This window comes from Pelecanus crispus, chromosome 3, assembly GCF_030463565.1.
Source record: "Pelecanus crispus isolate bPelCri1 chromosome 3, bPelCri1.pri, whole genome shotgun sequence".
NCBI lineage: Eukaryota > Metazoa > Chordata > Aves > Pelecaniformes > Pelecanidae > Pelecanus > Pelecanus crispus.
Genome location: NC_134645.1, coordinates 105,339,365 through 105,483,543, shown reverse-complemented (window position 1 = coordinate 105,483,543; position 144,179 = coordinate 105,339,365). Strand labels below are relative to the sequence as shown.

At 40.3% G+C, this 144,179-nt stretch overlaps 1 protein-coding gene across 1 annotated transcript; it reads left to right on the top strand.

Moving 5' to 3' along the window:
- Nucleotides 1-48,944: 48,944 nt before the first annotated feature.
- Nucleotides 48,945-120,096, top strand: MLIP (muscular LMNA interacting protein). The gene is given in 13 exon segments (XM_075707734.1): nucleotides 48,945-49,097; nucleotides 59,093-59,251; nucleotides 61,240-61,608; nucleotides 66,047-67,672; nucleotides 73,223-73,294; nucleotides 81,828-81,893; nucleotides 81,976-82,059; nucleotides 82,155-82,214; nucleotides 83,947-83,991; nucleotides 89,980-90,024; nucleotides 99,544-99,669; nucleotides 106,099-106,287; nucleotides 120,031-120,096. Coding segments are annotated over 13 exon segments (3,060 nt in total).
- The last annotated feature ends 24,083 nt before the right edge of the window (nucleotides 120,097-144,179 follow it).

Sequence of the window (144,179 nt, the reverse complement as noted above, 5' to 3'; positions counted from 1 at the left end):
GAAAGCTCCAAGAGCAAAGCTTGCCTATTTAATAGCGTTAAGCTGCGGTCAATGAAGATAACCATGGAAATCTGAAAGCAAGGGTAAAATCCCCCTGGGATTCTGGGAAGAGAAGCACTGGGTTTGAGAAAAGGATGGAACAAAAGATAATGCAAGTTTAGAGTTGTTGAGTTTTGTTGCTTTGTTTAGTTTTTTAAAAAACAAAACTGGAAGAGGAAAGGAAGGTGTTAAAGCTTAGATTGTGATTTTCCCGGAGCTAGGGTGAATGTGAGGGCAGTGATGGAGAGTGCTGGGTTCCTAGGGGATAGTTAGGTGAAGACGGAAAGGCTACTGTGCTTAGAACTGTGATGTGTGTTTCTTACATCCATTTTCTATTACTTTGTTTTTACAGGAGATTAATTGATAACTTTTGATACTAGGAGAGAGAAAGTAGAGGCCTGAGCTTTTTTTCACTGAATTAGGCCTTGTACAAATGCATACTCTGTTACTTAATTGGGTTTGCTCTCAATCTGCAATTGCATAGGTGGCACAATCTGCAACCAAGAGTTGTTTTGTCATTGGTACCTATGATTCAGCTGTGAGGAAATCGGGGCTCCTCCACATCCCGTCGGGCAGGCGGGTGCGGAGCAGGGCAGTTGGCCACAGAGGAAGGAGCAGCGGTGGGTTTGGGGACAGCAGCGGTATGGGTTCACATGGGGTTTCGGAGGGAGAGTGGGCAGGGAGATGTGCGGAAAGCAGAGGGGCAGAGGATTCAGCTGTGCTGGGACTGGAATATTTGATTTGTTAGAGAAACTCAGTGGTATGTCTCCAAATCAGCGTGACTGGGTGTTATGTGCGAGCTTTCATCTGCGTGGAGAGGATACAGAGGGGCCGCTGTAGATCAGAACTGAGCCTGCTTTCCTCTTGGGAGGACGGGTTCCCAGCCTTTGCAGCGCTTCTGGGCTGAGACGCTGTTCAGCCTCTGCTGTAGAAAGTTGGTCAGTCATTTGGTGCCGCCCCCTGTTTATCTGCAGCAGCATGAAAGATTAGATGAAAGTCTTCCCCCCAACACCACTTATTTCATGGAAGCAGTTGATGCAATTACCACAGAAATGTTGGACAAGCAGGAACCGGTGGGCAGGCAGTCGTCTAACTTGGAGCCTAACCGGGGGTGTTGGTAGCACAGTCGTGCCGCTGGCGGGGAGGCGACGACCTCCAGAGGCTCCGCTGCAGCCAGCTCAGGTGCTAGACGTGTGCAGGCTTTCAGACCGTGGGCGTAAGAGAGAGTGTGTCATCAAGGAAATGAGATGAGTTTTCGGGAAAGTTGTGCAAGCCTAACTACAGCTTGCAGTGTATTGAACCTAGGGAGAAAAGCCAAAGAGTATTTGTGCCGGAACTGAGCACAGTCTAAAATATTAATTAATTAATTAATTAACGTTTGCTATCAAGACTATGTGCTCTTAACCAAATGTCGTCAGCATTCAGATAACTTTTAAACACTTGGATCTTCATCTGTCCTTTTCAACAGAATTTCTTTTCCAGGCAAATTTCATATTGCAGTGTAGGGGATTTTGCTGTGGGTATAAACTTACAATGGTAACAGTCTCTATAGAAAAAATTGAACACAGATTGACAAATGAACCCAAATAGTTTCATAAATGGACAGGCAGCTCTACAAAATATATCAATCAAAGCCTCTGCTACACAATTTATTTTAAAATAAATTGTCTAAACAGTCTCAGGTTTATGTTTCTTTCACATGTAGATAATTAATTAAAAAAGGAAAAAAAGGAGGAGTAATTTTTTTGTGATAATTAAAATAAATAATGGTCCCTAAAATAAGGAGTATTTCAGAATGCCTAAAAAAAAAGTCTCCAAAGGACCTTTGTGCCAAATCAAAACTCTGGGTGTTTATGTTTGGGGGTGGTGGTAGAGTGGAATAACCCACAAGAACTTCATGTTATTAGTTTAAATTTTTAGGGTTATGCCTCACCAACAGCTATATATTTTTTTTTTTTTCCTATTTTCCGTTTCATCAATTAAATTCACTTTGTGATTGTAAGACCTAGTCCCATCATAATATTTGAAAGACAGTGTGCAAGAATCAGGCTCCAGATGTCATGAAGTATTTGAAGAAAAGATTTTTTTAGAGAATTGGATGTGATTCCTTGCAAGTGGGATTGCTGGGGAGTAGAAACCATGCTAATCAAGAGTATTTCAATAACTGGCATTCAAAATGGCTAAGGGCTATTCGTCAAAAGGGAAAAAAAGTACCAGTCACTCTTCCTTTATACTTGCTAATGCAATGTATGCCTGGGCTTGGGGAAGCGTGCACGCGTCTATTTTTGAGTGGGAGTGCGCAAAAAAAGGTCTTCCCTGAACTTTGAACAGACAGCTCAATGAAACGCAAAGCCTGGTCCTGGATATTCCTGCAGGTAACTTCAGTTAAGGCATAGACGTCTGCACTAGTTTTTGAGATGGCAGAATTTCAATATATGACCCAGTATACCACCTTTACGTACAGGATGTGCATTTGCTGTAGCACAAAGCAGCTGGCTGCTGGCTGTTGTTAAGAAAGAAACATCTTTCAGCAATGAACAGAGCCAAGAGAAACATCCAGTGCGTGGAAAGCTTAATAAATGCTGTCAGGTGCACGTGGCAGAAGCACATCTTCCCAGGAGTTGTTAGCTTGGCCAGTACTTAGGACCTCTATAAGTTATTTAAAGCTTCCAGAAATGTGTCCTCCTTAGTCTAAGCAAAAGGTGGGGGAAAAAAAAAAAGGAGATATAATTGGGCGTTCAATACACCAGGGAATATAACTAAATTTACACCTGGTTTTAAAATTAGTTTATGGCTATCATGGGTGAGTTTCAACTGTGGACTGATACTTGCATTTTGGCATCTACGTGTATGTGTGCCTGCCTGTGAGCCAGGGGGGTGCCAGGCCCCCCGACAGTCAGTGGAGTCAGAGCTAATGCAGTCAGTGGAGCCTGGGGAATAATTCATTTTACGTCAATGCAGAAACCTACTGGCTGGCTAGCTGAACAGCCACGAAGCATCTATGTGCTTGTGTCATTTCCTAAAACAAATAATGTACAGCAAGGAACTAATATATAAATGATTGAATTGTTGGTGTCAACATTAAACATTCTTATAAAGTGTGAAAAAATGCAACAAATAAGAAATACTACCTTTCTTGAAAGTTTTCAGACTACTGGTAAGATGGACATTTTATTGGTTACACATTATTATGTTACCTGCTCGTTAGATATATCCACTTACTGTTATATCTGTTTTCATTACATGTTAAACTTTTTTTGAAAAATAGTGAAAAGTAGGATGACTCTGTGCATCAGAGTTAAATTTATAATAATCCATTCCTTGATACAAACCGTTGCTGATACCTTATTTGGCTATACATAAAGAACCTGACATTCTTCTCTTTTCTCAGTTACAGCATTTAAATTAATTTTAAAACATGACCATATAGTTCTCAAAGAACACAAAGTTCTTGGCCAAAAAATGGATATGAATCAAATGCATGTACGCATATTTATTAACTAATGGATTTATACATTATATTTTGTGTTAATGTTTCTCTTAAATGTATTTTGTCAGTAAAAAAGCCAAAATACGCAGTTTTTCCAAGATCAATAATTTATATGCTTTATGGTCCTTATTTGATCCTATATTGCTTTCAGGTGCATGAATTTAATGAATAATGAAGTTAATTAAAAGTAGATGTATATTTTTCATATTTACTTGCCTTTATTTTATAAAGACTTTTACCTTTTTTTTTCCTATGGAATTTTTATTTTTAAAATTAGCTAATGAGAGGAAAAGGCAATTTATCTCAATTTTGCTTTAATTATCAGTGCAATTTTTCGCATAGAACAGTTCACCTGTCAGGAAGTCCTGTGGTGTTACGTCTCTTACGTGTTTTTCTCATCACCTGCTTCCCCTGCACCTTTAAAATATCCCCTTTAAACACTTCCCTCCTCTTGATCTGACTCTTTTCTCTGCCATCTTTTGCATCTTGCTGAAGATACCACGGATAATCCTCACGCGCCCTTCCACTTCCGATGAAGATACTGACCAGTTGCCCCCAGACCCGGACGACTTTGAGCCTGAAGAGCCTGACAGCGCAGAAGGCCATGCCTATTCGGACTGTCTGAACAGTGCTTTTTATCCTCCCTAATAAAGTACTTTTCTGGAAAGAGTTCACGGGTGATTTTCTTTCCCATGGTTTGATGATGTTTAATGTCGTACTTGAACCGCTATGCCTTATTTGTAGGGAAAACCATTACACGGCGGATGGATTTGAGCCGGGGGAGCAGAACCTGTGTTTGTATTTCTTTGCTTTGAACTTTCCTTCAGCCAGAACTTGTGCACTGGACACAAAATGAGCTGGGTGAGGTTATGTGAATGTCACCACGTGTTTCAGTAGCCGCTTGTAAGGGCGTATTCCAGCACCTAAATGCAATGGTGAAAAGAGCAGGTGATTTTTATTCAGAAATTTACTCATTTGGAAACACACTGAAAAAAATCGTATGGAGTGGGTTTTTTTTAAATGTTGTGTCCATGTTTTGTCTATATAGCTCACCCTTTTGTCTGTCCCCAGGTTCCGTTGAATTGTCCCTTTTAATGTTGTTTTCTATGAGAATAAAAAATCCTTTTGTGTCTTTTAAATAGTGCTGGTTTTTTCCCCATAGAGAAATGTTATTTCCATTGGAATTCTGTATCTTATTCTAGCGTAATAAAGAATAGTTTCTTCCAGTGTATCAGTAATGCAAATGTGTATCAGATTTGAACTGGACCCGTAAGTTACATTTTATTAGCTCTAAATGCAGGAAGCATCTTATGCAACCTATGCAACCTGAGAGTGAACTGAGAAGCAATTTCTTAACGCTTGAGGAACTGTCTGAGACTCTTTTATTTCTTCTCCTAACTTGCATATAGGCAGAACACCTTAAATTTGCCTTACTGTTATATGCCATTATTTCATGTCTATATATATGTGTGTGTATGAGGGAAGCATTTAAGAGGAAATGTTCTTGTACAACAGTGTTCAATCCTTTAATTCTCTTCACTGCTATTCAGGTTTCTAATGCATTTTGAGGTGTTTAAGAACAACCTTTTGGGATTAATCTTTATTTGGGGTTTCACAGTGCTTCCTTAACTCAGAGGCGGGGTCTGGCCCTGCTAGACTGGGATGTCGTGACTTTTTTTTCATGTGCATCAAGTGTGCATTGGTAGGTTTTATGACGTGTATACATTTTATTTTCCTGTCAATATAATATACCACAACTCAGTGACCTGGTGAATCCTCATCTTTTATTCCCATTCTGAAAGATTTCTCAGGTGTTCATTCATATATGACTTGAATGAACACTGGTAGCTAGCTTTTCAGGATTTAGGAATTTCCCAGGGGAGTATGGCTGTCATAGAGTTAGAACCGCATCTCCTACCAATAAAAGGGATATTTTATTTTGAAAAAATAGGTTTACAATAACACTATGATATCAAGATTTCGCCTGACTCTCAACTGCATCCACTGTGGCTTTTGCATTATCTTGTACATCAGCATTTTAATTTAAGATAATTTATCAGAGATAGGGATGTTAAACTAATTTTCATTCATTTGCAAAATGAACATTACTTTAGAATCTGCTGTGGCTTTAATAATAAAGACTGTATTATGTGCATAAACATTCCAATTTGAATTAGCTTAAATGACATCAATAAATGAAACTGCAATTACAAATACTTGCTTCACATCCCTTTTCTTCCTCAAAAATAAACAGGGTTCTACCACGATGACTTAATGTTTGATCAGTACGTATTGTGAAAATATCATCAAGCTCAGAACCCATAAATGATTTGGCAATGCAGCTGGTAAAGTACAGTTTATTATTGCTTTATTATGTCTTATGAGGCTGCAGAAAAAGTAAACTCATTCTGCTGTTATAAACCAGCACTAGGCTGTGGAATAAGTTGTAGTTGAGAGTTAGTGAAATACAGTCGGAGTTCTGTTGAGAACTCTGTATTTTCTTTCTTTTTCCTCCTCATGCGCAGGTGTGTGTTTTAGATTCTTCATTAGGTCTTGGAAGCCAAAACGTTTGCTATCAAGACTATATGCTCTTAACCAAATGCCGTCAGCATTCAGATAACTTTTAAACACTTGGATTTTCATCTGTCCTTTTCAACAGAATTTCTTTTCCAGGCAAATTTCATATTGCAGTGTAGAGGATTTTGCTGTGGGTATAAACTTACAATGGTAACAGTCTCTATAGAAAAAATTGAACACAGATTGACAAATGAACCCAAATAGTTTCATAAATGCACATGCAGCTCTACAAAATATACCAATCAAAGCCTCTGCTACACATTTATTCAGGCCTCGCTTAAGCAAAAAAATGCTGGGGCAGGTGATTATGTTTCACTTTTGTTCTGCAAAATTGGGGCAGAAGTGGAGGTCAGATGCTGGTGTCCTTATCAGCACTGCATAATGTCTCTTTTGAGGTTTGGTGTCTGATAACAGTGGGCAGAGACAGAAGGTGAAAAAGGCAAGATGGGAGTTGGTTTGTTAATGACAGCTCATATCCTTTTCCTGCTGACCTGGGAGGTGCCTAGAAAAAGGCTGCTGCCTGCAGTCCCTATTTTTCTGTGCGGAACCGGCTTCTCCTCGTTCTCAGCTGCCATGTCAGTTGAAAGATAGCTAAGAAGGTATTTAATGCTATCCTAATGTGTTTTGTTAGCTGTGTCTCATCATTGCCACGTCCATCGGTGTGGAGGAAGACAAGGCAAACAGTAACACTGAATATGGGAGGGAAGGTTTTTTTTTTTTTGTGATGCATCTATTGAAATATATTTTACAGCCTGGAATAATTTGCTTTGCTGCAATATAGCAGTAATATTCAGGGACATCATGTGAATATAGCTGAAACAAGGGATATCGCACAGAAAAGAGGTCAATTGTTCCACTGCTGTCTGTACTCCTGGAGGACAGCAGATGTAGGACCTTGCCAGCACAAGGATAGTCCACTTTAACACAATTAACTTAAAAGACCTATGAAGAGAAGAAAGCACTTATAACTTCCATGGACTGCCATGTCAGAGAAAGCTCAGAGCTCCCAGAATCAATGTATTGTAATGTTGAAATAACCTTCCTTGTTTTTATCCTCAAACGTATTCAAACTTGCCCCTTTGGAGAAAATTTATCAAGCAGCCTCCTGCTCCCTGTACATGACACGCAGGGCTCTGCTTCCTCACATCCAAGGCAGAGAGTCGCGGTGCCTGTGATGTTTCCCTCTTTTTTTCCACGCCTGCCACCTCCTGCTCCCTGAGTGTTTGCAGAGCCAGTGGCGTGGACCAGGGAGCGACAGCAGCAGCTGCCCGGTGCTGCGGCAGGAATGTCGAGCCACCTCTCCTAAGGATCGGCTTCCCGCCCTCGGCTCCCTCAGCTTGGAAGGTAAGCCTGCTCCGTGTACAGCCCCGGCAGCTCCGGCATGCTTTTCGTTTCTGCGAGGAACATGCCATGAAATACCAGCTTGAAACGCTGCTGAGGTCCTGACGTTTCCAGGCATGTGCGTGTGACCTTGGGTGGACACGCTGGAGTAACGTAGCGATACTTGCTGGCATGGTGTGCTGGGCTGAGAGAAGGGTGGGCACCAGAAATAGCCTGGAGAGCTTAACTTGTGGCTACAAGTAATGAGGGAGCCTCCTGAGTTTTGTGCTTGGGTTTTTTTAACTTTTTGACTTGTTATAAGTGTGTGACAAAAACTGTCTCTCCAAATCAGACCTCTAAAAATCACTGTGGATACGATTTCTGTATTAGTCTTAGTTTTTTTAACTGGTATATGTGACTTAAGTAGGTGGCTTTCAGCTGAGTGTAATATGATTGAGCACATCAGGGTCAGAATTAATACTTCTGACTGTTGAATGCTTACGGTATGTTTGATGCTAAGCAAATAAAAGCTGCTGGCTTAAAAAAAAAAGGAGTGGTGCAGATCTATTGCGTGTGATACAGTCATTGGCTGCAGCCCTGGGCTACAGCCGTGTCAGGCTGAAAATGAAAATGTGCAAAGTGAAAGAATTGCAGTAGCTACATGAGTGAAAACACAGCTGAGAGTGACACACACACTTTATGATAGTCACTTGCTTCCTTCTCCAAGAACAGCAGATCAAGTGAGCACAGAAAATACATCTGCTTAAATGGTTTATTTACGCAGTACTGCTATTTTGGATATTCAGTGCTTGCTCCTTACCAAAAAACCCCACAATCTCCCCCCCCCACCCCCATCAACTTCATCTCTTGGCCTCTTGTTAGGTTCTGCTCTGAGAAGAAAAACAGGTGTCAAGAGACCAGTGACTGTAATACAAAGAAGTAATTGCAAATAGCGCAGTAATTTAGGCAATGTCTATAACATGCGTTTTACTTAGCACCTGTTTACTATGGTTTCCTTTGCAAAGTAAAACAGGAAATACACAGTTACTAATAGTGTTTTAGAAAGTCCTCAGAGTAAAATAACCTATGTATGAGTAAGAAATGTATTCCCATAATTATATAAAACCAAATTCTCATATGGTAAGGATCATGGTCGTTCATCAGGTTTCGTGTTGAAATGTCATGCTGAGCAAGCAAGGTGTGGTAGAAAACAAGGTCATGTCAGCCTTTCTACACTATCTCCAGGGTCCTTATATATTAGCATCCAGGCTATGGAAGAGCCCTGCATCTGATGTTTCTTGTGCTCCCTGATTTCAACGAAGTTTCAATGAAGTTTGGTGTCATATTCTGTTGAATTCTTAGCTTTTTTGCTCCCGTTCCCATCTCCAAAGCAATCTGCTCCAACTCCCTAGCACTTGAATAGTCAACAGTGTGATGTATCCAGAATATGCCTTTCCATTCACAAGAAATGGAGCAATTAGGTTTTTCCCTATCCTGGTATTTTAATTTTCACTTTTTTCTTTTTATGGAATCTAGTATTTAGGCTGTAGCAGCCACACAGTGAAAGGGGGAAGTGTCAGTTTTTTGCTTGTAAGTGCTGTTAGACACCTTTACAGAATGTTGATGGAAAACCCACTTGTAAAACTGCATACTCTTATCAACGTCTTATGTTAGAATTATTATGAATAAAGTCAATTCATAGTCACTTCCTTGGGTATTTCTGTAGCGATCGCCTTTGACATTCACATGAGTGAGCTGACCCATGAAAACAGTTTAAGACGCTGGAATTAGAGAGTGTGAAAGTGATTGAAGATTAAGTTTTAGGGTAGTTAGTACAAGTGCTAAGTTACACACAGCATGAAGTCCAGAGAAAATCCACCAATTCTGGTGAAAGTCCGTATGGACTTACGTATGTCTTGAGTCTTACGCTGCTGGTTCGTTGCACCACTGGCAGCCTGCTCCTTTACCAGCATGGGTATCCATTCCCCAGCGTGAGGAAGGAGCGACTCCCCTGGGAGCTGCCATTTGGGAGCCTGCTGACAGCCGGGGTATCCCAGCCACCAATGGGACGGGGCTGGGGAGCGCACCAAGCACGTGCAGCTGAGTGCGCCCACCTGAGATGCTCTGGTCCTTGCCCTTGATTTAAAACTGTTGCAAATGGCCAGGTTAACGGGAGTGGAGGCGCTTCAGGTTTTTCACCTGCGCAGCAGGAGCGATCGGTAACGTAAGCAACAGCGTAATGTAAGCTGCTGTTTGAATCCCACTGAAGACCTCTTTTGAGGATGTTAAGAGGTACAAAGGCATTATGCAAGTCCCTTGCCACAGGGAAAAGTTTCAGCCTCACAGAAAAGATTTTGGAGATACAAACTTCTTAATACTGTTTGCCTTCCTGCTGAAGGGCGGGGAAGAGCTACAGCTTTCCTCTGGGTATTATGTCACTTACTTTTGTTCCTTTTATCCCAGCCTTTCCAGGAGGTGCAGTGAGGTGTATCTTTACTCTTGTGACATCAAGCTCATATTTATTCCCTCTACTACGGCAGCCCTTGTAGATTTGACTGGTTCTTTGTTTTTGCCTTGCCACGCTCACTTGTCTGCTGGCTGCCTTACACTTCTGAAAACAAAGGTAAAAGAGAGACTAAAGAAATATAATTGTCACTGGAGTAACTTTTTCTTTGTTCTGAAGAATGTTTCAGAAAAGGAATGCTGTCTTTTTTTTTTTAAATCAACTTTTCATATGTAAACTGTAGAGACTGTTGTGTGATGACTTCTTTGACTGCCTTTTCTTCCTATCCGAGGCTCTAAAGATCATGTGAGTATAGCATCTATTGAGAAACAGGCAGAATAGAAAGGAGAGTGCCTAGTTTTGGCTGTCATTTCTACAAAGACAACTGAAAAAATGATAGATGAAAATGTTTTTTTAATCGTTATTTATTTATTTATTTATTTCTGTTAGAAGAGGCTTCTTTTACCAATGTATTGAGAGGAAAAGAGGGAAAGGATGTGTATTTTCTTTACTAGGGATTTAGTGAATTGCTTAAATGGCCAGCTTTGCAAAGGCATATGCTTTTCTTCATGAACAACAGATTGACCAGAGAGCATATTGTCGTAGCAACAATTTTCTGTGCGATTTGGTGGTGTTGTGCTTCCCCTTCCCTTGTTGGTACATGCAGAACCAGCCTTGCCTGTGAATCACCCCCAAGACAACATCAGCCCAGTTGATGTGGCAACTGGAGGGCGTGTTATAAACCTTGGCACCCACAGCAGAGCCGCTGAGAGGTTCCCCCCGTGCTGCGGTTTCTAATATTGGCCTCCTGACTTTATCGTTGTGAACCAGAGCCAGATTATTCTTCTACAGTCAACTAACAGTCGTGCCACCACTGTCTGTAGGCATATTAGCTCCATTTTAGATGGTCACTAGTCATTTCTGGAATTTAGGGGTGCTCATAGGGCCTGCTGAAAGTTTTGCAATTCTTTCTGCATTTCAAAAATCCAAGAACATGTCATGTCCTGATATTAGAAAAGGAGAGTACACTCTGCATGAGTGTCTATTAGGATAGCTTAGTCCCAAACACTCAGTAGGGAAAGACCAACAGTCATGCTAAAGCACCATTTTAAAATACTGTTCTGTAGGCTTTCTGTCTCTACATAACAACATGTGGTGTCAGCTAATCATACTTGTTGTTTTACTTGCTTAATAATCTCCGTGAACACAAGTTAGTGATACTGAGACATAGCTATTAATTTTTATGGACTTTTTCAGTATGAGCTGTTGGGGTAGAGGGAGTGAGGGGGGAGTGAATGGGGCTGGTAACCAAAATCTCTCCTGAACAATTTGCTGTGGTGCCAAACCAACATTTATTGTTTTCAGAGGCAGCTGCCTGCCCTCTCTCCACGCTTCTATTTGTGGATTTTCAACGGCTATAAATGGAAACACGCGCTGACCAGAAATCACCACAGCGCTGCCTGATACTTCTCTCTCCCAACTCCAAAAGTACAGGGATAACTAACATGTAGTCAGGTTAAATCACTTCTGCTCAGGACATAAGGGTGTTTTTTTTTCCCCTGGGAAATGGAGTTAGGAAAACATGAAAGAAAAGTCTCAGGAAGAGAAGCTTTAGAGGACAAGCAAACGGTAAGATATGTTGAGAAATGTTGATTTTTTTTTTTTTTTTTTTAAATTTAATGATAAGAAGGAAAGGCAAATTGTCTGTTCTACTTTATAAGGGTATTTCCCGGCTTCCTTTAACCACTGACCTTGAAGATTAAAACTTCATTCATGTATGTTAAATTAATTATGATGGTACGTTTCTGTGGAAATTATGGAAATTTGTGAATGCATTTTGTGTGCATGTGAAGTGCAAAAACTGAAATCTAGTTCAGCATCAATTTGTTATCATAACCCAGACTTGAAAGCTAATAGTCTGGTTTTCTTGGATTTTCCCTGAGGGATTATTTCATGTCTTTGCACATTATTTTTCGTAACTTTACATCAGTAAGTGGCAGAAGAAAATGTTTGCCTGTGTCTGGAGCGTGTCTGGAGCTTACTGAAAAGAGGTGTGACCAAAACAAATTATTAAGAGAAAGTGAAAACACTCAAAACACAGCTTATTCCTAATTATCTTGAATGCTTGAATTAGGCTTGGAATGCAATTTATAATTTGCCTCGCATTAACAAGGTTATTTTCTTGATATCACAAAAAGGGCAGTTTATTCTTGGCTTTGTGAAGCTGTGAAAAAAGGTGGCCATCACTTTTATTAAGAAACAAATTAGCACTGAATTTTTTAGCACTTCTCTTAAATAGTGGTGGTGTTGCATTGGTTTGGTTTCACGGTGGGCCAGCATTTACTCTTGTTTAATCACAAGGTTTGCCTCAACTAGCCTCAGTTAAGTGAGACTTGGCAAGCTTGTGTGTTAGTTAATAGTTTTAAATACAACTTCACTGAGGCAAGGTGCATCGGGTAGGAAATACGGGAAGTGTTGAAATGAAGTAATGACCTCGCCTTAAAGTACCTCTTCTTGTTTCACAAAAAGAAGTATTTATCTAAAGAGTAATATCCAAAAGAGCATTGCTAAAGCTTCAGCATGAAGTTATAATATGAATATTATCTAATGTTTTACTTGTTAATTTTCTCTTTAATGAATTAATACTTTAGAGAGTGACGTCATTTTGAACTTGTGGTTGGTGTATAAAATATAGGGAAAACTCTTCAAAGTTAAAAACAGTTGTAAAATCCACTAAAGCTGCAGGAAAGCTTTCAAAGGAAACCTTTCAAATTTTGTTCTAGCTCATGTGTGGAGAAAATATACAGCAATGTAATCAGACAGTATGATTATCTAATTGCGGATTGCATCCTGATGCACAAAGAATTGAGCAGCCAACCTTAAGTGAGGCTTTTCCAAAATGCAGAGTGCTTCATTTGGAACCCTAATGATCTTCTGATGACTTTCTCTGTGTGCATCATTTACTGATTTTAAGAATGGCAAACTGGAGCAAACAGGGACCCCACTGACGGGAGCCACGTCAATGCCCATGCCAGGTTGCCCGCTGTTGAGTAGTTTCAAAGCTGAATCCTCCTGACACATGGAGCTGAGAGAGTCCCTGTTAGCAGCGGCAGGTTGCATCCCTGCGGGTGCTCAGCGAGGGGGATGGAGGAGGCCCTGGCTCGGCGGGCTTCACGTCACTCTGCTGACAGCGGAGGAATGCCCTGGCCCTGGGCCAGTCCTCCCGCCCCTTTCCCTGTCCCCTTCCAGCTGAGCCCAAACCTCCTCTCCCTCCCACCTCCCTCTCTCTCTTTGCCTGTTTCGTCTTAACGCCTGTCTTTCCGATTTGCTAGATGGATTTCACTTTGCCCCCACATTTTTCCCCTGGTTTTCTACCTCCTGGGCTTTTATTGATTCTGCCCTTTTTCTCTTTGTTACATACAGGTCAGGTCAATATTCAAACACTGCATGGGAGCAGTGTCAATCTGTGGTACAGATACTATTCGTACATGGTATTGTTGATGTCTGTTCACATATTTGACTTCAGTATAACAAATACATAAACTATTTCATATTATAGGCACCGTGAGGCATCCATTTTCAATATTATATCCTATACACTGGGTGATACTTTATATATGTATAACTGGATGATACTTTATTTTTTTATCTATATTTCATAGAGGCTTAGGATAACTCAGGTGCAAAGGAAGCTCAGGAGATCTGTAGCCCAACCTCCTGCTTAAAGTGACTATGGGGTCAGACCAGGCTTCTCAGGGCTTTATCCAGTCAGGTCTTGAAAAACTCCAAGGATGGAGACTGCACAACCTCTGGGCAACCTCCTCCACTGCTGGGCTGTCCTCATGGGGAAAAAGGTTTCTCCTCTTATCAAGTCAAAATCTCTGTTGTTTCAATTTTTGCCCACTTCTCTTTCCTCCTGCCATGCATTGCTATAAAAAGCCCTGGCTCCAGCTCCTTGATAGCCTCCCACAGGTACTGGGGCTGCTGTTAGGTCCCCCTGGAGCCATCTATTCTCAGGCTGAACAAGCCCAGATCCCTCAGCCTCTCCTCACAGAGCAAGTGCGTGCTCCAGCCCTGTGGGAGGGCTGGTCTCCACGGAACCTGCTTCAGTCTTTCAAAGTCTCCTATTGGAGGGCCCAAAACGGGATGCCCTAGATGTAATCTAGTGAGTGCTGAGTAGAGGAGGATAATTGCTTCCCTTACTCTACTGGTTGTGCTCCTGTTAACACGGCCCAGGATGCTGTTGGCCATGCCGGCTGCCAGGGCCCGCTGCTGGCTCGGGCTCAACTTGCTGCACACCAGGACCCTCAGGGTCTCCTCAGCCGAGCTGTTCCCCCGGCAGTCAGGCCCCAGCCTGGATTGCTGACAGGGGCCCTCCCTTCCCAGGTCCATAATGCTTCTGTTGGCACATTCCTTCAGGCTGCCATGGCCACTCTGAATAGAAGTCCTGCCCTCAGGCAGGACTCTTTCCCCCAGTTTGTTGTCTGCAAACCTAGTGAGTGCCCTGCATCACCTCCTCTGGGTCACTGATGAAGGTGTTAAACAGGACAGGTCTCAGGACAGATCCCTGCAGCACTCCACCTGTTACTGTGTTCCAAGAAGAGTACAAAGCATTAACCATGAACATCTGAGCCCAGTTGTCCAACCAACTTTTTAGCCATCTACTCATCCACCAGCCAGGCTGTCACGTCCTAGCATGGATATGAGAACATCGTGGGAGATAATGTTGGAGGCAAGTCAGGGTAAATGACATCCACTGCTCTCCCCTCGTTCACAAATCCATTCACTTTATCATAGAAAGCAATCAGGTTGGTCAGGTATGATTTCCCCTTGGTAAATCCAACCTTCTTCCCACAGGCAGGTATGGGTTGAGTTAACTCAAGCCATCCCTGCCTTGATCCTCATGCACTGCCCTCCACTTGCTCTCTTCCTCCCTGACCCCTGCTGCTAAGCACAGAGGTCTGGGAGACCCCGTTGGTGAAGGCTGAGGCAAAGACACCACTGAGTCACCCCAGCCTTATTGGTACCTGCTTCCACCTCCTGTGCTGCCTTTTTGCACTGCAGCTCAGTTACAAGCTCCTTGTTTAGCCACGCTAGTGTCCTGATAAGTCTGCTTGTGTTCCTGAATATCAGCATGCACAGTCTTGCAAGACTCAACCTCAACCCTTGTAAGAGGTTGTTTTCACAGACATGATGGGTTTCCCAAGCTCCTTGTGTTTCCAAGCTGCCTCCCATGGGATCCCACTTACCAGCTCCCGGATAAGCTGAAGTCAGCTCTCCTAAAGCCCAGGGTCTGTGCTCTGGTACTTGCCTTCCTCAGTCCCCCACAAGATCTTCAGCCTCACTATTTCACAGTTGCTACGGCCAAGCCTGTCACCAAGTGTCACATCCCCAGCCACTTCTTCCTTGTTTCTGCATAACAGATCCAGCTGTGCATGACACTGGTTGGCCCGTCCAGTGCCTGTATCAAGAAGCTATCCTCGATAGCCTCGAAATCCTCTGGATTGCTTGCGTCCTGTTTTGTTCTCCAGCAGGTGTGAGGGAAACTAAAGTCTCCTGTAAAAAACAGGGTCTGTGATCCAGATACTTCCTTGAGTTGTTTAAAGAAGTTGTGAGGAGTGTTGCCCACTTCCTCACCCCAACCATGCTGTCTGTAGCCCAGTCCCACTGTGATGTCACCCTCACTGACCTCTCCTCTGATCCTGACCCACAAGCGCTCACCCAGCCCCGTTGTCCAACCTGTACAAGAGCTCCCCACATTCGAGCTGCTGCTTCAGAGATCCTCTCCTCCTTTTCTTCCCTTTCTGTTTTTCTGAAGAGCTTGTGTCCATCCATTGCAGCACTGTAGCCATGTGAGCGGTTGCACTGCATCTCAGTTATTTCTACAATGTCATCATTCTATGACCTATATATTTATGTGTATAAGACAAATCTTGGTTTCATATACTTTGTTTAAAATATTTCAAATATTTCTACCTATTTTTGAAAGAACAAAGTCTGTATCATCCTGAAAACGTTCTGATTGCAGTGTGTCAATTAAATAGAGACCAGTTCATGCTCCAAGTATAACCTCCACAGACAACAACCTCACAGACAGTTTTATTAAATGGTATTGCACCTTTACATTCACTGCTTACTGTGGATGAGATAAATAATATAAAATTCTCTACCACTTAATATTTGTGAAATTTATTGTTAAAGAATTCTTGTCCTTGCTTCCTGGAGGAAGACTCCTCAGTGGCCAGAATCCTGAAGAGAGTCTTTGTGTGGAGCTGGCTGTGGAAGTGGAAGATAATGGAGGGCCCATTTTATGATGGGAAAATAGAATGACTCACTATAAAATAGATTGGACTAAGCAGATGGACTCAATTTTCCTTTTCATAGGTTTGATTTTAGCATCGCTCAGAAGGACAGAGTAATTCTAGAGTTTCCCTATTGAAATGACGGCTCAGCTCAAAATAGTCTGTTTACATTCTGAAGTCCTCCTCTGTTAATGCATATTGCCTTTATTATTTGAAATTATTTTAATTATATTTCACACTTGTCTGTTTCCTGTTTGATCTCTTCTCTCCCCATGAAAATACAGCACATGAAGTATTGCATTTAAAATAATGTTTAAATTGGTATGATTAACAAGGAACATTCAATCTTTGTACTTTAGTTTGCATTATAAGTTTTTTTTTTTTTTTACTTTCTTGTTATGTTAGGAAGCAATAAAGAAAAGAACAGTCATATAGAGAAAATAAATTAAACCAAATGAATATATGGATCAGAAAGAATTCCATGCACTGCTTGAAATGGCATTAAGGTTAGTTTTTGGATGAGAGGATGTGCTGTATAAGAAAGGGCTGCAGGACTTCATTCAGAGAATTAGCATTTGCTTTTCACAAACTATGTGGATACAGCTCATACAGAGAGAGGCAGTTCAGATCAAGCCTACCCAAGTGAAACAAGAAGTAATCTTTGTACACTGGTAGCAACAGAAAGAGTCCTGTCAAGATCAGGTCCTCTCTGTGGGAAATGTGGGAAGTAAAGGCTCCTTGGAGAAGACAGCCCATTTCCTGAAGTTTGCTGCCTAAGGGAGCCCCAGCAGAATGGAGGATGGACTAATACGGTGATGACTGGCATGGCTTGCAGGTTTAGTTGTTGATTTAACTACATTTAAACAAGGCAAGAAGTGAATATGGGACAGGAAGGTTTTTTGAAGAGCAGAAGAAAAGAGGGGGAGAGCCGGGTGGGAGTGGGCATGGCAGGAGGTTCCCCCATGGGGACCTTCCTACCAGGTCACCCTCACTCTTGCGCTGGTGAGGGCTGGCATCAGAGAGGCAGACAGCAGCACAGCCTCCTGGCTCAGGTTGTCCCTTCTTTGCCAGGAGCGGGACACCACAGCCAGTGCTCCGTCACGCTGCCTCCGGGTATGCACCGGGCTCTCAGAGCAGGTACTGCCGGCTGCCCAGCAGCGGCTGTGGTACTCAGAGTGGGCAGCTGAATGAGCAGGGGGGGCTGCAGTACCTGTCGATGAGGCGCGGTAAAAGCTCTTAGTGCAAAGCAGCAGGGAAGGAAGAGGACCTGAGGGAAGAGCAAGTGTTTCCTTGTGCGGATACAGGGAATCAAACTCCTGGACAACAGGATCTTCTTTGGCAACAGCAGAAATTTCTATGGTTGAGTAAGAACAGAATAGCCGCTTTTGCCCATGGCATTGGAGAGGAACTGTGCTTATGCTTGTGTGACACACCAGCCTGTGAGCCTCTCCTCCTGGTGTCCGCAAGCAAATGCCCTTCCAGATTCACTGTAGTGGGTGGGGGAAGCGAGCCTGGAAAGCTTGAGATGGGAGGGACATGCTTGCTGCTCAAGGGAAGCAACTTGCATTGGAGTCTGTGGTCCGTAGGTTCCTCCTGCATCAGGTACCTTGCGTCCGTGCATGGCTCAGGGTCGGCATGCTTGTACGCGTCTAGCCAGGACAGCGGTGTAAGACCACAGAACAGCACTGCTGAGGTCAGCTGGGCATCGTCTTTTTCTTTGGAGAGAGGAGGTGATAATCACTGTGGGTGAGGATGGCAGAGATTCAGAGGAGGTGAAATGCAGTGATACAGCCCAGAATGCAGAATGTATAGGTGCTTCAGCAGGTTACGCTTTGTGAGAAAGCCAGGGGCGTGTATACGGAGGCCTGTCAGATACAAACCCCTCGTCCTCTTTGCCTGTTCTCTCCCCTAACAGAAGACGGGCTGGAGGCTGCTAGGCTGCCAATTTCTGTGGTTCAGACAAGAGGTAAAATGAGATATTTTTTTGTTTGTTTGTTTAAATCCTCTTTCTTAACTGGTTTACTTTACAGCTTGACTTTTCTATTTCTGTCTCCTGTAAGAACACACCTACCCAGAAAAGAAACTCCTAAAAATACATTGCCTGCCTGAATCCATTCCTTAGTTTGATAATTTAGTACTGAAGTATGAGCATCATGCTCATCTCCAGCATAGCATAGGGCACTAAATAAGCACGCATACTTACTGTAGATTCAGAGAAGCTTTTATGTGTGTATACATTTAAATGATTCCTGTTTATCTAAGACAAAAGTTTCATTTCTTGCTCTGGAGGTTGTGACCGCCTCTGGGAGCTTCTGTCATGCAGCTGAGTTCAGCTGGGTGAGTTGTCACACTTAAGGCATTTTGTGCTACCTTGTCCCAAATTATAACAGCCTCAGCTAAAAGGGTTGGTCATGGGAGACATTTTCAAATATCCCTGAGCTTTGAAGATCAGGACTGAGACTTCGTAGTGGCTATAGCAAGAAACTGTTAAGATCCTAGCATGGAGGCAATCGCACCTCGCTGTGCAGGTATAAGATGGCCGAGACAGCACCCCAGCTAGAGGATCAGTATTTCCTCTTGCATACCGAGAGTTGAGGCATTCCTGCTTAGCTGTGTGGAGGCATGGATTACTCCAGCAAGTGATCACCGAGAAGGAAAGAATAAACTTGGAGGCTGCAAGTAGCAGCGTATTTTTAGCACTGTTGACGTGACATTAAACAGGACCAAAGCAAGCGGGAAGCACTGAATCCTGGTCTGCCCTCCTTTCTAATCCTGTCACTTAGCTCTCGCCTTACTTGAGCTTATGCTACCTTTTCTTTAACCTAACACCGGTCATACAGAGGCGCTGCTGGAACACTTGAGGTAGGCTTTGGTTGCATCAATGGGAAAAGAGCTATCTTGGAAAGATGTCATCAGTGCATTTTTGGCTGGAGGTCATGTGAAACATTACCATGCAATCTTATGCAGGGATTCAGAAGAGGAGGACAGCAGATTCCTGCAGGGACTTGAATGTGGTGGTAAAAGAGGCTTTTTAGGAACGAGTAGCAATTGCATATTTTAACTTTTTGGCATGAGGAAAGATAAGAGCCCCTGTAACAGCTGGATCAACTGCTGTAACAAAGTCATGCAGGGCAATTAAAATGATTGCATTTTGGGGGAGGCAGCAAAGAAAGTATTAGCATGGAGAGACAGCCCCTGCTGATGAATTAAAACAGTTCTGTGAAATGTTTCTGGGCACTAGAACTCTCTTGAATTCAGTTAAATTGAAAGATTGGTCTGTAGTATGGTATTGGTTTGGTACTTGCCTGAATGATACCCACGTGTAGCTTGAGAGTTAGAATGGGTGACAGACCATTTCCAGAAATAAGTTTGGATATAGAGACCATTACTGGGGAAAATCATGTGTTTTCAAAAGATATTCCTCATGAATGTGGGAGTGAGTTATGGGTGATACTTGGGAAGATGTTCACTGTCTGCTGCTGCTGCAAACACTGAAATTCAGGATGAACAAACACTAGGAAAAGCTCCTTGGTTAGAAGTGTAGGGCAACACTGGAACAAGTGCTGGAATTTCACAACTGGAATTTGTGGCCTGTCCATCCTGGGAAATTTTCAGGACTCAACCGTCGCTGACTTGACCTTGTTTTGGCAGTAGTCTTACTCTGAGCTGGGTGCTGGAGTGGATGACCTCTGGACATTCCTTCCAAACAACATTTCTTTCATTCTTTGGTTTTGAAGCTGCACTACTGCATTTGTCATGAAACATACTAACAGCTTTTTCCATCTGCAAGACACCTTTAACACATTAACATGGATACACAATGACACTGTGCTTATCATTAAGATCTCATTCTTGCATTATAAACCTACTGCTTTCAATTCACTGTCCTTTGAATTCTGAAAGCACTCAATAATACTAAAGCAGTGGCATTAAACGTGTTACTTTGATATGAATTCTTGGAAATAGAGCTACTTGACAATAGAATAAAAGGAAAGAAGTGATTAATGAAATGGTCAAGCATTGGAACAGGCTGCCCAGAGAGGCGGTGGAGTCACCGTCCCAGGAGGTGTTCAAAAAACGTGTAGACGTGGCACTTTGGGAGATGGTTCAGTAGGCATGGTGGTGTTGGGTTGACGGTTGGACTAGATGATCTCAGAGGTCTTCTCCAACCTTAATGATTCTATTCTATTCTATTCTAAAGGAGGAAAGACGGTGGACGTTAACCAAGCTAGACTTTGAGGGCAACAGGCAGACAAGCAATAACATGCTTCCATGTTTGCTTTGTATCAACTATGAAATTCATAACATTTCAGTATGTTTTGCCCATATTGCCCTCCCTGGATACACCATTAGATTCTATTTAAAGGCTAGTAATTAATGATTGCTTCTCAAAATAAGTTTCCTAAATGCATTTTAGACATTGAGTCTAGTCACCTTAAGCACTAACTTATCCAGAAAAATCAAACTCTTTCAAAGGAAAATGACTGAAATATCAGGGCATCTGTTTTTCTGCTTGTCTTTGAAGTAAAGCTGGTGTGGTGGCAGCAATGATGCAATAACTTAATTGATATTTCTCAAAAAATTGAATGTATTAACTTTGTCAGGGCATTTTATCAAAAAATCTCTCCCAAGGAAGGCAGTGGTTACTTTTTCTCTCTCTTTTTATAAAAAATATCATATCATGTACTGTTGACTATTAAAGGAACTCTAAATAACGCATCAAGTCTCTGTCAAGTGATGTTTGGGGTTTTTTCATCTCTTCTTGAGGAGAAGATTCCATTGGATGAGGAGAAGAGTAGGGTGGCTTATATTTCACTTTTTAAATATATAGTCTGCTGCACTGATGTTAGCAAAGGCAGGTTGAAGAAACCCAACCTGTGTGGAATGAGTTTGTGCTGCAGGCAGATGACGAGGCACTGTTGAGTACCTACCACTTCCTAACAAGATGGGAAATGGATCAATGCCTGGTGGTCCTTAGTTTCTAGGACCATCCAAAACCTTTAATTCCCATTGTTTCTCCTTTAGAGGTGAGCACTACCCTAATTGCCTAAGTTCTGTTGTATCAATAGAGCAGATCTGCAACTCTTTTTTCCTGCCGTAGACAGAAGACTGTCTACGGCAGGAAAAAAAAAAAGCGTGCTAGCTTATCAACCCACCACACTGCATGCTAAGTGCTGCAGTAGGCACTCTGCAGCCTTCCCTGCCTTTCTAAGAGTCAAATGCTGTGCCATTCCAAGTGGAGAGAGAGAGCAGGGAGCACATTCTGGTGTGCCGAGGCAGGGGAGTTACTGTAATGCAGCCCTGCAAATGCCATCACAGCATATGCAATGCTGCACAGCCAAATGTGCAGGCCAACGTCTCTTCAGAAGTAGACGACTTTCCACAATGGTTCTGCATTTTCACAAGAAATTTTTGTTCACATCTAATTTTTTAGAATTCTAGAAATAGATAGCTGAACTATCAGATGTCTTTTCCAGCAGCAAAAAACTACATCTTATGTTTTGGCAGTGGTCATCCTGTCATCAGATGTATATGATGATGTTGTTTTAAGACAAGATTGATCTTGATTGAATGTGATGATCATACAGGAAACCTTTCAACATTAAATACATCATTGCTGGGAGTTAACTGGTAGCTTTTTTCAAAGGACTGATGGTGACATGTAGTACTCGTCTGATGATATTTTTACTATATTTGTTCCTACTTGGTAAGCTTAAAAGGATTAATTAAATATAGATTGAACTAATGAAGATTCATTCTTGAGGAAAAGGGACAAAAGCAGATTTGCTGAATTTAGGTGAAAAATTAATTTTGCTCAACAGCTTTTAGTTTGTTCAGGATTCTGAAAAGTGGAAAGCAGCAGGCCGAAGCTTTTCATATATCGAATTGTACACAAATGAATGTATTCATACTCTGGAACTGACATATTTACAGAAATCCAAAAAACAATTTCACATTTATCTCTATGAGGCAGAAATTGAATCACTACCATTCTGTCCTTGCTGTTTCATGTTTCTTATCTTGATCATGGAGAAAATTTGAAAATCAAACAGGGGAAAACCATAGGGGTTTTTAAATACTATGTTTTTAAATGATGTGAAATAAATCAGTTGGATTTACTTGAACCACTTAAAATCGAAGACTCTGGAAAGAGCCATCAAAATTTTTTCCCTGTTGAATAGATTTAAAATTGTTTTCATAGTGGTTCCATACATCTCATAAAAAGTTGCTGACAGCACATTTATCACCATTTTAATGCTTCTTACAAATATAGCTGTTGGTGGTGATTTTATGTAACAAAAATGCTAGAAAAAATCATTAGATTTTTCAGCCTCATGCAAGAACTAAGTCATTTAATATCCTTCTTTACTAAATGCACCTTGAAATACATCCAGATCAAAAGCCAGACGTCAGCTGAACTAAGTGATAATCAATCAGAGATGGTAATTCTTAGCAAAGCTCCTGAACCAAAACTGTGCTCCCTCTTTCAGTCTGAGACAATAATAGTAAAATGCAAAGTATTTGTTTTTGAAGTCCCAGCAAAGGACATGATTTGTCTCTCTCTCTGTTTTTCTTTAGCAGATAATGCAGATAATGTTTTCACTAATGTCATGAAACTGATCTCAGTTGAAAATACAGCAGCTGTCGTTATAGTTATTTACAATCTATTAGATGAACTGACACTGATATTTGCGTATTAAAAAATGTTCCTAAGAAACTGTCAGTGGTTTATTTGTCAGGAGAGGAGCAGATAAATCTAACAAGAAAGATTTTTTTTTAATAGCAAGGTATCCTAGTTTATAGTGTCTTTTTCTGTGAAAGAAAATGTATGAGCTGAAGGACTACAATGATAAATTATTCCTGTAATGAAATCAACCTTCAGTTCCTCCCCAGTTTCTAAGGAACAGAAGTCAGGGCTGAGGGGCTCCAAGGTTGCCAAGCTTGCCAATGACTTGTGGTTACGCAGTGCTGCGTCATGTGATGGATTGCCTGGGGTTTTCAGGGCCTCCAGTATTTACAGCTTCTAAGAATCTACATCTGAAAAAATGCACTATAAAGTTTGGAAATTAGGATTATCTGAGCAAACTTAATTTTCCCTTTGTTTTATTTATAAGTGTTATGACATAAATGGCAATAACAGGACTATGGGCTATTTCTTTCTTCTCAAATAGTGATTGTGCTTAGGAATCACCACCACCAGCTACAAGTGTTATGACATAAATGGCAATAACAGGACTATGGGCTATTTCTTTCTTCTCAAATAGTGATTGTGCTTAGGAATCACCACCACCAGCTACACATCAGGCTATTACGTGTTCAGAACAAAAGAGCAGTTACCCTCAGTGATCTTGTAAGTAAAATATGGTAAAATAAACCCTAATATCTCATACTTCTGTTTCCAACTAAATATTTTTTGCATTTTTCGGAATGTGCTTCCTGATACATGCAGCAAATGTAAGTCAAATCGTTGAAATGTCCAAAGAAAAAGAAACTTGGCATTTTCACCCTCCCACACAATGGCAGTCAAAGGGATGAGTTCAGAAAACAATTCTGCACACTGCAAAGTTCTCTCAGAAATTACTCACTGACAGGAAGGGATGTGAGAGGCACTCTCAAAATTACTAGGGACAAGTTAAAGCTGTTTCTTAAAACCGGCAAAATTTGTGAATATTAGTCATTTTTTAGAAGTAGACATGATCAGACCTCTTGATTTCCTAGCAGCACTGTATCACTGTATCAGTGTCTCTGAAGTGCTCAAGTACTGCAGATGTGTGTGTCATGAAGAATCTGGAAATAAATTTCGTGATGCTCTCTGCAGCGTAAGGCTTGGGAGGGGTGTGAGATCAGGCACTGCAGTATTAGGATGTGCTCTGACACATGCCGATGTTGATTTTCAGAATATTCTAGAGTGTAACAATTAATATTACATACTCCTTAAAATTCAGAACTTAATCTCTTTGAAATGTTGACCCTAGTATTCTGAAAGCATTTCTTTTCTGTTTTTATGCGTAACTGTCTTGATAGGAAATGCTCTTAAGAACAGAATTACTTATATAGTCTTATTTTTGTTGTGTATTGTAGATGTCTTGTAAAACATTATTTGTCTATGAAATTGTATATTTTAAAGTTGCAATTAATGTTCCTGAGTTCTGTTTTTATTACTGTTTCTCATACAAAATGTTACAGATTTAGATGTTCCTTCATTAATGATGCAGGAGAACATTTAAATATTTCACTTGTCTTCTTTCAGACTTCTTAAAGAAGAACAATTTGTTCCAATAGTGGAATTACCTTTGAAATAATGGCTTTTGCATAAAATGTAAATAGTTACCAATAGTTATCTCACTGAGCTATCTCAGGGTAGCAGTAATTCAGTTCAGTAGTTGTTTGTCTTCCTTTGTAAGTGCAGAGATATATCATAGTCTTATATTGTAGATACCTTATTTTTAATGTCTGTGAGAGGGTACAATTGCTAAACACATATCCAGCAGCTTACTTGTGTAGTCCAAGAATTTATCAAATATTCAGTGCATGTAGATGATTTAGAGGGTTAGTCAGGGTTAGTCAATGACCCCCAAAATATTTAAGTCAAAACTCCCTTCAAAACCAGATAACGCGTTTCAGTCAATATCTGAGTGAGCAGATAATAATTTTTAATTAATCTGTTGTTTTAATTAATCTGTTGTTACTTACATGCATACGTCTTCTCGCATGTAGACTATATTAGGTAAAGTGATGATCTGTGTGGCATGTCTGAAATACTGCCCTACGGCAGAACAGACGTGAAACCATGAAGAACAGTATTTTTGTATTTGACTACGCAGGTATAGGACAGCATTTGCGGCAGAAAGTGCGAAGGGAGCTGCTAAGCTGTTTTGTAAACCAGCTTTCACTTCTGAAGCAGAACCCAAAGGTGTTTTGAAGCTTTATTAGGTGTTTCTGAGTTCATTGCAGCAGCTTTTGCTCTCAAGAGACCGAGACTTGTTTGCAATGTGGCTGTGCCTTCTTCTGAAAGAATCTGGCCGTTCTGGGACGTGTGCTAGCCACATTTTCTTTTTCTGTCTGGGGGGTGGTGGAAACTGGGAGAGAGATTTTAGTGCTCCAGATTATTGAAACTGGAGTAAAATGAGTTAGATAATATTCAGGTTTCAAAATGGTTGTTTTGGAAACCGATGGAGACTCTAAATCATCACATGAGTATTAATAATCTTTGCATCATCATTAGCATTACTAATATTGTAATTTTATATGCTGTATGTTGCAATTTCACCCATGAATCATCTACATCAGGGCCTCTTAGTTCAAGGTTAGGAGCAAATACGTAACCAATGACTACTCTTGTCTCCAGAACACGCTGCACATGCTATTGTACACTCAATTCTTCATATGAGTTCTTTGTAAATGTCTTTCAAGTCAAGTTCAGATGTTTATTTTAAGCTGCTATTGAATATATGAAAAAAAGAACTGTTCATGTGATCTTGAAACAATCTCCAGAAGACTGTAAACAGCTCAATTTTCCCCCTATAGTTCATGACTAAACATCCCAACATTTGTTATATTCTTGAGTTCAATAAATAGTTCTCTAATGTGTGTAATTTTAATATGTAGATTTCATAAACAGAAAGTTATTGCCATAAATTAAAATTTATGGTGGTTTTGTGCTGGAAAATGAGGTATGTTTTAAAGCAGTTTTAATGAAGTTTTAAAACTGTAATTGTAAGTTTAAAATGTTTTCTTTCCTGTTGCTTCTTTTCAAAGGAATGAACGTATCTGACAGAGAAAAATCATCAGAAAGTACATTTATGTCTGTTAGCTGTGTGTTGAAATCAGTTATTTAGAAAATGACTGAAATGACTAGCTAGGTATTATGACTAGCATGGTGAATACTTAGGGTATTTGGAACTATTAACCCACAAAGAAATTGAAAACTACTTTTTAACATTTAAAAATAGACACAGAACAGCCATTTATTTCTCACTGAAGGTTATTTGCAACAGCCTGTTACTTTTCAAATTTATTTAATTATATTCTCGCCTGTTAAGTTTACATTTTTGGTCCATTAGTGCAATGTTTCATCCTGCTCGGCCCTCCTCCAGCTGAACAGCAATGCCGCACCGTCGGAAATGCCTCTGGCACCTGGGTGTGCTGCGCAGTGCCTGGTTTTGTAATGTGGCATCTCTGCTTTTCCTGAGCATTGCGTGTTGCCTGTCGGGAGATGTGGATCTGTGATACCTGATTAATAAACCATGGGCTGGCTTTGGGCGTGAGATGAGCACCTCGATGTTGCGCTGGGCCAAGGCAGTAGCACCTTTGGCCGAGCAACAGTGGTAGCATGGGTACCTAAGGATGTTTTAGTCCCCAAATTTGGGCACGTGTGGGTTTGCAGATGCTGAAAAAGGCTGGACGTTGAAAGGAGGAGGCATAGGGGTTGAAAAGTTGAACCTAGGAGCACTTTTGAGGCATAAGTGCTGTTTTGAATGGCTAAATTGGTTTTGGTGGGAGCTTCAGCGCTCAGTTGTTTCCTGAAGCAATGGGGCTTAGCTAAATCATTTTACTCCTTCCTGGCACAGGCCAGTGAAATCAGTGCTGTAGGGAAAAGGACTGGTGAAGTAAAAAGCGGGGTGAGTCTGGGGGGGGGGTCTTTGCACTCAGCGGTGCTGCGGCACAATGTGAAAATTGCAGTGTTAGTAGCTGAATTAATCTGACTGAATTCCTGAGCAATGTGGTGTACACCCCAAACTTTTTTAGTACTGCACTGCAGGTTACAGATGTGGTTGTAATGCACACATTAGACAAGGCTTGGGAAGAGAGCTGATAGTAAGACAGGAGAGGTAGGGAGTCCTAAAAATCATTTTGAGAAGGTGGAGAAAAAGTAATAGGAGCCAGAAATGACAGAAATGAAGAAAAGGAAAAAAAGATAATTACTATTGAAAAATGAAGTAAAAACACTAAAAGATGGTGGGAGTGAGAATTAAATAGGTAAGTGTGAATAAAAAAGGTTTAAGAAACATGGGAATAGAGCAAAAGAACAAATAATAAGGAACATGATGGGCTGAATATTCTGCAGCCTTATCCTTTTAATAATTGACGTGTGAAGTGCATAGCTGCATTTTATTGATCGCTCTAATACTTCATCATTTGCACCTAATATTAAGTTTCCTCACACTTTTGGTAAATAATTGTGTAGAATTCACAGATTACTTGCCAGAACACCTGTAAGTAACTTGTAAGCGTGGCTTAACAGGAGAAACTCCTTCTGCTAATGTGTTTATAATAACCTTTCACATTGATTAAATGATTCTGCCAACATCTGTTAATTCCCCACTAGATACTTGCAAGCCTCTTCCAAGAAAAAGTTTAGTTGTGCTTTTTCACATATTGCAGGATAAGGGATTTCAGTAAGGAGACCAAAACCTTTCCGCTGGTGCATTTGCTTGCTGGCTTCATTAGCACAGCTTTCCGTGTGGGTTGATACTGATACTAGGGACAACTCTTTTTTCTTTCCGTACAAACAAGTTTTGCCATTGACTCCTATACCTGAGCCTAGCTGAACTGTAAACAAGATTTCCCTCCTTTCCCTCCAGCACTTTTATATAAAGTACTTGACTGCACTTGTTACTCAGTCTTACCCAAATGATTTTATGTTGATCTATATAAATAGATATAGATAGGTATAAAGAAGACTTTCATATCGCAGGATGGCTGTTTAACTAGAAGATATATTTCTACTCAGGAAGCCAGGACTGATACTTTCCATCATATCTTCAAGTGAGAATGCTTCAGCTCTTTGCTTGATTTATTTTGCTATTATTATTTCCATGGTTAATATCTCTCCAGCATCTGCAGACAATCCTCCTTTGCTGCCGTTCTTTCAGTGCCGAGGTTGCCTTCTCACTCATCAGCACTAGGCAATATGTCACATTTTTGGTTGACCTCTTGTTCTCTCCCGTGTCTTCTGAAGTGTTTACAGGATTTGTGTCACTCCGGCTCGCTGCACGCCAGGCACATGAGGCAGCCGCTGTGCTCCAGCCTGACGGGAGATTTGGGCATAATAACAAGAATTGTCCTTTCACAGCTTTGCAGAGCTCTTCAGTCCCGTGGTTGGTTCTTTATTTGAGTCTAGAGATAACCTCGCTTTTTTTCAGCATTAAGAAGCCTGGAGTAATATCAGATAATATAAATTACATTGTGCGGTTGCCCTGGCTGTTTGTAGGATCTCACAAGGTTACGTTTTCGTTCCTTTATTTTCCTTTCAATTGTCTTCTGCCACTTATGGCAACAACAGACTGACTACTGGTATTAGTCTTTCATTTCTGACATTTTTTTTTTTTCTTTTTTGGCATCTGGTTACTAGCCCGATTTCTGTCTGATAAATACTTGGGGCTGCGACTTTGTGCTGATCTATGCACACACTTCATTAGAAGCACTCCACTGATTTTATTTGGATTGCTTCTGTGATTTAATCTCCGTAGGGATCAGAGTTTGCGGCTGAAAAATTTGATAACTCCATGGCAATGACTGTTGTAAGCACTGTGTGATTGGCTGCTAATACAGAGATGAATGTAAGCGCTGACTGTATTTGCTATTAGAAGAAGCACTCACACTGTTATTTGCTAGTGCTCAGTTTCATGTGGCTCCCTTTCTATAAATGCAACCAGTTTTAATCATATACCGTCCTGTTTTGATTAAAAAACCACAACAACAGAACCCAAAACACTGAAACTTTGAATATTTTTCTAAAGCTTACTGCTACTGAACACAGGTTTACTCCGGCCATCGGCTTGCATATTGAAATAGTCCCTGCTCCTGGTGCTGTCTGTTCTTATGCGCTCTCTATGCAGGCCTGGCTGCAGTAAACACAGGCAAATTTTTTTTTTGAGAAAAAAAAAAACCCAACAAACCCAAACAGGAAACTTTGGGGTTTTTTTGGAAGGATTTTCTTGTAAACTGCTGTAACTGTTTCCTGGTTTTAGCAACATTTGAACATTCCTGTTTGGGGGGGGTCTATTTCTACCCAGTTTTGAAATAATTTACACAGATTGTACTGGAAGATAACAATAATTCATTGCTATCTGGATTAGTATGGGACGAATGGAATGGTAGTTACTTAGTGCAAATATTTTTAGCATTTTGTGCTTATTTGGATTTTCCCATTTTTTCTTTTTCTGTAGAGCTGATTTAAAAGGGCTCAGGAGAGATTGTCTTAGCTTAATATGACAAATTTTCTTCCCCAACATACTTCTCTCAGTCATCTAGGAGAAGTATTTAATGTGAAATATGTATCCATTTTTGACATAAAAGTTCAGATTTGGTTATGCATCGCAACAGTCACTGCTGAAACACAGTAGTTAACCTAATGGCTAATTTAAAAGAAAAGGAGGATGGGAGGTTGGGAGGGGGAGAAAAAAAAAAAGAATATGCCATACATGAAACATTTTCTATCACAAACAGGTCAGAGCTTATGTGCTATTTTGTGTTGCAATGATAGCTCACCACTGAGCTCCAGATAATTATTGGGAAATCCCCATGTGTCTGATTCTTCGGAAGAATAGTTGCAGAGGATTTAGGAGAGGGTTTTGTGTAATGACTTGGTATGTCACTGCCTGGAAATGAAGAGATAGGGACAATGCAGTAGGAAGAAGCATTATAAAAAGCAGCCTTATCTCTTACTGTTTGTGTTCTCCCCTAACAAGATGGAGGTAAAAATTCAATTAGCAGCATTAGTCAGAGTCTAAGATTTGAGTTCCCCAGAAAAACACTCTGCAGTCGAGTTCTGCTGCTATTCTTAGCAATTTTTCAACCTTGCCCAAAAGGATGGAAGATGAGACTACTGCTGATGAGTCATATTGATGACAAACAGAATGGATAATGTCAAATTGGTGTTTGGCTCCTACACTAACTGTCCTCACCAGTAAATATCTGTACTGAAATAATGTACCAGGAATAGAGAATGGGACCAAGCACAAATGTTTTGAAGTAGGATTGTAAAAGCAGGTGGGGTAATGGCTTGCATTTTGTGTTTATGCTTTGGGTGTGTTTCCTGGTGTAAAACTGAGGCTTAACCTGCATTCGATAATCCTAGGCAAAATGGTATGTGTGAAGCAGGGTTATAATATTCCTTGCTTGGCTCACTGCCATAAGAAAAGTGTTGGCAATATTAGGTCAGAAAATAAGATTGGACATAGTGACTTAATTGCAGGTCCATCTAGCCCAGTGTCCTGTCCCTGACTGTTGCCTGCAGTTCATGCTTAAGGAAAAAAGGCATGGGGAAAAGGATAGATATTCCTGCACCTTCCTATTCCTCCTGGCCTTAGTATAAATGAGTGGATCTGTTCACCGTGGATCTATTTTCTTGGTTTTTGAACTGTTTTTCTTTTTGGCATTTGGAACTTCCTGAGGCAGTGAGTTTCATTATGTAATTATGTGTTATATGAAACCCTACCAGTTTTGATTGTATGATAAATTCACATGGTGCCTCATAGTAATTTTGGTTTTATACCAAAAATCCATGACATTGTAGTGAAAATTGTCCTTTATACATGTCTGCTTTTCTACACAATATTGCAGTAGGCATAGTCTTGCCCTAGGTACCTCTGGCTCATGTTTACAGGGAATCTTATGCATGAATGGTCCAATTAATGTTGCTTAGACAGGATTCATATCCCATCTTTTAGATGTCTATAAATTACACTGAGGAGAAACTCATCTGAGTTTCTTTTACTGTCAATTTAAAAAAAACAAGCACAGGAATTGTAGGGCATGATTAATCTAATCCATATTAGACATTTACCTTTGAGTAGGATGAACTGCATCTCAGAAGTGCCAACTTTTCTCTATTGCATGTAAAGAGAGCACCACTCAGATGTAGATTTCTATTTTGGACACCTCTGCATTTGGTCAGATGCATATTACTCTTACAGAGGTCATTCACCAGGGAAGAAGGCATATACATAATCCTGGGAAACAACTGTGCTTTAGGAAATCATTCACCATATAACAGGCCGGTAAAGTGTATTTTACTTGCTGTCCTTCCTTGGACACCCTTTGGACAGGTGGTAGCCAGACCGTTTGGGCGCTGGCTAAGGTGTTTCTGCAGTACAGAAAGAAATGCCAAGGAAATTTTATCCAATTAAATAGTCTTAAAACGATTTGTTTTTTTTCTTAATGCCTGACATCATGGCACGCCCACATATTTTTTTGTGAAATTGTCTATAATCTCAAGAAAGCCCATTCCTGGGATGATGTAAGTGTTTTGTTTGGACTGTAAAGAGGGTTCCCAGCATGGTGTCTCTTAAAAGGTTGTCCAGAACATTTTGATTAATGCTATCTTAGTTTGGCAGCTAGCAAAAGGATGGAAAAGAGAATACAAAAAAAGCAAGGCAAGGTGAAAAAACCACTTTGCTCCTTTAACTAAAGCAAGGTGGCAGGTAAGTGTTATTCTCACAAACACATGGTGTGCAGCGGGTTGGAGAATAGGAGATGATCCCAGGGCCAGGGGAAGAGGAGAGTTGGTCCCTGCACCCATGAGATAGTGAGCCTCAGCTTGCAAATGCCTTGGTGGTGTGCCTTTAGCTGAGAGCTTGCCATCTCAAATCCATTCCAACTATTTGATCTCCCTGATGGCTGAGGAATCTGTCACTGCCATACCGCACGCTGGCACAAACATACTGCCTTGCGATTGATGTTGCCCTTTTGATGTCAAGTCTTTCCTGATTCTGATGCCAAATCCATAGTGTTTGATTGCACTAGGTAATTGGAAATGATATTTTGATTTTAACTATTTTCCAGTGAAAAGATAAAAGAGAAAAATTGATCCAGGGACATAAACCATCCTAGACTGAGTCAATAAGTAAGCATTCAAGAACCTCTAGCATTTGACTTACCCTGGTTTTGCAATTTCTGTAACTAACAGCAAATGACATTTAGTTTCTAATAGTGCTTTCTGGCATTCTTGTGCTATGCTTTCTTCAAAACAGACAAAAAAGACATTCATGCCCATTTCTTGGTTGTTCTGGCATTTCAGCATTCCTTCCCACAGAAATTTCAGGTGCCAGCATGAGATTTCAATAGAGAAATTGTAAAGAAACTATCAGAGTACCATTTTAAGTTTATTTTAGACCTATGCTATGAACTTTGGATGTGGAAGTCAAGCTCTAGGTGTTAAGACCTACAGGACATTTCAATATTCTACTTGCTAGTCTTCAGGAATAATCAGACCTAAGAGTGGGTAGGCCCTGAGTTACAATCTTTTTTCTCCTAATTTAGAGTCTAATCTTGTTTTAATTACCCAATCTTCATTCCCTAAAATCGGAAATTTGGAAATTCCTATTGTAGTTAATATGGCTAGTTGTTAAGTTGTGATTCATCTCTCCTGAGTTTAGACAGCTGCATTTACAAGTGAACAGGTTGTCTAGACTCCTGTTGTAGTCAGTGGATGGAAATAGGGACTTCTCGGGCATTATTGTCTGATGTAGCTTAGATGCCTATCTTACGGTGAAATGAATCGTTTACTAAGAAGTGCCTATTCTCTCTTCTTTGATCATAATGGAGCCTTGAACAAGCTCAAATGTAGATGTGGTAAGTACTTACATTTCCTTAACTATCTGCACAGGAGACTGCAATTGAAGTCCGCAGAAACTGGCTTTTCAGATTATTGCCATGCTATTTTATTGCCTTTCAAATTATTTCATTCATTGCTCAGAGTTATCTTTGGTGCGGATCCGAGGTATCAGCTGACACACCAAAATTTTAGATGGGAAGTTCAAGATTTACGCAAGTGAAAATGCAGAGAAAATGTAGACTGAAATCTGGGCAAAGTCCCAAGAAATAGCTAGTGACATTCCTACTCCTGTGAAAAGTGTTAGACTATTTTAAGAGCCACTCTTTTTGATAGCACAGGGGATTTCAGTCTGAAAGAGGACTTTCAGCATGTTAACTATGCCAGTGGCATTTATTATCATACACACTTCTGTCTTTCTCTCGTGCTTTCTGAAGTCATTCTTTCACACAACCTGGTTAAATATTCTACTATGTCCTGAATATTCTTTCTGGTACATTTGGCAACCTAACAAGACTGTGCTCATGTTTCTCACTTGAACAACAAAGGATGATATGATTAGGAAAGTATTCAATTTGTACTGTTAATTATGCAAATTTAAGTACTGCAGTTTCCAAGTTGTAATAACCATAACCCCTTCCTGGTAGGGAACGTTGCCATTTAGACATCACTACTGCAGTGGGATTGACCCACACAGTTTGTATATTCCTTTGTTGTCTTATCAAAGAGAATAGTCCTGGAAGGTTACTCTTTGCTGTGTTTATGAATTCAGGATGGTTGTCTAGTCAGGATAGAAATCCTGATTATCTAGTCAGGAAAGAAAAAAATGTGAAGGAACATGACATGTCCTGAGAGAGGGCAATCACATGTTCAGAAAAAAATTGGCTGTGTGATAAAAGGAACTATCTGTTTTCTCCTTGGAAGCTCTATTCTGTTTTTGGAAATATGGAGAAAAGGTCTTTATACTAATGGCATGAATTACATATACTTAATAAATGCTTTTTGCGCACTAGTAATTTTTCAGAAGGAGATTCAAAGTACTTAACTAGTATGTGTTTACAGATCGGACCAATCAGTCCATCTTCCTTCAAAGAATCAGTGAAATCCCTTGGGCTGCAGCGAACTTTTCTACTCCTTTTTCCTGAAAGTGAGGGACAGAAATATGTGGCAATGTCCCACTCTCATTGCTTGAATTTCACTTAACTCCATACTGTATACACTCCGTTGAGTATGAATTGAAGCAGTAAAATTATGCAGGAACTCTGCATAATTTCTTGCAAGAATTTACTGGAATTACAGCAACAGAGGAGCCAGTTGATTGTTCCCATTTAGTTTTCAATTTCTGTTAGAAACCTGTAATGCAGAACAATTCAGTTCTAGAAAAAAAGTGCCTTGCAACATACAATCTTTACAGAAAGGGTAGATTTTCTCATTTAAACAAGAATACCTTCACAAAGGACACTCTGTCTACAAATTAAGTAGTAAGGAAATGCCTTTGTAGGAAGGGAGGGACTGGGTTACATCTCACCTGGTAGACCTTATTAATGTACATAGCCATGCTGTGCTGCATCACCAAGAGTTATGTGCTCTACAAACCTGAAGCCTCCCAAACAAGAAAAAAATCAAACATGTTATATGCAAGGGTAAGCTGAAGTGTGACTTGCCTAAGGCCACATGGTGACAGAGACAGGAATGAAATCCATGAGATCTGTCAAAGATATCGACCATTGTACCCATAGCAGGTGAACACACACATTTAGTAGCTTTATAACTTAACCAGATACTCTGCCTTATTGCACCTGGCCTAGGATTCATCTGGTTTCCTTCATGATTTATACTTATTGGGATGAAATCAGGAGTCATTGGCAGTACTTCTTTTTGGTAGACTGTTTTGTGGAGAGGAAACTTAATTCTTCATGGGAAAAATCCACATTACTTAAGGAAAAACAAAAAGCTGGACAGTTGCACTAAAGAGACAAAGCACATCCCCTGCAGACAAGCAGCCAGGCTGGAGGAGAGCTGTGCCTGCAGGCACAGTGAGAAGGGCAGGGGGGGTTTGGGAAGGGAGCTGCTGCTTCTCAGTCACGTTGCTCACTGGATTACAGGCTCTGCAAATCAAGCTGGCTCAACTGAGCAATTGCCTGAAGTTAAGTAGTATGAAGTGGAAATATGTATACATAAAACTGTTAGCGTCAGTTTGCTTTGGTCAGAACTTATTAAAAAAAATCAATCCGTTTTGCCAAAAGCTGATGTGGAGTTATTCCAGGCTCTCTAGAAAATTCTGTACCACCAGTTGACCCCAAACATGCATGAGACCGTGAAGCTGGCTGCCTTCTCCTCCCTGTGTACCTCCACCCTGCCTTTGTACAAAGATATCCACATTTATTTAATTCACAGACCCAGAGGGAAGTGTTGGAAGGACATCTTCATTTTTGTCTGCCTTCCCTGATCCTTACGAACGCAATGGCTTAGGGTGATGCACGCTACTGGCAAACAGTAGGGACAGCTGGGACAAAAGTCCCAAACCTTTGCTAATGTCAGTGGAAAGCAGCCGCGTGCCCCGCAGGGCTGCTGGAGGCGTTGGTGGGGTATGTGGCTTCCCAGAGTGCTGAAGGGCTTCCCAGCATGGTCTTTCCCAAACAGAACCTGCGCATTCAAATCCTTGCCTTTGGTGATTAAATTCAATTCAACATTACAGGAGTGGAGACAATAGCCATTTAAGGAACAAAAAATATTTAAGAAAGGAGAGGGCACAAACCACAGCAGTAAATCCACAGCCATATCAGTTTTGACGGTTAAACCAAGCTGTAAGTGAATAAGCAATCACGCGGCAGCTGCCCGTATGGTCCTTGCTGGCTGTGTTTGAGAATTACTTCTTTAGACAGACACATAGACAAATGAACTTGGCCATCATCTTTTGAGAGGAGATTCACAGGCATTCAAAATCTCCTTGCAATGCCTTCAGAGATAGATAAGATGAAAATGACGCCAAGTGCTACTGAATAGCCTAGGCCGGCTGAACAGCCTTTCTGCTACTCGGTACCACAGCCCTTCCTCTGCACAGTGCATAGAGATTAGTTGGGTTGGGGTAGGGACATGCAAAAATTTCTTTATCTCAAGCTGACAACAGGTACTGAGCATCTCCAGGGCTCATTGTACACCAGCAGGCAGAAGCGCTTGGTACTGTCATATCAGAGCATCATATGTTCATTGACTGGCTTGCCGTCAGGTTGCTCGTCTCCCCCACCCCAAAAACCCTGTTCTGAAGATCCTATAAACCTTAGGGTAATATATCAGCAATGTATCAAAGCAGTCCTTGTGATATTATGGCATGTAGATTATTTTTAGGCTGTTTAGTCTAAAACAAATCTGGTCTCTTCCTATTTGTTTTCCAGATTTGTACCACAATTCTTTAACTAGAGATGGCAAAAGACAAAAAAAGTAAACAGCTCTTACTGACCATAATTGCAAGCTAGCTTACTGCAGTGCAAGGCAAGGAACAGTATCCTACTCTGGAACCTAAGCTGAAAAGCCTTTCACATCCAGAGTAAGATTCAGACTGAATTTAAATGTCTCAGTCAAAATTCTGGAAAAGCTCATTTTTAGTTCCCTTCGTCACAGGCAACTATCAACATAAGGGCATTCAAGGCTTTTTCATATTAAAATTTCCCAAGCACATCAATTTCAGCTGCAATGACTTTGTTTTACAATATATTCTGAGTATTTTGGCGCGTGTCTGAAACCGTAGCCCGATCACAAATGCAGCAAGCAGGAGTTATTTTGACAAGTCCCCTGATCCTATGGGTTTGATCTAAGCCCACATCACAGAACAGAGATGCATGGGATGGCCATTTCTATTTAATACAAAGGGAAAGGAAAAGTCCTTGGCCCCTTTTAGGAGATATCCTACTGGTGTGGGGCTGGTGGGTGGGGGGCTTCCAGCATCCTGGAGACCCAGTCATTGAATAACTTGTTTAAACCAACCTTAAGATGCATCACAAAACCCAAATCTCACCCTGTATTAAGAATGTGTCCTAACTGTCAGCAGACAAAAAGCAATCATAAATGCTGAGTATTTTTTGAATATAAAGCAGCTGTAATAGAAAAGGGAACAAGCATTACCTCTTCAAGAACGGCCTTTTGCCTGGTGTTTGGGGAATACATGGATTTAAGTTTCTTCAGGCAGACTTTATTCAGAAACCTTGTTTTAAAAGGGAAAACAACTGCCTTTATTACATACCTGCCTTAACGTTTAGTACTGTAATGATCTCTGTATTGCCAGCCTTGTCCCTGGTGTAGTAGAAAGAATACTTGAGCATTGCAAATACTTGTTGAATCAAACAAGTTATAAATAGCTTATGGAGGATATTAATTGAATGCTAAATAAGGTTTAGGAAGGTATTTAGAAATGGGGTATATGCTAAAGGAAAACATTGTAAGAAATAAATAATAGTCCTTACTATAAGATTCATGAATATTTGAGAAAGAAAATACCATTTTGAGCCTTACCTACTTTCCTGTGTCACTAAAAACCTGATCTCTGAATTTTGGCACGGAATTTGCATTACTGTCCTGGGGGATTATTTCACAGAGTGATAGATGGCACTGGGAAATGTTTCCTGATACCCAGCTGAAATATTTTCCTGCTCTGTTTTTTTTCCACTGGTTCTGTGGTGTGGACCAGTGAAGCCACAGGGCGGTACAAGGAGTGGTGCCAGTTCACACCAGCTGAAGAAGCAGCCCACAGTCCCTTAATCCTCCCTCAGACGAGTTTTACCTCTTTCTTGAATTCCTCCTCAGATACTTTAGATTTTTATGCCTTCCTGAAGCTATAGGAATCATTCTGTCCAACTGCACAATTTTAGCTCATTATAAACTTTGCCCCATCATTATTTTAATGCTTTCTCCTAGTAAAAGTGGTGTCAGATTTTTTTTTTTTTTTTTGCTTACTACTGCCAATATATCTAGACAGCTTTAAAGAAAAAAAGAAGGGGCTTGCAGTGTTTTATAGGATCCTAAATTGCTGCTCTGCAGCAGAGTATTTTACAAGAATGGTGCAATATGGTATGTAGTGTTTTATACAGGACTATATATCAACATGTAGCATACATGATAAAAAGGCTGAAGTTGACCACTAGGTGATCACTAGCTTAACCCAGACCTCATCAGATATTCTCAGTGATTTGTGCGAATCAACAAAGTTCTGGTTTTCTTTTGTGATTATCCACCCTGAAGGAGTTAATATAGTGGTGATTTTGTGGTTAGATAGTGATTTGCTACTTTCTTTCTGTATTATGTTTGATGTATAGTTTGGGGTTTGCCTACAGATCATGGGGACTGAATCAAAGAGTTACAGTACCATTAGCATTTCCTTTTCTCAGTGTCATTTGTCAGTTTTGAGGCTATTTGGTTTAATTGAAACTTTGTTTCATTACAGAACTTATTGCATGGATCAAGTATGTTTTCTGGAAATGCTTTTAGAGAATTAAGGTTCAACAAGGTGCAGTAATATTTATACATACTTACGATATATATAAACATTACATTGATTCTGTTTGGAGAGAACGAATAGACAGATCCCTGAGGCTATTGCCTTTATACCATAGGTATTCTGTATGACTAGGAATGAAGTTGGCTGGCTGTCATCAAAAAACTTCACTTCCATAACAGGCAGAGAAATGTAATTGCTTTTGCCGCATGGCATACAGTAAGCTCAAGGGCTCTCAGTGTATTTTATTACAGTTGCAGTTGACTGATGGAGATTAACCTTATGCTAATCACTGTAAATGTAAAACATGGTCTTAGATGGTACTTAGTACAAAGACTAGTGATGTAATTTATTCACACAAACTTAGTAAGTTATTTTTTTAGTGGTTAAGCAGCCATTTTAGAATTTGACAAATTAATACATTACTTCTGACAATCTGTAATATTTATGGTGCACTCCCAGTCACCACAAGATGTGCTGCTCCTGATTTTGGACAGCACAGAGAAAATATCTTGCAAGTTGCCTGCATTTAAACTCTTTAAAGCATCAACATTCTTGAGGTAAGAATGTTGTTATCATCTTTATCAGTGATTCTTCAAATCTTTTGGTACCTGTCATATGACTTACTTAAGGAGATGGATATTCATGCCAAAAATAATAATTAAAAAAGGGTTGTTGTTCTGGAGGCTCATGTAAAGAGTAAGGTATAATGTATTTTTTACATTTAGTTCCGAATGTTGCACAGTAATAATGTCTAGCCTTGTTTACAGTGTAGTCTTCTGCCTCATGATTTGGGAAGATCTTGCCTGGGACTAGGTTTCCATTAGAAGATCCCACTACAATGATTTCATAGTTAAAGGAAAATTAGTGCATAAGTAGAGAGAAGTCATGTGACAGAGCACAACCCAAGTCCATCCTGTGCTTTTAGAGAAAGCAAGAGCAAGAGATCTCCATTTGACCTTGCATAAACATTTTTGTTAAAGTACTTTGGACAAAATTTGAGGATATGTTCTTTCTTCACTGAAATCAATAGCGAAAATCTCAGAGGCACCTCTGGTCCCAGCATTTCCATCCCACCTCTCCCCACCTCAGAACTCATTCACTGTTTTGGGCAGATACATCGCTACCTTGGCATCCTTCCGTCTGAGTGACACATGAACATGCTGGTTAGTGACCGTGACATGAGCATCCGCTACCACCGCTGTAGGCAATGTTCACTGGAGCTCGTTCAAGTAGAGATGAGATACCATGGACTACCTCCAAGTTGTTAGAGATTTAGGGGCTAGTCTTTCCTGAAGGTGATACTTGGGCACAGAAAAGCTGCTGTCATTCATATTACTTTTTTTAAAGGGTATTTTTATTTTTATTTTATGAAGGCTGCCACAGATGGAAAACAGTATTGAGGCTAGAATAATGGTACAAAAGGGTTTTTTTGTCTCCTTTATTGAGAAGGAAAAATGCAACATGTCACTTGCATGCTTCTGCAATGGTTCTTTAACTCTTACGAAATCTTCACTGGGAGTAAATCTGTAAAATTATTTCAAGGTCTTGTGTAGATGATCAAATATTTCTACTATACTGCCATTATGATATTAATAGGTGCTATATGTGGTGCTATGAAGCTGAAGTATTTTCCTAATATAAGAATGATTTGAAGGTCCAACTGCAATCATTGTCAGTCTTTCATAATATCTACATTTGGAAGAATCTTAGTTTGCTTGTAATGCTTGAAGGTTTATTATTTATGCATCAGCTTCTTAAGTTAGATAGCGTTGGTATCTCAGCATTCGGTAGCAGAGCATGTTGATTAGTGTTTTCTAGAAAGATTTGACATAAGTTAGGTTGATGTTGGCAGAGAGCGGTGGGGAGCATATTTAGCGCATTATCCCTATACATTTTAGCTGTTGACAGTGACAGAAGCAAGCTGACATTAACGCATCTTTATAAGTGATACTGCTATTACCAGTGTCACTTTTATCATCAGCTACGCAAAACATTGGCCTGGGGCTCTGATTTGATGTTGTAATAAATTTGGCATGTATTAACATACATATCACATCAACTTCTTCATGACATACTCCATGACAGGAGTACGATTATTGTATATTGCTTCAGTTCACTTGTTAGCATTGCCCTTAACATCTCCTTCAGAAGGCAATAATATGATATTTATTTTTATGCTCTTTTTTTTTTTAATGATAAAGATAGCATTTATTGGTTTGGATACGAAATGCTTATAGGTAACATTTTCTTATGAGAGACTGTTATAAAAATAATTTCATTGCCAGCAATTTGAGATGTTGTGAACAGGTTCAACATCACTCAAGGCTTTTTCCTCTTTCAAAGAGTATGAACCCACTTTGGATATTTCCATCAAAATTAAATGTCTATAAAAACATACATTTTCTGTTGAAAATGGAATTGTGGTATTACTTATGTAATGACTGATGTATCTTTAAAATGTGCTAATCATTTGAGCGCAATTTAAAATTAATTAGAAGATGCTAACTTCTGAATGTGAATGACCGGTATCAAAATAGTAGGCTTTAACAGGGATGATTTTTTGATTTTGATTTAACAGGGATGTTCTGAAAAAAATGCACTGCAGGACCCTCCAAAGTACACAAATTTGAGGGGAATATAACTGGCACAGGCTCTGAATGGATGGTGGGAATCTGAGCTGTGAGGGTTTAACTTGCACAAGTCCATGATGACTTACCACTCTAGATCTCATTGGAATTCATTTGGCCATAGATTTTTATCTTACTGTCGCCATGTGGGTACTGTGGAAGGATGAAGTAAGCGTGGGGTTTTCTCTAGAGCATAAACAGTCCAGAAGCGCAAGGAATTTCAATAGAAAAGATCTTTTGTGAGAACTGGGAGGTGCTTGCTGTGACCTGTGAGTCATCTGGCATGGAGCTGCAATGGCTCTTAGTGCAGCGTTGCCTTTGCAGCATTAACCTTAGAATCATAGAATCATAGAATCATTTAGGTTGGAAAAGACCTTTAAGATTATCTAGTCCAACCATTAACCACTGCCAAGTCCACCACTAAACCGTGTCCCTAAGCGCCACATCTACATGTCTTTTAAATATCTCCAGGCACGGGGACTCAACCACTTTCCTGGGCAGCCTGTTCCAATTCTTGATAACCATTCTGGAGAAGAAATTTTTCCTGATATCCAATCTAAACCTCCCCTGGTGCAACTTGAGGCCATTTCCTCTTGTCCTATCGCTTGTTACTTGGGAGAAGAGACCAACACTCACCTCACTACAACCTCCTTTCAGGTAGCTGTAGAGAGTGATAAGGTCTCCCCTCAGCCTCCTCTTCTCCAGGCTAAACAACCTCAGGTCCTTCAGCCGCTCCTCATAAGATTTGTGCTCCAGACCCTCCACGAGCTTTGTTGCCCTTCTCTGGACACCTTCAGGTGCTTTGCAGTCTCTTGCAATCCCCAGGCAGTGCTGCATGTATGCTCCCTCTACAGCTTGTGGGGCCATGTTTAAAGGAAAGGATGCAAGCGCCTCCCACCATGCTTCGCACCGTATGGATGGGAGCCACTTCAGTGTGGAGGACGAGTCATTTGGTTAGCACAGAGCTGTGCTGTACTTATTAAATTAAGTGACGCATTACACAATTAGCTTGAGCTTTGCACAGCTGCTGACCCAGACTGGCTCAGGTCTCCCAAGCTCAGGAGCTTAAGCAGGGGTCACCCGGATCTATCTGCAGTAATGACCCAAGAAGGTTATCACCCCAAAGTCATGACAGGGAGCTGCCTCCGGGAGCCATCAGGAAAAGCCAGCTGTAGAAAAGAGCCTAAACCCTGGCCCTTAAAAGTTGGAAGCGTCTGACGTTGGGCCACAGGGAAGCAGCTTGCCTTGTTCAGCATTCTCAGCTGTGACTCTTTCCAAATTTAGGCCTCTAAACTAGATATCAGTTTCTTACGAGAATGAGACTATAAAAACTGCCATGCTGGATCAACCAGAGTCCCATCTTGTCCAGCGTCCTGTCTCAGGCTGTGGCTGAGAGCTGACACCTAGAGAAAAGTGTGAGAAAGGGGCAAGCATTATGAATTGAACTTGGATCTCTTCATTTGCAGGAGAATTATAATACCTTATCATTAGGCACAGAGTATATGAGTGAGTTTCTCCTAATGAAAGTCTTTCATGTTGTTTAACTAATTGAATACTCACTGGGCCAGACTGGAGAACCTAAATTGTCCTCTTCATTCCCATGTCCTGATGATCAGCTAGTCCTTAGCTGCTTCTGCATTGCCCTAAATATTAATTATTTACATGGATGTTTTTGTAGAATTTCTATGTATTTTTAAATTAATCCACCTGTGCCACTTCATACTAAATTAGTTTTTGTTGGTATTTTAAGTATTTTTGTTTCTAAGTGTTCTTATTATGAGCTTTTTTCTTGAATGATTCAGTTTTCCTCAGAAAATTTTAAGAAACTTTTAATGGTTCTTAAAATATTCTTCATTCTGAACAGAATTTAGTTGAGTGTTTGAAAATCTTTTACATTTAATAGCAAGAATTAACAACAAACTAACATTTGGTGGCTTTTTTGTGCATGGTCTTTTGCTGCTACATGGGTAAACTGCATTCTTTGGATATTCCTCAAAAATTCTGTGCCTTTTATTTTAGTTTAGATTTCACTTTTCATTAATCATATTGTTATTTTATAACGAAAAAAAAAAATGTCTGTGCATAGAACCAGCACTCACTAGGCTCCCAGAAGGTGTGTGTTTGATAACTTCGTTAGCAGACATTGTGTGGGTGCTGCAAAAGCTCAAACTCAATCTGAATAGAGAAGAGACATGAAGCCTTACCAGAGGGGTTATCTTGCCAATCAGTTGCTATGAGGGATACAGTGTACAAAAATTCTTACCCAGAATATACTTTCTAAGTGTGTATTGTATACTAGTTGTTTTAAAGTGGTGACAAACAAGGAAAAAAAAAAAAAAAAAAAGCTAAATATATTAGAAGTGATGCAGAATTCAATGCTGCTGACTAAGAAACCCTCCAAAAGAGTTTTTCATGATGTTTCAGGCTTGTTTTACCAGATATGAGAGGTCACATGATTGCAAGTGCTCATTAACACATTCAGATGAGTTATGCCTTGTTAGTGGAGACACATTCTTATGCTGCCCAGGGAAGAAGTAAAGGTAGGCTATTTAAATAAACCCATTTTCTTCACGGTCATTTTTTTATTTTGCAGTTGCAGATGTCCAACAGCCCATAGATGGTTGGTTCACTATCTGTACCTCCACTGACAGATAATAACCTTTTAAAATAGACTCACAATCATGTGCACATGCTCCAAGAGAGATAAGCTGAGTTTGGAATGAGAAAAGCAACTTCTGCAGTGTGCCACTTAGGTAATTATGAGGGCTGAAACAAACTGATCATTTAGAATTTGATCCTTTGATGTGATACGGCATAATTCTTGTGGGACCCTGCCTTTAATTAGTCTTTATGGAGTGAAGTATATTTTTAAGTAGGCAGGTGCAAACGTATCACAGCACATTTTATTTTTGTTTTTACATGATCTCGAAAACTTCATAAAAACTGACTCAAAGTCTAAATTTTTCCCAGGTAACCATTAAAAACTCTAGAGTTTAATGCGACCAAGGCCTAATTTGTTTTAATAGGACAAGTATATAGTCTACTGACATAGCTATTTGCAAAAGCAAATCCCAAATTCTTGACACTTCACCTCCACCCACAGAGCATTCTCCTGTCTTTCATTTTACAAACACACATACACAGACACACACTTTCTACAGAATGCATGCCAAAAGCTTCTTAATCCCAAATGCTCTAAAGAATGTTTGAGGTTCTAGTAAATCAGAGGGAAAGTGTAATGAAAAAGAAATAGTTTGTGCCCTATGTAGCAGCCAAGGAGCTCTGAAGCAGACCTGATTTTGTTTTTGTAGCAGAAATCCTCTGTGTAAGCCCTTTTTGCTGTCAAATTCTGCCAAGAACAGCTATGGGCCAGTGCAGCCTTAAATCTTGTGTTTATTTACCATTAGTAAGAAGCCAAACAAAAATGCCTGCCAATTACTTCAAATCTATCTGTGACCATGTGTGTTCCTCAAATGCATTGTTTTGGAAGAAGAATAAAGGCTGATGACAGCCCTTCAGTCCAGACCCGTCATCTGCAGCCTTCTGGCTTGTTTGTGAACTTCAGGTGCTGCAGTGGGTCTTGGCTGCTCACTGGCGAAAGGCAGGTACCAGAGAGTGCTGCAGAGCAAAAGGTGTCCTCTCAAAGTTGCCTAAAGCTCCTTGCTCGCTCCTCAAATCCTTCACCCAGGGCCTTAACTTCAGGATTTTTGTGCTGATTGCTTCCCCGACCCCGAGAGGTCGTATCACCATTATAATGCTCAATGACTGGGTTTGACATTTCTGGCTAGGAAAAAAAACTTTATCTGAAGGAAAGTTTCAACCTTTGGCAATTTGTTTTCTGATGCTAATGGAGGAAGACATCTTTCAAAGCTTATGCTGAAAACACGTCTGAGAAAGAGACATCTGAAAATAGCCTGGTAGCTGGGCCATTCACCAGTGTTGTAGGAAAGCTGGGGTAGTTTCCATCTTGTCCTTCAGAGAGGCATATTCAAAAGCAATTCAGTCTCTCTGTCTTGGTGTTTCCACTAGTCAGTCCATCCTGGATTCAAGGAACCTTCCAGTTGAAAAGTGAGTAAAAGCAAATATGTTCTGCTAAAAGATTTTTTTCAAGCAAACTGGCTTTTTTATGTGGAAGAAAATACTTAAATGAAAAATTCCTGGTCCACTTCAACAGTGCAAAGGAGATGAGATTTCCTATGTATAATGGCAATATAGAGTCAGCCGAGGCAATACTACATGCAACAAACACAGCATTTGACGACTTCTACGGAAATTAAAGGCAACCTTTTAAATGAATGAAATTTTACCAGCTACTAGTATATTCGGTAATGTGCTACAAGGATCTTTTCTGGGAAGTAGAGGAAAAATAAGTACTTGGTACAAGAGGGCTTTTGAGTTACTTCCAAAAATAACTCGTTTCATTTCCTTAACATTCAAACTCTTCTCTGTGCCAATTTCTATCTAGTTAACAAACAAGACCTAATAGGCAGGGCAGATGCAAAATCAGAGACTGGAGCTGTAAGACATGTACCACATTAGGTAACGACTTTTTTGGTAAAATGCATGTCATTTATTACACTTCCTTTAAAAGTCAGAGAACAAGCATTTCAGAGAAGAGGACAGATCCTGTGGGCACATCTGCCTTGTGCTTTTCTTGAGTGCCTGAGCTCTCCTGTTGACCTGTAGTCTCTGCTATAATCAAAACCTCAGCTGGATAATGTTGGCAAGACTGAGCTCCTAATCACTTTCCTCCTGAAGAAACATCTGTAGTCAGTAGGATCATAAAATCTAACAGCATGAAAAAGACAGAATTTGACAGAAATACTATAGCAAAGCCCTTTTCTTAAAAACTAAGTTAAGACAATTTTAAAATAACCTGACTCTTTAGTACGAAGCATGCATAAATACAGTTGTATTGGGTTGACAATACGTTGCTGTTAAGATGTTCTTAATGCATGACTTACAGTTTTAGGGTTTTCAAAAGTTTTCTTTTTTTTTTTTTTAGTTTGAGACTAGGTATGCTTCTGTATTATGTAAACCTGTGAAGCTGTTCAGAAGACATTGATTGTGAAGCTTTCAGATTTCATGATGCCTTGTGCATACAGATGTGAGAGCTTTATTAAAAATGCTTGCAATTTCTTAATATTGTTCACAGGTATTATATACTCTCTGGGATAAAGAATCCTAGCAAGAGTTATTTGCTGAAACATAAGGAGGAGTTTTAAGTCCAAATCTGTTTATTATCTGTAAATCTTCTAACTTGTCGAAACATTGGGTGAAAAAGTAAGACATGAGTTATAGGGTCTTTCCTGTTGAATTTAAATGAAAGATATATATTTGATGTCTGGTTTAATGATCCCTGCTCTTGGAAATTAAAACTTTGACTAATATCTCAAAACAACAAACTGATAACTGAAACATTTTTTAACTTTTATATTAACTTCCTAATTTATATAATTGGAATTCCAATCTTCATTTCCACCTAAAACAGGTTTTTCAGGAGATGGATGAAAAATAGGAAGCAATCTCTGTTGGTAGCAAATTGTGCATATATATTATTTTCCAGAGTTTTGAAGTTGACTCTAACTCAGAGTTAAGTGTCTCTTTGAAATAATGTACATTGTTATAGTTGGGAGCATGATGATAAATGGTACTGCTCTGTTACTAGTAATGGCAGAAATAATATTTAATTGACATCCAAGACATATTTCTTCCCTTTTCAAAGCTAAGACAAAGTTCAGAAATCGCATCCATTTTCACTCAGCTCTCAGGTAACATTTTGACTTATTTCAGATAACTCTCAGCAAAGAATGGTCCAAAGTGATAAAAAAAAATCAGCATTTCTTCTGAAGTCTTGCAGGACTCTTCTCAATCCAGACATTTCAGAACATTGAAGTAAGCAAGCAACGTTCTCCCTGAGTCTGGCAGCTCTGCTCTTTAGGAGACTGCAGAGTCATCTGCCACTAAGGCAAAAGGAGCAAAAGTCTCTTTGAAAGGGTACAGAATTTTGGAATCTAAATCTTATAGTTTGAAGCAGAGGGTATGTGTCTTTAGGTAATAAAAAACATAGCACAATATAACCTTGACTTAAGAACACTCAACATTATCAAAATGCTAAACTGCTGGACAGGAGGAGATAAAGAATACATCTCATGTGGCATATGTTAGTTACGTCACTTAACCCACAACTTGAGGGTAACCAGTTCTCCCTGGTGATGAAGGTAGTTTAAGGATCTATATCGAATATACTGGAATTACTGTCAGGGTCAGCCTTGATTGTACTGATTTTATTTTGTGTTATTATAGGAAATATGGGCTTTGAAATATTTTAAGGTGATAAAAATGTTTATAAAATCTCTGTAGTTCTGGCAATAAACTAATTCAGTTGCTTCTTTAATCTGAAGCTACAATTATTACATCCATGCCTTCCTCCAACTGCTTACAATGAAGATGCAACATGAAAGTACAAATACGTAGGAATCAAGCACTTAATCTACATTCTTTGTTACTACATGCAAAAGTGTTTTCCGTTGCATTGTCACCTATATTCTTATAGTGGGAACTTCTGAAGAAAATCTTGGTAGGAAGTAAATGACAATGTGCAGATTTTTGTTTATTAAAATTCAGTCATCTGCCCTTTTTATAATACTGTGATCCTTTTGGTTGGTTCATAGTATCTATAGAGATAGCATTATTTACACATTTTCAGGTGAAAGTCTAAAGTATTCTTTATAACATGGACAGGGTTTTGCTTAAATTTGGAAGACTCTGCTTTAGAAGCCTGACATTAGTAGCATACTTGGCCATGAAGCCAAACTTAAATAATTTCACTGTGTTTGCTCACTTTTCTAGAAGTCTGCTTCAGATGTTGTAAACTCTGCCATAACTTAAAGGTAAATTGCAAACTGGAAATGAAGAGGAGAGTGACTGAGAGAAATGTAGGTGATAAGAGATTAGTAAGGACAACATAAAAAGAGGAAGGAAAGAATCACTGGTCAGTAGATGTGTTAATTGACTCTGAAATATAAGAGCAAGAGCATAAGGCTAGAAAGAAGGAAAACCTGATTTTGAAAGTAAACAACATCATTTATATCTCTCTTCTGGCAGGAATATGACTTGCAAGGCAAAACCAGAACTTGATTTAGGTAAAGATGGCCATCTGAATGGGATAGTCCTAGTTATGAAGACCTGCTTGGCTGGACTCGAATGGGAGCTTTGGTAGATGCCATATGTCTTCCCTATGTACAGAAAGCAGAGAGGTAAGAGCTGCCTTAAGTTAAGGCTGGCACATGCCAATTAGACGTTACCTTCACCAAAACTAGTCAAATAAAGTCATGTGGATGTAGGATGCCTGGGAACATATGGCGAAGAAGTTGTGCAGGGCCACGCAGGAAGCCTGAGGCAAAGTATAGATTTCAGTTTGCAAGCTGCCTGGATTTGTTGGGTAAAGAAATTATGCTTGTTCTTGGTACAAAATGTACAGTCTGCTGTGGAAAATCTACTCCTATTCTTTCTCCTACACTCTAAAATATCTGTGGAATGGTACATGACTGTATTTAGCTGAATGATTATGCCAGAGTGCAAAACTCAAAATGTTTTTTTTTGATGAGACAAAGTCAAGTTTGTAAAATGACAATTCTTCAAACAAACACTTTTGTTGGAAAAAATGAAACTAAAATTACTTCATTGGAACAAGTGTAGCTATTCTTCCAAATAGATAGTTGTATGCAAATGACCCTGGCACTGTTAAACATATAGTATTCTTGACATCTGGGAAAGCTCAAGTTAAATGTTTAAAGACAGCTGCTTTTTAATGATTAGCAGAGAAGAAAACGATATCCTAAGTGTATCATCCTGCCCTCCTGTGAACGTACAGAAGAAACCAACAGCCATTCAGTTTTACCTTTTTGTTTGTTAGTAGCTGAGTGCCAGAATAATTACTCTTTGTAACCAGCATTCTTCCTGGGCCCACACAGACCTACTCAAAAATAGCTTATTAAAAGGACCTCTGAAAATCCTTGCTGAGAAGGGGAAAATATGACCTCTTCTTCAGTTTTGTCACACACATCTCTTCACTGCGTTTTTATGTTCATTTTTTATTTATCTCCCAACTCTACATACTCCAGACAGCAGCCTGGGGAAAGAGGCATCTGAATTATCAGCCTGCTGAGTTTTATTAGCAGAGGACAGGTAAGAATGCTTGTAGATGGGCTTGTATCGATTATTTGTTAAATGGTGCGGCTTTTGATGGGAAGCCTATTGCTGGTTATACAGGGTGAAATAATCCATTTCTTAATGATTAACATACCAACTGCCTCTTCCTATGGTTGCTAAAAAGCTGAAAATTAAGCATCTGATATTTCAAAAATACTCTGTGTATCCCTAATGTACCATCAATGAGAACTCTGTTCTCTTCCTTATGGAAAGGAGCTGAGGGATCTGGGCTAGCTGGTATTATAAGAATTTCACTGCTGTCTGCTGGAATGGCAGCAGAAAAAAAATGACAGCAGATAAACTAGAAGTCCTTGGTCTGGTTAAATAAGAGTGGATAAAGACTAAGGTTTTAATTTGCATTTCATGAAATCTGTGAAAGCATCTCTTTAAAATGCGTTTTTCTGATTGATCAAAAACCTAATAAATCCAGATGCCAGATGGCTTTTTGGATCTTGAAAATCGTATTTGAGAGTATGCCATGATCAATTAGTGAGACAACTCTAAAGCATGAAAGATGTGCTGTTATCTGTCATTGATATGTGGGTGCCAGGTGCATAGCCTTTGAAAATTCAAGCTGTACAGCTCTATGTGTTTCTTTACATCTTTTGGATCCCTGCTCCAAAAATACAGCTCCTTAGGAAGACAAATGCCCAGACACAAGATGTAGCAGTTTGAGAAAGGAGGTATCTATTGAAAATGTCATGCTTCAGAGATTTAAAAGAAATAAACCCGAAAGTTTTATAATAATAATGGAAGAGTCTGAACACAGGAGACAACCTGATAGAATCTGTGCTGCCAAGAGCAAATCTTATCAACCTTTTCTTTCCTGCTGTCAGATCAATTATTTTTAAATGAAAAGTTACTTTCTAATTAAACCCAACTTGGCCAAAATGTTTTAACACTCAACCCCCCTTAGTTTTTACAGTTTTCAAAAATGAAAATACTTTTTAAGAACTAACCTGAAAAAGCTATCAAAACATTAAACATACTTTTAACATTGTTTAGCTGAAAACAGACAGAAGTAATTAAAGAAGGAATTGAGAGGAAAAGGAAACTTTTAGGGAACCAGAAGCAATCAAAATGAATGAGAAGACAGCTGTCAGTGGAGAGCGTATGTATATGGTATCTACAGGATGTGTGTGAGCACCAGCATCTCTCTGCTTTTTGGTGTTTCGGTGAGAGCAGGTGGACCTGGTTGGTTGTATCTGGGGGCAGCAGGTAATGACAGGAGCTGTTAACCGGAGACAGAGAGAACGGGCACGTTCAAGTCACCCAGAGGCAGCTGAAGTCTCTGGATGGGAAGAGACCTCCTGGTGTTTGAAACTGTCTTGTATCCTCTCCTGGAAAGAGGTGTTTTTCTTTGCTGAAAGTGCTGGAAGTGAGAATGAATTTGAGCCTGAACCTGTGGTCCTTCAGGTTTGAGGAGAACTTTTTTAGAGTAAGTTCTACAATACCAGGTGACCGTGGTATAAAGGGCCATGGTTGTAATTTCTTGCTGTCAGACTTGAATGATAGGGGCATTCACACTCTGTGTTGAAGTGTTTTGAGTAGGGTTATACCTGGGGAAACACAGAGAGACTGCCAGTGCTGTTGCATACACCAAAATGCTGTAAAGCCCTCTTGCTAACAGCAGGTTTGCAGTGAAGCACTGAGAGGCCCGATATCCATCACATCCTGGTCAGAGTCCATGAGGGTTTTCACCCGCAACTGTTAACCTAGAGCTGTTTAAAGAATAACTCAGCTGCTAAAGTGAGGCTGTACCAGTTGTGCATAAACAAAGCAGGAAGGCAGTGCTTCAAAAACTGAGCAGGAAAGTTGCACAAGTGGGAAATACTCAATCTCATCTACTATGTCCAAATCACTACCAAGCCTCAAGGGTGTGGTGAAAGACCAGATACCTTGTGCAACTTATGTGAGCTAGAGAAACACACATAGAGATGCAAAAATTTGTAGTTAATCTAACTGAAGTATCAGCAGTCTAATCACAGAGTTATAATGTTGTTAATTCCCTTTTCCCTGGCAGGGGGTCACGCTGGAGGAGGCACTCATCACAACCAATATTTATCAGAACATTTTTTATTAGCCAAGCTATTATCATTAATAGAATGAGGCTGTTCTTATTAACAGCGGTAACTATTCACATGATGCATTTAGTTACTCATGCAGGTGTGTCATACCCTCATGCACTAACTCATAGCTACCCAGCTGGAGCCACAGCTGGGAAGGCAACCCTTCGTGCAGAAGCAGAAGGTTCTACTGCTATGCCTTTGGCTTCTAGGTGAGTGGTCAGAAAGTTATGTTAGGGGCCTCTTGTTTCTTTGTTTGTATGTATAATCCCGCGGTCTTTGTCCATGTATAGCAACTATGGCCTTCGTGGATGGGGTTCAACTTGTTCACTGCTGATGCCAGCATGTCCTGGTGGTCTTGGGCAAATTGGGCTGACTCTTGGTATTCTGAATTTATCATTTCTTGTGTATTCAACTGGACCACTAATCTCCTGCATTCATCAGTTTAGAAAAGACTTTCATGCACTACCTCTCATACTTACCCTTTCTGCAATCTACTCTTAGCATGTCCTCATTGTACTGTTCATACAAATGCACACAAATTCACATGTACACGGGGCTTATATGATAATTACTAGTCCAGCTACAGAGATACTCACACATAAAGCCCAAATGTTCCAATCGTTACAGCTCATTCTCAATAATTATACAGTTAAAACTGACGTAGACAAACTTTCTCATTTCTACCACTTCCTTTTCTCTGTGCATTGTGATGGAAGCTGCCAGCATCTCCAGGTGTTTGCAGGGAGGTGTATGATGTTGATTGTAGGGCTTACTTCCCCTGCAATTCTAGCCCACTTGGTTATTTTGTGATGTTTGCTAACAGTTCACTTCCTTGTTCTTTCTTCATTGGCCAGCAAATTCTATGTTATATCTAAATTTTATGGTGTTTGATATGTTTTACATATGCCGGACACTGGTTCCTTGCTTCCTCCGTTATCCTTAATATCAGCACACAAGGTTGCATTCCTGTAATGAGTAATAACTGATTATTAATGGTTTGTGCTTGTAGCCCTAGGGCCCCTATCCTATACTTGCACTTTCGAGGCACTTTCTGCTATTATCTTGTGATTGTACTTTTGGAGGCACCTGTTAAAATCCCCTGGTTTTCTTCAACAGCCTTCAAGCTACGGTTTCATGATAACATGACATATGTTTTATTAGCACATATATATCCTTTTTCTGGAGTCACTCAATAGTTAGTTCACTGTCAAAAATAATGGTTCATTAGAAGACACACGCAGAGAAATGTATAGACACAGATGTGATGCTGGGCACCACTTACTCCCAAAATGTATTGCTTGCAACAATATCACTGGTGTGCTACCAAACTTGCTTTGCAATGTATCTTTGAAAGGAGAACTGCTGAGGTGCTCATCTGTGGTGGCAGCACCATGTGGGCTTGATCCTCGGGCGGTGGTATGGGCAGGACTGGCAGTGCTCAGTGGTGTGGTGGCAAAACCTCACCTCATGTGAGCCTCAGCTCCAGGGGGTGGGAGCTGGTCTGGTTGAAATGCCCCTGGCCCTCAACCACTCAGACATCTTGAGAAACCAAAGGGCAAATGGCTGATGCATGCTACTGTAAAAGTGAAGTTCCTTGACTGATCTCTTGGCTCTGACAGTTGTAAGAAGGGTTTTATTTCTATTCCCGGTACTTGATTTGAAAATTACACCTACTTACTGATAGGTGCAGCTTTTGGAAAAAGAAAATGAGGGGAATTATGTCATACACATTAATGGGACTGTGCTCCAAGACTGCTGCGAGGATGACAGCAGCATTCTAGGACTCTCTTGCAGGGCTGAAATTGCAAGAAACTTTTACAGCTAAAAGAATAAATTCAGGTTAAATTTCAATTTCTCACTGAATAATTGAGATGGAGTTGTTCAAAAAAGGACTGGAAAACTGGGATCTGTTGTGCCTCACTGCTGTTATTGTGACTAAGCAGTCTGCAGCCTTTTTGTTAGGCAGAAGTATCATGACATTGTATAAGCATATATTATGTATATCATGTGTGTGAATGTCTCTGTGTATACACTAGTATGGGTATCCTATGTACAAACTCGTAAGTCCTATGACCTTGTAGGGACCTAAGTTTAGGTGTAGATATTTTTATGTATCTACAGGCACTGCACTTGGTCTGAAGTCTCCCATTTCCCAGGGAGTCTTCTGACCGCTAACATATTTGATAAGCAGTCCATGTGCATGCTAGACAGCACCAGCGTTTTGTTTTTTTAATTTTCTTTTGCCATCAGCCTTCAAACTTTTTCAGTCTACTTTTGCCAGTCCTTGACTGCCTTTTATGCAAGACCAGATGGCAAAGCCTGGCCATACTACAAAAAAACCTGTGCAAAATCAGCCGCAATTTTTCTGGGTCATTTTGATTGATCCGCACAGTAAAATGAATGCAGAACAGACAGAAGGAAACGGTGATTACCTGCTGAGGGAGTAGCTGGAGGCGGTCTGGGTGTGGGACTGCCTAGCTGGAGGTGTGTGCATGGGTGATGGACTAGAGCAGCTTGGGATGTTACAGCAGAGGTGTTTTCAGCTTGCAAAATGTTGCTTCCTAGGAGGTTTAGGAGACTGGAGCAATTAAGAGCTTTAAGAGTGTCAGTGGTCCTAAAATATGATTTAGAGACCAAAGTCACTTTAGGGTCTAATATTTTACAACCATTTTGTCAAACTGCATTTAATTAAATCAATTGAACATAACCCAGAAGGTATTTTACTCCCCCTTTGCAAAGGATGAAATTAAAGGTTATCTTTACTTACTTTTCACCATGCTTAGCTACATATGTGTAGACCAGTATAAAAGAGCAATTACAGTTGTATAAAGCCTACTGGGATGAAGAGCTAATTAAAATTATTGTTGAAAAGAAACACTTCAGCTGAATGAGCTCTTGCATTTTGAATAATAGATTACAATTTTATACTATTATTCATTTGCTCTTTCTACTGCTTTACACACATTAATTTTCAAAATATATTTGTCTGCATGTGCGTTTTAGTGTGTCCTGCTGTACTGAAAGAAGCAAAAGTGATTTGCTGAAGGTGGTACAATGGGCACATCACAGGGCTTGGGGAAGTTCCTGGACCACAGCTGTTGGTAGGAATTTTGGCACAAATTTCAGCTGTGCTGTAATTTCATCCTGGCCTTTTGGAGTGGATTTAGCTTTTCCCCTGAAGTTTCACACATATAAAGTTGGTTTTCAGATGTTCATCTGCTGCTGTTTGTAAAAGGTTTTAGATAAGCCAGAGCTCATATTGCACAATAATCAGCTAATCCGTATTAGGTTAGTGTGATAGCTATAAGAAGTCAGGATATGAAGATATGCTGAATTTTCCTACATCTCATTAACTGACATTTAATCTGTAGTAGACTAGCCTTGTCGCCTGTCTCGAGGAGGAGACAATGGCTCTTCTGTGGTTTGATTTTAGTCTGAACACAGAAGAGTTTAAGGAGAGGTTACACAACCCAGGCCATGTTTTCGGATGGCCCCTCTCCCTGGCTGGGTGAGCTGCTTTAGCTGTGCTCTGTGTGTTAGAGCTATATTTATCACGCAGGAATTATGGGCATGTGAATGTGTGCTCTGACCAAAACAGCGCGTCAGTCAATGTGTTTCTCTGGTATGATGAACATGCTTGTTATTTTGCTATTATTTATGCACCCATTTCCTTTTCTGTGCTTTAAACAAATAAACAAACAGCCTCAAAAGGAAGTACGTGATATTTTAAAAGTGGGGGTTTCTGAGGGTGTCATTTTATTAGTGAAATGGCTTACATTAGCAAATCAGTGGAAGAAGTGGTAATGTGAACCAGCATATTGAATTTCACTTTAGCAATCTGTATTCTAGAAGGAGATCCCGGGAAGCAATCACTGACAATGGGACCTCAATTTAAATTACAAAATAGGCAGTATGCTGAATATATATAAGGCTTGCGAGAGATTAAATAGAAGTGTTCATTTGTCTTCATAAAGTAACCGAGACAATAAAAATGTGCTCTACACATTAAGGACTGTAGAAGCTGTGTTAATGAAAACCATAATTAATATAATTTAAGTTACTATCCCTGGGGCAGTTGTAAATTGATGGTATTAAATATACAACAAACCTGTTTGTAAATTGATGACATAGGAAGTCATGGAAGTCATCTAGAGTAAGTTTCTCTTTTTGAAGTTATTCGGCGATGTATTATGTGGCAGCCTATAGCCCCCAATGGATATTCAAAGGTTATTTATATTAAACTCTGTAATTTATATTCTTCAAGAAGTAACATGAAAGGATGCAATTAAAACCAATCAATTATTTCATTGTGCATAAAGTTGATTATATAATATAAACCAGAATTCATTAGTATTAACTTGAATAGACATCACATATGGTATTTTTCTGCTGCCATAACTCTATTGATTCAAATGAATTACAGCAGCAGGGAATATATGACATTGAATTCCTTCTGCTGTTGCTATTGGGTATAGAGAAAAGATGATAATCTGTAAGAAAATTTCACTTATATATTTATATATATTTGAATTTTAAGGTTATTTCACTATTATTTACCTCTACATGTCGGAGAGGCTTTTAATAGATGTAATTAAATGCTGAAAGTCCACCCTGTTCATTCCTTTCAGTTCCTCAAGGACAGAAACATTAGCCAGAGAGATATAGTAAATGAGATGAGTATATGAAAAAAGGGGCAAAAATCCTTTCTCTACCTTAGAAAAAAATTACGTAAGAAAAAATTCTGCTTCATGTTGTCTAATTAAAACCGAAATTTTAAAATGTCAAAGTATTTTTACTTATTTTTTTGAAATCTGTACAATGAAACCAACCACTTAAAAGATATTTTTAAGCAAGAGGTTTTTTCTTTTGTTTTCCCCAGTGGAAACGTGGTTTTTCTAAACACTCTTGTGATATTTGCTTGTTGTCTAGGCTTCTGTGATGCAACCTAGATTGCGTGACCAGTTTTACCTGCTAGAAGTTCCTGTCTCCCCCTCACTATGAGTGAACCTAAGTGGAGTGCATTCCTCCACACTGCCTCACACAGTATCTGACAACTTAAAACTTTCTGAAATGCCGTAATTCTATTTGCTGGTTTATACTTTCTAAACTCCAGGAAGAATAAAATACACTAGGGGAATATAAATAATACCATGCTTTAATGGCATCTTCCACCTGAAAAAATATTTTAGCTTGTACATCTTTATATGTATTTTCCAATCTTCGTTTTAGCTTGCAAGCAATTTTGGTGATTATTTCCACAATGTGTTTAGGCCAAGTACAACAAGGCTTTCTTCATGTATTCTTTAAGTTTTCCACTGAAGCAATAAAATTGGAAGTGCAGGGTAAGACACAGTGCAGAAGTAGGTGCCATTACTATGGGGAGCCATTGCTATGCGATGGGCTGGAGCCTCATAACTTGGATTTTGATGGTATTTCCTCATTACAATGCAGATAAAGTACTGGGAGTTTAGCAATGCTAGCACATTTGATTGGAATTTTCTATTAATCTGTTTGTGTGGGGGCTTGCTATTTGCACACTTTTTCTTTCTCTCTTCCTTTTTCTTTTGTAAGGAATATTTTATGCTCTGAAAAAGAATACTCACTGATACAAAACAACTGATGTCAAGTATCAAGCAAGAGCATGACAAGAGGGTGAGGTAGAGGGAGAAAATGTTAGTAAAGACGACTGAGGTAGCCAGAGTCACTAACTGCATTTCCTAGTTTGAGAAGATGAAAGCACAGCCGCAGACGTGCAGGAAAGCAAAGGCCATCTCTAGCTGATTTCAGTGGAGACCCAGGCGCTGTGTAAGACTGTAATGGACAGTGTCAGCTGTACAGAAATCACTAATGCCAATCCAATTGGTGCTCCTGCCTGCGTGCAGGTAATCCCACTTCTTGAAGAGCACCGTTGGGTACAGCAGGTGCTCGGGTGGAGGCTGCATCCCTGGCCGCATTGTAGGGACTGGTAGCTGCTCGCTAATGAGTATGTCCTTGAGTGCTGATGTTACTCTGCTAATTTGTATCAGGAGCAAGGACTAAGTGCTTAATGTGCCAGCTATTAATATTTTAAAATTGTGTTGCTGCTTTATTAAGAGCAGTGATGGGACTCGGGTACCTTGGCTGCTTAGAGAAGGACAGAGCTATGTTGTTTCTCCCTCACACAAAGTAACATTCAGAGCCCCTGGCGTGGTGCAGTTAGCAGCCACCCTTTTGCTACCGATTCAGGCCATGCATTGTGTGCTCCATGGCCACTTGTGTGAAGTCGAGGTGGGGAAAGTGGGAGACCACCTTGTCTTTGCACCCTTGCACTGCACACTTCTAACTCGGTAGCAAGCCTGCAGTGTAACGTAACCTACTTGTGTGAGTTTGTGAATATAAAGGCCTGATTTCAGAACCGAGATGTCTGCCATTTATTCAGACTTTTCACTTTCAAACATCAAAACACCTTATTCTTTCAGAATTAGAGGTGGACACGTGGAAGTTTATTCTGGGTGTGTCTGAGAGAGCAGAGTTCTCCTAAGGTGTAGAGAAAACAGCAGTTGGCAGTGTCTGTATAAATAACCTGCCTCTGTTTGGCTCAAGCCCTCTAGGAGACAGCTGTCGGTGGAAGTAACTAATATTCGCTTAGATTTTTTTAAAACTTGGAATCTGTGTCTATCATTTTTAATGTTCCAGCCACAAGAAGACTGAGTCATGTGAATGTATTCAATAATCCCACTCTGTTCTGTAATTGCTATTTACTTATGGATGCGAATTACAAAGAAGCATAATGAGAGCTATAGCTCTCCAATTTGTTTCACTTTAAACAAGTAAGCCAAAAAAAAGAGTCAAAGCAATGGTAGTGTTTTTCTCTATGATTCGATACAGTTCAAAATTCTGCATACTAGAGTTCACTGAAAACACAATTAACTGCTATAAGCTTTAAATCAGATGATAAAACAAGGGAAAGCCTATACATTCCATAGTTTTGAATCAGAAAGAAGGATTTTCTACACCAACAAGGAGTGGGAGAGTCAGCCTATCAGGTTTAGTAGTTTGGGATGTGGTTCCCTCCTTGCCAAGGTCTTTGGAGTTCCTCTCTCTGTTATCTGGTAAAGCAACTGAGAGTTAGAAATTTACCATGTTGTGGACTTCTTTTTCCTGTCCAGTATCTCCTGTAAAGGAGATGGAAGTGATGGGAGACCACTGTCATAAAACCGAGGGTTTAGGTGAAATTGCGTTCTCTTAGTCTCTCTTCTTTTCAGTGCATTCAGGCCCTACATACACTGTTCTAGTGAGAATACAAGTTGAGGAGGGAGAAATGAGAAGACAGACACAGGAGTAGTTGGTGTATGTGGCTGAATGGCCCAAAGAAAATGGGAGAAAATCCTTTCCTTGAATCAGAATTCATCCCAGATGTTGTTCAGAATTAGCTGTATTTGCAGTAGAAAATGTAAACATGTTTTGCTTTCTTTTTGCAGAGCAAAGGTTCTTCCAATTTGTTATAGGTTGTTAAGCAAATACTCTAGGGGCTATATTAGGTCCAGATATAGCAGTATAATTACATTGTTGTTCTACTAAAGTGGAGTTAAACAAAGATAAAAGCAGCCTTGAAATGAATTTAATATGGTTTTCTGTTTCTGGTATGGAAAATGGAAAGAATAACAAATTATTGAACAAATTTTCTTCTGTCTGCGGTGCCATGCCATTAGAATATATAGGATATTGATGGGTATAATCAAGGCAAGATTCTGTCTGTTAAAGACAACCTTAATATCCAATGACCTGTTAAAAGAAAACATGACCAGTATAGTTAATAACAGACTTGTAAGTTACACAGATGAAGCAATTAATGCTATTTCAACTCTGACAAAAATAATTTTTATTTGAACAAAATAGTTGAACTAATTGTGTGTTTTGTAGGTCACTTCTCAAGAATCTGGAACCAAACCATTGACCTTCACATTCGTGCCATCCATTGGAAGACTTCCAACTCATTTTGAGGTTGTAGATGTCTCTAAGTTCCTTGTGACAATTCCAGATGAGCCAAAGGATCTGAGCAATAAAGAAATTATAAATAAGGTAGGTTTTTGTTTGTGCTAATTTTTCCACTCTTTCAAAAGATACAGAAAATTTTGTCCTAAGCATCGCTGAACTGAAGCTCTTCCCCTTGGACTGTTTCTTGGCTTATGCTTCAGTTTAATTACCAAGCTACCAGAGATGCAGAATCATTGCGCAGGAGAAGGCTGATATCTGCTCAACAGCCTGTTTTGCCTTTGGCAGAGTTTATATTGGAAGGAAACCCTTGCTCATCTCGATACTGTCCTCTGTCAGTCATGCAAGGGCTATATTCCTGGCAGACAAGGGGGGATTCCTTCCTGATCTTCATGGGAGCAAGGGTGGTGTGTGAGGAGTGTTGTCACATGGGAATCGACCAAGAGTTGGTCACTGGATCCTGGTTTCAGCAAATGCCAGTGCTGTGGCTTCCAGCAAAGGTGCCAATCCCTTTCATAGCTGCGTAGTAATGCATCAAAGTGAAAGCTTGCTTTTTGTTTTTGAAAGCTTGTCCCCACGATTTCCCGTGATGGTGAAGCCAGCAGCACGACATTCCTGGTTCTCCTGCCTTTAGCCAGCCCACAGTGTTTGTTATTCCTTTCCTGTGTCGTGACGCTTAACAGCCTCTTACTTTATTCCATGCTGCTTGAGAGGAAACTAGAACCCTCAAATTAAGATTAATGCTATGGTGATTCTGCTTTTGTGTAACAGCTCCTTCCCTGGGACATCGATGGGGCTGCAGTTCTTGGTGCTAATCCACATTCAGAGTCCTCTGATCTGAGCATGCTCCATCATTTTCAGTGGTCTATCTGCCTAAAAAAGGTGTTGGCCTGGGCAGAGAATGGACATATTTGAAGAGACATGCACTGGAATATTATCCTCAGGAAGTTTAACTCATGAGTTACATTTCCAGCCACTCAGTATTGGTTTTGCTGTAAGTAGTGCCCTGGGTAAGGCAGAATCAGGTATTCCTGAGCTCTGTCTCCCTGTGTTTCTCTGTAGGCAAGGAAAACTTCCCTGGCAGGTGATGCAGGCCTTCATAGCACTGATTACTCCCTTTTCTAAAATGTCTAGAACCTGAACAGTATTTAAAAAAACCAACCAACACCAGATGATGAAAATAAAGTCATACTGGTGATATCCCCCTTTATGGTCCAATATTTTTTTAAAGAACTGAGCTCCAGGGACTTGTGGAGCTGCCAGTGGAAATTTGTCATTACTGTATTCCTCAAGCAGGATTCAAATATGAGCCCCATCTACAGGCTTTCTCTTGCAGTACACAGTATTTCTATTCTTTTACATGATTCATCCCTCAAGAGAAATATGATTTACCGTAGCAGTTTCAATACTGAATGATGTGGTGATGTGCATATCATATACCCAGCTTGCACTACTCCTGCTCTCATCCAAAGCATGCTTGAGAAGTTACATACTGGAAGTGGAAATTGCAGAAAATACAAAGAACGATTGTGGTCTGTGCTGAGAAGCTTGAACGTACAGTAAAGCTCTCTGACCTCAGATTCTTTGTCTGCTCTCTTCAGAGAATCCCCTGGCTTAAAGGCCTTTGTTTCTTCATTAATATGTATAGGTTTTGTCCCAGATTTGTCTGTCAGACTCCTCTGAGGAGCATTGTCCGCTCCTGTGGATCCCGGGGTCGGGATGCCTTCCCATAGTGTCTGGCGTAGTCTGGTCTGACAGCTCATTCGGCTTGACTGCACCCTCCTTTTCGGTTCCCGCGCCAGCCCCGGGCTCGGGCCATCGTTGTGCTCAGAGTCCCCTGTTGCTCTGCAAGTTGCTGGGAAGGCAGCCCCCGCCGCATCGGCTGGAGGGGCTGGAAGCGGGGGGCTCCCTGGGAGCTGGTTTCTGCTAAGTGCTCATGCCCAAATTCTTCATTTGCTCTCTGCACTTTTGGTAGCACGGTGCCAGCCACTGCTGCAAGCCAAAATTACTTTGCATTTTGGGGAACACAAATAAAATGCAGCTAATTGGGATCTTTTTCCTTCTATCTTTTGCAGTCTAGCGCAGTCTCTGATGAGCTGGCCTTAAAGAGCAGGGCCAGACAAGAGTGTGTGCCTGCCGTCCATACAGACAGCACCCGAACAACTTTCCCGACCCCGGGGTGTAACTCGAGCAAAGGAGAAATGCAGGAGAATGACCTTTTTAAGGCTGAGTTTATCCTGATTACGGACTCGGGTGATGAAGATGAAGTAGCTGCTGCCTCAAACAACATTCATCTGCCTTCCAATGGCTACGGTCCCATCAGCGCTCAGCTGCTGGCCACCTCCCATGTTTCCCCTGGCACCGGGGCAGGGAAATCTCCTGGCGATGGGCACGTTCCAGGTGCTGCCCTTTCCCACAGCAGTGCTGATCCGCAAAAACATCAGGTAACCTGCTCTTTAAACTCTAGAGCTAACCTTCGCTTTCTAAAGCTTTCAGGACATGGACACTGAGTCAGTTTGTAAAGCTGCTTGGCCAATTTGTTCTTTAATTAGCATTTTTGTTGGCCATTCCTGTGACGTTTGGACTCTAAGGACTTGTCCCAACCCTTCTGACTTACTGCCTCTCCCTATGGCTCTGGAGTAGAAATGGAGCAGGTAATGGAGATCTACTGTTCTTTCCTTCAAGAGCAGGTCATTATGACAGCAAGTTAATCAGAAGGTGTTAGATTCCTAGCTAGTCTAAATTGTCTAAGGTCTTTGAAATCAATTGAGCCTGTAGATCATTTGAATTACTAGCATCAGACTTCCCAGGCCTATTTTTGTCTCAGTATCCCTGCAGCCCTTTATGCTAGAGAAAGAAGCTGTAAAAATCCTATTATTCTGATTGATAGTCAGCACTGACTTTGCACAGGTGTAATGAACTAATGAAGGTGAAAGGTCAATTTTATGTTGATCTTTATAGGTCACATTTCTTGATTTATTGAAATTTTAAATTGCCAATGAGAGAATTGAAAAAAAGGGTCTTTGAAACGTTTCCTTTTCAAAATGCGTCAAACCAATTTAATGCATGAAAAGTTAATATCTCTCATCTTGGGAAGAGCACTGATAGTTTTCAAGAACGTATATGCAGTGGAAAACTCTACCTTTGGTAAAATAGCAACGTCCTTCTCACATGGAATAAATTCAGACATTTCCTTTGCCCTCAACAGGGTTTCCATTGGCTGAAAATGCCATTCTTCATTGATAATATAAAAAAAAGTTGAGCATGGCTACTTTGTCTCTGAAAATGATTAGGACTTCCTATCTTGTGTTGAAATACTTGTGCTGAAATACTTGTGCTACTCAATTTTTTATCAAAATCAGTGTCAATTTTTGATTGTGAATAAGAAATCCAATCTGGGTTGGGATTTACAGCATTATGAAATATTCATTTCTTTTGAGAAACTCCCGGTGAAGTCAGTGAGAATTTTACCTGAGGAAGGTGTAAAGGCATAGATATATTTATGTAGTGGAAGCAGTTTGTAAAAGAATAATTGTCCTAGGAAAATACAAATTTCCTTCAGGAATGTTTAGTATGCCGGTTCTGCCAGGCTTACTTGCGTGGTTTCTTTAAAAGCTATTACAAAAATTGGGTGGATTTTTTGTAAGACTATTCAGAAAAATTAATATGCTGTAGCTTTCCTAATCTTTTGATGACTTGAGAAGTAAACAGAGATTTACCTGGTAAAGTAACAGAAAATACAGATTGCACAGAACAAGGAATGAAAGCCTAACTTTACTAGTTATTCACCTGAATGTGAGGAGAGATAGTGTGTAGTATGGGTAATGCTTATCTCATCATTATTCTTAAGTCATGGTTTTTCAAGACTGTGAGTACTTCCTTAGTCTTCATTTTCTAAATGTCTCTAGGTGTCTCTGTCTCTTCATAAGAAGCAGCTGACTTTTGCTAAGTTGCTTTTCACTGATGTTCTGGTTCTTCTTTGATGTTTCCTTGGGCATCACTCTTTCCAGCTTCCTATCTAATGAAGTATCATCAGAAATGAAGGAAAATTACAAAATGGTTAAATAGATGCATTTATCTGTTGGTAGATTTCCTGTGTACACACGATTCCATATAGGGGCTACCTTGTCAATTGTAGGATTATAATGGCAGTACCATGTCCCACTTAAGAGTTATTACATATAACATTATGTTCATTTAAAAGCATAATTAGACTATAGGTTTCCTGTCAGAGATGAGAAAAACAAGAACCAGCATTGGGGACTATTGTGTTGAACCAGAGGGCTTCTACAGCTTCATTCTTTTCTGACTTTGTTTAAATGAAAGGGAAAAAAAAAAAAAAAAAAAAAAGAAAAGCATTGAAAAATTTGAATCTTCTATTGTTCTTTGAGCCGTAAAGGTGTATATGGTATATACAAAGCTATAAAGGTGGCTGGGGCACACGTGAGCTGAGGCTGAGGGAACTGGCTTTGTTGATTGCCACCAAGAGGTGGTCAAGAAGGTATCTAGGAACAACCCACAACTACTTGAAGGGCAGTTACAGAGATGACAGAGCCAAACTCTTCCCTGCAGTGGCAGATGAGACAGCAAGAGCTGCAGATTGAAGCATGGGAGGTCCCCACTGGACATCTGGAGAAGCTTCCTCCCTGGGAGGTGGGGCTGCCCAGGGGGTGCTGGAGCAACCTCTGTTATGGGCTTTAGAGACTTGGTGAGACATAGCCACAGCTGACCTGACCTGCTGGTGTCAGCGAGAGCTCTGCTTCGAGTAGCAGGCTGGACTAGATGACCTCGAGGAGTCACTTCCAGCCAATTTTGATCTGATTTTCTGATCCTGTAAATAAGAGGGTGATAATGTATAGATGTAGTTAACACTGTAGTGTTAAGTAGCAAAATCTTTTCAGAAGACTTGAATAATGGCTCAATTAGCTCAGCACGCAAATGTTCAATGGTGTTCAAACTGGAAGAAGACTACAGCAAAATGTCTTTATCATACTTGCAGGAGCATATTTATCATCTGTTACCATGAATGTTTTCCTAGCTGCTTATAAATCTTTCTTATTAAGTTTTAACTAATTAGAAGTCATTGCACATTCTGCTCTTTCATTATGGAATTCCATATTCGTTCCTTGTTTTCTTTTGATCTGTTGTCTTTGTAAGGGAAATTTATCTATTCTATTTTGAAATATGGAGATTTCGTTCCCCAGTTTTGTTTTGGTAGTTGATCAACTCATTATTAAATTCATCAGGCTGCTCAAAATTATCAGATGTATTACCATGATGCTTTTTAAATTGTTCAATAATTTTCTGTTTCATCACATATTTAATAACAATTTTTCATAATGCTTAAATATTGGTAAATTATTCTCAATTTCCAGTATTTTTTCTTATTCTTAATTAGCAGCTTTTTTGACAAGAGTCATAATTTCTTAATCAGTAGAATATATGGTAGAATGGTATCATGGACATTCATTTTTATATTCTAATATTTGCACTGTATACTTCCTCTTGCAATTTGTTTGGTATCATTTAGCAGGAAAAGCTCACTTGTTTTAAGTTATATGGGCTAATAGGGTTCTGCTGTGCATATTTAGCCCATGTTTAGCATTTTAGGTATAGTTTAGCCTTTTAAAGCCTACAGGTCTTGCTCTCCTGTCACAGCTTCTTGCAGCACATGATCTCACTTGAAAATTACATGTTTTGTACTTATTTTTGTTTTATGATGTATCAGTACTATATGGTATAATAATAATAATTCCTCTCTCTTATGGAGAAGATATTTGTATTAAAAAATAGAATTCATGAACTGAGCCAAAGCCACACGCAAATCGTGTATGTAGAAACTGCATGTTATAATTGTCTTTTATAGAATTGCTTAATTTCTTCAGGGTATCAGATAATCGATAAATAGGTGTTCTTATATTTATATGAAGTTTGTAGGTATTAGAGTCAATTTCCCTGCTTTCAAATTGCTCAGTCAAAAGTTAGGTGATAGTTTGTAGCCTTTTCATTTTACAGTTGACTTAGCTCACTATTTCGTACTGATATGTTTTATTTATATTGTGTATACCCCAGTTTTTAATTTCAGCATTATCATAACTTGGAAGATTTTGAGAGAATTTCTTTCTTTAGAAGCATAAAACTGTATAAAGTGTTGATAATATACTTGTATGCTCTAATTAGTTTTGACAAATCCTAATTAGAACAGACATAAGTGAAAAAGCACTCATGAAAGAGCTCATTACTGTTTTATTAGTGTATTGTAAGACTGTGGAGAAGGGGATAAGGACTCTTATATGCCTGCAAACTGTCAAATGCACTGCTCTGTGAATGACAAGAAAAGTGAAAAACAAACTGGATGTCTGATTTAAGTACTTGTGAGCAAATTTCTTGTTCTGATATCACAGTGCTGCAGAAGGTGTTGTTTACTGAATATGAAATGAATACTTGACTTGAATCTCATTTATGGAAACGCTACTTTCCCCTGAACTGGCAAAGTGAGATAGGACAATATTGCAATTTTCTCACTTTCCATTGTGTTTGCACAATGTGAATGACATCACATGATCCTGGACACTGATGGCACGACTGTCTTGGGTTTTACCTAAAACGAAAAATACAGTAGCCTTGAGCCTTGTTTATGTCAACACAACTGAGGTCTCATAAAAATAAAGTAACACATAACTTGTCTGTACTCAGTCACGTCCCTTGAGAGCCATATCCATCAGGCTGTATCCCTGAGTTTAAGACAGCCCTGTGCTTTTAACCCACAGAGCAGTACTAATGGGAACACTGTATGCATGACTACAGGACTGAAAAGCAGGGTGCTTATCAGTTCCACAGTTTCCACCTATAGTAACATTTCTGTTTTTCTTTTTTCTCCAGTTAATTTCTACTCTTTCCACCTCTGATCATCTTTCCTCTAAACCACCTGCTGTCCACTTAATTTCTCCAACTAATCAGAAAGTAGTGTGTGGTGCCATGGTTAACCTGAATCAAGCCTCTTCGCTGGAAGACTCCCGTAACAACTGGCAGTCAGCAACCGGGTTTTCTAAGCAAGATTCATCTCTCTACTTTCAGTCTGCTTCCCATAGTTCACCCCGCTCCATGTCTAAAATATCTTCTTCTGCATCAAATAGTTGTTACTCCACTCCTCGATTGTATGAGAACCTACAAACACCAAGTCTCTATACCCCTGTCTGTGTTTGCAAAATGGGAGACTTTACCACATCCTCTGTTCCAGCAAAGAGCCCAAGCCTGTACCCTGATCCTCCACGTTCAGCTGAAATTCAAGGATCTTCAGCTCAGCCTTTATCCCCCAGTTCTTCCAAAAGATCAAATGCTTTATCTCCTGTCCCTGTACATATAATAACACATCCATTGTCTCCTAGCCCTAAACCTTTGTCTCCACCCTCTCTTTACGGCTCCTCTTCAACCATATATAGTATAAATGAGCCTTGCATGCAAATGTCATCTAGAGGAAATTTAGCAAAGTCAGGAGTCAGATCCCCTCTGCCAACCAGACTGACGCTCTTAACAGCTATTTTGAGATCAGGCTCTTCTCAGCGGAGACCGCTTTCCCCCGCTTCTTGTCCTACATTTTCTCCTAGCTCCCTTGGTTCCTCAACACTTGCAATAGATCAAAAGTCCAAAACAACTCCCCCAACTCCAAAGAAATCTGTTTCAAGCCTTCCTGTAAGTCCAGATTCTCCCAGCAGAGAGGAATCTTGGCTTTCAGGATGTGCTCGGCATCTGCCTTTACCCTCCAAGCCTCATCCCACCCCTAGGGTGAGGTCCCTTTCTCCTAAAAAGCACCTTCCAGTCGGAACACTTTCTCCAGACTCCCGAAGTCCTCTGTCATCCCCCATCTCCTCCCATAGAAAGTCAGTTGCCTCTCCAGGTTTGCAGTCTACACGGCCTCCTTGTGCCCCAGCACCCTCTTGCCTTGCACATCCTACCTCTCCTTCTCCAGAAGAGCTGCGGTATGCTGCCTCCAGGTCCTGGGCACCTCAAAAGTCTCAGAGAGTACACACTTACTCACCCATCTTTACCTGCCGGTCATATCCTTTGCTTTCTTCTACCAGTCCTAGTGGCATATTCTCCCCCACCCTAGAAAAACACTCATCTCCTTCCCCAAGTCTTTTGCATTCAGCTTCTAGGTCTAAATCAGATTCATCGCAAACACCTGTTCAGCAGATGAGTGTCTCCTCTCCTACCCCTTCAAGTGTCTCAAAGCAGTGGTCTCTCTCATGGCCTTATTCTACTCCACCGTTTCCACAAACTGGTACTATTAATTCCCATCCACTGCAGCTTAATTCTTCATTGGTGCACACAAATTATAGGTCTAATTCCTCCTCTCCAAGACCTGAGCAATCTGCCACCTCACTGGTGTTACAGTGCGGATCTCCTGTCTCAGACAAGTCACCAGGCACACTGCCATCAACACCCAGAGAGCTGACTTCACCACAATCTTTTTCCCTGCCTCCTGACCATGAAAACATCAAACCCCAGGTACTCTTGGTGCATGCTTATTTTCTAATAGTTCTTTGTCCCTGTAGGAAAAATCACATCTGTGTTGCACAATACTAGTAAAATAAATGAGCTGTGGAAAAGAAGTTTAAAAAGGAACTGTTTTGTATTGATAGTGAAGATAGCAAAGACTAAATCTTACCATATCAAATTGCAAGCAATATGTTCTGTATTATAGGGGAAGATGCTGTAGGAATCCTTTAGCATAAAAATGAAATACTTTATTCATGAGTGGGAGGAGATACTACTGAAGATGGGTTTGTGTCCAGTGGCTCTGATATACATTTGGTGCACTTATTTTTGAAGCTCGCTTAAAACACTGATATGTTAAAAATAAACCACAAAACATGTTCTATACACCCCATGCTAACGTAAATCCACATATATTCCCACTGAAAGTAATAGAAGTATGGTGATCTTAGGTGCACGGCTGAGCTAGAAGCAGCTTAATCTGGTTGATGTGACCTGGCTGTTGCAATGACAACTGTTTCCCAAGCACCCATCCCACCTGTCCTCCCTGCTCCCCAGGAGGCTGTACTCACCCCAGCCATTCTCTGCCTCTCTGAGATCAGCCAAGAGGCACAGCTGAGCTCAGCCTGAGCAAGGACTATGGGGCCAAGAGCCAGAGAGGGAAGACAAGGACAGGCTTCTTCCCTTTCTTTGGTACTTCTCTCATCTTGTTGTGCTAGACAGAGGGCAAGGGAAAAAAAAGCCAAGCTTCCTACAACGTGGGCTACTGCAAATATGAAAGTCTCACACTCGATGGAGCAGCCATGCTCCTGTTGTTTTTCATCCACCCAAAGGTGGGAGAGTCCCAGCAGAGTGAGAATAAGCAATGATGGCTATTGCTGCAGGAGGGCTTGGGAACCAGTCACACTTTAAACCTAAAGATAAATCTCAAGAATGGGAAGGGGAGGGAAAGGAAAGCCGATCAAAAACCATGCAGCAGGTAGGTGAAAACAAAAAGAAATGCTATGCAAAGAGGAAGAGCTGGTGGCAGAAGACATCAGAGCTGCAGAAGGCTTTCCAGCCTCTTTTATCTTACCTTTGCACTCTGTGTTTCCTTTGCGCGTCCTCTTGCTGAAATCTGAGCTCTGCCCATCACAGAAAGGCTATCATAGTTAATTGATTTATTTGTTCACAGCACAAAATTACAGCCTGGTCTGCCAGATCAAGTTGTGTGAGATGTGTTCCTAACAGCTTGGCCATGGCAGGGTTGACTTGAACTGCTTGGAAAATGTTAATTGAAAATGAGAGGTTTAAATCAGCACAAAGGAGCAATTGTCATGAATGGTTCTTTTAAAAACCAAACAACGCAAGAAGAACCATTGCGTCAAGCACAGCTGTACAGTGTGGCTACACTCTGTGAGTATTACTTAATGAAACAAAAAGAGAAATGAAATTGTAGCAAATCCAAGAAAAAAGCCCCTGAGACAAATCTGGAAGGCATGACTGAACCTGCAGATTGCAAAGCAGTTGCAGTTTCTGCTAGTCAGTGCAGTAAGTACTGTGAGAGTCTCTGGCGGTAAGGAAATTCTCTGCTTGTGACACAGACCTATTGCCTGGGTTTGTATTTGCAGAGGTTATTACACCCTTTCTGTCCTCCCTGCTGTCCCTTTTCCTGCTAATTCTGCTTTACCATGCAATATGGTGGCACTTTTGAAACTGCCCCACCACCCCATTGAAGCTAGGAGAGTGTTTACCAGCTTAACAGACTCGGACCGTTAGTCTGGTGCAATTTTTAATCATGTATACAAAGCTGGCTCCACTGGGGACGTGGAAGATCTGAAATCTCTAAATCAAATGCAGATGGGTGTTCAGTGCAGGAAAGTTCTTTTATGGCTTTAAAATGTGAGGCTGAGACTTCATTTACAGTTAATAATAGTGTGCATTCAACACCCCCGTTTCCTCCTGCTCTCATTTACTTCCATACCTAGTTTATGGCATAGCTCAATAAACTTTGCTGATGTGTTAATGGTACCAGGCTCTCTGATAACACTCCAACCTCAAATCTCAGTATACTTGCAGAGAAAAAAGGAAAAGATTGAGGAGAGGCAACATTAGCATCCTAAGCAGCATTTAGGTCTCTTTAGTACCAATCAGCTCAACTTTAGAACTAGACAAAAAGCAGGTTGCTCCATCTGATGGCTGTTGATGCATGACGAAATTTTTGCATGCTAGGTGAATATCAAGGGAAAAGCACAGCATCTAGAAGTGCTTGACTTTGGCATGTGTAATTTTGCAAATTTAATGTTGCTTCAACAGCAGCTGAAGCAATGTTAAGACACGTATTAAACCAACACCTATTAAACCAGAATTTTGACATTAGATGTGCTTTTTCAGTATTCACATCAAACTGTTTCATTAGCATGATATCAAAGCAATTATACAAAAAGGATTCTTTAATGGAGAGCTTCTATATGTCTATGCCTATGCATGCACCAATTCATGCAAATCAAAGAATAACCTATGAACTTACTTAACTGTTTGCATTTGTATATATAAACACATGTGCTTTCCCATGCTTTATATATTTATCTTTATGTTCACGAGCAATTTAAAAATATGACTGTTTTGCAAAGTGGATATAAGCATGAATCCACAGATCAGTGTGAACTGTGTGTGACCACAGGAAATAAAAACCCTCTCCCTGGATTTTGCAGACACTTTAATAGTGTCCTCATGGACCTAATATAGCAAAATGAACAGTAGGGTGGAGCGGAGACAGATAAAATTGCTGATTCTGCAGGAACAGATTAGAATAAAAACTTTTGGCTGTTGTTTGAAAACTCTTTCCAGTTGTTTCATGGGGCACCATTCCTACATATGCTTTGATTTTTCCTATTTGAATGTAGCACAGGAATGCATGTAAATCTACCCAAAACAGCTGGGGAACAACCTAACTGTAGCAACACGGAGCTCAGCACACCTGCAAAACCTACCACAAAGCAGAAAAGATTACTCATGAGGAGGTCTACACTCTCGTGGTTAGTCGCTGATTTTAATCCCCTTTATAGGTATGTGTCTAGCACACTTTGCAATGCCCTGTGGGTGTCCTAGGTGATCATTTCAGCAAAAAAAGTAGAACATTTTCCCCAAAACTCCCCAGGCTGATATTTGGCTGAGCTTTGATATTGGAGTTGGTTTACTTCTGACTGGACCATGGTGCAGGCCAGCAGAGCTAACTGTCCATGGCTCTTTAAAAATACTGCTAGATTCCTATGAACCAGATTATTAAATGTATTTAGGCATTGAAGAATAACTTTAAGTAATGTGAACTAATGTGCCAAGAAACATATTCATATAGACGAGAAACTGAATTAAAGACTTTCCACTCAGACACTGTGACAATAGCACATTGCTCACAGGTTCTACAGTATCTGGAAGTGATAAAACACATTAAAGCAGTATAGAAACTTCTACATTTTAACAGTCTGATATGTATTTGTTTAGTTTAGTTCATATAACAGTACAACTAACTTCAAAGTGGTCACAGTATTCTCATCATATAAGATGCCCAGCTCATCATATGTAAAAGCCCATAGGCTAGTGAAGACATTGCATTTCATTTACATGTTCAATTATATAATTTGCTTGATTGAGTATCAGTTATAAGCAAACAAAGATACATTTTTGTGAATATGCCAATTTTAATATTTGGAATTTTGGTCTTCCATCTTCAGTGCACAGGATTTTATGTCTTATCTGAATATGGATTTTGTATATACATAAATATATATATGAACCTACACATGTTTATAGTGGAGTGTAGCTGTCTAAATGTTCAAAGGGCAGGATTCAACTCACGTGACTTTTGACATTTGAAAGTTAGATATCCAAGCACAACTTGGGAAATTCTATTACAGCTAATGAAGAGAATATGGTGTATTTACATGATGATTTTATTTTACCTTTCTAGGTGCCTATTTTGGGATGAGATGAATTATCCTATAGAAATGCCTATGACTATAAAAGGCATTAGTTTTGATTGAATCGCCTAACTGGTAGACATCCAAGTTAGAATCACTAAATCTCATATAAATTACTAACACTCCCCCGCCCCCCGCCCCTCCCCCCAAAAAAGAAGTGCATTTCCAGCATTTGCATTCATCTGCTCTGTCAGACTATTCATTCAATATGATTATTGTGATTATTGACTTCTTGAATGCCTGTCAGTGTCCAACTCTGACTAAGAAATATAAATAAAGTAAAAAAAAAAAAACCCATAGTATTATGTATAGAAAGAATTAAAAGCTGGTATCCCACAATATTTCAAGAGAGGTGCAAGGATGATATAAGTTTCTCTTATCTGAATTAAAATTTTGGCCCCTCTGCTGCCATCAAACATTTTATTAGATAGAAAGAAAAGAAAAAAGTGACAAAAGAATGACCCAAAGTACAGCATACTGCTCAGCCTGTTATTTCATAATCACCAGTATTCACTGTTGCAGAGAGCAGTACATTAAAAAACCTGAACTAATTGACAAGTAATTTCATTTCTGGGTGACTATCACAGAAATAATCAATCAATACCTTAAAACTCTATTATTGTGTGAATTTATGATTTTTTATTAGAATGCTGCTGAAAAGGGAACTATGTAGCGAATTCCTATTTAATTTAAAAAAAAAAAAAAATTCCAGCAGTCATGTGATTAAGAATCCCAGCTCTTGAACTCATGCAAGTATGGAATGATCTCATCAATCATTTAAAAATTACTGAATTCAACCTCCATAATTGCAAAGAAAATGTAGAAAGTATGGTTTCTAAAGAGTTAAAAATAACTGTGCAAGCTAATATAGTCTAAAATATAAATTGGTTTAAAAGAGTAATTTTTAAGGCTGATCTTAGAATTTTTGTACTCAAACCCATGCATTTTGTATGGTTTAGATTGTCAGTTCTGTATGTCTGGTTGGAGTGTGAAAGTTCCTATACTTGTTCTGAAATATTTGAGTGACAGAGACTTATTCAGGAGCTGAAAAGCTGTGACATGATTTAAATGATCTATCCACTCATAGAAGTAATTAAGCATTTAAGGATCCTAATCAGTCTCATTAAAGCCAATCACAGAAATCCCTCTGGCTCAGTGGCCCAGGATCACACCACACAGCAGCAGTTGTTGAGGTGTATGTACTGGCAGAAGTAGCTGTGCCTTATCATATCAAATCACAAGCAAACTTGGAAAAAACTCACAGCCTCTCCTGATATTTATTGAAGGATAGTAGTCTGCAGAAAGTGGTCAACTTCACTTTGGAAGTTACAAGCTGGTACAGGGAATTCACTTTGTCCTACTTCATTCCTAAACCCAAAAGACATATGTTACAGTCTTTTAAAATCTGAACAGAAACATTAGATTTTCTTTAAGAAATAGCTTTCCTAGGTAATATGTAAGCATTGTATTGTTGCAATGTGTCTGCAAGACAATTGGAATCGTCTTTCATTCTGTCGTACCTTTCTCCTCTCTTTCCTCTCTCTCCCTCTCCCTCTTCTACCCCGTTTTACTTCTCTTCCTGCTTTCTGGTTTACCCTTTTAGCAGTACAAGATCAAGACAAGCTACAAGGCATTTGCAGCAATCCCTACAAACACATTACTTATGGAACAGAAGGTTAGTGTTTGCTCAAAGACATGGGAATTGCATTGTATGTTTGAGACCATTCAGCTTTACGTACATATTCTGACATTTCTGTGGGGGATATTGCAGAATGTAAGCGTTGGGATCTAACTGCTCAGGATTATAATTCCAACCATTTTTCAGGGTCAACCACTTTCCACTGAAGATCAAAGCCTTCACTATTCTGAATTTCTGCAAATTAATTTACTGTTAAAAAAAAAAAAAAAGTGTCCTAAAGGAATTGCCATTTGTGGCAACATCTCAGAGTCTGTTTTGTTACTGGGAAGTGTCTGGAGCACCGATGCTCTGGAACTTACCAATCAGTAGGTCTTGGTCAGTTAATGATTATTCAATGGCTATGCTTATTTTACACACACACACACACATATATATATATAATTTAACATCCTAAATATGCAGATTTGACCAGCTTTATTGTTAAACTGTGAGAACTGTCCTGGGCATTGCAGTGGCCTCTGTTAACTACCATTCTCTCAAACAACTTCCCTGAGCACTTCAACAGTTAGCATGGGCCAGGGGTCCATTCCCAGTACATAGTTTGGCGTAACAATCCTTTTCTTTAGGGTAGGATGATAGATCCAAAGAGCAGTCTTTAATGCATTTATTTACTACCAAAGACACACCCAGCAAAGGCTGGATTGTATAGTCCTTGTTTAGATACTGCAACTTTGAAAGTGAATTGAAAATTTAAATTTTGCATGAAGGGTTGGAAGTACCCACTAATGTCTGGTTTTTAAAATTTTTTTCCAAATTAGTTTTGCATAAAAGAATAGCCCACTAAGTTTAACAAAAACTTTCTATGATGAACAATGAGCTAAGTGTCTTATATGTTTAAATACATGCTTAATCACTCTGACATCCAGTTTATAGCTTTATCAGAAAAATCGTTCTATTCAGAGCCTAGTCCGGGAACTTCACCTCTGATTAATTTCTGTAAGATTAAGCATTCCTAAGTACACATTTAAATATATATTCACATACACAGCTCAGTTGATTTCACTAGAAGTTTGCAGAGCCTAAAGACGTTGGAGAGGGTGGACTTAACTGTGTAAAAATTTTAAAGATTATAATTTTGTCCTTGAAATATTACTGATTGTGTTCTTGTAGTTAATCAGTTAGCTGCTATAAATAAGATTTTTTTCCCAAAAAAGCGACATTCCTTTCTTTTCCAATGCTCTTTTAATCTTGAATGATTTTTTTAATCATTTGCATAAAACCTGATCCTTTCCTTACTTAAACCTTGAAGGCACTCATGAAGGTTATGTCTGCTTTAGCATGCAGTGTGCTGCAATAGAAATGGCTCTGTAGAGGAAAATAACTGATGCAGGGGATCCTACACCCCTATAGAATGTCTTTTGGGAGGGTTTTGTTTGGGCAGAGTGCCTGTTATTGGCTAGAAGCATTTGGTGGACTCCCAAGTGCCACTTCATGGTTGACTTTGTCTGAAAGGCATCCAGTTTGTGTACTCTAAGACTGCACCACTCTGCAAACCAAGCCAGGTAGGTGGCTTTGAGCAGGGTATTCACTCTAAGAGCACACTCCTGATGTGAACTAGTGTGTTAACATCAGCCATCTGATTGCATTTTTTCAGAAAAAAGGGGATTCTTTTTGATGGTCTCGCTGATGCTCTCTGGCGGCATTGACTCACAACCCACGTGTTACTTATCTCCAGTACATAAAACTGAATTGTACAATGTAATGCCAGTATCTGTAGAAAAAAAGTAATTACTCAAAAGATATCTGTGTTTAGACAGGCTTTATTGAAAATGGTAGCCTTGGTGTATCCTTTGGTAGCAAAAGCAGAATCATGTAAAACTAATAAGAAACCAGTTTTCTGCTACAGGATTTGCCTTCAGGAGAGTCTCTTGATTAATGTACTTTGTAAACTGTATGTTTCAGCATGGCCTGACTACATGCTTTCTCTCATCTTGGGAATTATAGATGATAATCTCCTATTGATCTGTACCAGCAGCTAATTACAGTGCTCATAAGCTAGTTCTATTCTGTTAGCTGACTTGCATTTAGAGTATGACTCTTAAAAGAAGCATGAAGGAGTCACATGGCACATACAGGCCTCATTGTACTAAGGCCTAATATCCAAGTGTTCTCCTCAAAAATACTGGGGAGGGAACCGGGAAGGAACTCATGCTACATCGTAGCTCAATGACAGTAATTATGTTGCTCCCATTTTATGCAATGCATTTTATGCACTGGATTAAAAAGAGAGGGATTCAAGACAGTAAGATTTTAACTACATAAGTGATGTTTTATTAACATTAAAATAATGGTTACATGGAGAAGAAGCTTTCAAGTGGCTTTTTTTTAACAAGGAAGGCAGGCACGTAATATCTGCAAGGCACAGATATTACTGAGCTGTATGCGTGATTAGGAATACATCATCTGCCTAAAGTGCTAAAAAAGTATTTTACTATGCAATTGAACTGGAAATGCATATTCTCAGAAGTCAGCCTTTTCCAATGTGTGAGTATTTATATTACTTAATTTGAGTGGTGATGAGAAATAAGATTAGTCAGAACTGTGATGTGGGTGAACCTAGTGACAATTCATATGCGGTATTAGACCCCATGCCAGAACACTGCCATTGATATGTCATGCAAAGTACAATGCTTTGTCTGCCTCTACATTGCCTCCTTGTGTCTAACTTTCTTTCTCAAGTCAATTTTTACTTTTATGTGTGTGGAGATGCTTTAATTTCAGCCAGCATTTTTCAATTTCTTATGAAACCATTAGGCTATAATCATCTTAATGTTTTTTCTAGAACATGTTCTTCTTATTCTCCAGTATTCTTACTCAAAACAAGTTGTTCAAATCTGTGCTCATTAGCAGAAAAGAAAAGGCTTATTGACTATATATATGTGTATATACTATATATGTATATACACTATATATATGTGTATATATGTATACTTTGGCAACCCCAGAAGTGGCTTAATCTCATCAAATCTCATAACTAGCATGCTTTCCAGCTGTTTGAGTTTGTATGAACCTGACGTTCCTCACATCACCAGTGCTCTGCTCCAAAAAAGCCCAATCCAGGATATCTCTTAGAAGATTGGGCTGCAACTTCCATCACAGTCAGAAGAGCAAAAACTTGTTTTTAAGGAACTTATCCTCAGCATGGTCAGGCTTTGTCAGTGAGCAGCAAGTGCAAGCTGCTCCACAGGGAAGGTGAACCAGGAGCCAGGGTGACATCAAGGCTGGCAGGACAGTGTCCTCGCCAGCAAGGGCACAGCTCCACAGCGCCTGAGCAAGGAGAGCAGAGATGGTGATAATGAGGTGGTGGTAACTATGGTCAGTCAGCAGTGCCGTCATAGCCACACAGATTCGTAGCGATGAGGCAGGTCCGCAGATTATGATAATGAACTCTTAAACCCAGCAGATGATAGGATCCACTGGCTAGAAGACGAAGCCAGACAAGTTTAATGTAGGCATAAGGCAAAAGTTTAACAAAACAAATTAATTAACCATTAGAAAAAAATTCCAGAGACTGAAATGGACTCTTTATCACAGAAATTGAAAAATCAAGACAGGACACTTTTCTGGCACTTCATACAGTAATTCCATGCAGTTCTGTGGTTTAAAAAAAAGGTCAGACCAGGTGATCACTGTCATTCCTTCTGGCCTTATTAACGTTGAGTCAGTGAGTCACCCCTCCACTGACACTCACTTTTGTATAGCTTCTAATATAGATGTAATCACAGTCTAATTAAAAATTCCATTCCTAATCAGATAGTATTTAAAAAGTAATACATCTATTATGTACAGATTGTATTTATCAAATATTTATGAAAATATCTTTCAGTCAGAATAGACAGTGATGAAGAGTTTATTTCAGGGAGCCACAGAAACATTCTTAACCTTAAGTCGACAATCTCTTAAACCAGATCCTGCTTCATCTTCAGAATTATGTCAAATTTGAGATATAAGCCAAAAACTGTTGGATGCCTTGGAATTGTAACCCAAAAAGTCTTCTCTTAACAATTCAGTCATCTTTGGTCTACAGCAAGGCCTATGCAGTGGAATTTGGGTTTGCTGTGTTTGTCCAGATACACACCCCCTCTGCATGCTGATTGGGGCGAACTTCCCTTATGTGGGCATCATTTTGATGGGAAGGAAACCTGGGCATACAGAGTTGGGGGGGAGAGGCACTGCAGATGTTCTGCTCAGACTTCCCCCAGTCTGAACTGTGGTGAAACCAGGATGATAGGGTGTGCCATGAAGCACAACGGCTTCATAGTCAAGGCTTATCCTACTATTAAGGCTTTTGAAAAGCGTGTAGATATAACTGGGTATGGATGGAAGAGGTGCAAATGAAAGCACTGTTGACTTATGTGTCTTGTATTTATCAACTAATTACAAACAGAGAACTATAATTTCAATTTTAAATAAATGTAGAAAAATCTTCTGTCTTAATAAATATTTTAGGTTTTTGATTTTGTCTGTTTATGACTGTTCTTCACGTTTTCTCTTGTCACAATGCAATTTGGCTAACTTCAAGAGAGTCTAAAACAGTCTTTCCATATGATGTTACACTTCTAGGAAAACTCCAAAGACCTAGTAATTTCATCCCATCACCTACACAGCAGAATGCCAGCAGTGCAGTATATTCTCCTTGTGGAGGAAAAAAAGAAAAAAGAAACAAACAAAAAAAAGATTTTCCTCCTCATGCAGAAGGAAAAAGAGGGTGTTAAGAAAGAAATGCAACTGAGGAAATATGGCAGTGATCTGCTGCATTGGAGATCCAGCTTTAAGTTCCTGCCTTGAGGGAACTCTTACCAACTGTATTGTCAAACATCCATTGGTATACGGACTGATCATGGCAAATGTGGATTCGAGTTGCTCCTTGAAATCATACAGCAGGAACTTGGATAATTGGCTATTATCAAGCATGTCAGGATGTTTCTGGACCTGGAAAGCATTTCTGACAACACTTTGTTGAGAATATCTTGATAAAAAAAGATTTTAGTTTTCCTGAAGTACTTCAGCACTTACTAGGTGAATTTCTTGCATGCAGATTACATGTTCATGTCAAAATGCTTCTCAAGGCTAGCAATAAATACCTAGTAGTAAGCAAGAAAGGAAATAATTTGTGCAGTTGTAGAGTGATAAAGGGCCTAGTTTGTCTGTAATAATAACCAAGCGTGCCAATGTAGGAGCAGGCTGTGAGTTCCCTCTTTCTTTCAAAGGCCTTTCAGCTTTTAGTATTAATTATTTTATAAGAGGAAAAGTAGTCAGGTCTTTTCAGTATCGTGTCCCAGGATCTTCAAGGAGAAGTTAAAAGAACTCATGGTATGTGAAGTTCCGTAATACAGAGGGATATTTTGCATGTGCTGAGGGCTTAGGAAAAGATATTCATGGGAAAAATATGCAAGAGAAATAAAAGAAGAGGAAACTTCTTGGCTTTTGCTCAGCCCAGGGTTTTCACAATACAGTAAGAAGGAAGCTGTGTCAGATCCAGGTTACAATATTAGTTTCTTCTCCTACTATTGATGTGGTTCATTGGTGGATGAAACAATGTTCTATATTTCCTGTATGTTGCCAGGAGCTTTCATTCTTCTAACAAAATATTGGAGATCCTGTTTGGCTCATTTACCAGTATCCTTTCAGCTCTGATACAGCTTTAGCAATCAAATAGCTTGCAGGAAAGAGGAGGGAATTGGTGTAGTCATCACTGACGTCAATGGCATATATACATCATACACAAAGTTGCCCTTTGCAAGGGAATAATTAGTGGTTCAACAACTGGTTATTTCATCTGAATGTTTAAATTCTGTCACAAATACATTTTGATTATCTAAATTGCACTCTTTTTAATTGTGGTGCCACTATTGTTCTTCATATATAATAAAAAAGTTTGAATGCCTAAATAGGAATGTTCCACTTTAATATTGTTAGACCATCAGCATAGGAAGTGAAGCTTGAATACTGTTGATAGCACTAATCAACAGTACTGTAGATAGACTAATGCTTTAAATGAATCATAACATTATTGCATGATAACTCCAGTAATGAGTTTAAAAACGCTAGTCATACTTTTTTAATCTCACATTTTTCTCTATGCTGAAATGTAAAAAAATAATGTTCTGCTGGAAAAAAAATTGAGTTGTATTTTGCACTCAGCACTCAGGCTGTTCAAATTAAAAAAAAAGAAAAAAGTTGAAACAGTGAAAGAAATTAGATGGATCACTTTGAAGATTAAAATTTTCCTTCCCCAAAGGCTCAAAAAGGAGAAGAACACTACAGCTTTCTCTAGCATGGCTCCTGCATGATGGCCGTATCTCAGGGGGACTGTGGAGCACACAGACCTTGGTGCTGCACTTACCTGAGTTCTTTAGTCAATGAAGGCTCCAAAATGCAAAGATATTTGGGTACCCAGTTTCTACTTAAACTGATGGATGTTTGGTACTTAAATTATCGAGAGTCTTGGTTCTGAACAGAGACTTGTGGATGTGGCAGTAGGTCGTCTAGAAAGATTCCTCAGTATCTTCTGGGTAGTTGTTTCTTACTCTTGGTTGTGTTCATGCTCTCCCACTGCTCTGGTGAAGTGAATATAAAACAGAAACATGTATTTTTTCTTAACAATTACTTTATTATGTTCATTGACCTACTGGTTTCTTGGAGGTTTTGAGAAGCTTAGCAATTTCTCCATTCTGAGCCTGTGACTGATTAAAACTTGGTGTTTTTCCTAACTCCTGTTCAGACTCACCTTCTCTCTACAGCTGGCTGCTTTGGCAATCTTGGCCCTAATAGGTACTGGAATGACTCTTCTACTTCATTTTATCACTTCATTTTTTGTTTACCAAGAGGATGCAATCTCATCTGAAGCTGAACTGGGGACACAGTACTCCACTGTAGTGCTGAGCCCTCTTTAGCTGAGCCTTCCTTTTCTACAGGACTGTCTGTTGATCTGAGAATTTGGCTGGGTAGCAGTGATAAGACAGCAGAGATGAGAAAGACTGCTTATCTTCTCATCCTCTGTCTTGGGATAAGATTACATTAACTTCTGTATGTCAAAAATAATCATTCTTTTACGTTTTTCCTTTTGAACTACAACTACTCTAAGACCAACAGGTTTGTCTAGAGCTGGAAGGGAAGGAAGAAATCTGTTTGGAAAGAAACTATTCTTAATTTTCTTACTGTACTCTCTCATAGAAGACATGGTGTTCCATAAATGTACTTCTGTGCAGGATCATTTGTGGATGCTATTAAAATAATACTAAAAGTAAATTGTCATCAACTTTTCAGTTACACATACATAGATGTAGGCTGCCTGTAGCTGGACAAGTAAAGAAAACAAAATTGTACTCAGCAAAATTAAACTCAGAAATAATTACTTAAGTGTATGCTTATTTTCTTTTTTTTAAAGATTCTGCCATTTTTCTCCCACCTCCACGTATGTCTTCTATGACTGGCCAGGCCTCATACCCACCTCACTGGTATCAGTCCGTTCCCACAGAATCCCACATGCATAAAAAAGTGTTTTACTGGAATGCTCTTTTTTTCTCTTATTATAATTTATTTTTTTCAATTAGCTAGCAAAATGAAACTTCAGAAGAAGATAATGTGTTAAACAAAAAATCCACAAACCCTCCCCTGTAGTCCAGCTTCACACATCAGCAGGCTTCCAGAGTAATTTTTGGTCTTGGCACAGAGTCTATTTGAAAATCACTTCAAAGCAAAAATGGGTGATGGATGTGACAGTGTGCCTCACAGACTCTGGACAAAGATTAAAAGGGAACTGAGCACTGGAGAGTAAAGCGGAGGAATTAGCAAACTGAGTTCCACTGCTCTCAAACCTGCTCCAGCTATGGCTGTAGGAAAGCAGGAGGTATATCCAAGCACAAGAAGCTCGTGTTTTGTTTTGGAGGGATTGCATATCTGCTTAGTGTGATATCACATATGTATAGCACATATTTCACTTTATACTTTCCTGATTTCAGGCTAAAATCAAAAAATGTTGACCACTGTTTTTGTTGCAATGTGGAATCACCATCCTCTTTAAACAGGAGGCACTTTTAAAAGAAGTTTTAAAAAAGTCTGCTGCAGGAAAAGACAGGGCCTCCTGCGTGCTTGGATCCCTGCCTTGTCCACCTGCTTACAGCTGGTTGCTTTCCTCCGATGCTGCGCAGCAGGCAGCCCCCCGACCCTTCTGTGGCACATGGTGCACATTCACCGCATTACATTTACTGTGAAGGACGGAGGCATTGTCGAAGATGACAATTTAAGCTGGTAGTTTCTGAAGTCTAAAAGTAGAGACAATTCACCTAGCTTGAATACTCTCTCTCTCGGCAACCCCCCTTCCAATTCAGAATCAGAAGTTGGTAACCTGAAGAGCCTTGCTAGGCCTGTAATTTCTTCTTTTTCTGTCTTTCCACGGTGAAACAGAAAGTAGCACCTTTGGAAATACAGTATAGCAAAAAGTGTATGTTTGCTTGGTTTTTAAAATTTTGAACTCAGTATCACACCAAAATCTTTTGAATTGCAGGCATTAGAAGAGCCAACCAAGACTGCTAGCGTGACTGAAGGCACTGCTTTGGACACCCATTCAGAGGTAGTGCTGTCATATGTCTTTCAAATCTCTATTTAAAAACAAAAAGCAAAGGTTAACTGAGTGATCCGTCCTCCTTTTTCAGATGTGCTCCCCTGCCCAGCTCAGACAACAAACAGAAGAGCTGTGTGCTGTCATTGATCAAGTCCTGCAGGACCCATTGACTATGGTAACCCATCAGTATGTGGGATTGACTTTTCCTCTTCCTTTCCTTTTGCCTCTTGTCATTAATAAGTCTGTTCTCTGTTGAAAATAATTTTCCAGCGCCGATGTGAGTCTTCTCCAAGCTTTCTGCAGATGAGCACGGAGTCAGATGTTGGCAAGGTAGGTGAATAAGCCCACCCACACAGTGAGTGCTCTTTCCAGGTATATATCAAGACATGCAAAATCACAGTAGAGCCTATGGCAACAGAAAGCTGCAGCTGAGAGATGCAACATCAGTAGAAGTGTCCGGTGGGTTAAAAGACATGGAAGGACAGAACTGTAGCCCTGCAGTCAGTGCAGTCTTTGTTGCAGAATGCTTTCCTGAAGTCAGAAGAAGTTATATTATGAAACTGCTTATTAAGGTTTCAGAGGCTAGGATCCACAAGGAAGAAATCCTTCATACCTTGCCTTCCATATTGTAGGATCTCTGGCCATCTCCCAGATTTCATCCCATCTATGAGTCCATATTACAGAGGAGCCAATGTATCTAGCTTCAATGATTGGAAACATCTTTCAGAACATTTATTTTCATGTTCATTATTGGTTTTCAAATAATGGGATAATTAAATGAATAAGTAGACTTGCTCTTAAATGCTGATTTCCTTTTAACTCTGGCCCCTCACAGGAAGGGTATGTCTGCTACATCCATTTACCCTGGATAACTTAGAAACAGGTAGTGAGAAGCAGGGATGACTTTCTATACTGGTGTTAAATTTCTAGTTTCATTAAGTTATATTGATGTGCCTTCTGGGTTCAGAAGGATGACTAACCAAGGGAAGAGGGTCCTGTACTCAGTTTGCCCCGGGTAAATTTAAGTTGGTCGTGGTAGCTATAGAAAAGTGAAAATGGTAGAAATCCAACTGGAAACAGGAGGAAGGGGATTTTTGGCAGAGGAACACATCAAAAAGTTAATGCATTAAAAATATCCTGAACAATGTCCAGTCCACCATGCAAAAATAGGGCACAGAACCAGCATTCCTCAGTGGCTATATTCAATATACACTTCAAATTTAATTGTAATTTTTGAAATTACTTCTATCAACCAACACGCAGTGGTGAATTGGGCTTCAGGCAGCTGAAAGTCAGAAACATGTTAGTAGCCAAAGAAGCAGGCAGAGACTGTTATTGAGGGAATGTTTTCCAATGCCTGCGCTGAATCCGAAGTGGTTAAAATGCTGCTACTAACTTGAGCTATAGCATCCAAAACTTACTTCCTTGGGCAATTGAGAATTGAGCCTTGACCAAATGGAAGGCATCTGTTAGCAATCATTAAAGAAATAAAGGGGGCAAAAAATAAGTTTAACAGGGTGCAGCATAGGGACCAAGCTAAAGGTTGTGAGGACCTCAGAACGAGAGAGCAAACTGTTTAAACTGAGGGTCAAAGAGAGTCATTGACAGGAAGGAAAAAAGAGTGTATGTTGTAAGTAAATGCCTTAGAAATAGCATGGAATAGTCAGATGAAAGCAAGTTCTTGCAAATGAGAACATGGAAAGGTGTCATTTCAGGTTATTCTGTGAGCAAATGCAACTTAAATTTCATGGGGCAACCACACCTATGGCTATCTACTAATAAGCCTTTTGTTGTGAGAGTTCTCAGAGATAATTTAAATGTCATCCTCAGTAGAGTGGGATCAATGTTTTTGAGCAGTAAAATTTAAATAGTATTTTCTACAATAAACATGCCAAGCAAAACTTTAGTATAACTTATTCTCATGTATTGTATGAGTCTTTCTGGAAAACTGAAGTTTTCTTGAATTTGAGTAATTAATAACTTGTCACAATGATGAAAATCTCTTTGAGTTACTCCTCAGAGTAACTCTTTGCTCTTAATATATCTATTTATTTTGTTCAAGGTGTCAACATCACTGCAGAGAGCAGCTGGGCGTGAAACCAGATATGTAAGTACTTTTATAATTACTCTGCAATTTTGCATGCAGAAATGTCTAATTTGTCGGCTCTTGCTACAATACTGGGTGAATCTGCACAGGCATCTGCTCATGACCTGAGGTGTTGACCAGTAAAGAGAAGTGAGTATGTTAGAGCACTGGCAATTGAGACTTGAGATGTCTTCCCACTGCTGGAAATCTATCATGGCCAGAATCTCTTCAGTGTGGTGTCTATTGATAATTTTACCTGTGTGAATATAATGTTAAAATTAATTTCTTCACACACTTCTCTGTTGTTGTTTGCTTTCAAGCGTGGGGCAAGAACTCAGATACTTGGCAAACAGACTGTTATGGGTGCTGAAGGGTGTATTTGTTTGGACTCAGCCTGCACTGTAGGGGACTTGCTTTGGTAGAAGTCCTTTAGTTCTTGCCTATCCATCAGAATTTGGGGTTGACCTGAACTTTTCTTTCCAAGGTATAGAGGTGGCTGAAACCCCACAGTTTATCCTTAGATGAATAGAAGCTGTTTTGTCACTTATATACACATTCCAACATATAAAGAAAATCTCTATATAGAGTCATCTGTTCAATTATTGAAACATTAAACCCAATTAACATTTTAATTCTCACTAGCATACAGTTACTGCAGGTTCCATATTTTACTTACAACTCATCTAGTCATGTGGTGAGAAATCTGTTTACTATTCATCATTCAGCATTTCTATTGAACCTCAAATCAATGGTGAATGGATTTAAGTCCAGTTGGCGGCCAGTCACAAGCGGTGTCCCCCAAGACTGTTTTGGGGCCAGCCTTGTTTAATATCTTTATCAATGATCTGGATGAGGGGATTGAGTGCACCCTCAGGAAGTTTGCAGATGACACCAAGTTGGGTGAGAGTGTCGATCTGCTGGAGGGTAGGATGGCCCTGCAGAGGGACCTGGACAGGCTGGATCAATGGGCCGAGACCAGCTCTATGAGGTTCAACAAGGCCAAGTGCCGAGTCCTGCACTTGGGTCACAACAACCCCATGCAACGCTACAGGCTTGGGGAAGAGTGGCTGGAAAGCTGCCTGGCTGTAAAGGACCTGGGGGTGTGGGTTGACAGGCGGCTGAACATGAGCCAGCAGTGTGCCCAGGTGGCCAAGAAGGCCAACAGCATCCTGGCTTGTATCAGGAATAGTGTGGCCAGCAGGAGCAGGGAGGTGATTGTCCCCCTGTACTCGACGCTGGTGAGGCCGCACCTGGAATACTGTGTCCAGTTTTGGGCCCCCCACTGCAAGAAAGACATTGAGGTGCTGGAGCATGTCCAGAGAAGGGCAACGAAGCTGGTGAAGGGTCTGGAGCACAGGCCTTATGAGGAGCAGCTGAGAGAGCTGGGGTTGCTTAGCCTAGAGAAGAGGAGGCTGAGGGGAGACCTTATTGCTCTCTACAACTACCTGAAAGGAGGTTGTAGTGAAGTGGGTGTTGGGCTCTTCTCCCATGTAGTTAGCGATAGGATGAGAGGAAATGGGCTCAAGCTGCGCCAGGGGAGGTTTAGATTGGATATTAGGAAAAATTTCTTCACAGAAAGGGTAGTCAAGCATTGGAAGAGGCTGCCCAGAGAGGTGGTGGAGTCCCCATCCCTGGAAGCGTTCAAAAAAAGGGTAGATGTGTCACTTCAGGACATGGTTTAGTCTAGTCTACCCTTGATTGGTTTAGTGTGGACTTGGTAGTGTAGGTTAATGGTTAGATTGGATGATCTTAAAGGTCTTTTCCAACCTAAATGATTCTATGATTCTATGATTCGATGAAAGCAGTGCTGGCAAAACAATAGAGGCCTTCCAGTTTTATGCCTGGCATACAATGCTTGGCCGATCAATTCAATTTTGCTTTTTGAATGTGGCGGTATGCATATTTTATTACATACTGTGATTTTTACTTGACAGATTGTTCTGGCTCATACTAATTAGAAAGGATATTGGAAGACAGCTTTTTAATGAAATAACAGAGTGTGTTTCAGAGGTAGTCTGTGAGAACAGAGTATATTTATGTCCTGGTTTTGGCTGGGATAGAGTTAATTTTCTTCCTTGTTGCTCGCATAGTGCTGTGCTTTGGATTTAGTAGGAGAATAATGTTGTAGTAGTGTTTATGCTAAATTAAGTCCTGTACTCTGCCATCTGCGCAAGAAGCTGGGAGGGAGCATAGCCAGGACAGCTGACCCAAACTGGCCAAAGGGATATTCCGTACCATATGACGTCATGCTCAGTATATAAACTGGGGGGAGTTGGCCAAAGGACAGTGACTGCTGCTTGGGGAGTGGCTGGGCATTGGTCAGTGGGTGGTGAGCAATCGCAATGTGCATCACTTGCTTTGTATATTATTATTATTACTACTAGTACTATTTTACTTTATTTCGAATATGAAACAGTTCTTATCTCAACCTACAAGTTTTCTCACTTTAGTCTTCTGATTCTCTTCCCCATCTCACTGGGGAGAGTGAACGAGCATCTGTGTGGTGCTTAGTTGCTAGCTAGGGTTAAACCGCGACAATTTAATACCACTCCAGTGCAGATCTTCAGGTCCCAAAACTGTGGCTGACATATACCATAAATTCAGGCATCCAACTTATATACTTAGGGATACACTTAGGTTTTCTTTGCTGCAACAGAAAGTCACTCTTAAAAACTCTTCCTTCCCAGTCTCCCCTGGAGCTTTCTAGATAAATGAAAAAAAGCAATATTTAAAAATATGTTTGGGCATAACACAGAGGATTATTGGTAACTTTCTTGCAAATTGTACAAGCATGTTGAATTTTTTGTGTGTTAGAAAACAGACCATGGTCTCCAGGCTGTGCTGTGGTGGCTGAACTTGGTGGGTCCAGGCTCTCCTGGACTCTGCCATCACTGCACGCTGCAGCATCCTGAGGGATGATCCAGGTGTCCCAAACAGCCCTCATACATCACAGCTCTTTCCCCCTCTCTTACTCTGCTTCCTTAGTAGGAAATACAAAGGCTATTTCTGTCCCAGCTAATAAACCATGTGGTGGCTTGTTCTCTCTTAGGGGTGAGGGTACACTGGGGTGGTTTTCCATAGAGTTGTCTTCTCCTCTTCCCCTTCCACTTCCCTCCCCTCAAAGTGAGCCTGTCATCCCAGCACAAGGCCCAGGGTGGCCTCATCCCTTCAGATAACCGAGAGCAGCATGCTCAATGCTACCACGCAGACCACAACGGAGAACTGTCTGGGAGAGTGGTAGCTGGTGTGGACCAAAGCATGCAAGGGAGTGTCCTAACCATTAACTGGAAAGGACCTGTTCCTGAGCCTCTGTGTGTGCTGACTTTTGTTCACTGGAAGAGATACAGTCCAGGGGCCAACATTTCTTCATGGTAGGTACAAGATGTCTGTTTTGAAACAGGGTGCCTACTTTGAGCCAATCTAACAGTGTCTCCAGTAGAAATCAGGAACTGAGTATTGTATGGACACTTGTTATCATAATATCAAATTGTGAGTTCCCCCAGGAGGTCTGTGGTGTCTTATGTGAGCTGTCTTAGACTAATGATTTTCAGCCATCCTTTTTTTGCAAATCCTTTTTCTTTTAGAAGTAGGCTTTTAGTTCATACAACTGAATTAATTTTTCTAGAAAGAATTAAAATGATAATGTAGCAATATAATTTTCTTATTCTTTTTGTATTCATGATGTCTGATATTGAGACGCTTGTCAAAACGTTGCTTTGAGAGTGGTTTTTTTTTAAAAAAAAGCTTTAATTTGTTTATGAGTCAGGGATAGGAAAATCTGTCATCATGCTAAAGTATTATTTATAAACACACACACATATAAATGTATATGTATGCACACATGATAATATCACTAATTACTTCAATAAGTTATATGGAGTAGCAGACTATACAAATGTGTTGAAATAGCCTGCCATTTAACAATTAAAATGGCATAGATTTGCCTTGGCCTCAATTACTTTTTGTCTTCTCATGCACTTCAGAAGCTTTTAAGGATGTAAATGTTTGTACAAATAGCAAGGGAGTGTATAAAAAGTATGGAAAAATGTCTGACCAGTGAAATCACAGTGGTCTATATCAGCTGACAACTAAGTACTACAGCTGTCAATGAATAGCTTTTTAAACTGTATGGTCTTTGATGTGATCCCAATCACCATTTTATAATTGTACATCTCTGTTGGCTTTAGGGACAATACTGCTGGTTTGTAATAATAATATAATAATTCTCTTAATAAATTACTTTTATGGCTATTGAGTGCCCTAACATATATACTTAGCAATTCTGTTTCCATATAAATACTGGCACCAATGAAAGCTTTCTTTAATTTCAAGTTCTAGCAAATTTATAATTTTTTCATTTAGCCCACTTAGAACTATTTTAAAAATAATTTCTCATAACTAATTGCAATAATTACTTTGAATATGATGGACATCTTTGCTCTTCTTGACAGTTCTATCATTAAAAAAATCTTTTTTAAGTGTTACAGACATGACACACAAGTGAAAAAATGAGAGAACATGAAGCAACCAAAAATGCACAGACACATGCACAAATAAGCAGTGCTTTTCTTTACCTGTGGTCTGCTGTGCTTATGTACATTTCAGGTAACCCCTTTGAAATGAGATTTACTCTTAATGTGCACCATTTAAGTGAGAGAATTTAATTCCAGCCTGCTTGTATCTGTAGATCATTCTGAAGTGCTTTGATGTCTTTAAGCTCACAATGAAATTGGTCATCACACTTCGTTAATGGTATGAAAGACAGTTCCTAGTATGTAAGTAACCACTAGTAAAAACTCTAGTTTACTCTGTCAAGGGTAGAAAGATGTACTTCTTGTAGATTTAGTGCTATATCACAGCTCTTCCTGTGTGGGTGGGAAGGTTTCCTCCACCAGTGGCTGTGTTTAGAGAGGTAAGTGCTCTCAGTGAGGACCATAGTCCTCCAACATGACTCATGGTGACGCTGTTCTCACCACCAATGCAGGAGTAGAGCCAACAGGTCCAGGGATTGATTAAACATCTCTATTTAGCACTTGGGAGACCACATCTGGAGTTCTGTGGCCAAATCTCTGCAAGGACTTTGTCACAGGGGAACAAAGGAAGAGCATGTTCTTCCCTCTGCAAATGTGCTGGGATTGCTTTTCTGCTTGAAAAGGTGAGAGGGACACATAGCTGAGTTGATAAAAAGCCAACTGTAGTGGTCCTTCTGCAGAAGGTGCAGGCTGTAATGGTGCTGACTTGTCTTCTACTACAGCTATAACATCTAACCATTTTATCTAGTACTTTTTTACCACCATACTGAAGAATATTCACATTTTGGAGTCTCAAGGACTCCAAATCACACCTGCATCAAGGAAGGACATGTAATCTGTACAGAAACACTGTGGTATCCAGTGGAGCTCTTACAGAGGTTGAAGGAATTGGTTGGAGGGATCAATGCACCAGACATTCTGAATCTCACCACTGTGTGGGCAAATAAGCATGTGGCACATGGCTATTTCACATACACACACAAATACTTTGCATTCATCACATTTACCCTTGATCTGGAAAATAGGGCGTCTGCTGTTCAATGTATACTCAGAAAGAAAAAAGTAGTGCTTGAGTAGGATTGTTCTGGTTTTCCTTGTGTGAAGTCAGAAGGATGAAAAGGTTGAACCAAGCTCCCAATACAATTGATAGTGTTAATATAATTGATGCTGCAAATTAATAGACAACGGCAGGCTCGGGAATGTCAGGATTTACGTTTTGAAATTAGATCAAGATGAAAAAGTGAAATTTGGAAGAAAGTATCCCTAAAATTTCAACAACAGGCATCCATATTTGATTATACCTAGAAATAAACTGGAAATGACAGTATTTTAACTTTTCTTACCAATCACATGTTACTGCATCAGTGGTAAAAGCTTCTGTACCTAAGCATACTGCAGTCCATGGATTTTTCTTCTGTCATTGCTATAATCACTATGCTATTGTATGTAATACTGTATATATTTACCTTTTTTGCAGGCCAACCTTTGCAAATCGGCACCTATGGTAACAGAGAGTCAGCTGGTATGTATTGCACAGCTGTGATACGCTGTTTTTCAAAATTTGCACAAGCACAAAATCTAAAATAATGACTATTTACTTTCTTAGTCCTTTGAAAGAAGCTGTAGTCAATATCCTCCTACAAAGCTGCATTACATCTACAGAGCTACATTGCTTTCTTCTTGATTAGTCTAGAGTGGGCTTGGTAGTGTAGGTTAATGGTTGGACTGGATGATCTTAAAGGTCTTTTCCAACCTAGATGATTCTATGATTCTATGATTCTATGATTCTGTGCTGAATACACACCTTTTTTAAGTAACTGTAAATCCTGACACTACTTGTAAACCCATGGACCAAGTGACAAACTAGAGAGTCTGGCTGAATCTTGAGGTATATAACAACTATAGAGTCTACTGCTGGTTCTTGGACTCTTTTAATATTCCACTTCAACAATTTTGTTTATATGCAGCAACATTCTGGCATTGATTTTCTTCTTACATGCTGGTTTAAATCCAAGCTGGCTTAACTAGTGAAAAGCAAGGGTAAAATCAAGCAAAGAACAGGAGATTATGCATCATCAGGTGTTCATTTTACCTCTCATCATAATTTAGTCCTGTTGGAGCCAAACTTCTGAAGAAGAGTCAGAAGAGAGGTCATGGGGCCTGTCAAAGTGACAGTGACCACTAATGAATGCTCAGGGAAAAAATGAGGTGTGGATGAGAAATTTTCCCCATTGTATTTCAGCTAATGGAATTTTAGGGACTTCCTGAATCAATTTCTTCTGTTTAGTAATCTTTGACCACTTTTTCTTTCATGATTTTTTCCAGTTAACTTTTTCAATCTTGTTATACTTTGGTCTCTACAACATTCTCTAGCAATAGGGTTTAATTTTTAATTATGCATTGTGTGAAATAGAATCATAGAATCATAGAACCATAGAATGCTTTGGGTTGGAAGGGACCTTTAGAGGTCATCTAGCCCAACCCCCCTGCAATGAGCAGAGACATCTTCAACTAGATCAGGTTGCTCAGAGCCCCATCCAACCTGACCTTGGATGTTGCCAGGGATGGGGCTTCCACTACCTCTCTGGGCAACCTGTTCCAGTGCTTCACCACCCCCATTGTAAAAAACTTCTTTCTAGTATCTAGTCTAAATCTATTCTTCTTTAGTTTAAATCCGTTATTCCTTGTCCTGTCACAACAGGCCTTATTAAAAAGATTCTCCCCATCTTTCCTGTAGGCCCCCTTTAAGTATTGGAAGGTTGCAATAAGGTCTCCCTGCAGCCTTCTCTTCTCTAGGCTGAACAATCCCAACTCCCTCAGCCTGGCCTCATAGAAGAGGTGCTCCATCCCTCGGATCATTTTGGTGGCCCTCTTCTGGACCCGCTCCAGCAGGTCCATGTCCTTCTTGTGCTGAGGGCTCCAGAGCTGGACGCAGTGCTCCAGGTGAGGTCTCACCAGAGCAGAGTAGAGGGGCAGAATCACCTCCCTCGACCTGCTGGCCACGCTTCTTTTGATGCAGCCCAGGATATGGTTGGCTTTCTGGGCTGCAAGCGCACATTGCTGGCTCATGTCCAGCTTTTCATCCACCAGTACCCCCAAGTCCTTGTCCGCAGGGCTGCTCTCAATCCCTTCATCCCCCAACCCCAACCAATCCCCCAATACCGGGGGTTCCCCTGTCCCAGGTGCAGGACCTTGCACTTGGCCTTGTTGAACCTCATGAGCTTCACACAGGCCCACCTCTCCAGCTTGTCCAGGTCCCTCTGGATGACATCTCGTCCTCCTGGTGTGTCAACGGCACCACTCAGCTTGGTGTCATCTGCAAATAGTACTTTATTGCAAATAGTGCTTTATTTCTTTGTTTTAAACAGAAAGCTGTGTTCAAATACAATCTAGAGGGGGAAAAAAACTACTAGTTGACCTCAGTCCTTGTACTGAAACAGCAAATAATTGTTCCTTCCTCACTTTCTAAATAATATTAGTTATTTTCTAGGTATTAACCATAGTACCCTATCAGTCACCTCTTTTTCATACAGAAGAGACAAAATTGCTTAGCAACTCTTTGAGAAGTATGGATACTGTTCCATATCTTTGATGATCTTTGTTGCCCTTTTCTATGTCTTTTTCAGGTTTTTGTTCTTGAGATTGGGAGACTAAACCCATAAACTGCTCTTGTCTAGCTCTGAACACATTCCTTCCTATTTACGTGATGATGTGATGAGGTTCTTTGCTGTCATTTCTATTCCTTTCTTAACAATTCCTAGTAATTTATTCAGTTAATCTTATTTGTATTGAGCAGTAAGCCAATGTTTGCATAGAACTGTATACAATAAACCCAAGATATATTTTCTGAGTAGTAAAAGCTAGTTTCTGAGCTAACTTGTTTGTCACTGCATGTGTAAATTTAGGAGGTAGTTTAGTTTTCCCCTGTGAAATGTATCAATGCTGAATTCAGTTAAGTTTCAGCTGCCTTTTTGTCATTCATTCACTCAGTATCATAAGATCGCTCTGCAACTCTTTGCACTGATATTTTCTTTTTACTCCCCTGAATGATTTGGTATTACCAGCAAACTTTGCCACCTTACTAGCCACTCTTTTCTAGCTAGTGTACATCCATAATTCAAAGCTCAGATTCCAGAGCATGTCTCTGAGGAGCTCTGTGACTTCTTTCCACTGTGAAATTTAAACATTTATTCCAGCCTTTTGCTTCCAATCTTTTAACTGGTCCATAGGAAATATTCTCTTTTACTCTGTAGCAGTTTCATTTCCTTAGTAGACCTTGCTGACAGACCTTCACTAAAGCCTTTGGAAATCCACGTGCAGTGTGGATGCACATCCACTGGACTTTATGCTCTGTGATGCAACCTCATTTTGTTATCCCTGGTCAGGCATTTAGGGACCCGGCGGGAAAGCAAAACAAACACTGAGCCTCACATAAGATGGTCTGTTGATTCTCACTTTGGTTTCATCTAATGTGTGTTTGTAGATGCTGAAAGATTCTCATATTGCTAGTTTAAACATAACCGACATCTGCCGTATCAGCCAGCTTTCTTGCGTCCTGCACTGACTCTTTAAAATAACTGAAAAAAATTTATCAGGTATGAATGCCCTTTCAAAAGCTATTCCCTATTATTTGTCCATATGTATATTAATTCTGTTGTATAGTATAGTTTACTCCTACTGCTTTGCGCAGCTTGAAATGACACACACGGTGATTTGTGATTCCTGGTCCTCTTCAGGATCCTGTAGTAAAACCTGCCCCATAGTTGCCACTTCTCATTATTCTGGTGCTGATTTTGTCTGAAATGAAACACTACAGTTCATAGTGTGGCAATTTCACACTGGAATTGCTTTACAACTTTATTTATTCCTTGCACTTTATTTGCTCATTTTATTGATTTGTTCTCAAATCTCTCTTATTGACACTGTACTTGAGACAGTTCCTCCAAATTGTTTCTTTGCCAGTGTGAGAACCTCCCTAAGTCTTCCTGTGAGGAAAGCTGAAGTCAGGAATTAATTTTCAGCCTTTGTCTCCTCTTCTTTGTGCATCTTTTTTATGTCTTGATTATATCTACAGGCCCCATAGACTTTTAGTTGTAAGTAAATGTAGTAATTTTTTTTTTTTTTCTCAAAGTCTTTCTTGGCCTAATATCTGGCATTTTTGTATTATCGGCTAGATTTTCTTCTTTTTCTTTTTTTTCACACCCCCCCCCCCCCCTTTTTTTTTTCCCCCTCTAGATTGTATTTGAACACAGCTTTCTGTCTTTGGAGCCTTTTCCTCCTTATTCCTTTCTTCACTTTTTTAGCACTGCTCTTTGAACATCCGAGACTTTACTGATCTCTTAAACTCTTCTTATAAGGCGATGCGTACCTTCTCTGAAACTTTACTGTCTTAAGTGGTATTCTGGTCACATTTCATCCTTTTGGCAGTTCCTTTGATTTTTTTTTTTTTTAATAGCTATTTTAATTATTTAACTATATATTTTATTTCACCTGTTTTAAATTGCAATCACTACAGTGGAATTCTTGTGCATTTTTTTTGTTCAGACAGCAATGCTGACTCTGAGCATATTGTGATCTCTATTCATGAATGATGATTCTTCAATAGTAACAGTTTTATATAGAAATTTTGCAGCATTTATGATTCAGCCAATTGCTTCTCCTCTTGTGGAGTCTCTGACCAGCTCTACCAGGGTCTGATTATTTATGGTGACCAGAAATGTTATAGCTATACCTCTCAACTATGTGACTTTTATTCAATGGACAGGTGAAGCATTGGGTATGCCACTATGACTCTCATAAACCCATTTTCTACTCTTTTAAAAGATGACTATGAATGACTCGTGATAACAAAGTGCAAAGCCATAGCCAGCACACCAACACGAAACACAATATTGCCATTAGCATGAACAATAAATTTTTTCTTTATATATCATGCAAATAAGGTAAAATTCACACAGGGCCAGTCTTGCATGCCTTGGTACCATTGTTCTAGGTCTTTTTGGTTCAGATATTTTAATGCTGCATCAGTCATCCATGGGTTTTGAGTGTGCAATGGAAGGATTTATAAAAATACATTTATATGCAAAAATAGCAGAAAAGGAGTCATATAGATTTAGATCAAATACAGAATGGCATTTCTGTATTTTGTGAGCAGGTTTAAATGATAGTAACAGAAAGAATACAGTGCAGTTTCTTGCATGAAAAGGATTGTGCATAGGAGTTGTAGGGACTCGAGGCTAGACAGAGGATGAGTTCAAGGATTTGAAAGGAAGAAAAATGTTAGAGAAAAACAGATAGCAATCCTCGTGGTCTGGTCCAGGATTTAAAGCTGGGGTGTTTCCATTAATATCTATACATATTTCTATGGCTTATTTTGTTCTGGGGTATTTTAGATGTGACTTGGCAGCTTGAAGTATTTTTTCTCCAATTCATTCATTTTGAAGCCCACATCTTACTGAGGTTCTGGTATTTCCTACATTTAAAGCTATTGAGCCCAAAGCTCCATGAAATTAATTAAACCATGGTTGAGAATATGACACCTCAATAATTATGGTGTGATTTCTTTAAAGTAAAATAGTAATAAATTCAGCAACTTTTAAGATCCACTTCAGGTCATAATGACATCAAATACATCATAGTTGTCAGTTCCAGCATAAAATCAGGGGTCATGGGTGCATCTATCCACCTAAAATGATTTCATGGGCTTTGAGCACTGATGAATGACTTCTGGAAGGCAGTGTTTGCCATGGGTCTACATCTATACTTTGTCAAGCACTGAAATGCAGGCGCTGCTGAAGTGAAATGTGTCAGTTATACTGCGGAGTGGTCCATACAGAGCCATCACACAGCAAAGCAGGAAATGAAAGAGGTTCCTGATATATCAAAAGAAAATGTGGGTGAAGGGAACTTAAATGTGCTAAAAGATTTTCCTAAAGAAAGGGAAGGAAGCAGAGAAGGAAGCAGAGAGCAGCGTCAGAGCTAAGGGCTTGCCCTTAGCCCCCTCCTTGCCACCAGCCTGGGCAGTGAGCAGCACCTGGGCAAACCTGCCTTGTCCCTTTTCCCCAGAACAGCAGCAGAGGTGAGCGCCTTCTTCACACTGCTCTGACTGTTCCTCTGTCCCTTTTCTCCAGCTGTTGAGAAAAACACTCATCCCTGTACTGATTTTAGCTTTGGCTGAGTTTAGTAGTCAGTGGAAAGCATGATACAGTACAGTCTCGGACATCTTATTGAAAATTCAGCTGTTTCTTGAAATGAAAATATTTCAGTATGGACAAAAATAAAGACAACCTGAGTTTTAACCAGGTTGTTAAACAGGTGACTGTCCGTGTTCTCTGTGCTCTGGTGCAAGACCTGCTGCTGCTTCAGCATGGAGGTGGAGAAAATAATTATCCTTCCTTCCTAGGGTTTTCAAAGTGATGTGGATAATTTCCTGCTTAGCCAGAGGAAGAGGAAATCCTTTTAACCACAGTTATATGCCTTCACGCGTTCAAATGTGCTAAGGCAGAACTTCCTTGTAGGCTGGTACACTGCCTGGAATGTTTTATTGCATTTTTGCAAGTGCAAGGGAAAATAAAAATAAACTAGTATGTTCAATAACATATTTCCCTTTTTGAAGACTAAGTTGTGGCAGAAAAGAAACAGAAGGGGGATATTTTAAGGTGATTCACCATTCAACTAGACAAAGTGTCTAAGTTTGTATTGTTAGGGCAAAAACCATCTTTTTGCTGACAGTGGAAACTGCAATGCTCCTTCATGACAAGGGAGCCAGTTCCTCAATATCTGAAAGCAGGTGCTCTCAACAGTTTAGAGGCTCCTCAGGTGACTTTGGCTTCTCAGTTCTGACAGAGGATGATTGCGTTGTCTGAGGTGTGCTGCATTGCATACTTGGCCCGTCTGCCTCAGGGTCCCTTCCCCCAAAACTAATGAATTTGTTGGAAAGGACTGGGAATGGTTCCTCTCCATGAGGGAGTTCTTTAGTTATCCCATTTGAAGAAGGAGGCTTCAAAGACTGCAAGAGACTCTGTACAGAAAAGTTGGATATCAAGGCTATGCAGGTAGATGGACTCAGTGCTTGCCATTTGTCAAGTCTGATGGACTCAGAGCAGAAAGGAAAGAAAGAGGGCAGCTAGCTCTTTTATCCCAAGCCTAGCTCTCCTGTTTTGTTATATATTTTTCTCTGATCATGTCTAATTTTTGTTAATCATTTGTCTGGTTGACACAGAGGCAGGCTGCTTCAAAACAGCAGTGCATTGAAAACATATTAAAAAGCTAATTCCTTGTTAAACGTTAAGAGGCAACTTCCTCACCAGTTTCAGCAAGATCTCAGGGAGAACCAGTGCCATAGTAACAGAGGAAAAAATTAGAGGTGAACATGCCCATACACCTGCCGATGAGAAGTTCAGTCTTCTGACTTTTGGGGCGAATATCATGCACGGCTCATTTTCATACAGCCAAAATACCTTCTGTCCCTGAAGAAGGGTGGCCATGTCCATACTTCCTATCAAGAGAATCCCTGGCCCACTGTATCCTCCTATTTCTGACTGTGCGCTTGCTGATCTGGGCCAACACCATGCCAGGGAGCATCCCGGCACTGAATCAGCACAACTGATTATGGGTCAGCTCTGGAGCTTGTGTCTTGGCCCTGTGTGATTTGCTAATAGGCTTGTAGCCACATGATGGCAGCCCATTGCAACCATAACAGCCTTTACCATTTTTCAGTGCTGTTGTAGGAAGACCAACGCTTTTCCTTGGCAAAACTCTTAGCTTGTTTCTCAGCAGTGTCAGTTGTGCCACCTCCTATCAAAGAAAGACTTCAAGTTTTTAGTTTTGGATCAAAGATTTTATATAGCTTGTCAGGGAGCTAATAAAGTATTTTAAATTCTGGTTGCTGGGTGATGTCTGCCATTCTGTTAGCAGAGTAAGACATAAACATATGATTCAGTCGGCACTTCAGTGTGCGATGTTGTTTAGAAAATGCTTCCTTAAAAGCATTTCTACAGTGTGCTTTTGGAAGAGGTTTCCTACATAGGGAGATTAGCTTATCCTTGGTGATTTCAGGTACCTCAATGGGCTTTTAATTGCATGGTTACATGGCGTGGAAGGGTGCTAGAAGGCCACAGGTCCTTTGTCTGCGTAATGATGACTTGATAACAACTGTAGTTTCCTTTTTATTTTTATATTTACCTTTGTGTTGAAAGCCAGGAGTCTTTCAGTTTTACAAATTCTTCTCAGAAATCTTGGAGAGGAAAATAATTATTTTATGGTCAATCCTACAAAGAAATAGTCATGAACTACGGACTGTAAATTCGCTAAATGAGCACTGTATCTTTCACTAAGTTGACCTTAATGAAAATGTTTAAGTTTTTAATGCAACTTGGCAGTCAATACTCTTTTAAAAAAGTTGATATCATCTTATGGCTTATTTTTTGCTTTCAGTTGAATATGTTTCTTCTTATTTGATGAGGCAGATGAAAGGGCCCCAACCTGTGGAAAGAAGGGGATCAAACACAAAGCTAAGGGAAGATATTTTGCTGCCGGGCATGTTGTGCTCCTCCCTCCTCTGCCGCCTTCCACTCAGCCGCTGGGCACTGGTCTGTCCTTTCCCAGGGCAGAGGCAGAAGCACAAGATGCGGGGACATCTTCTGCCTCCTGCACTCTCCCCCTCCGGTGGGCACCCCTCTTGCCCTGTCCTTGCTGGATGCCTGCAGATCCATAACTGAGCTTACGTGATATATTCAGCAATCTCAGCTGCATCATTTTAAACTGTCTTTCATAGTAAGCTTCTCTTTTTTTCAGCACAGACTGCTTAGGTGTATTGCTCTGGTAAATAGGCAGATGGTGTTACTGAACGTACGTCTAAATCTTAAAAAATAAATCTAGTGGTGAATCAAGTTTCTCCTCTGCATTTTTATACCCTGCTGGGTACTGAGGATGGGGAGCTGTGACAGTACCTATTTCTCAGTCCCAGCTGGGCAAGCTGCTCCTCTGGGCTGCAACCACAGAAGGAACTCAGCAGCAGTCCTGTTGTTGTCTATATCAGTTGTGACAAAGACCACCCATTTTCTATGGGGTAGCTGTAACAGAGAGGAATATAATTGAATTTAGTGAAAAGTTTAAATTTAATCACAGCCCCGCCCCCCCCCCCCCCCCCCCCCGCCCAGGACGTCAGGACTTGCCAAATTCCAGTGAGAATGTACACTTTTTTCTTCCTTTTCTTTGCTTATGAACAAGTTGTCTATTTTAAAATTATCCCCTAGCCTCCGTTTAGAGTTTATGCCACAATCCATCATGACAGACTTTACTGTAAGAGTTCCAAAAATCAAAGATGTACTAAATTGACAAGTTAATAGCCAATTTTTTGGTTGGCTGGTAGCTAACCAAGAATATTTTTCTTGATTAAATAATCTGATTTGTCTGAAATGAGGGGTATCACACATCCATGCTAACTAAATTCTCTAAAATTGTACTTTTCCAAGTGAACTCTTAAAGATACTGTCGAAATCCAGCATGCAATCACTGGTATTATTCCCCAGAAAGACTTTCCCCTAATATGTTGCTGCCTGGGTGTAAGTTAACAGCATCACATGTTGCCCTTCCTTTTATTCACAGTTACTGTTCTGAGGAACCCAGAACAGAATTTGCAGCATGAAAGCAGACGTATGGCTGTGCATAAACTGTGACTTGATGAACTTATCAAGAAGCAGCTGAACAGCTAGCAGAAACGTCCAGCAAAACCCACAAACAATAGTTTGACAGCCCAGAATCTATTTCTGTGTCAGTAACAAACAGATGTCAGTGATGAGTTTCTGTGCATAAAAACAGCTCTTGCCATTTTTGTCTGCAATTTGTACTAAAAGTAGGCCAGGCAGCATGACACCTGAACAATTTTGGTGGTGAAATATGTTATTAATAACATTTTTAAAAAATCTAGTCACTACAGCCTCATTGGAATTGACTTGTCTAACAGATATTCTGTAAATTTTAAAGAATTTTATTTTATTTTTCTTCCGTCTCTTTTCTCCTGGGTGTTCTATGGGTCAAGACAAAACCTGGTGTCATTCGTCCCGTGCTGGTGAAAGGAAAGAGTGCACAGCAAAAGGAGGAGCCTTATCAACCCAATCCTTTTAAAAAGTACCTTGAAGAAATCAGTGATCAAGATATTGAGCAGGTAAGTAACTCTTTGAAGGATTTTGTAGCTTCAGTTAGTTTCCTTAAAGATGAGGAATAATCTTAGATCCTTATTTTGTCGTGATCTCTTGTTTTTTTGCAAAGTTAGATGATTCCTGAGGGGCACTTGGCTCCTGGAGGAGAGCCTCCAGGCTGGAGATGGGCATCTGGGCTTTCTACAGGGACATTTTTTGTGGTGATCTAAAAACCCATATGTTGAGGAGGGGGTCTTTTAATGATGTCCATAGGAAACTCTATACAAAAGAAAGTGGAAAGCCTGCGCTTGCCTGTCAAGCAGGTGTCTGGATCAAATCTACCAGAAAGCGCTTCCTCCATTTGGGGTCCAGACACAAATCCTCTCTAAAGAGAAATGAGGACAGCAAGGACTGGGCAAGGTTCACTCTCCCCTCTCCAAGGGAGACTGCAGAAGAGCCCCTGTGAGTTTCCGTGTCACTGCCCAGCGCGTTGCTCCTCCAGGTCTGTATTCTCATCCCTCCACAGCTTGAGGGAACTGCTCTTCTACTGCACATGAGACGCATTGACAGGCAGCCCATGGGGCAGCAAAAGTGCTGTCTTCTCCCACCAACCTCCGTATAAAGCCATAGGATCACTTTGCAAAAACACATCTTGAACTTTGCTGACCTGTATGAGGCATTATCTCAGAGAAACCCCAGACAAATGATTCTGTCAGCCTTTTCTTGTGCATTTGTGTTTGTGTGCATTATTGTGAATTAAACTTTAACTGCAATATGTAATCTGAATGTCCCTGTAGGAGCTTATTATTAACGTATCCAGTATGTTCTGAATTTTCCATCTAGAGGGTAGTAAAATGAAGCCAGTAGTCCTCTTGCCAGACATGATGTGAATAAAATACCTTACTATTTGAATTTCTCTTACTTCTATGCCTCTCTAGTCACTTTAGAGGGAAACTTTAGCAGTGGCAGTCCTCTCTTCTTCCTTTTATAACTGAATTATTTAAGATTTTCATTTTAGTTCTTTCCATTCCTCCCCATAGCTCTGACTTGCTGTAGGACATTCCCGGCATTTCTCAAGAGTACTGCAGCATTACAAACAGAGAAAGATTTATTTGTACCATCAGTGGGTTCCAGCGACATGTATGGCTGGCATCAGAAGGTTTCTTATTCTACAGGTTTCTACAGAATGTAGAGTTTCTGTAAAATATAAGAAAAAATGAATACAAATGATTATTTACAATTTGTCTCTGAACTTTTGAGGTTGACAGTGAATATTTGACTTCAGAGACTATGTGTGAGTTCATAGTGAGTTTTTCATGCTTTAACTTACTGAAAACCTTCTGATGCCCAGGCACTGTGCTGCCATTCAGCTGGGATGAAAGAGGAGGAGAGCTGGCTGGGAGCGGCTGCCAGAGAATTTCTGGTCTAGGCCACCTCAGCAGGACCTTGCTGCAAAGGCAGGGGCAGCTCATACCTCCCTTTCATCAGGGCTGGGCACTGATTCTGCTGGCTATAGTTTTTCTGATGAAGGAATGATGCAATCACTAAACTTTGTATCTTCAGGCAAACACAAACCGGGCAAACTCAAAAGCTGCCTGGCATTTAAAGTTAATTGTGAAAACAAATTAACTTACACCTTATAAGTTACTTATGGTACGTATTACTGAAGTACTGAGGATGTCCTAAGTCCATGAATAAATGTGGTTGTTATGACAAAAAAACAAATTTATTTTATATAAAAGCTATGAATTAAAATTAACTAACAAATAGTGCACTGACTTTGATAGATGGAAAAGTTAATTTTGCAATGAATATGTTCAGTTTTGCTTCCGTTATTTAAAAGAACAAATGCATATACTTTTAAGTACTGATAAATTAGCATTTTTATCCTAACCTAAGAAATACCTCAGGTTGTTGGAAAATACTTGTTATTTTGGGGAGTGCTCTATTAAGACATCTTTGTTCTGAAAAAAGAACTACTTAGGCTTGGATTCAGATGGATTCATTGACTTCACAGGAACTGGTTTTGTTTGTGTGAGAAACAGTTACATGATTCTAGTGGTGATCTGATATAATAATTAATAATACCATAATAGCCAGATCTAGGGAAAACACTAAAGCACATGCTTACCATTTCAGCCCTTGCCTCTCAGAATAGGTTTATGGTGCTGAGATAAGTCCCTTGTGTGTGGAGACTTGCGTGCCCACATGAGGATGTTCACAATCTTAGAGCTTCTCTGGAACTCTCCTGAGGGGTTTTAGTGCCTGCAAGAGGGCTGCAACACTGCCTGTGAACCTGGCTGGGCTCCATGCCCAGACAACAGTTTGAAACTTGCGGTGGTGGTCTCTAACCACGGGGTTGTTAGCCTATAAGGATACTCATTCCCCCTCTTCACCTGTCAGGAGTTAGCATTTTTGGCTGCACAGCGGCTGGCTTCTAAAGAGTGGGAGGTGTTCCTACCAACATTGCCCTGAAATCAGGTAAATTGGCTGCTTTCATGGGATATGAGAGCTGTGGATTAAAACTAGGACACGAGCAGTTAGGCTTTCTGCTTTCTGTGAAAGAGTCAGTGCTCGTCCATTTGTCCTCGAATAAGAGCTTAGCGGGTATCCAGTGCGGCTGAGGGCAAAACTGCTCATACTGTTACTAATTTTCCCTGGTTTTCTTTGGAGATTTTCCCAGCTCTGCTGGGAGGTTCAGCTCTTACATTTCTGTTCTCTCCCTCTCTCTGTGTTTTCTTTTGCTTTCTTTCTAATGCCATTGCCAACGACACCCTCCCTAGGTGATGTTGCTGCCCCTCCCTCACTCAGCCCATCTTGAAAGGACAGACCCTCTCAGGCTGCAACTTCGAGGATGGCACAGACTAGATGAGGTTCCAGATGGCATCGGTTTTATTAACTACTGTCTTTTGATTTTTCTTAGACGTCTGCAATATCTCCCCTTCCTGCCAAACCTCCCAGTGTGACACTGAGTACTGGTGACTATGTGGGTGGCATTCAATCTGAGACATAATGATGCAGCCAGCCGTAACTACTGACCTTCAGCTTCACGCCCTGTATTGAACACAGTTCTTTGCACAACAGAGAGTAGCTTTTTTGCTTTTCACTTCATTAAGAAACATCTCCATGTGGAAAAGGCCATTTCCCTTGTAAAAAAATAGTAACTTTTTCTTTAATAGGCAGCTGTTCTCATGCAGATAATCCAAAGTAATGGGTGGACACAAAAAGAGATTTCTAAATTAGTAAAGGTCGACTGGAAAGGATGTAGCTCATCTCATGGATAGCTCTTTTTATCTGTGCTCTGGGTATGCTGTATATAGATTGACACTAGTGTGCCAATAAAATTTATAAACCAGGGAAAAATCCCCTTTTATTTTGGCTTTTTCTCATATTAGTTTATACTGCTTTTTTTTTTTTTTTCCTGAGGACATATACAACTTGTAGCACTGGCTATTCAGCGGATATCCCCCCATCAAACACTTGTTACAGACAGAGCGTAGTATTTCTGAGGTTCCAATCTGATAGTATTAAGCTTCCCACATTTTTAGACGCCTTTACTGGAGACAATAATTTCCCGATCATGAGAAAGAATATTTTTTCCTCTTGCTTAGTACATTTCAATAGTGTTTCAGGAATTTTGCAAGTATGCTCCAATTTGTTAAAAAAAAGCACCATAAAAATGTACTGGAAGTACGTGTAACTCGTGAGCAGTGCTGACATTGATGGCTTCATGAAAATTTTCATTTCAAACTGGGCAAGCAGAATCTTCTTTGGGGAAAAAATAAGGCATTTTTTTACATGAAAAATATGAAAACAACTTACATGAAAACAACTCATAATGAATGTTAGAGAATTCACGTGCTTGCAAATACGTATTAACAAGAATGTACATAGGCTCCTTTGTCATTAAGATAAATAAACCACCTTGGGCAATGGAAGAGCAAGATAAGGATGAACTAAAGAAATCTTAGTTCTACTTGTCATGAAGCTGTGAGGCCAGTTTGCCAAAGTTTATCTTTAATAGAAGTAGGGCTGGTGCCTCTGAGCAGGAGCGGCAGGAGTCAAGGTCAGTGTGAAGTGACTGCTGCCTGGTCCCCTTCCAGCTGCTCTCAACGCTGCTGGGCCCCGATCCGCTCGTTTGCTCATGATCACTCTTTCAGCAGGCGATGCATTAGCTTCTGCTGGAACTAATCACAGCTCATCACAAATTTTCTGGGTCTTGAGCTCAAAGGCACAGCACATAGGGGAGTTTCTCCTCTCAACTTAGCCAGCCACGCGGGTGAGAATTCAGGATGTATTGTGTCAACAGCTTCGGCAAAACCTAAGCACAAGATTTGTGCCAAAAGCTGGGTATGTGTCACGAATGCAGGTCTGTGAATCCTGCTGATTATGTCAATTCACTATGAATGAGTGACTTTACACAGTTTGATTTAGTAAAAGTTAGAATTTACTTGTAGCAAATTGCAGAATTTGATGATAATATTTTCAATAGCACTCAATCATCAATGATTAATAAAGTGATTAGACAAAATTGATCAAAACAGTGACTTAGTTACGGATTCGAAGATGGCAAGGTTCACTCTATTACTACATAGAAGCACATAAAAGAGAATTAAATCACAATGAGTTAAAATGATTCATAAAAGGATTGCGTATATATGGAATAAAGGCAAGGCGGGTGTGGGGGGCCCTCCGGTTGAGTCACGAGGTTTAGACTAGACCCCCTTGCTTTCTGAACTCCTTCTCAGAGAGAAGCCTGGGTGCAGCTAGGTCTAGTCTTAGTCTCAGACTTGGTCAATGGTTTATATGGATAAGGATAATGTATATATATGCATATATGTATATCTAGTACATAGGAAAAATATATAAAGGAAATTGGATTATGTGAGAGAGAGAGAGAAATCATATGTAGGGGATACGGAAGCCCTCCCGTTGAGTCACGAGGTTCAGAATGGACCCCCTTGCTTTCTAAACTCCTTCTCAGAGAGGAGCCGAGGTGCGGCTGGGCCCAGTCTTAGTCTCAGACTTGGTCAACAGTTTAGGAGAGCAATGCTATAAGAATAGTACAGCAATATAAAACTCCTTTTAATATTAAATCATACATCTACAAAAGTACTTAAATTGATTCATGCATGCACACTTACAACTATAAACGCATATATGGAAATCATATACCTGTTAAAAATTCCCCTTGAGTTTAGTGAAATACTCACATCTAATGCCTTAGCATTTCTCAATGGGCGAGAGTAGAGTCTCAAGGAGTGAAGAATATCAGCAGCCCAGGCTCCGTTGTCAATCTCCTGCAATGGAGTTCTGGTAGCAGCAGACTTTCGGAATCTGCTAGTTTTCGCTGACTCTGAGAGACATTTTGATCAGAGGGAGATGCTGGTGCGGCCCGCGGCAGTCCAGGAGAGCTCAAAGGGCCTCACTTAGGACTGCCGTTTATAGGATTGTGAGATGATTGACTTTAATCACCAGTAAATTTCCATCCGAGCCACAATACGGGTCGGCTTGTTGCTGGAATTCCAGCAGCGATGATACCACTCTGTTTCAAGGCTGTCCGGGGTAGCTGTTTGTTCTCATTCCCCTCGTTAGCCACAATATGAATCTTGATAAGAACAGAGCTGCTCTCTGCTCCAGCCATGTAGGAGTTTCTGGTACAATTAAGGGGCGCTTAACTGACCAACTCACTACACAAAAGCTGTGGCCTGGAATTCCTGAAATTGTAAAGCAGCCGAAGTAAAGGGGAAAAACAGAACAGAAAAACAGGGTGGGGGGAGATGTACCACCACAGTATGCCTCCTTGACTCTATCCCAAATCTTTTAAAGATAATTTTTTTTAAGGATTTTATCCTTTAGGTGAAAAAGCACATACATATTGGGTTTTTTTAACCAGAAAGATTATTAACTGCTGACAACTTGCAGTAGTGAAATACATTGTGCACCTTCATTGGTTTAAATCTTAAATGGCTGAAAAGTCTTGTTAGAGTCTTGTTAAAAAGTCTGAAGTGCTCCTGCTAGTACATAGATAAGGCAGACTTTATTTTGTACCTCTCAGACACTGTTTTCAGATTGGTTTTGCTTCCAATCCACCCTCTTGGAAAATGTTCCAAAACCTGGCCGTTTTATCCTAGCACAAGATCCTTCTGGACTTTCCTCTTCTGACACTTGAGCATCAGTTGAGCTGCAGAAGGGAGATGCGCTGGACCCCAGTCGAAGCATAAGTGCTTTAATGGGACATCTACAGCAGGTTTTTCTGTGTGTACTTTCATGCTGATGAAAGCGCTTAGTGTAGAGCAATTGTATTGGCATGAAGGTAGAGTATCTCTCCTAGTTAATCATCAAGCCGTATGAAATGTAGAAAAGGTGCAAGATAAGCACTTTGCTTTCTGTCCAAAGCTTCTTTTTTGCATCCATTAATCTGTTTCTGTTTACTTTTCTTTTTTTTTTCATAGGAGACTGCTCTCCTACGCCCTCTGTATCCAACTAAACTGATCCCTCCAACTAAGTCCCCTTTGCGTCCTCCATCCATCTCCCTTGCTGACTGTCTAAACCCAGGACCTTTCAGCCACTTGTCTTCTATCACGTGTGATGTTCACGAGAATCCTTATAGCCCTTACAGTCACAACTCTTTGTACAGTAAGGTGAGCTTCAAGTGTGGTGTGATTCAAGAGCTTTGTCAGGCTTTTATCCGTTTAGTTCTAGGCAGAATTCATCTGAGTCATTAGGATTCAGTGCTGGCAGGTGCTCTGGGAGATGCGTCTCAGAAGAGCTTGTGTCTCCAGTGTCCCTGGAGACATTACTGCTTTTCCTTCCCTCAGCACAGCTCATGTCAGGGCTTGCTTCCTCCAGATTGCCTAGGACAGGGTTCCCACCACTCTTCATTCAAGCTATTTGTTCTCTAAAGGAGGAATAATCTATTTCATCCCTCGTGGTCAGATTACTTCTGACATTTACCCATGTTAAAGTAATAGGCTATTTCTTTTTTCTTGGGCACTGAGGGAAGGGAGACTAACCTGAGAGAAATTCAGGAAAATCAGTGGCTTTAGCTGTCATCCTGACAAGCAGTTGTCTCTTGCCAACGCAAAGGGAATCACACCCTTGCTGACATTTGTGTCTTCTTTGAAACAGCAGTGAAGAAGTCGGACAAAATCTCTGTAGTCCAAGGTGTGTGGGTGACAGGGCTGGCTTATGAGCTTTGTAAGGTGAAAACTGGGCCCTATGTCTTAGCTGAAGTCTTTTCGAAGAACAGCTGGCATGAGTTATTTACAATACCTCAAGACAGCCCCTGTCTGGTGTTAGAAAAGCATCAGTTATGGAATTCCATAGAAGCTGCTGTTTGGACCCCTCAGATGTATCCTTCCCATGTCCTCTTTTGTCTAACACAGAATCTGGCTGCAAATGCTCAAACTTTGATGCCTGGAGAGATAATCCCGCTCTGAGATGTACAGCGTGCTTTATTTGGGATGCAAGATGTTAAAAAAAGAATGTTCAAAAAACGGGTAGATGTGGCACTTCGGGACATGGTTTAGTCTAGCCTACCCTTGATTGGCTTAGAGTAGACTTGGTAGTGTAGGTTAATGGTTGGACTGGATGATCTTAAAGGTCTTTTCCAACCTAAATGATTCTATGATTCTATGATTCTATAAAACACAGGCATTAGGTGCTGTTTCTTTAGGCTATGTTATGGTTTCCTCATCAGGGGTGAAATACACATTACTAGTTTTAGGCACATTGGGAGTCAAGATTGCATTGGAGAGACATATCACCTCTGCAGAGAATGTATGTTGCTCAGCCATCAGACTCTGAAGAAATGTTTGGAAACTAAAACTAAAACCAGCCTTCCATTCTGTTTTTGAGGCATACTGAACAAAATCACCTTTTCACATCTGTTAGACTGGGTTTTGTTCTGTTTCAATTTTTGCTAAACTGGGCTGACATGTTTATTTAGGCAGCAATGATTTTATGATCAAGTATTTTTTGACAAGTTTCCTGGTTCATTGCAGGGCATTCACATGAACAAACAAACAGTTCATATGACCACCAAAGCCAGTTTTTATAATGAAAATGGGTATTTGCTGTTGCTAATGAAAACACTGCTAGAAACTCAGAAATTTGAATAGGAAGGTGAATAAGGCAAGGAAAAGTTGTCTGAAGATAATTAAGACAGTGTAACTTTTTGGTATATCATGTTAGCTGTTTTCTCAAATACGGATATTCTTGCTGGATAATTGCTGAAATAAGGAAATTTTGCTGCTGCTCGGATTTCCCATAGCACTGTGCGCCCAAAACTGTTCTCTTGAATGCAGAGATCATAGGACAGCCCAGCCTGTGTATTTGCATTCCACCCATATGATGATGATTATGAGGCCTCTTCATCCACAATTTTTTATCTCAAGGAACTTTTGTCATTCCAAGCAACCTTTGTGAGCTTTACAAACTGATAAATGCAGCCACACCTCTCTGATGTTAACAGGTTCTTCCTGTACAATGTAAATACGAGAGCTACATCATCTCTTTGAATTCTTCCATTTCCCTTTATAACATAAATTTGCTCTCTTACCTGGGTCATTTTTTACTGTCCACTGTTAACAAGGTATTTCACATGGTTTTCCTGTAAGCTTCACACATCTGTAAGCAGCTTTTATTTTATTTTTATATTTTATATATTTTTTATATATTATATATATTTTATATATTCTTACTTCCATATTGAACTCTGACTCTCTATTTAAGTCTGCAACTTTCCGGGGTTGAGTACCATCATCCATAGCCCAGAAGTCACTGAAGAGTGCTGTTTTCTATCAAAGAAAAGCTCAGAGGATCACTTAATTTTACTTCAAATACTTCTACAGCAGCATTTTGAATGGTTATGTCATCAGGGAGCTAATTGAGAGGGTTGTGTTTTAGATGAGGCACTAGTACTGACCTGCTGCAACAATTTAAATAAAAAAGTCTACACATTTGGGCTTCTGGTTGACTTCCCACTGCCATTCCTCTCATCATGTAAGTGAAATCCTGACTTTGGTCAAGACCACATGCAATGATAATGCTTGTGTTTCTCCAAATGCATCCCTTAATTTAGTTAATGTAGCAAGTTCTCTCTTCCATCCCATAAGATCTAGTGAAAATCCACAGGAGTCTATGATGTTAACCATGGTAGGTACAAAAAATTCAATAATTAAATCTTCTGAAGCAGGATTGGTGAGAATGACAAAGATTTTTGAGACGAATATCTTTTTTGAGACTTCTTTGGAGAATTTTTGGTATATCTCAATTTACCATTGTTTCCTAGTGTTTAAAATAATTTTAATTATTTAATTATTTTCAATAATTTTAAAGTCTCAGCCAATGAAGATAAGTTTAACTGATATAAAATGAGACAACTCAGTTGTCAGCCGTAGGTAAGATTTTTAAGCATTACTGGTAGTGCTAGTAAATACCTTTAGTAAAACATATTGTATCTGTGAACTGATGTCACTCTCTAGGTAGGTGTGGCCCAATACTTTGGGAAACAGAATAATCAGATGTCAATACTGGGCTAGGTTAATACAAACAGAGGTTTATTTACACAAGAAGTAAATATTCACCCTTAATTTTTTTTTTTTATATTTTTTGTTTGGTCTATAGTATTAACATTCTTTGATAACCAAAGGAATATTAATTTCAATCCTATTCACATGATCAATATTTAACATGAGTCAATATATGTTGATAAAAATCCTGACAATATTTGCCTATTGTTTCTTGCAATAACCCTGTCTTCTGTGCCACCCAACTACAGTCTGAGCTATTCACGTTTTTAAATAGAAATGATTTAATTTATTGTGATCAATAATTGAAGTAACAGAAAACACAGTACAGTAGACACAGTATCAGGTGTTGAAATTGCAAACTGTTAGAACTGTTCCATAAACATCCTGACATCATGGGAATTTCTTTTGATTCTCTACTAAACCTCAGCTGTCATCTCTGTAAATTCCCTGGAGTTCCCCTTCTCCACTCCTCACCCCTTGGGATAAGGGATAATATGCACTGTGACTCGCTTGCTGTCTCTCCAGCTACCCAGTCAACACATGGTCAGTGCCCACACAATCAATCTATATATATATATGTTACATTTGTAACTATATGTTGTATTTTGCTTCATCTTCCACTAGAGGGCAAAACTCGCTGCCATGCATTCTTACAACGATTTAAAATATGTTGTAAATACACTATTGAGAACGGACAGGATATGTCAGTGAATGGAGTTGCTACTCTGCACCTGCAATTTCATTAAAAGATTACCTTAAACAAGTGTTCCCTCAGAAATGAGAAATGGGATATGGGAAAAAACAGAGTGATCACCTGAGTCTCATATTAGGGAGGCTAGATATGGTGACCTCCTAAAACCAGCATCATTTCATTTGTTGGCTCAGAGCATAAGAAAATAACAGCTGTCCCTATCTGAAACGCTTTACTGAAAGGGCACTGTGGTGGTGTTTAGGCAGACTGGACCCAGTACCAGGTTGTTTTTCTTTAAAGCTCCACCAAGTACCTGCATCTTTATAGCTGATGGAATTACACAGATGAAGCTGAAGGATAGACCTGGCAGGTTTTAGAAATTATAACTGTTCAGAGTGATGAAATCCATAAGCTGTGCCCCAAATCATTTCACATGTGGTTTTAGCTTTGATAGGAGGAGGCAGCGGGAACCGAGGTCTTGCATCTGCCCTTCGGCTTGGAGAAGAGCAGAGAAGGCTCTCTCCTCTCATCTGTGCGCAGGCTGCTCCTGAAATAAAAATGTTGCCCATTCAAGTGAGCTGATTCTGTTCTCATTGGCCTTGTCATCTCCCTTATCCTCTCCTGCCCCACTCTGTGCCCCACGCACCAGGTGCTGCTACTCTTATTTACACTCCTTAGTCTTGAATAATTATATGAGTTGAACTTTTTATTATAAAAAAAGTTCCTTTTCATTTTGATTCGAATAAAACAGCCCAGAAAGTCAGACTTGAGCACAACTATTGCAGTGATGGAGAGCCTGAGATGACATTTATCTCTGTGGTTGGTTAACTCCAAAGCATGTTTCTGCTGGGAATCCCTCCAGCCTTTAATGGAGGACTGTGTAGGGTGGAAGAGCACAACTCTGCACCTGGAGTACTGTGACCAGTTCTGGTCCCCGCAATTAAAAAAGATGCAGACAGGCTGGAGAGGGTCCAAAGGAGGGCCACAAAGATGATCAAAGGGCTGGAGAACCTGCCTTATGAGGAAAGACTGAAGGAGTTAGATCTTTTCTCCCTGGAGAAGGCTCAGGGGTGACCTCATCACAGTATTCCAGTACTTAAAGGGTGGCTACAAAGAGGACAGAGGCTCTCTCTTCACAGGAGGAGACACATGGAGAAGACAAGGGGCAATGGGTACAACTTGCACTGGCAGAGGTTTCATCTTGTTATATGAAGGAATTATCTTACAGTGAGAACAATGAATCACTGGAACAACCTCCACAAGGAAGTGGTGGAGTCCCCATCACTGGAGGTTTTCAAGATGCGTTTGGACAGGGTGCTAGATAATCTCGTCTAGGCTCCCTTTCCCACAAAAGGTTGGACCCTTCCAGGCGGGGCTGTTCTATGATTCTATGATTCATATGGAGGCACAATCAACATAAATATCTGTCAGGGAAGACAGCATTAGATTTTGGGAAAACGGCTGTCATTTGGAAGGATAAAGGAATGACCTGCCCAAGAGAAGACACGGGATGAGCGGGTGTAGCTCCCTCAGCTGGGGATCACCTCTCAGTCCCTATTGACTTTCAAACTGCCTTTTCTTTCTGTCAGCAAGGGCTGAGCACGATTCATGTACATCCCTCTGAAAATCTTCCTGTCAGTTAAATATTTAGCAGCACAGCCTTGAAAATGGATTGGAGGGAACTGGCTTTTTGCAAGAGGTATGAGAAATGTTAAAAAATTACCATTTTGGTACCTGATTAGACATTACTTATAAGAATAAAGGTCCAGGTTTGCAGAGGACAGGTTTTCTTTAATGTCCAACTTTGGGCTCAAGCCAATTTAATATTTTACCTGGACCTAAATGGAGTTTTCTTGAAATCACTGAATGTTGTCGTGTTGGAGGTGTCAGCCTTCCATAATCACTTGCAGGTCTGCAGAGTCGTAGGTAAATGGAATATTTAAAGGGAATCTTTATTATTTTTTAAATTAAATCAGTGGTGTTTACCTCACCATCCAATATCCTACTCATTGGAGTTTGTATTTGATTAATAGTAGCACAGTGGGAATTGACATTCTGTGAACGTGGCAGCCTTTCAGGGTTGCCATGGAAAAGCACTTTTCCCCCAGACATCATCCCAGCTGCTTTTATTTCTAGAAGAGAGTTTCTTTCTTTCTTTTGAACTTTGATATTTAAATGCTGTACTTGTGTAGGTGTATTGTGATTGATCAGCCTTCTACTATCTGTGATCCAGGACAATTGCTTTAGTATAGAAAAAGAAATCAGAGGCAAACAAGTCAGTTCATTAGTGCTGTACTACAAATTGGACCACCTTGTTGGGAAAATATTAATGCTTAATATTGTTGGTCTCCTTTGTATATTCTTTTATGGCATTGCTTGGGCTTAGTAAGCTATTTTAATCATATCATACTTAGATGACATTTCTATCACTTTGAACTTGGTTTGACAATCCTGCAGAAAATGCCTCTAGAGTTCTTGCTCAGCTCATCTTTAAAGAAAAGCATTTCTCCTAGAACACTTTAGAAGGATCATAACTTGGTAATCAGTTGCTTTCTTCGAAACCATCAAATTAGGACCAGAACATGAAGGTAGCTTAGGCTGAACAGGAGACACAGCAGCATGTACTTCAACATGCAGACGTCTTAAGTCTGATACTGCCTGGAAAGAACTCTGCTACCCACTCCTACAGAGACAGCTCTTCCAAAGGAAGTAAAAAAAAAGAATTGATTACTGTGTCAATTCTTTTGGCCTGGGTAGTTAGGCAATTTTGAAAGCCTAGTAGGCTCCACTAGGAGAAGCTGTTGATGGTAGAACCCTGGTATTTCTTTGGTGTACTTCTGTTCATTTAGAAAACATGCACACAAAAAGTTGTTTTCTTGAATGTGGTGGGATCAAACCCCAGCAGGCACTTCCCATATTTAGAAATCGAAATGTGCTTCCCAGTGAATGCTGTGCCCAGAAGTGTCCAGGTTTCCTCTTAGAACGTACTTATAGCCACTTCTGTTGCTTTCTGCCTTCTCATTTATACAGGCTGTCTCTGCTGGGATAGCTTAAACCAGTCTCAAGCACCAAAAAGTGCTTTAAAATGCTTTGTCTTCATTCTTAGAAGTCTCTACATAATATAAAACTTGAGTTCAGTCTTATGCCTAGTTTTCTAGGATGATTGCATCTAGTCTTCTGCATAATGGATTTCAGGCAGACATTTTAAATACATAAAGCAGTATCAAATATAATAGAAATTCTGGCCCTAGCTAACAACTCATTTCTGAGATGTCTTTATCTTAGCCTTCTGTATCTTCAGATTAATATGTGAACACACATCTTAGGAGAACAAACAAAGCAAACACAACAGCCCAAATACTACAACACTCCTAGTATCTGCTAATGTTGGTTTGTGAAGGGGATTCTATGACATGCCCTGTGGCGATGGGGGCAAGCTTGCCATAGCTCAGGGGCTCCTTCTGATGCTAGGATCCTGATCTATGACTGGACTTGGACTGGATACAACTCCATTTCTAGGGGAATTTGAAACCATAGAAAATGGGAATGTTAAAAAATAATCTCTATTAATGATTTGGCAAATGGGAACTAAAACCTGGGGACATGTCTTTGCTTGTGATATAGTAATAAAAACAAAAGACAAAATTACGAAGAACAGAAGCCACTCAGAGGTAAAGGTTGTTATTAACAGCAAAAGCAGAAATACACTATTGCGTGAAAAATATCAAACAAGATTTGGTGGGCATGTAACCTGTATGAGAAACAAAAATTATACTTGTATGCTTTTTATTGAAGACAATGAGAAAACAAAGTCTGAAGGAAAAAAACTTGTAATTAATGGAAACTGTCCCAAAACACCCAGAGCTATAGAGAAATTTGTATCTTAGACCTCAGTGAACACAGATGTTTCTAGACAATTTCCTGCTGCTTTTTCAGGTTGTAAAAAACTCTTCTGAGGTATCAAGGAAAAGTAAACAGTGAGCTGATGAACTTTTGGAAACTCTACATTTTAATGGACAAATTGGCACAATTAGAATTCACTTAACTTTTATTGCTGGTATTGATATAATGTGTACTCTGAAATATGGCCTTAATTAACTCTGCTTCCAGTTATGTTAGAAAAATATATGAATTATAATTATTTCTGGTGAAATTCCAAGTACGTACTTAGAGCTTGAATTAAAGAAGCCAGTATCTACCTCTTACAGAGATGTTACGAACATCAAGGCATTAGTGGGTATTTTTCTTTTTGACAAAGTGTTCTGAACTTTGATGAAGAGGTCATATATGATAGACTGTAAATTATAGTACTAGCTTTCTCTTTTCTTTATTAAACAGTGGCTATCATTTTAGCAGTTATATGATAGGCAGAATATGATCTTAATACAAATTTTAATATAGTAGATGACAGTTACACATGTATACTCTTGAAAATTCAAAGTTTGTTGTTTGGATTTAAGGTAGCAAAGGTCAAAGATCTCTGTTGCATGAGAAGGTTACTCAGAAAACAGGGCTTATTCAGTTTTACAGGTAATCTGGGAAGGTCAGCTCTGGAAATTAAATCCATTTCATTTCACACACTCACCTGGAAAGCAGTTAAAGTTCTTTGGCTGTTATCAGTCAATGAGCAATGAGCCCTTTCCTGGGGCAGGGAATCATCGTCTCTTCTAAGCAATGACTCGATTTCTGTGAGTCCATAAATAGTTCACAGTCAATATACTGAGGGAAATTTCAAACAGTTTAGTGGTTGGAAATTCTGAAATTTTCTTTCAATACAGATGAAAATTTGAAAACATTTAAATATCCAGGAATCACTATGCATCATTTGGGTTATATGAACTAACTCAAAGCAGATAGTTCTAATCCATGTGATCAGATGATGTTTGTCTCCTCTACTGCCCTACTCTGTAGGTGTGTTGGTGGTGGTTCTCATGCCTCAAGCCTTCGCTACAGGCCTGGTACCCTCACTGGCCACCAGCTCCCATAATCACCTGTAGTGAAATTAACCCTGTAAGGAACTGCAGAGCTTGATTAGCCCACAGCAGAAAATAGAGGCTCTTATCATGATTGGCACAAAGTGCACTGATAGTGAAATACATTTTAATATTTTATGGAAGTGATCCAAAAAGAAACATCCAAGTCAGAAAACACAATATTCTAGTTAAGGATGGTATTTCTTACAATTAAACACTTAATTTTAATTTTCTAAATGACTAGTGAGAGTTTGCAAGAGACATCAAAATGTTTTGCAGAAAACTTCATTTTTTTGGTTGCTAGTATTTTTCACTGAAAAATCATTTTGGCAGAAAATTCCCAGCCGATTCCATTGTAGACTAGCCCTGCATGACAAGTTGAACGTGGCTTGGGAAAAGGCAGCCCGAGGAAAATGGATGCACTGCTGGGCTTGCATGCATCTCCCTCCCTCCAGCTTCACTTAGAGATAAGGAATCCCTACTGCAAAGCCCTCTAACTCCTCCAGCCTGCGGTATTCATATACAAATCTTTCAGTCTCACCCCACTCTGTTGCCCTCCAGGGCTGTGTCATGTCTGTATGCGAGCTGTCCTTCTTGGGCAGGCACTTATCAGTGTCTGGAGAGTTTTGAAATCTTCAGGTTAAAAATTCACAGGTACAGTAGTATATAATAATGATTAAGCAAGTCAGTCAGGATGTTCTGTTGCATACGTGGCTGAAGGCACATTATAAATCTTTGTTGTGATCACCATTTCTACTTTACCTTTCCTTTTATAGAGAGGTGAAAGGTGCAAAAGAAGTGGGTGTTTAACTGACTGAATCTTTGAAATGGATTTTATACTGTGTCATTTCAGAGAAACTATAGACATCATAATTATAAATTCTCCCTTTACATTATATATTTTCTTTCCCCTTAGTTGAAGGTAGTCCTTGCTCTGCAGCTGTGGGTGTTTTACCATTTATTGGTACCCTAGAGTTCATGTTCTTGTGCTCAGAAAAAGTGGTTATCTATAAAATAGTTTTATTAAAAAAGTTTGCTTGTTATGCATGTATAAATAAAAAAAAGTTTTTAATCTTTGAAAAATTAGTAATTTTTCCTGTTGTGAAGGAATTACTCTGTGTTTCCTAAGAGTCTAGAGTACCTAATTTATTTTCAAAGTGGATTAAAGACTTAATGGAGTAGTTTGAAAGAATAGCATATACGTGAATGTTCTCTGATTACTATAGTTGAAACATTCTTATTTCTTATGTACATTCTCTCTCACTGGTTCCAATGAGTTTTAAACCTGTGTCTCAATTAGCGAAGGTTGCAGACCCTCTAGAGAGTGACTTAGATTTATGAAAAACGTCTTACATTGAGAACACCTCAGAAAGCTTTATATTAGTTCAGAGGCAGCTGTGATTCATAGCACAATAAACTGACCTTTTAAAGACAAATATGTCTTGGTGATTACTCTACAGAGCTAAATGAACAAATGTCTAACTAAGATGTTATATAACCACCTCTTTTCTAAGCCTTGACTGAGTCTGTAAGGGGTTATTTTGGCCAGGTATATAATTTCCCTTTGAACTTACATGCTGCGAATACTTATATATTGTCAGGATATTCTGCTCTCCTCAATACAATTTTTGCAGCCACAAATGCAGATTTGTCTAGTTTGCTTTTTCACTGTTCTTAAAAATAATAAGAAAATGTCACATTAGCAGAAAACTGAGTGATGTCTGGAAAAGTTAGGAATGATTAATTAACCTTGTAAGAGTAATGCAGAATTTTGTAACTGGCAAAGGAAACAAGAATAGAAGTTATAAAAGCAATATTGTCATCTTCCACCATCAACAGATGCAATCCTTTTACATTTACAAATAGGGTTTCTTGCCAGGTGCTTTGACCTGGAGGTGAAAGACTGCCAGTGACAGAGCTTGGTGAGGTCTCACTAAGACAATACACCCATAAAAAGTACATAGTCCAGGTTGCATTCACACTTCACATTTTGTGGACATGGGCACACTCCTATATGACTGAGCAATCATAGTCACACAAGGTCTAATAAGGAAGGGTTAATCCCACCTCACTCTGCCTACTTTGCATTCTGGTATTTTTAAGTTGACTGTCTGGTACTCTGATGTTGATAGCTTATCTTTGCCGAGAGATGACCATACTCTGTGAGGATCTTTCCCCTGTGCTTAGGGCCGTAAGTTATACTATGATTCAGGTACAAGATTGAGTTTAACCAGGTAGGGTATCTGTCTGTGTCCTCCAAATACCCTGGGTTGACCACAATGCAAAGAAGACAACATGGAGATGCCAATGCCCTCCTTTAGTGCTTGTCCAGACAGTGAGAGACCTGGTTACAGTGCTCATCTCACCCTGCAGAGCTTCAAACTTCTCTCTCTTCTGAAAGAGGCCAGTCCTTACCAATGGAGCCACAGAAAGCAAGTGCAGTGGGACAGTAAGTTCCAGCCTGCTTGTGGGACTGGCGTGGTGTGCATTCAGGAACACAAAAATCGTATTTGTAAGGAAAAATCAGGGAGGAAAGAATAAGAGTCTAGCTTCTTGGTTAAACCCTGGGAGGACAGGCATGGGACCTTTTCCACAGCAAGGCTGACGGATTACACTGACACTTGATGGAAATAATACAGGGAACAGGCCTAGAGCTTGTTAGGATGAAGTCACCCAGGCCACGGCACTCAGCTCCTTTGCAGCTGGCAGAGGCAGAGCTCTATGATTCCAGGGAAAAACCCAATGCTCTCCTTTCAGGGACCTACAAGACTGAGCATTATTTCAGCAGAAAGGGTGCAGCACTTGGCTTATGTGCTCCATATTCACTAAAGTACTACTTGAAGTGCTTTATAAATATAGCCATATGTGGATTCCTTAAGACTGGACTGCATGTCATGGCAAAATCAGTTCTCCAGACACCTGACTATTAGAACATACAGACTCTCCTATGATAACTTCAGGGGTTTTATGTCAGAGAAGCTTTGTGAAAACAGAGAGAACTGTATATTGTTCAGTTTTTCTCCAAGTCTTAAGCCTGTATTAACTTTTTTCCTCCATTATTAATCAGTGAAGTCCTTGTTTGCCTCTCACATGTCTTCTTTCAACTAAGCCTAATCAATGTTAGGAGTGTCTGTCCAGATAATACAGATAATTTCCCCTCTCTATGGAGACTGTTATACATGTTGGCTCTTTAGTTTGAAAAGAGGATGCTGTCAAAATAAAGAAAGCAAATACATTTCCTGGACAAAAAACTTCATTACTTTTGTCAGCTCTAAGGAGGGACTTGAGACCTCATACTCAAGGATCAAGGTAAGGCAGAATCATGACTCAGAGAAGCATTTCAGGTTAACACGGTAGGCAATGAATACCAGCAAGAAAGGCCAGGATGAGATAACACAATAAAAGTGCATTTTTCATTGATTGGTGCTCTGCGCAATTTGAGAAAAAGAGCTGTTGCATTCTCGGGTCACTAGCTGACTAGGGAGCTTTTCTCTCTTGCAAGCAGTGGACAATTCTTCTCAGAGAGCTTAGCCACACATCAGAAGGTAAACAGAAAATGATCAGTACTTTCTCTCTTTGTGATCGACCCTTCTTACTTTGCCTGGAATAAAGAGATGCCATATTCTGGTGAGGCAATAAGTAACTCAACTCTAGGGTTTATTTCAATGAAATAAGCTTGCCAAGATACTGCAGGGGTGTACCACCTGTGTATCACCAAGGACTGCACACCCTCAGTAGCTGCAGGATGCTGGGTTGGGAAATGGGACTTCTGTCTCCCATGTAGACTGCTAAGCACCTCCTGTGTCTGTTGTGAAGAGCTGTGCTGCAGCAGTGGGGTGGTGTAAGGTCTAGGGGCTGCCCCGGCATTTGTGCTGGCTGAAATCATGAGCCAGGTGTGCAGCAGAGGGAGGGATGCTGCTGCTGAGAGGATCTAGGCTCCTTACCCCTTCCTTACCCTTCCTTTGCCTAAAATTATTCCCTTGTCTAAATTTACTTTTCATTTTTTTGAAAAACAAAAAAAAAGTTAAATGGTTCAAAGCTTCTGTAACGGCTGCTGTTGTTGCTAGAGTTGATTCCTGTGTCTCTGAAAATGAATCAGGGCAAATTTACAAAGGGAGAGCACAATACATAGCAGATCCGTAACGTAATTACAGAAAATTAGAGTATATTCCTCTTCAGTATCCTTCTTTCACTATAGGGCCAGTTTAGCAGATCAGTTTTGCTTCTCAAAAAGCATGGTTTTAAAATTAATTTTTTAGGGCAAGCGCAATATTTTTTTAAGCAACACATTATTTTTTAATTTACTCTTTGATCGAAATACCAAAACAAAGTAATGCTTTTGATAGATTGAAAATAGCAGGCTTCTTCCAGCCTTATTTTTGTACAATCCTAAACCACCCAAACCCCAATACTTTAAGCAGCCTTTGCTCTAAAGAGGATGTCTCTGTGTCACTGTATAGTAAAACCTCACAAGCTTATGATCTTCACATTGCCTCTATAAGCTCCAGCTTATCTATTTCCCTGTATTCTGATTAAAATCTTATTGAAATTGGTATGGTTCTTCACTTGAGTCACATCCATCAAACTTCATTACTCAGATGCAAATCATAAAATACTCAAAACACTGGAAAATTACTGAGATCTAAAACTCCTTTCTGCACATACTAATTACTGTTATACCGCATTTTTTAGTTAAATGTTTCTATGATTTATGTCTATGAAATTTAATATTAAGGAGAGCTCTTTTGGAGGAGATTTAAGATGACAGATATTCAAAGTGACAGAAATACAGCTACAGTTCTAAATAACTTTATGTGCATTATCTCATACTAAATGTATTACAAGGCAGGTGCCCTTGCTGCGATACTTGAGATGCGTCTTTCAAATTGGAAGGTGATTTATCCCATCCCCACCCTTTTAATTACGGGAATATGATATAACAGAAAACAGGCCATACCTTGAAATAGACTTTCATACAGACAAGGAGTAGTAAGAAAGCATCTGTTCAACAGGGAGCCTGTTGAACACAAATGGGGTCTCATTGCCTTGCTATCCTTTGCATGACTGAGGGTACTGGCATTCATTATTAAACTTTAGTGATATTTTATACAGAAATTGACCTGCTAACATTTCTTTTTCCTGTTTTTAACCTCATGCTCTCCAACCTGTGACATCTTGGCTCGGCAGCCCAGTCATCCCATAGTGCCTATTCCAGAAAATGAAACACTCAGCTCTAAGGAGGTAACCAGTTGACATTTAATGGGTTTAAGCATTTGCATGCTAGCTTTATCTTTTATTTATGTAGCTTGTGCAGAATTGATGAGCAAAAATGTGCTGAGCTCCCAAATCTGCTTTTGTCCAGTGCACGGACTAGATAAGCATTAGTTATTCTTAATGATTAATGACAAAAAAAACCCGGAGTTGTTTTGCAGACTGTGTTGCTTATGTGAATTTGGAGTAACACTAACATTTACACTGCAGGTTCCTGATATATGCTGTTGGGATGTTAGAAAGCACGATTTGTTAAATTATGCGGTTAGCCCCAATTAAATCACACATTCCACAATCTGCAGTCACTGGTATAGCTTCTGTTTTAAATACCAGATACAACAACTACCAGAGGCACTTAGGATAATTAGTTATTGAGAATTTCATAAAGGACTGTCAAGAAAACATAAGATAACATATAGTGCAAATTTGCCCAGTATCAAAATTCAGTGCCAGTTTTATTTGACTTCGAAGAAGGACACAAATCTTTTTGAAGTCTAAATTTAGTGGCCAATTCCATACCACTTTTACATATCTAAACTCTAGGACCGTAGTGGTTACCCCCCTAGATAATTCACTCAGTGAGAGCTGAAGCGATCTGCTGCACGATTAATTTTCTCTTGAGACAGAGCATATAAAAATTAAAAAGGTTCTGCTGGCACAGGCAAGTCTTTTTTCCAACAAGGTCATGAACGTGAAGCTGAGCTATAGCCTCAGTGTTGAAATAAACATATGTAATTTAATTAACTGTCATATTCTTTACTGCAGGCTTTGGAACGTAATAGAACATCTTTAATTAAAGGACATTTTCAACATTATTTTAGAAATTCACATAAGGTGGCATAACTTACTACCAATAATAGCAGTATGAGTACATTTATGACACAAGAATGAATTTTTACGGCCAAGACCTCCTTTGATTACCAAGTGCATGCTCATAATTATTTCACAAGTTTTGTGATGAGTTTAACAATATAGATAGGAATGATAATTACATTTTTGTAACACAGTTTATTTTTAATTTATTATTTTAAAATTAGATTCTAGTCTTGCTAAAAGCAGCAAAATGAGCATTTAAATAAATGATATGGATGTTTGCCAATAATTGCTACCAAATGAGTAACTTCCTTGTTGTTTTGAAAAATAATGAGGGATTTTTGAGGTCAAGCCATTCACATGTTGGAAGCAGAGGGTTTGCCTGAATTCTGAGTTTGTTGACAGAACCTGTCAATATATCCTTGCAGTTTATCTTGGTTTCCACTGAAAAAAAGGTTTAAAAAAAACAAAAGAAAGAATAAAATAAAGGTAGACATCTCACTTGTTGGGTGGATCAACGGACTGCTGTTCTGCACCAGGAGTATATGAGACGTGAACATAGCCTCTTATTCTCAAGCACATCCCTGGCCTCTTTGTGCATGGGGCAGAGACTTAAAGCTACTTCATATCTCTTTTTGTTTGAATCTTCATCATGGCCTTCCAGCCTCCTCCCTTTTTCCTTGCCTTTGACCTTTCTGCTTGTTTCTACACCATCAATCCCCTTTCCTCTGCCTCTGAGGAGCCACTACTTGCTTCTCTCGAAAGCAATTGTTACAGTTTCTGCTGTGGATCTATCCAAAGGAAGCCCCAAGATGCCTTCACAAGAGGAAATTAGACAACAAATACCTTGCTGAGCTTCTCAGATAGGTTGGATTTTTTCCATCTCATCTGTAAAGTTTCTGTAATATTATTGAAGTGCAGGTATTCCATTAGAGGGTGGTGAGACAGACTGAATTGTTCTGAGGATAAATTTATTGTTGAGATGAAGCAGATTTGCACTACATCGAGGCGCTGTAAAATGTGTATATATATACACATATATGTCTATATGTGTAAGTGTGTTTATATACATACATGTATGCATGTGTGTGTATATATATATATGTGCAGTCTCTGATGATGCAGCTGATTTTCCTGTATTTGAAAATAAGATAGGGGAAGGCAAACAACTAGATCCCGATCCCTCGTCCTTTTTCTTTACAATTTACATGTTGAGGGAGAGTTTTGCAGATCTAATGCAAAGAGAGATCTTTTTGAAGAGAACTCTTTTAAGAAACAAGACACATAATTTGACTGATACATTATTAAGATTAGTACAGAAAGTGAAGCATCTCATACTGACATAGTAAAGTCAGACTGCTGTGACTGAGATATCCTTGAAAACATGAGGTTGTAGCATGTTCTGAATTGATGACAATGACAGCAAAAGTGCAAAATTCCCTTGGTTAGAGGCCAACGTGGTCTGTTCCAAGGCAGATAAAATATATATCACTGTTTTCTAAAAGTTCTCTTGTATTTTAAACAAACATTTTTAACGTAATTTATATCAACCAGTTTATTAAAAAGCTTAAATATACTCCAATAGAAGATTTGTACCATGACCTGTAGAATAAAGATGAAATTGTGGTTGCATTTATAAAGAGCAAAGACAATCAGTTGGAAAGAAGAGGATTTATCTGGGCTGTTATCAGTACTCTTTGTATTTCCCTTGGTTAACATCTTATTGGGTGACTGTCATTCACCACTTAATGTAATGTTAGCTGGAGGGAAATAGTCAGCTTTAAAATAGAAAAAAAGTGTCAGATACCATTTGGTACAGCTGAGCAAGCTGAGTATTTGTGCTGGTTCCCTGGGGCCTGTCACATAACTGTCTATGACTATATAAGTGGACTCCAGTCCACATGTAGACACAGTGGGAAGAACTGTGTCAGGCTCACTGCAAGCTGGTCAGGAAATAACATCAAGAGATGACACATTGTTTGTTCTCTCTATTACAAATCGAAGGAAGTCTTCTCCAATGACTTTTCGAAGTACTTGTACAGGGCATGTTATCTAATTTTTTCCCCCAGTTTTTAATCTCATGTTTAGCAGGAAGAGGTGACCAGAGGACACCATACTGACCATGTTGAGACTGAGAAATGTCTTTCCATGTTTAGGGAGTGGCAGAGAAGACACAAATACATCTAGAGATGAACCCCTTTTCTCATTCTCAGTAAAGAAGGACTGAACAAAAGGCATCTGTTTCCATTGAGATCTGTTGCTGGAGATGGAAGTATACACCACTGATACCTAGAAAGAGATCAACATTTATGCTATCTTGGAGACAGACAGGAGAACAACATAGAGCCAGAAGCAGATCAGAACATTTGGGGCACTCTTCTTAGCTGCCCTGAGGGTGATGGCTTCTTTGAGATATGTTGTTGTTGAGCTGTCCCTGAAGAACCATGAATTTTTCACCATTTTCTCTTTTATGTGGTTGGATCTTCAAAATTGTGTGTTATGCTGCTTTCCCTTTTCAGTGCAGTGGAGAAAAACATGGTAGACCTTGGTTGATGATTTTTAAAATCACAACATCTTTCAGGCACATATTGTTCCTTCTTATTTAGGAACCTATCTTGACTGTAGGAACAGTTTATGCTGGATTTACACTTCCTGAGTTTACATAACCCACAAATCTCCAAGCAATTTAAAATGTCCTTTATTATCAGTGAAGTCCTGTTTGGATGCTGAACTGATTAGGAAAAATTCTGTCAAGTTATAAGTCCAACATTACTCTTACTGCTGTAATAAGAACCTTAGGTCTCTGTCCTATAGTCTCTGCCCTCACCAAAATGCTCTTCGTTATCTAAATTTACATATAGGCTCATACTTAACTTCTTCTCCTGCAATGTTCCTCCCTCAGAGCTAAAAACACAGTGAGAGAAAGTCAGTGTGATTTATGCAATTCCTAAAAAAGAACAGGTGAGCAGGTGCTCTGTGAAACATAAGCACTTCCTTGACCTTTAGGAAGGAGTGAGAGCAGGAAAGAAAGAAAGGTGTTGCAAGTTTCTACTTAGTAATTCATATTGTTTTCCTAAAAGCTAAGTATTTACTTGGGGAAAAAAGGAGTTACCTTGGTATTCAGAACAACAGTATTCATGCAGGTTTAGCTTCATTTGGTAACAGCATGAAGCAAATCAGATCTGTCACTTCCCTGTGAAAGCAGGAAAACAAATAAGGGACATTCTCCTCCTTGTGAAATCTCTCTCTACAGCCAGTGCTTTTTAGTTGGAGAAGATCTGAAGCATACTCCTGTAAAACCTAACCAAGAGATATACCAGTAATTGCCAATACTTACTGTCTTCCTTTAAAGTAAACCTAGTGTTTGCCCAGGTTATGGTGTATGAATGATGTTATAATTATTCTCAGAATTGTACTGAGTCAGAATATTTAGAGAGAACATGGGGCATATGTCACAAAAAGACATTGCATGCAGGTGCTAAAATTATGTACTCATTACCCTTATTCATATGAGAATTGCAAAATCCCAAGTCTATTATACAATTACCTTAAGTTCATATAATCTTTTGCTGCAGCTTTTACCCTGTGTTATCTGTTTGCTATTCCTGAAAGTTCTGCAATAATTATTTGAGATAATAATAGCATCTGTAAGGTCAACACTCATAAAAAGACCTCATGGACTTCAGTGGTGACAGGATTTCACTGACTGTCTTTTGTGCAAATTTTTGAGAATTTTAGTACAAAAAGCGTTGGGGTTTTTTTTTGGTTTGGTTTGGTTTTTTTTACTGGGGGGAACAATTAATCTGCCCTGCTCCACTTTAAACAACTTTAATAGAAAAAGTTCTTGAAATTTTAACTTCTATGAAAATGTCAATAAGGTCCAAAGTTCTGTTATACATTGATCTTAATCTTTATTTACTTAAGAAGTGTTCCTGGTCAGAGGTCAACATTAGTATTAATCATTGATAGATTCTACATATAAGCAGAAAATGCACTCATTTTATGAAAGAGTCCTTTTACTAAAGTATTTATGCAAGGGGTTTTCTGTTAGACCAAAGCTCCAACCCAAATGGCAGTATCAGAGCAGAGTGATGTTCTTCCAGTTAAAAATACTGGCATTGTACCCTGGATTTACAAAGAAAATCCCAGAGCTTACAAAATCCAGCCCCCAAGTTGCTTGACATCATGATCACTATGAAGCAGAGATGGATGGATGTGGGCTGTGCCCATAGTGGAGGTCTGCCCTTCCCTGCCTCTGGTGGGAAGGTACAAGGGCAGGGTTCAGGCTGTCCTCTCCTCCAGCTTGTCCTGACAGCCTGGGGGAGGCTGCTGGTGGAGGCCAGGTATTCTCTAATGATCTCGCGGTCTCGTGTACCACTCAATACCTTTTCAACTGGTAAAGAAGATCCCTGTCAAAGCAAGAACAGGGATATGGTAGTGTCCTGGTTTCGGCTGGGATAGAGTTAATTTTCTTCCTAGTAGCAGGCACAGTGCTGTGTTTTGGATTTACTAGGAGAAGAATGTTGATAACACACTGATGTTTTTAGTTGTTGCTAAGTACTGCTTATGCTAGTCAAGGACTTTTTCAGCTTCCCATGCTCTGCCAGGTGCACAAGAAACTGGGAGGGGGCACAGCCAGAAGAGTTGATCCAAACTGACCAAAGGGCTATTCCATACCATATGGCATCATGCTCAGTATATGAACTGGGGGGGGTTGGCCAGGGAGCAGCGATCGCTGCTCGGGAACTGTCTGGGTATCGGTCAGCGGGTGGTGAGCAATAGCATTGTGCATCACTTGCTTTGTATATTATTATTACTATTATTATTATATTGTTATTATTATTATTTTACTTTATTTTATTTCAATTATTAAACTGTTCTTATCTCAACCCAGGAGTGTTTCTCACTCTTACTCCTCCGATTCTCTCCCCCATCCCATTGGGGTAGGGGGAGTGAGTGAGCGGCTGCGTGGTGCTTAGTTGCTGGCTGGGGCTAAACCATGACAGGTAGATAACAGGTGAAACCAGAGGGAACCGTATTGGCAGCTGCTCCTACTCGAATGTCAACTCCTTTGTTCAAGCACCTTTGTCTTCCATTTGATGCTGGGACAGGTTCTTCCCTGCATGCACACGTATTGGGGTAAAAGTCTGTGTTGCTCCTTGTGATTTCCTTGGAGCCACAAACATGTGCTCCCTACCCATCGCATTGCAGACACACTATTCACTTTTTATTTTCAGTCTTGCATAAAATTACAGCCCCATCCTCCAGACAGTGGAAAGCTGGTATACACTTGTATGGCAGAGCATCCCTAGTTGTGGTGTTATGGTACAATTCTGAGAACGATTATAACATCATTCACACACCAACATAACTAGCCAGGCTGCAGAGCATATGTGTGTTACAGTGACACAGTCAACATCTATTCTGTTCCCACACCTGGGATGCAGGGTCAGAGTGGTCTTCACAGCACTGCTATTTGCAAAGTTTATGAATTATCTAAAGAACTAGGGGACATCAGGCAATTCGTAAAGAATGCTGCACAGACTGGGACTGAGCATAGGCATTAAGGCAGCAAATAATAAGGCAAAGAGGAACAGCAACACATGTAAGAAAAGCTCTTGGATGACACAAATTACAAAATCCTTTGATGTCACTTACCTCCAGAATGAGATCTGTTTTGACTTGACCTGTAATCTTCCAAAATATTTTGGAATAAAATGAACAGTACCTCTCTGCAGTGGTAGTCTTACCACCCATAGTTTATTTTGAGCAAGCCAAGGACTGCAGCAGTAGGCTCTCTCCATATCACCACAACAGTTCATTTAACTGAAAATTTAATGACCCTGAAGATAAGCATTAACAGTAGGAATAAGTACTGCTTTTACTAAAGGTATAAGAATTTCAGGTGTTAGCTGTGACAAATTCTTTAATGTCCTAAACGGATGGGCCACTAAAAAGGAACAGTAAACTGCAGTCTTCTGATATTTATAAATAGAAAGGTAGCTCCAAACAATGCACATTTGTAAGTTCTCAAATAAAACCTTTAAATATCAGCAGACATACTTTCTATTTACTTTATACTTCAACAATGCTTTAAACTTTATAATTTTTAATACTTTATATGTACAACAGGAAATTTATACTTGCAACAGGTGTTTGGGCAATACTTTTTGCCAGCTGCAATGATATCTCCTTAAGTAAAAAGTTTCAGTTATAGCCTACTGACATGAAAAAGTATATCAGATCACCATGCATTAACAAGTAAAAAGCATTTTACACATTTATTTCTAATGTGATTGCTATAAAAATAATTAGTCTAAATGTATTACTTATATGGTAAATTTACATTAAAAAGACTGAAAAGGTAATAATATGTGATACAGAGAAAGTAGGAAATGCCAGTATGTCATTTAAACTGCTATTTTAATCTAATTTTATTTGGCTTTAAGAAACAGCTGTTGTATCTGGTCCCCTTTAAATAATGGCAGGAGTTCTATATAATATTTTTAGACAAAAAGAGCTTGCCTTGAATAGCTAGTCAGACCAGTTGTAGCTTGAAGAAGGCTTTTTTATTATTCAATATTTGAATAATGCATAAGTAATTAGAATCACAGAATCAGAGAAAGACTAGTTATAGTGTTTGACCACTCTTATGATAAAAATATTTTTCCTTATGGCTAGTTAAAATTTCCCCACTTGTTGACTCCTTTCCTTTCAGCATGCAAATCTGAGCTCTCTATGAAGCCCGCTTAAATAGCCAGAGAGGGAAAATAGATACTCCTTAGCCTACTCTTCAGGTTAAATATGCCCTGTAGCTTCCCCTCATATGTCATATGCCTCTTCCAGAAATCAAGGAACCCCCACAACCATCCTGCTGGTCCTCCATTGGATTTCTTTTGGTTGCTTGACAACTCTTTTCTATTGTGAGGGCTCAAAAATGGAAACTATGTTCCAGATGCAGCCTCACTAGGACCCAGCAGAGGGGAATAATAACTTCCCTCAACCTGCTGGCTATGATCTAATTAATGCAACCATATATGAGGTTATCCTTCATTGCAGTACGGGTGGTCTGACCCACGTTCAGTTTGGTGTCAGCCAGACCTCAGGTCTTTCTCTGCAGAGCTGCTACCCAGCCAGTCAGTCGCTGGCCTGTACCGTTGCATGGCATTGTTCACTTCCTCCGCCTCCCTTGTCCCTTGCCAGATGGGGGATTTTGTATTTGCCTTTGTTCACAAATCTACTGCTAGTCCATTCTTCATGTCTGGCAATGTCCTCCAGAATGGGAGCCGTACCCTCAACATATCAGTCTTTCCCTCCCCTCCAAATGAGTAACATCCACAGACTTCCTGGACATGTAGGCTCTCCTACCACCCAGGTCCCTGATGGAGATGTCAAATAGCATTCACTTTAGCATCCTCTGAAATGCCACATGGAACAGAGACTTTGAACTGTTCCCTACTATCTTTTCAGACCAGTGGTTCAGCCAGTTATTCGTCCACTCTGTAGTCCACGCCCTTCCTCGGTTTGGGTACGAGGTTACTGTAGGGGACTATGTTGAAAGCCTTGCAAAGGTGGAGGAAAACAACATCCATGCCATGTGAATGCAAGGCTGGCCACATGCTCTGTCCTCCCAGGATGTGGTCCAAAAAGAAGTGGAAGCCCGACATGAGTCTGAAATGGCCTCTAATGTACATTTAGCCAAAGTGATGCTTTGTCTGTTGAAATCTGCTATGTGCAGTATACCTCCTCAAACACGTCAATGCATGAAAAATAATCCCAAGTTCAGTAAGCATAGTTAGAAATTAACAGTGCAGGAAACCAATGTTTTTAAAAGACAAGGTGTTGTATGAGGTTGTCCACCAGTTTGTAGAACTGTGCCTGCTTAACATACCGCAGTTTTTATTCTCCTCTACACTTTGTTTTCACCTTTTTTTCCCTTTTTCCCACAGGTTGCCGATGAAAGAGTTCTGTTTAGTTATGATAGTGAGTATTACTATTTTTATGACTTGATTACAGTCACACTTTGAATATGTAACTATTTCTTTAGCGTAGCTTTAACAAATTTTTGTGGTTTTGTTTAAAAAGGTGCTTTAGATATACAATTTAGTGTTTGGATAATAAGCTGGCTATGTTTGGAGAATGATTTTCTATTAATAAATACCAATACAGAATAATTCCACTTCCTAGCATCACAGAATAAAGTCACAACTGAATTAATTTTAAGTGGGATGCAATCAAAGAGTTTGATTGAGGTATGGTCTGGAATTAGATTGTGAAATAATGGCATTGACATAAGATGAATATTATTTTATATTTGAGTGCATAACCACATAGTGCCATTAAAATGAATGGTTTGATAGAGTTAAACAATACTATATTGCAGATAATGCGCTTTGCTTGAAAGCAGATAAAACGTAGTACTTAACAAGGAAGGTCAGCAAATAGGTGATATAGAAAAGGCTGAAATGTTCAATGTATTTTTTTTTTGTTTCAGTCTTCATAAAAAAGGTTAATTACTACTAAAATTTTATTTCAGTTATTATTAAGAATTTGGGAGTAGGATCATGGAGAGAATAGGAAAAGAACACCTGAAGGAATACTGAGGTAAACTGGAGTATTTAGGACGGCACAGCCTAACGAAACTTACCCTTAAAATACTTAACCAAAGAAATTTCTCAAACACTAGTGATTATCAGGATGAGCAAGTTCCCAGAAAACTGGAGAAAGGAAAACACTACGCCATATCTAACAAAGGAGGAAAGGAAAATCTAAAGAATTACAGAAAAGTGAGCCCTAAAGAAAGCATTCAATAAGCCATTTGTAGGCATCTAGAGAATAGCAAGGAGATAAGAGGACTTGCACAGGGATACGTCAGAAACAAATCCTATCAAGCTGATCTCATTTTCTTCTTTGACAGCAAAACAGATATAGGGGATGTACTCGATACAGCATATCTTCAGCACAGTCCCACATGAAATTCATAAGCAAGAAAGCAGATATGGACTAAATTAAATTCACATAAGGTAGATGTGCAACTGATTGGAAAGCCAGACTCTGAGAACAATCATTTGCTGCTGAAGTGGAAGAACATCTTGCACAGGCTTCCACAATGCTGTCTTCTAGCTCTAGCACTCTAAAACATTGCCATTAATTACTTGCTAGATCACATGGACAGTCAGCTTACCAAATTTACAGATAATGCCCATTTGGGAGGACTTGCAAGCAGCTTGGAAGGCAGGATTAGAATTCAAAAAATGTCACTTGTGTTAGAGGAACGGCTTGAAGTCAATATGATAAAATTCATTGAAGACAAATATGAGGAAATATGAAAAGCACAGACAGAAAAAGAATGACAAGAATACTGCAGGAGAGAACCTGAGGATTACAGGGGACCACAAACTGAATCTGAGTTGAAGAGGCGATGCTCTTAAGAAAAACGCCACTCAAAGGGAGATGTTGAAGGCAGTACTTATGATATGATGGAGGTAATTACTCATCTCTGTTCAGTGTTAGTGAAGAATCAGTTGCACAGAATGTGGAAAACAAATGGGAGCATTAGAAAAGATGTAATGGTTTCAGTGTCTTCCCACAGAAGAAAAGAAATAAGGAGAGAGCAGAGATACAGCAGTTTATCTCTTTTCATAATGGCCTCTTGTAAAGGCTTTAGCTCTTCTCCATCCTTCCTGAGAGTAGGAGAAAAAGAAATGGGCCTAAATTTCAGGAAGAGAGCTTTAGTTTAGAATTTGGATGGTTGCAACTATGTGGAAATCTTAAGTTTGCTGCTGCAAAGATAGGCAAGCATCTCACAAGGTAGGTTTGGTCTGCCAGCTGTCATCTCCCACATCTATAGCACAAATTTCTCCAAGCCTTTTTTTCTGTGAAACTATGAGTTACATTTGTTAGTCAGGTTACCAGGTTGTATAATATAGGAAAACTAAGTGACCTGAGTGTATGTTATATAGTTTATTAATCTGTGTTTTTGACTACTTGCGTTCATGTGAAAACTCTTCTTTTGCAGCCTCGAAATAGGATCAAGAGCTAAAACTGTAGAGTATTTTGAGGCCTGTTTCTATACTAAGAAGGAATCCACGGCACAAATGTTATTTAAAGCACCATTTAAAAAAAATTGCTTCCAGTATGCTAATTGCAAAGCAGTAATAACAATCAAATATTGTTCCAAGAGATGATCTTATGTACTAGCATAATTAACCCCAGAGATACACACATGAACGTGCCATATTGAAATATGATTTCTTGAAGTGCTTGCTGGTTTAAGAGATGCCCAAAATAACACAGCATATTTTCTTTAGCAATAATATAAATGTTGAAATTAAATAAAGTCATATTTTTGTTGCAAAGTGTTTCCTGCGATTCTTATTTTTACTCCTGTAAATCTAGCTCCACATATTTCAAACAGCTGAGAACGAATGCTGGCATTGTTGGGAAAGGAATGCTCCCACGCTCTTAACCTTGGTCACATTTTGCCACCACACAGACACTTATGTTTTGTGAAATACTCCAGGAATTATTCACATTTGTGTCAGCCACCACAGCAATCAGCACTCACAGTGATTCTTCCCTGCCATGCAATATTCATAGCCCTTTTGGCCAGGCAGTGTCCATGCCAAATGGTGAGTGCAGGCAGAATTACAGCTGCACTGCTGGTGCATGTGGAAGAATCACCACTTTCCTGTCCAGTTTATGCCGCTGGTTTTTTGACCCTGTGCGGCTCCCACAGACTGAATATTGCCCAAGCCTGGATCTTAAACAATTTGCTTTCAAGATGCATTATAATTGTCTATGGAAGCTGATTGTCTATGCTTGCATGAGGCAACTGCCTTCTCCCTGACCCCTTGATCCTTTGAACCACAAATCACCCCACAGGTATATATATATCCAGGACCTTTGCATCGCAGCCCTCTCCTGGTGTGCAGGAGCATTTTACCTCCTGACACATTGCTATGTGTTGCAGTTAAGATTAATATTTTAATGGGACATGCTGCTGCTTTTATTAAAATTAATGCTATGAACTAATTTATGAAATATTATCATCAGTTAAAACATTAAAATTAAAATCAGTTTAAATGAATAGCCCTTAGGCTACTCAGCCTCTTGCACTGTTGGACCCAGTGCAGTTTCAATCCAGCCTGCATATAAACTGTTGAACTGTGGAACTGTGAAAACAGAAGAGAAGTTCAGCAATCAGTGAGTCTCTCTATATAGGTAAAATATACATTTTTCCTGCAGGAGCACATCCTTCAAAATGTCATGAACAGATTGATAGATACATAAGATTTGCTTTTGTATTAGTTTCTTTTCTCAATGGAAAAATAGTAGAAGTTAAGGGTGTACATCTTGTGGACAGCATATCCATTAACCAGATGGCAAAAAAAATTATTGAGAAAAGAATTTCAGTGAGTTCAAGAGAGAGTTCCTGGGGACAGAGATCGACACATATAGGTAAATATAACAATTTATTCATAGAATCATAGAATCATAGAATTGTTTAGGTTGGAAAAGACCTTTAAGATCATCCAGTCCAACCATCAACCTACACTACCAAGTCTACTCTAAGCCAATCAAGGGTAAACTAGACTAAACCATGTCCCAAAGTGCCACATCTACCCGTTTTTTGAACACTTCCAGGGATGGTGACTCCACCACCTCTCTGGGCAGCCTGTTCCAATGCTTGACTACCCTTTCCGTAAAGAAATTTTTCCTAATTTCCAGCCTAAACCTCCCCTGGCGCAGCTTGAGCCCATTTCCTCTCGTCCTATCGCTAACTACATGGGAGAAGAGCCCAACACCCACTTCACTACAACCTCCTTTCAGGTAGTTGTAGAGAGCAATAAGGTCTCCCCTCAGCCTCCTCTTGTCCAGGCTAAACAACCCCAGTTCCCTCAGCCGCTCCTCATAAGGCCTGTGCTCCAGACCCTTCACCAGCCTTGTTGCCCTTCTCTGAACACATTCCAGCACCTCAACATCTTTCTTGTATTGAAGGGCCCAAAACTGGACACAGTAGTTCAGGTGCAGCCTCACCAGTGCCGAGTACAGGGGGACAATCACCTCCCTGCTCCTGCTGGCCACACTATTCCTGATACAGGCCAGGATGCTGTTGGCCTTCTTGGCCACCTGGGCACACTGCTGGCTCATGTTCAGCTGGCTGCCGACCAACACCCCCAGGTCTTTTTCTGCCGGGCAGCTTTCCAGCCACTCTTCCCAAGCCTGTAGCATTGCATGGGGTTGTTGTGACCAAAGTGCAGGACCCAGCACTTGGCCTTGTTGAACCTCATACAGTTGGCCTCAGCCCATCGATCCAGCCTGTCCAGGTCCCTTTGTAGGGCCATCCTACCCTCCAGCAGATCGACACTCCCACCCAGTTTGGTGTCATCTGCAAACTTACTGAGGGTGCACTCAATCCCCTCATCCAGATCATCAATAAAGATATTAAACAAGGCTGGCCCCAAAACAGAGCCCTGGGGAACACCGCTCATGACCGGCTGTCAACTGGACTTAACTCCATTCACCACTACTCTCTGGGCTTGGCCACCCAACCAGTTTTTTACCCAGTGAAGACTACTCCCGTCCAAGCCATGAGCTGCCAGCTTCCCAAGGAGAATATTGTGGGAGACGGTGTCAAAAGCTTTGCTAAAGTCCAGGTAAATGACATCCACAGCCTTTCCATCATCTACCAGGCGGGTCACCAGGTCATAAAAGGAGATCAGGTTGGTCAAGCAGGACCTGCCTTTCATGAACCCATGCTGGCTGGGCCTGATCCCCTGGTTGACCTGCACTTCCCCGGCACCGAGGTCAGGCTGACAGGCCTGTAGTTCCCCGGGTCCTCCTTCCGGCATCACGTTGGCAAGCCTCCAGTTAACCAGGATTGTTCCCCACCGCATCCAGCAAAGGATGGAGATCCTCCTTGGCTCTCCTTTTATTGCTAATGTACCGGTAAAAGCATTTTTTATTATCTTTTACAGTATTGGCCAGATTAAGTTCTAGCTGGGCTTTTGCCTTTCTAATTTCCTCCCTGCAGGACCTGACAAGATCCCTGTACTCCTCCTGAGTTGCCTGCCCCTTCTTCCAAAGGCAGTAGACTCTCCTTTTTTCCCTGAGTCCCCGCAAAAGCTCCCTATTCAGCCAGGCCGGTCGATTTCCCCGCCGGTTGGTCTTACGGCACACGGGGACAGCCCGCTCCTGCGCCCTTAAGCCTTCCTTCTTGAAGAAAGCCCAGCCTTCCTGGACCCCTTTGCCTTTCAGGACTGCCTCCCAAGGGACTTTCCCAACCAGGGTCCTGAAGAGGCCAAAGTCTGCCCTCCGGAAGTCCATGGTAACAGTTTTGCTGCTCCTCCGCTTGGCATCACCCAGAATCGAGAACTTTATCATATCGTGGTCACTAAGCCTGAGACGGCCTCCGACCTCGACATTTCCCACAAGCCCTTCTCTATTAGTAAACAGCAGGTCAAGCGAGGCACCTCCCCTGGTAGGCTCACTTACCAGCTGCGTCAGGAAGTTATCCCCCACATGCTCTAGGAACTTTTGGGACTGTTGCCTCTCTGCTGTGTTGTATTTCCAGCAGATGTCCGGCAAGTTGAAGTCCCCGACAAGAACAAGGGCTAGCGATTGCGAGACTTCTGCCAGCTGCTTATAGAATGCCTCATCTACCTCTGCATCCTGGTTGGGTGGTCTATAGCAGACTCCCAACAGGACATCTGCCTTGTTGGCCTTCCCCCTCATCCTTACCCATAAGCACTCGACCTTGTCATCACCACTGTCGAGCTCTATACAGTCAAAACACTCCCTAACATACAGAGCCACCCCACCACCTCTCCTTCCCTGCCTATCCCTTCTGAAGAGCTTATAGCCCTCCAGTGCAGCACTCCAGTCATGAGAGTCATCCCACCACGTTTCTGTGATGGCGACTATGTCATAGCCATCCTGCTGCACAAGGGCTTCCAGCTCCTCCTGTTCGTTGCCCATGCTATGTGCATTGGTGTAGATGCACTTCAGCCGAGCTATCGATTTCACCCCCAATGTTGCCATGCTGCCCCTGGGCTCCTCACTAGTGGGCCCGTTTATATCCCCTTCCCCTTCCCCCTGCAAACCTAGTTTAAAGCCCTCTCAATGAGCCCCGCCAACTCATGGGCGAGGATCCTTTTCCCCTTTGGAGACAGCCGATCTCCATCAGCTGCCAGCAGGCCTGGTGCCACGTAAACCTCCCCGTGATCGAAAAACCCAAAGTTCCACTGATGGCACCAGCCTCTGAGCCACCTGTTAATCAGGTGAGTTTTCCCGTTGCTTTCAGCACTCTGAACTGCCACTGATGGGATTGAGGAAAAAACTACCTGCACTCCCGATCCTGCGACCAATCGCACCAGTGCCCTGAAGTCCCTCTTCATTGCCTTAGGACTTCTATGTGCAATCTCATCACTGCCCACCTATACAACCAGCAACGGGTAATAATTGGAGGGCCTCACGAGGTCAGGCAGTTTCCTAGTAATGTCCCTAACCCGGGCCCCAGGGAGGCAGCAGACTTCCCTGTGGGATGGGTCCGGGCGGCAGATCGGGCCCTCGGTTCCTCGAAGGAGGGAATCACCCACCACAATTACCCTCCTTCTTTTCTTAACAGGGGCAGTCGTAATCCGTGGGGGTGACTGACTGGCCCTCGGCAACCCCCTGGCTGGACCTTCCCCTTCACCTCCCTCCCCGCTTGCCTGGCTCTCAACTTCCAGAGCCCCGTATCTGTTGTGTAGGGGCAGCTGGGAAGGTGAGGGAGGCCGGGAGGGGATTTGCCTGCCTCCCCGGGCAGGGACCTGTTTCCACTGCCCCCCGTCTCTTAGGTCCCCTCCTTCTGCTTGCCGGCAAGAGGGCAGGGGATCCTCTGCTCCTTGTGGGGCCTCCGCCTGCTGCCCTGGCCCCAGGGACGGTAGGGTGCGGCTCCACCAATCCATCTCCCTCAATCTATCTCCCTCATTGAAAACTAAAAAACCCCCTGATATAAATGCATACAGATAAACACATCTATAGCTATAAATATGTTATAAATCTTGTGCAAGATGTAATAGGTCTACCTAGCAAGGATCCAATAATATTTTTTGTTTTCAGTCAAGCACTGACGCAGGCAAAATTCATATTTAGAATTGGTATGATCTGTGTGATTCTCAAAAGTCTGCCCATTTTTCCAAAGCACTTGCTTTGTTCTGAATTTGTTCCAAACCCAACTTTCTCTTCCTCTTGAATTTCATTTTTGTAAATCCCAAATCCCATCTAGCATGTCTAGCCAAGACAATTATTCACATGGTATGTTTTAGCTTTAAATTAGCCCAGGTGATAGACTGAAGCCCATAGGTGGAAGGAACACAAGCAAGAGAAAGAATGACTGGGATTATAGGAAGGGCAAAAGAGGAATCTTTTTGTGGACCTCTGGGTTTGTGAGTTTGTTCATCTGCGCATACTTTAAAAAACAGTTTCCCTATCTGTTCAAACACCTTCTGTCTATGAATGAAAAATAAGAATGTATTGGCAATTACAGTCTAGGAAGTCTATCCTGAGAAACCAATGGAAAAAGTATTAAGAGGAAAAAATCCTTTAAGGAGAGATTATAAAGAGCAAAACTCTTTATAAATTGATTGCTTTTTCAGGAGCACTATAAAATTAATGGATACTGCTTATTCAATAGCGTAATATATTTAGTCCAAGTTCTGATGCCTTTACCCTGCTTTTATTCATTATTTTTGCAGTAAAATACACATTCCCACCAGGATCACAATGACTGCCTATGTTTAATGAGGGCTTATGGTCCCCTTTTTCCCTCATCCTCCAGGCTAACATTAAGTCTGATACACAGTGTTCACTCCATCCTATGCTTGCTTCTAGTGTTTCTGCTGTTGCTAAGTGCTACAACTCAAGCTGGCAAAAAAAGGCTTATTAAAGTTGGCCCAGGGGGTCAGAAGGGAGTTTTGCCTAGCACAAGGGATGTACCTGGGCAGTGACATAGAATGGGCAGTGGGAAGGAGGGTCAGAATTCGTGACTTGAGGAACTGGGTTGCTGCATCAGACTAAGGGCAGCCCTTGGCCCAAGGATTCAGCTGTCTGGGATCCAAAGCCTGGTCTGGTGTGGCATAGCTCTGTGGTCTTGGCTCACTTCTAATGAGAAAATTGCTTAAACATCAGGAAGTTCACAAGCTAAAGCTATGCAAAATGATAAAAGTGAAAGCACAGAGAGAAGCATTTTGTTAAAAGGGTAACAGTAACAGCTCAAGTATACTGTGGTGTTTTGACCCTGGCTGGATGCCAAGTGCCCACCAAAGCCGCTCTATCACTCCCCTTCTCAGCTGAAGAGGGGAGAGAAAATATAATGAAAAGGCCCATGGGTAGAGATAAGGACAGGGAGAGATCACTCAGCAATTACCATCACAGGCAAAACAGACTCGACTTAGGGAAAATTAGTTTAATTTATTGCCAATCAAAACTGAGTAGGGTAATGAGAAATAAAACCAGATCTTAAAACACCTTCCCCCACCCCTCCCTTCTTCCCGGGATCAACTTCACTCCTGATTTTTCTCTACCTCTTCCCCCCAAGCGGTGCAGGGGGACAGGGAATGGGGGTTGTGGTCAGCTCATCACACATTGTCTCTGCTGCTCCTTCCTCCTCAGGGGGAGGACTCCTCACACTCGTCCCCTGCTCCAGCATGGTGTCCCTCCCACAGGAGACAGTCCTCCATGAACTCCTCCAGCGTGGGTCCCTTCCATGGGGTGCAGTCCTTCAGGAGCAGACTGCTCCAGCGTGGGTCCCCCACGGGGTCACATGTCCTGCCAGTAAACCTGCTCCAACATGGGTTCCTCTCTCCACAGGTCCACAGGTCCTGCCAGGAGCCTGCTCCAGCACAGGCTTCCCATGGGGTCACAGACTCCTTTGGGCACATCCACCTGCTCCAGCATGGAGTCTTCCCTGGGATGCAGGTGGATATCTGCTCCACCGTGGACCTCCCTGGGCTGCAGGGGGACAGCCTGCCTCACCATGGTCTTCACCATGGGCTGCAGGGGAATCTCTGCTCCGGCGCCTGGACCACCTCCTCTCCCTTCTTCTTCACTGACCTTGGTGTCTGCAGAGTTGTTCCTCTGACATATTCTCACTCCTCTCTCCAGCTGCAGTTTGTGCCCTGGTGTTTTATTTTTCTTTCTTAAATACAGAATCATAAAATCATAGAATCGTTCAGGTTGGGAAGGACCTTTAAGATCATCCAGACCAACCATTAACCTAACACTACCAAGTCCACCACTAAACCAATTAAGGGTAAGGTAATAATGAATTTCATGTTTGCTGGCTTGGTGGCTGGATTATTTTTTAATGAGTAAATCTAGGAATCATTAAGGTTGGAAAGGATCTCTAAGATCATCAGTCCAACCATCAACCCACCACCACCATGCCTACTAAACCATGTCCCAAAGTGCCACGTCTACATGTTTTTTGAACACCTCCAGGGGTGGTGACTCCAGCGCCTCTCTGGGCAGCCTGTTCCAATGCTTGGCCACTCTTTCCATGAAGAAATTTTTCCTAATGTCCAATTTAAACCTCCCCTGAAGCAACTTGAGGCCATTTCGTCTTGTCCTATCGCTAGGTACTTGGGAGAAGAGCCCAACACCCACCTCACTACAACCTCATTTTGGGTAGTTGTAGAGAGTGATAAGGTCTCCCCTCAGCCTCCTCTTCACCAGATTAAACAACCTCAGTTCCCTCAGCTGTTATCCCAGTGGTACTACCACTGTTGCTGATGGGCTCAGCCTTGGCCGTCTTGGACCCAGCTGGCATTGGTTCTGTTGGACATAGGGGAAGCTTCTAGCAGCTTCTCACAGAAGCCACCCCTGTAGTCCCCCCGCTACCGAAATCTTGCCAAGCAAACCCAATACAATACAAAGATAAAAATCTATATTTTAAGGTATAAAAAATCCTTAAAAGCAGAGAATCAGAAAGTGGCAACTCAGCAACATTAAGGAACAGCCTGTTACGCAGATCAAGAATCCCAGTCCTTCCTCACCTGACCAATGCTTGCCTGTTATGCACAGGCTCACTGGTGGTCTTACCAGGGTTGATGAGCACATTAATAGTGGCTATCATCTAGTGTGTGCATTAGCCAAGGCATAATTGTTTGTTATTAATAAATTGCATGTATCATTCTTGCAGCATCTCTTTGTACATTGTAAAAGATGTCTGAACAAAAATGGGCTGGTGATTTCTATGTAAGACTGTTTTCACTTATGCAAGGAGTAGTATCTAGCCATACACAGGGAAATCCTAGGCTATATCTACACCTAGGCTAAGTCATACACCCCAAAGCAATGGCACAGAGTAGCTTACAAGTTAAGGGAAGAGCCTGCTGCAAGCTGGCTTCTCTGGAAGTGGACTGGTGACACATTGCAATAACGCGAATCTTAATATGTATCTGAAGCACCTCTAAGCCTACTTGGTGGTAAGGCTAATGGTAGGCACATGGACAACCTGTTCAGGTTTCTAGCATTGGTTTAGGAGGCTGCCTCTGCCCTTGTCAGTCTACTCATGGTCAAGAGAAGAGTTTAGACTTGGGGTGCCAACATTCACTGGTGGGATCAGATAGGGCCACACATTTGAGATGAATACCAGTACGTACACATCTGCCATACAACACCAGCATAACACCTTCTGAGAGCTGATACTAACAGCAAAATACAGTATGTTCCCCTCCTCCTTCACCTCTAACTCACTGGTGAGGTTTGGGATCAGGAAGCTCACTGCAAGTATCACCTCTCTGAAGCTATGCACAGCCATGCACAGGCTAATCTGCCCACAGTAATCTGCACTGACAGCATAACAAAGGTGGCCTGTAGCCCATGATATGGGCCTTGGGGCCACTGCCAAGGTTTCCATGCCTGGTTGTGTCTCCTGAGAGGTTCCTATCCAGATCAGATATAAGCCACAATGACTGCTGTTAGCCCTTCTGCAAGCCCTAGTGAAACACTGTTTGGGAGGGCACTTGCAGCTGCAAGGCTGCATGCATACTGTGCTGGTTCATGCACAGGTTCCCCCATTCTTCTCGTGTAATAACCTTACTTGACTGATCCCAGAGTGTGCTGACCTCAGGGCAATGCTGGAGTATGGCTGACAGTACCTGCTGCCTTGAGGTTGGCCAAGCAATGCAGCTGGGGTGGGAAGCATGCATGGTGTATTACTGTGGTGGGAAGAGTGAAAAGCTACGAGGCTGTAGCAACCACGTAGTACCACGTAATACCTATAAAGTCATGTTCTTTTACCTGTGGTTTTTGACTCTTGAGTGCTTGAGCACTTGTGTGTGTGAATCTGCTTGTGTGAGGAATGGGATTTCTTTGGCATGAGCAATTGGGGTCAGTTTCTCTTCCTCTGCCTCTGACCCTAAATCTGTTTGCTTCACCACCCTCATTGTAAAAAATTTCTTCCTTATATCCAGTCTAAATCTACCCTCCTTTAGTTTAAAACCATTACCCCTTGTCCTATCACAACAGGCCCTGCTAAAAAGATTCTCCCCATCTTTCCTATAGGTCTCCTTTAAGTACTGAAAGGCCGCAATAAGGTCTCCTTTCAGCCTTCTCTTCTCCAGGCTGAACAACCCCAACTCTCAGCCTTTCTTCATAGGAGAGGTGCTCCAGCCCTCGGATCATTTTTGTAGCCCTCCTCTGGACCTGCTCCAACAGGTCCATGTCCTTGTGCTGAGGGCCCCAGAGCTGGACTCAGTACTGCAGGTGAGGTCTCACCAGAGCAGAGTAGAGGGGCAGAATCACCTCCCTCAACCTGCTGGCCACGCATCCCTAGAAACATTCAAGGTCAGGTTGGATGGGGCTCTGAGCAACCTGATCCAGTTAAAGCTGTCCCTGCTCACTGCAGGGGGATTGGGCTAGATGACCTCTGAAGGTCCCTTCCAACCCAAAGCATTCTATGATTCTATGTTTCTATGATTTAAATATCTGAGGAACTGGGTGCATTGGTCCCAGAGGCTTTGTATAGCAAGTCGTACTGTGGCAGGACCCTACTTAGATGTTTGATGAAATTTTTCACCTAAGCCACCGCTATTCTGAGTTACACGTAACCTGGATTAGCATCATAAGAATTGAGATAGGCAGCCCTGAAATATTTGAATTAAAAGTGACACTGCTTGATATCATGCCAACAACACACAGCAGTGAGCTGCCAAGCTGTTGCCAAAAAGGATGAAAACACCCCCGTTCCTGTGCCTGCTCCAAACATATGGAGACCAAAGTGACAGTGAGAAAATCACTTTAACACACAGCTTTTCTCTGCATAAACACATATAGGAGCTAGTCACTCACAGTCTGGAAGGGTGAATCCTGTTCTGTCTTTAGTACATGGAAGAGAGAAGACATTGTGGGATAATACTTCTGATGAAGTGGGTTTGCTTAAAAAACTCTTACTGCATTGCAGCCATTAATAATAAAGAATAGTAAGTATAAACTATTGCAGACATTACAAATTAGTGATGTATTTTGTGCAAGGAGTAATCAGTTAAGTTTCTATTTAAGTTCAAGGAAAGGGATGGTCCGTATCATTGCAGAGTTTAAACTGGAGATAAGCAATTACACAGGCTTTCTGATGCACTGAATTGTGTCTACTGGCAAATGACTGAATTGGGGTCTGGCGTCCTGGTTTCTTCCTAAAGTGGCCGAGGGTCACTTCATTTGCCTGGCGCAAGGTAGCAGTACCACAGTTCTCCCTCTGGGTCTGGGCACAAGGCTTGACCCCAGCCCACTTGCAGCAGCCAGGAGAAGGAAAGATGCTGCAGTCTTCTGATGGGGTGGGCTCTGCCAGCCATCCTGGGAGTGACCTTCAGCACCCCCAGCCTCACTGGCCAGTGCTATCGCCCTACTCTGAAGGTGATTAGAAATGAGATTTTATGGTGTCTGACAGACTCATTCAGAAAAATCAGGGAGAGTTTTGAAAGAAAGGCTGTGGAATAATCCTGCTCCAGTTTTAAAGAGATTCTTGGACATTTTAAACTGTTTTTTATCTGTTACTCCACCAAGTGTTCAGTGATATTAACTCCTGCCAAATGTGTGGTGTTTTTTGAAGCTCAAGGGTAGACATCAGGTAGAGCTGAAACAGTTACAAGTCAGATAGTTTTGTACTTAATTGTGAAGAGTAGAACTAGGACTGGGACCCTAACTGAAAAGCTTAGCAGAGCTGTTGTGCTTGGAATAGCTTTATCTTCAATAGAGAAAAAGGATCGTGTTTAACTGTTACTAAATAGTTACAGGTAAGTCAACATGTGCTTTCATACAGTGAGCATAGAGCTACTTGTGCTTACAAAGGAAACTACTGAAATAAAATTATTTGCTGAACCACAACAGAATAGATTCGTGGGGTTTTTTTTAAGGTTTGAACACATGCCAACAAATGGGAATTGGATTTTATCACATATCAGCACGGTTTCTTCTGTCACAAAGCAAAGCTGTTTAGAAGCAGAAGTTACATTTTCATATCTCTTTAAAAGAAATTTCATTCCTGTGTAAACGAGCTCACATAATTTTCAAGCAAATCCCTTACTTCTGGTTTATCATCAACAAGTCTTTAAGTTGAAAATTAAAAAAAACAAAACAAAACAAAACACCAAACTAAGCCAAATGAAACCAAATGAAACCAGAGGTCTGTAACTTAAAACACAGATATGCCTGTTCACTTAATCTGACTGGCTGATAACATTTATCAGATATGGTAGCTTTTTTTTCTTTCTTATGCTTCCAGAGCAAGGAGATAACTTTTAAAAATTATTTTCAAGGATCTTTAATAACAAAGAAGATTTACATTGTCTAATGTCAGTGCAAATCAGGAGTCATTCTCTTGGAACGGATGGAGTTGCACAGACGTAAGGAAAAGAACCGGATTATCGTTTCTAGTGAGCACTTCACTTGAGTTTCCATGAACATGTCGTTTCTCATTTTCCTCACGTTATATTTGATGGCTTATAGCAGTCAGTGACAGACTTAACGTTGTCCAGATTTTTGTTTCATAAACAAAACTTAACAAAAAAACACAGAGAAAATTTGGAGGCTAAGATTTATGTCCTATTATGTGATGTACTGTGATTGCATGTTGCTGACCTTGGCCTTTCTATTAACTTCTACACAGAAGATTGCTTGCAACAGAGCAAAATAAAAATTGTGTTGTCTGATGCAATTTTTGCTCATCCACAGTTCTTGAGCTGTGTCGGGGACAGTGTGGGAGGCAGGTCCAATAAAAGCACTGCTGGCAAGAAATTGTATTAAAGACTTGAACGTTTGGATTAGAAACCCATACAGGTATAAACACACACACATATTCCCTCTTAAAGTCTCTGCCATTCATGGCAATGCATCCAAACCAGCTGTGCTGCCAACTGTGCTTTCAAAAGTAGCACCCTTTGATGCTATGAATTCCTGCAGCACTGAACAGATCAGTTGAAGTCACAAAGGGAAAGATTCCCTTCATTCCCTAGGAAACAGTCTGCCTTTAACTTCTCCAGGTTCCTCTCATTTATTACAAAATGGAGACAGAAGGATGAGTGGTTTTTACTCCTGCTTGTTCAGCTTTGGAGACTTAAATAGTCTTGTAACTGTTTGGATTTCAAAGTATGATATTGTTTGCAATTTAGCCTTATGTGTTACCTCTGCTAGGAACTTCAAAGTTCTCTGCTGCTTTTTTGCAATTTTTTAAGTTTTGGCAACACTACCATGCATATTTCTTTAGGTTTGCTGTTGAAAAGCCTGGAGATTATAGACCAAGTAGTAAAGGCTACTAGACATATCTTCTGATATCTGCTCTGTTTTTCTTTTTGGTTTTATTAATATAGCCATTTCCTTTTTAAATAGGAATACTCATCAGTGGGTATTTATTACATTATTTACAATGACTACCAAGTTCATTTTGACTAAAGAAATGCAAACCTTAAAAGAAAATCTTTGGGTAATAGTTTACACTGCATATCACCTGACTTTTTTTTTAATTTACCCACAGTAAAACAGTGCAAAATTAAGCATATAAAGCTAAGCTAGATAACTGGAAAGAAGTTTGAAATGAGGGATGCAGGGTAAGTTTACTGCAGTGCATATCAGAAAGGAAAATGTAGATGAAATGCAATCTTAGTATTCTATAGTTTCCAGTCATATGGAGAACATATTAGTTACAGGTAAATGAAGTTTGAAAGAAAGAGAGCTTCCTTTGACACCATGTACTCATTCCTCACATTGTTTTA